The sequence below is a fragment of the Aulonocara stuartgranti genome, assembly GCF_965226115.1.
Source record: "Aulonocara stuartgranti genome assembly, chromosome: 8".
In the NCBI taxonomy this organism is placed as follows: domain Eukaryota; kingdom Metazoa; phylum Chordata; class Actinopteri; order Cichliformes; family Cichlidae; genus Aulonocara; species Aulonocara stuartgranti.
Window position 1 is genome coordinate 11,235,417 of NC_138959.1, and position 142,257 is coordinate 11,377,673.

The window sequence follows — 142,257 nt, forward strand, 5'->3', positions numbered from 1 at the left end:
TCAAAACACGTACAAAAGACAACAGAAGTGCTCCAGGATGCTGGGCGCAGTGTTGAGCCTTTGTTATCTTGTGGCTACACAAGCCAGCAAGTACCAACGACCGGATTTGGTGTGTGGAAATAACAGGTAAATGAACTTTTTTTTTAATTATTTGAATATATATATATGAGTGCCTGTGTATAAATACACAAACAATACACACATGCTTTCAATTGTGTAATTTAAGTGATCTAGTAGCTCTGCTTTGGAAGTTCAGTTCATGCTAGAAATGTGTTTTGGAGTTTGTACGTGTTTTGTCTCTAGGGGCCACCGCATATATTTATATATAAACATATATAAATAAAACCACTTGTTTTTACGTTAGTAATTCCTTTTGTGCATAATTTTATATTATTGTTAATAATAAATTAATTAAAGCAACAAAACAACCTGAAGAGCCGGTTCGGAGCCGAAAGAGCCGGCTCTTTTTAGTGAGCCGAACCGAAAGAGCCGGCTCTCTAAAAAGAGCCGGAAATCCCATCACTACTCCTTGTCAGGTGGCTAACGATGGGTGTGGCTTTGGACAGGTGAGCGCCTTAGAAAACCGGACTTTGTTGCAGTGACAATTCAAAGCGATTTGTCAGAGGATTTTTATATGAGAAGTTTTCTTTTAAGCGTTAAAGGTTATATTTCAGTCCTACCTTACAACTTTGTCCCAAATAACTTTTCTACCAAGAGACGCCTCCGTTTGTTTGTGTTGTTAATATAAAGATTGCAATCTTTTAACAATACTTGCTGAGTGGATATTTTCGATATATATTACGTCAGGGTTAAGATCTCGGAGGCTATTTGGAAGTCAGAAATTCGAGGAGCTTCTGGATAAACCAACTATAGCATATTAGTCTAGTGATGACATAGTATAGGCTACACACAGAAATTATCATTACGTTCTTTATTTAAGCAGGTTGTATCACTGAGATCAAGATTTATTTTCCCCAAGAAATACCTGTGTACAAAAGACATTTACAGTCTAAGTTCAAAAAGTAGGCAGACAAAGCACATTATTCACGTTTACAAACTAGAAGGCATGAAAAAAAATAACTGCAGATGGATGTAATTATAACTTTTTTTCTTTCTTTTTTTTTTAAAAACACAACCAGAATTTAGCTTCATATTTTTTTTATGAATTCATTAATATTTTATTTTTGGTAGCTCATTTCATTGGTCAAATCCATTCTTACCAAGTTCAGTGTGACAAGAAGTGCAGCTAAAATGAGCTGTAATTAAATACCTTCCTGCCTCATTATCTTTGATCAGAATCAGGTGTTTCTCATTATCCTGCTTTGTCCACTTCCATTGATCACTTTGTATGTATTTAAGCCCACTTCTTGCTTTAGATTTTTGTTACATTATACTACTTTTGGCTACTTGAGCTGCCACTGGTTGAATTTCTGGATTCTGTTTGTATAATGGCCTTTTGGATCTTTGGCTTCACCTTAATAAAGTACCTTTTCAGTGTACTTTGAGTCTGCATTCCAGACAACACCCAACCAAAGGTACACCTATTTATGACAACCAAGCATTCAAGTTTCGTCACCATGAAAAGTTTTACTATGTACCATTGGCTGCAAACTGGTTGTCTTTTAAAAGCAGACTTGAGATTTACAATGGCCAAATCAAAAGAAGATCCTTTGTGAACTGCATGAAAATATACATTACAATAATGACAGAAATAATAATAGTTACTTACACAGAATTCCAAGTCCAAAAAGCTGACCTGATAAACTCTAGTCTCAATTCTCCAGTCTCAGGTAGGTTTATTTGGATTTCAGCAAATAAAATGGCTCGCACTATGATGCTAAATGGGTGCAAGGCAGGGCAAAGGTGACAATAAGGACCAAAGGGTCTGATTGATCCAGTGAAATGTCTCTCTGCCTTGACTTTGGAGTCTCTCAGTGCAGAAAAGTATGCTTAAGGTTTAGAAGACGGATAAGTAATTAGAAGTCAATGTTTCAAAGTATTGAGAAAAATTAAAGTGATTGTTCAGTTTGTTTGTGTCAGAGCTATTAACCGTTTCTATCATTGATCTCAATCCACTGACCTGTGTTATTTGTCTACAAAAGCTTTTAAAATAGTGACCCCTGCTGACGGTTTCATGACAAAACTGAACCACACATCCCTTCTCCTCTATTCTTCCAAACTGAACCTTTGGCTCATACATGGCTTTCCTGAACAGGTATTAATGAGAAAAAAAAAATACAAAGGAGAACATGAACCGGAACTGATAGTTTTTCTGCATTCCAACATTCCAGTTCTCCATACCAAACACTGACATTTAATTCAAGTGAAACCAGTTAGGCAGATCAGCTTGTGTATCTCCCTTTAAGGTAGATGTGAAATCAGTGAACATAAAGATATTATTGAAAGATACATTAAAAATATGAGTTTAATTTTAATTTAGTCAACTTCCCTTGCCCCTGCACTGATTACATTTTAAGCAAAAGCATCATTTCTTCCTTAAATAACAACAAAAAAGGCAGTGTTTCCTTTCTCTGTCGAGATGATTAAGATATTTACAGTGTGTCTCAAAATGTAGAGCGACACCAGAATGAGAAAGACCAGAGGATGAACCACCAACAGGAAGAAGACCAGGAGGCTGTTCCTGAAAGAGCAGTCTGTGGTAGAGAAAGTCTTATTACTTAATGGATTAGCAACGTATATCAATAACTTTTTGTTTTGTCATGTTTTTAAATCAGATTACCAAAAATCAGTGACTTTTAATAAATAGTAACAAGTAATAGTATCAGTGCCAGAGGCTATTAAGAGGTGCACAAATAGTTCACTTGTTGTGACCAAATTTAAACCAGATAAAGTTTTAGCTTTTTATCTGTGCAGGCATCAACTGTTAGATAGAACATGGATGATCACACATCATAACTTGATAATTATGTTATTTCTGATCCAACACGCATATAGTTAAACTGGGAAATTTACACAAAACAGTTTCACCAAATTGCCTAGATCAGAATAAGTTACCACAACCATGTCAGTGGAGGAACAGAACAATTTATTCAACAGTAATTTGAAATACTGTGTCTCTAATGATGAATTCAAAGGACTTTGTTAGCCCAACTCAGCATTGATGATCATAGGTCTATTCAAGTCCACCTACCTGAGCAGGACCACTGTCTATGCTGCCACCGTGCCCTGACTTGTCACAATTAGGTGGGGCCCAGCCATCTTCACAGTGGCAGTGCCCTTGATCATTACATACCTGAAATAAACATTAAAAAGAGAAAGTCTGACATGTCCTAAGTGTCTGTATGAAAAAAGAAAATGCAGTTTTACCCCTTGGCTATTGCAGGTGGTATTTGCATCACAGTCCAGGTTGGGCAGGAGAGCTGAGGCATTCACACACTGAAAGTCCAGACAGGCCTGAAAAAAAATTACTTACTGCTGCAGTTAAAATGAGTCATTAGAAGATTTTCCTTCTTATAGAAACACTATTGTCATAGTAAAAGTGAAATCACATTTGCATTACTTGTTACATTTCTTTCTGTTGTCATTAGCAACGAGAGTCTGCTCACCTTTCCTTTACCACAAGGGCTGCCAGGGTTAACATAGGCTGGATCTACCACATCGGTACCAAGGTTGAAGTCTGCATTAACACAAGTCTTCCCAGCAACTATTTTGATACTGACTGTGACACCAGGAGGAGGGTTATACACATCCACATTGGCGCACTGCACCTTTCCACACATGGCATTTCTGCATCAGGAAGTCAAAGAAACAATCAACAAACCTTTAAATGGTATGCCAAAGATGCCATTATTTTCTTTATTCTAATCAAAGGCTCTTTGTAATTGCACTTTTATTAAAAGTTTTCGCATTATCTCACTTGGACGGAAAGTATAGCTTATTTGAAAATTTTAATCTTGCCACAAAAAGTTTCAGCAAGCGCTGATGTGGGTTCACAATAAATGATTCAGGTAGCTAAAAGTAATCATGTAATATTTACGAACAGTGAACTTCATTAGTTGGCACTGTACACCTAGACAAGGTGCCAGTTTATCACATTGAGACAGACATTAGCTCATGCTCACATGCACATCTAGACCCAATTTAGAATCAACAGTTAACCTAATTGAGCTGTGGGAAATAAGCAGGATACCCAAGGGAGAACCAATGGAGGTACAGAGAGAGCAAACTACTTAAATTCACAACATGTTAAATTAATGATGTCTAATCATTAAAAGACAGTACTTACGCTAAAGTACATTTGATGTAGTTTCCATTGCTGTTGATTCCACAGCTACCAAACCGATCTCCCTGCATATTTGCATCTTGGAAACAAATATCTGCTGCTTTTATTGCATTATCTGCCAAAAAGAGAAATAATATCCAGATAAAAACAAGACAAATCTGAGAATTCTTATCTTGCCTAGTGATCGTAACCACATTACTGAAAACTAAAAGCATAAAAAAGTAATAAATTATTACTGGATCTACCTGGTGCGAACTGATGTCTGCACTGATAATCGTATGTCTGGCAGCGTCCTTCATAGCAGTACGCAGTATTGTTTTCACAGGGTAGGCCATCCATGAGATAGAAGTCATTTGGACAAAATTCATTTGTGCCATCACAATATTCAGGAAGATCACAGGTGTTAGCAGACTTTCTGCATGGTGTTCCCAAAGCCATGATCTTAAAAAAAAGAAAAAACAAAAAAAACCCAAAACTCAAATCAAACCTACTTTTATGTTTTTGGAATGCACAAGAAATGAAAAATTGCAACACAGAAGCAAAGTCCAACACATTTCAGACCTGACAGTTGTCACAACATGCTCCATGAGCACACATGGACCCACGAGTAAAGTTACATGTGGCAGCATCACAGCACTCATTCTTGCATTCCTGTATATAATAGATGGAAATAATTATTCTTACTTACACAGACAAAAAGATATGTCATGACGCAGATGTTTATGTGCACCCTAGTTAATAAAATGCGTAACATTTTAGATTTTGCACTGCACCAAGAATACAAATGATAACATTAGGTATTTTTTCCAGTGTGTGGTCTGCCACAGTCACACTGCTCCCCATTCTCCAGTAGGCCATTGCCACATTCAGTCACATATGATGCAGTGGGCTGATTTGTCAGACACACGCCTCCTCCTCTTGAAATCAGTGTTTCAAAGTCTGATGCACTGCACTGGCTAAAACTGGTGGCACCACTACAAAGTAATGGGATAATCCATTAATAGAAATATGCAATTGGATATGCCTCATATCCAATTACATAATTGCATAATAATAATTCATATGATTCCACTTGAAGGAATAATAAATGCTGAAAAATTAAGCATGTAGAAAACACAATAAATCACACTTTTTTATTTGTGGAAAATGTCTTACCTAGCACTTCCTGACATGATGCAACTTGTTCCATTACAGAGACAGTTCACAGTGTCGTGATTCATGCCCAGGTTATGGCCCATCTCATGGGCCACCACAGTGGAGACAAAAGCCAAATTGTTGTCGCTGAACTGTAAAAAAAACCCCACCAGTATATTTAAATTGTGACATTTTAATAACATTTATGCCAAAATGTATATATGTCTGTGTATATATGTCTCTGTAAGCAATATGTATATATATATATATATATATATATATATATATATATATATATATATATATATATATATATATATATATATATATATGTATATATGTGTATATGTATATATATATATATATATATATATATATACATACATACATATATATAAATTGATACATTCTTACATATCCAGTGGTATGTAGCCTATGTATTATCTCAGCAGGGCTGCTGTACATTGAATGGCCAGCACATATCAGGAAGCAAAGCAGAACATAAAACATGCAACGTGAGGGACTGTCAAAATAAAACAGGAACCAAACCACAGACATTCCAATTTACAGTAACATAGGGAAAATGTGAACAAACAATGAGAGCACACACACTTTGAAGACAGGACACAGAGGCTGGACAGAAAGAGGGGGAAAAAGCCGAGACTAGAACGGAAGACATGGGGCACAACTGTAGGGACAGACAGGGATACAATATAAGCAAAACAGAACAGAACTAGATAAGAAACAAAACTATAGATTGTTAATAAATAAATAAAAACAGGAAATGGGAAAACAACAAAAAACGCAAAAAAACTGGGACCAAAACGCAGGGATCCTAACACTGAAGGAGGAACTAGAAAGCTACTTCCAGTTATCAGGAGAAGGAGTACAAAACTAGCCTGACTCCAGATGAAGTAGAGTTGTTTATACCTGGGACCAGAGCATGTGCTAACTGCTACAAGTGAATTCTTATATCCTTCCACTTCTCCGTGGTAATAGCAATGCACCTGGGAAATGCAAAGAAAAAAACAGGTTTTAGAACTAGTCTTCAGATCCAGCCTTACAAATGAGTTTGAGCTTAAACTTACTTGATTTGCTGGATATGATGTGTCGTAGTTACCGGTGGCATCACGCAAATACTGAACAAAATTTGAGTGTAAGAAGTCTCTGAATGGAAGAGAAAAAAAAAAATTATTCTAAAGCACAAAAAAGGAACTTACATTAATATCTGTGTGGCCTAATGCTGCACATACCTGTTCTTTTTCAGATGAAGGACATGCTTTTTATTGTCTATAGTGACTGCATATGACAAGGTCTCATCTCCATATTTATAAATGTATACAAAAAATGTTAAATGTTCCATATTAGACCATCTGCTGAAAAGATGATTAGGTCAGGTATCAGGTACCCACCTCTTTTGAATGTCGTGGACTGTTAATGCTCCTAGACCATCTGTGAATCATCTGAGGATTTACAATGGAATACTTGGAAACCCCATGGAAAACATCTGGAAGGTAAATTCAGTAAGATACTATAAATACTGAGAAGTACTCACTTATAATCTTATTATCACTTATCAGTAAAAGGTCTTTTAAATGCCAACACTCAAAACACAATCAGATTTCTGCGATCCAATCCTTTTAAATGAGAAAGAATTAAGTATACACTATAGAGCAAACAAAGCTCTTAGTCAGAGTAATAATGAAAATACAAATGAACAACAATATGTAGCAATTGTCGTTATGAGTGTACAAAAGAAAAAGTTCAGCAGACAAACAACACAACATTTAGCCCATCTCAAATGTGATGTATCCAGGTCTCGTGCCTGTTGAGTCTACTGAGTGTCTTTTATGCTTAATTCGAGGCAAACCAAAGTAGGTCTACCTGTTTTTTGCTTGCTTGTAATAAGGAACCTCCTTTGACGGGAAAAACAGGTATGATAAATTTAGGCGGAAAATAACAGCAATTTAAAATATTTGTCATACAACAGGTATGCATTGGTGCACCTATTTAATTTTAATTATATGTGTGGACTTTTAAGACAGGTGTGTGTAGAGCTGTTGAATGGAATGAGCTCCCAAATACACCTCAAATATGTGAAACACTTACGTAACATGATAAAAATAACGATTTTCTCTGTTTCTATAAAACAATGCTGTAAACCACGACGGTAGTATCGTGTGATGGGTGTGATGCAACAAGAGCAGGTTAGACTTCCGGCCTTCGAAGGGCGCTTTCAAGTGATGTACGTTTGAGTTATCGCGTTTTTCTCGTAGACATCTTACGTCACTCTCACGGAAGTGTTTGTTGTTTTTAAAGTAAGCTAATAAACTGTAGCATCGCTTCAGTGAAGTAAAAAAGTACGGGTCTACGGTTTAACAATAACAAAAGGCTGGAAAAGTTTCTATGCTGTCCTTCGAGTCTCTTTCTAAGTAAAACGCTATCGATTAACACAGCAGCTGCTCAAGTTTTTTGGATCATTGTTGGCTCAAAAATAGTTAGCACGTAGGCTAACCAAAAAGATACGACTGCGTGAATCGTTTGTAGATAGCCTATCAACTATCTGCTGAATGTGAAATGCAAACATATGTTTCCTTTTATTGCCATGCATTAAATTTTTAGTGTGATAACTAGTAAGTTAATGGGCTACTTTAGTAATTACGTTCATAACTAAAGCACTGGCATCTACTTTCTAAAAAGAGATTGCGTTATGTATGGCTGCGCACCATTTTTTAGGATTTGTTCATCTACTGAAAAAGGGACTGTATAAGAATCAAGTCTGTGCAAAAAACAGCATCTTATCTTTGGCGTCAGCTCAAGTTGTCCTGTAAGTGCACATGTACGGTGCAGTCTTCAAGTTTAAATTGAACCCGCACGGCACGGACATGTTTTATGTGTTGTTCTATTCTTTTGTAGAATGACTGCACTGACAGACTTAGAACCTTTAGCAAAACGACTAAAGGTGGGAACAAGTGCTCCATTGTCTTCTTCATCTTCTCGTGGAGGTATTTGTCTAAAAATATTTCCCCCCCTGCAGAGCATATTACTACATTGCAGTATCCCCCCTTTGTAAAATAAAAATTCTGTGTTTTATTTGTCAGGCTCACTTTCGAGTAGTCAGAGCGTCGGTGCTGCGACTTCAGATCAAGAAAGAATGGAAAATAAAACCGAGAGAAAGGTGGTAATAAGGCCAAAAACAAGTGGAGCAGGTGACTTAAGAGGTGTCAAAATGAAAGGTCGCCTTCAAAGAATTGGTCCAACACAGCAACAAAAGTTCAGAAATACTCTTGAAAGATGGTTGATCAAGCCAATGGAAACCTCGAGTACAGGAGATGTGTGCCAAACCCAAAATGATGAAGAAATGATGGATGATGATGGTTTTCAAAGCACCTCAGCTCAGTCTTTAGAGTCCAAAGAAGCTGAAATACTTTTTGTCACTGACACAGATGAAGAAACCCAGCCATTAACTCCAGCAGACTTAGATCAAGATCCTCCTGTATCACCAGCTGCCAAAGATTCTGCAGGGAGTGATCTTACACCAACATTGCTTCAAAGTGATGATGATTTAGAAACAACAAAAATGGACACATGCCCAGCAACCTCCGATGGTTCAGTCAAACTCAATTCTAAAATTACAGACTTCTTTTCGGGGGTGTCATCACCAGGTTTTCCTGGGAAACGACGCAGGTCAGAAAAGTCTCCAGAGAAACAAGATACAGAAAATAAACCTAACCCTTCTGAAGTCAGTTGGCTCGGGACACCAATAAATGAGCTAAAGAGGATGCCAGAATGTGGCAAACCACTTCCTCCACTGAAGAATGTTCCTGGCCATCACACCGTGATGATTAGGGTTTGATCAGTTCTCTTCTATTCAGATGACAGCACAGATATAGTAATATACCTAACAATTCAAGAAGTTAATGTTAAACCTAAAAATTCAAGAATTCAATATTAATTGAATTTGAAATTCACACGTGATTTTAAGAGATTTTGTTGTGATTTCATCTCAGTGTTTATCCTGAATATATAGAGTAGACATACTTGTATTATTAATCATGAGACTGTTTGGTTTGTGTACGTGGAATGTCCATACTAATGTCATTTATTTTGATTCCCATTAACAGACAGATCTTCTTCAAAAGGATAAAGTTCCTGTTCCATATCCCACTAGATTTCAGGATGCCTGGGATGATGTACATGTCAAGATGCCTTGTTCCAGCAGGAACTTATTTCCTATAGAAGATGAGGTAAAGGCTCAAGTGTTTAAAACTTATTTTCGATGTGAATTAAGAAATGCACATGAAGTTACAGGTTGAGGGCATAAATTCGCAAGTTCTACTTAAGTTGTTTAAGTTGTGGGTTATGTAATCAGTGCAGTCACATGATACACATTACTGAAGGCAACTATTTAATTATTTAAAGCATCTAAAGATAACCATAATTAGATGGCAAAACTATGGATGATGAATGAATGTAAAAAAAACAAGATGTATGTAAAAAACAGTCATAGTAAATTAATAGTATGTGGAAAAGAGAATATTTAGGACAAATGTGCATGGTGCAATGTCCTATCTGATGAGGCAGTGATGCTTCATGCTCAAATAACTAATCACATAGTGTTTTGAGTGTCACGTCTTACTCGTATAGTGTCCTAACATAACAGTGACAGTGGATGCTAGAAGCTTCTCTGCACCAGTGCTACATAGGCCATCACTGTAAACTCTACCCAGTTTAGCCTTTGTTTACTGTCTGTAATAACCTTTGATAACATAAAGGTATCATAATTCAGTTAGTTTTTAAAGATTTCTTTATATTAAATCAAAAACTTTTATTAATAATAAACAACGTCAGGAACATTCCATGTACTTTGTGATTTAAAAAAAAATCTTGCATTAATTAAAATTTAATGCATAACCTTTAAATTTACTGTTCATCAAATGTCACGTGCTTAGGCCTTACCTTTGACCTCAGTATTATCTTTCTCTCCTGACTTCTCTTTCATGCCTCTTTCTTGATTTCAGAGAGTAAAGCTGTCACACTTTAAGATTTTTCTTCTTCTAGGGAAATAGAGCAATTGATGCAGGTTGTGTTACAAACTACACAGAGGGAGTTTCTATGTTTGCTGATATTTGTTGAGCTGCATTTAAAAATGAAGCATCTTAAACTCTGTTTATGGTTGCTCATGAATTGCTAAGTCCAAAAACTGCAACTTTACTTGCTTTAATGACATGAACACATGACAGGAATGAGAAGTAAAAAAAAACAATGTGTGCAGTGTGCAGATGGGACCATGGGGTGGCGTTAATTTCTCGCTGATATCAGAGGTAAGCAGCACCAGGCTGCAACACAGAAAAAAAATCAACTCCTTTGATATTTTTGTGAATTCAATGGACTCTAAAATGTGGTTCACTAACTCATTAATGCTGCTCTGGATCCTGCCAGCTCACTTTAACTCCTGCTTGTTAGTTGCAATAGTTAGAACAGTTCTAAGTTTGTAACATTATAGCTGGCAAGATGTCAAAAAATAGCAAAGCGTATGGTGCTTATTCATCCAGGCTGGGGTTATTCCTTCAACAATAGCTGTAAAGATTCCTCACATCTCTGAAGTTATGAAGTACAACAAAACAACACAGTATTATTGTTTATACATAAAAAATCTCAGACCTGAAATGTATACTTCCACAGGAAACACAAGAACTGCAGAATAAAAGTCGGTGGGAGCTGATCAAGGAAACTTTAAACAAGACATTTACAAATCCTCATGAGCTGAAGGTACGTTTTGTCCCTTCATTGGCAAGACAGTATGTCTCCTCTAGTATGTCTCAGTTGTTGTTACCAGACTCTACCATAAGATGGCATGATTAACCCAGAAACCAAAATACTGTCACAGAATTTAAGTAAGCTGACACTTTAAAAATGCAGGGATGCATACATATGGAGTAATTGTGACTTGAAGTGATGTTTAAGATTAATTTTGATTATCAATCTTATATGTTTATTTTTGTGATATTACAGAATGCAATGTTGAAGTACAGTGCATCACATGCCAAGAAATGGGACTTCGCAGCGCTTCATTTGTATTGCACAAAGGTAAACAGCATAGCTATCAGAGTGTGATGATTAATAATTGTTGATTTTTTAATCGCGTTGAAAATATAGTGAATTAAGCATCTTTTGTTTGGAGCTGTCATCGAATTAATACTGACACAGAGGTCTGTAATCACACACAAGCACATCTTAAAGATGTCAAAAGATTAGCTGTAGTATAATAAAGTATTAAGTAGCTAAGTATTAACTGTCCAATCACGATGCTTAATTGCCAGCAGAAAGCACCGTGTTCATCTGTTAATTATTCTGCTATAAAAACACTATTAAAAAGCAGTATGAATCAGTATCAGTAGATAAGACTAATAACCAAATTTGCAGCTCCATAATTGCAAATACTATGAAGACATTACAGACACAACTTGTTTGAGGTTATTGATACTAAGAGAGATTTGTCTGGTTAAATCCTTGCCATCCACACCTGGACTTCATTAAAAGGATATTAAAATGATACAATTGTACCTTATAAAAACTTAAGATAATTGTTTTAACGGAGAATATAAGGTAATTCTAAATTATTCTAAAGTTCTCTTACTAATGTAAGGAAATCAAGTTTTGATAGATTCCCCTTGAAAACATTTGATTTGTTTTGCCCTTTTTCAGACTTTCCTTTTCCAGCATTACAGACATGAGAGTGAAAACATTGCTCATAATTATAGAGAATTTCACAGGTTTTAAGATGTTGTTTACATGATTTTTTTGGTACTGTCCCAAGCTAAGTAAAAGCACAAACAAAGATGAGCCTGAGTTGCATCATAATTTCCAGAGCACTGTTGGTTCACAGGTCTTTGCTCAGAGTTGTCAGCGTCTTCTCCGGCCTTGTTTGGAGCCCATCCATCATCTGTCTTAATGTGCTCTGTGTCATTCTGTGTAGAGAATCACAGAGGACTGTACTACAATCTGCCTCATGAAGGGGATGCGAATATTCCACTTGAAGCGATAGCTGTGTTTTTATGTTTAATATAAGTAGCACTGAGCCCGTAAGAGTAAGAAATACTCTTTTTTTTCACGGTGAAGTATTGCTACATCACCATGTACTACATGGCATCAGCTATATGTTTCACCGATATCTCTTATGCCGCATGAAAAAGGACACGTAAACCTTTTTTCATCAATGTCATTATACCAAATGGGTTTCTGTTATTTTGCTGAGCAATAATGGATTTAACAGCGGGACAGAATCCTGCAGCCCTTTACAGGCAAAATGGGAGTCGAGAAAATATTTGGTCTTTAGTCAAAAGGTCACATTTAGTAACTTGTCAGAAATGAAAGTGGTTGAGTTTACATTCTCGGAAACTGATTTATTCCAGCCTTATGATGTTAAATAAATTGTATGGTGTATGTATGATATAATTTATGTTATAAAGGGAATTCTGTTAGCAAATTTTCAACATGTTAAGGCTGAGAAGCTTTAGCCATAGGCTAAGTATTATTGTTTCAGCTGGCTTTGGATTGTGTCATTTGTCAATTTGAATGACAAAGTTGTCTTATATCATACAAAAAAATACCAACTACCAATGAACATTTCATATAAAGTCACATTTTAGATGAGGCCCCTTGTAAAGTGTAGATAGAGACATCAAACATCTGCTTGTGTGCACATTTGACTGCTAAATTGTAAAAACAAAAATTGGTATAATTGAGGGTTATGTTTGATACCAGCTGATAACTAGTGACGTAAGTGTCACTGATGGGCACCGTACTTAACTCTTTTACTTTTGTGCCATATAGAATTTACTCAGAACTTTCATGTGTTACAAATCTGTGATTTTTATATCATTATTATTAAAGGGCTGAGGCCACCAGAGCCGAGCTCCACCTCCCGATAACGAAATCACTGCTTGTTAGAGCTCAGCTTTAGCTCCATCAGCATCACAAACTCGCATACAGAATTGCCCCTTAAACACAGTAAAGTTAGCCACAGTAGACTTATTATTACTTATTATTACAAATTCAGGAGATGCCAAGTGAATAAAAAGTAAAGAATTAAAAGACAGCTATTCCAGTTATTCTACTAATGGAAACACAGTTTCTTATATTAATCCTATAAGCTCTTTTAGATACAATATTTTATTGAATGATAATTCTATAATAAACAGAAAAAATAAGATTGCTTGTTTTTTAAATGCACAAATGACACAATAAATTTAAATAACTGTCAGTCTTCTGCTTTTTATAGTTTCAGTGGAACTAATTTCTACTAAAGGGTAATTCTCCCAGTTGAACCCAGAATTAACCCTGGAATAAGCCAATAGTCTTCATGTGTGTAAATGATCCAAGAGAGCAAGTAGAGTTTAGTATTTGTTGACATTTAATTAAAAATAAAAGCGTTTGCTTTACTTCCAATTGTGTGGAAAAGCGAACAGCGTAGAATAATGCACGCAGCTTTTCACCTCCTGACGTCTCCCGTGCTCCTTGCCACATTGTATGATTTGAGTGTCAGAGAAAAGGAGGGATTGAATAGCATGGAGTGACGGGCCAGGCAGTTTCATTGAATATTCATCTGAGGACGGATTCCTTATGAATAAGTGAACAGCTGTTGACAGAAAGCATCAGTTTTGTTCTCTTTCATCCGCCCAGTCAGTGCTGTATTTACAGTTAGGAGCATGTGTGTTTTACTTTTACATGGTCTCATGTCCGTGGACTTGGTTAAGCAGATTGCTTTAATTTGTAGACCTGTTGGGAAAACCTCTGGTTTCTTGCTGCTTACACCCCCACGTCTTGGTTGATTGCTTTGTCATTTCGGTGCGATGTACAGAGCAGTATGAGGTCATACAGAGAGTTAGTATAGCTGATTTGATGCACGTCTTCTTCTGATTTAAAGAGTTCAGCTTATACTGCCTCAGCTATTTCTACTGTCTCCTCCGTCAGCTGCCTTAATTTATAATGCCTGTAGGAGCAGTTTACGATGTCAGCTAGGTCATTACTTACAACACTGTTTAGTCAGGCTTCTTTTGCCATAATATAAATGTCCAAGGCTAAATCAACAGTAAAGGCTTCATGTGCTGGGAACACACTGTCCTTTCTATTTCAGACACTTGGTCATTTGCATCTCTTCCAAGAAGACTGTTTAATCAGTTGGCATGCAAGTGTAACCTTGATGAAATTGCTCTGTTATTGATCATTCTGACATTTTGTAGCCAATATGGATGTAAAAAAAAAAGAATATATAATGTCTGTTATCTATACGATTCATAAATGTGGTGTAGTCATGGAGGATATGCTACTATGGGGTGATATTATTATTAACATAGATGACCTGTCCCACTTAGACTTGATGTATTTTTATAATATGTCACCACATCTTTCACATTCTCTTTTTAATTATCAGTATAAGAAGAGAACAGTTAGCTGTAACAGTCATTGAGCTCCCATAGATGTTTTACATCTGCATATTGTGGATTGGAATGCCCTTTGATTTTCTATAGTGCAGATATTTCAACAGTATTTGTTTCACCCTAAAAATTTTGATATGGATCATAGCTCGTGATTTTCTCTGTCTGTCTCAAACTAATCAGCCGAAACAGCTAATAATGTCACAGCTGATATTTGTGGCAAAGCAACAAATATAAACAGATCTCTGGTTCTCTCCAAGGTCCTGGAGCCTGATGCTGCTGAACATCTGTTTGAGTCCCTGCTGCCAGACATGGTGCAATTAGCGCTGAGAGCATCTGAGCTCTGTACCAAGGTAAATCCGTTGCTAACCAATGGAGACCGACATACTGGTCTTTAACATTATAGATCATTGCAGCACATTGATCAGAAAAGTCATATAATCCTGTAAAATCATAGTAAAAATTCTGAGTTCAAAACACATAAGATGAGATGTTTTGATCATCTGGATCTTACATCGTGTAGTTAGTGTGTTTTTGCAGTAGGAAAAAAATTCATGCCCTAATTTGACCAAGCAGCCTATCATCTTGTTAAATATTACTTCACTGCATTGATTTTATTTCTACTGTGATTCATTTAAAAACTCAAACGGTCCCTCACAAGTAGGCACATTAGCCAAACAGATTTGTAAGGGAACATTATTCATGTAGCAAACTCCGCATTGTTCTTCCTTGCTTATACAAATTTATTTATAAAATCATAACTGTAAATCTCCCAGACATGAGGGTGTATGGACTTTGATTTAAATTAAAGGTTGATTTAGGAAGCACATAATGGTGCAAGATTATTAGGATTTTTTTCAGCGTCTAATTCAATAAATTGACAGAACAAATTATTTTGACCTTCCTCGGTTGTACCTATTTTCCTCTTCTAGCCAATACCCCTCCTCAAGGCAGGCATGAACCACTCCATCACCATGTCTCAGGAGCAGGTGGCATGTCTGCTCGCCAACGCCTTCTTCTGCACCTTCCCCCGACGGAACTCTAGAAAGACCGAGTACTCCAACTACCCAGACATTAACTTTTTCAGGTAATCTGGGGATGTACTACTCTTTGACTCATGGTGCTAAACGTAATATGATGTTGTTCGGTAAAGTATGTATTCGGGACAACTAACTTCATTCACTATGCATGCTTTCCTTATTGTCACATGACATAATGCTGGTCTTTGTCAGGATTATCAATGTAGGTCTTCACTTGGAAAGTATGAAGCATGGCTTGAGGGAAACCAGGGCCCAGGATGTGCAAAAAGGGAATCTTGTAGTAAAACATTTTGAACATAGGAGTATCAGTGTTGGCTAATTGAGCCACGCAGCAAGCTCCTGGTAAATGCAAATCATCCATCAAGCCTATCATTGAACTTTTTTCATACATAGAAGAAGATAGATAATGGCGCATTTTCACATGGATTTTTTCTACTGAGTGAACACAGATGTCTCAGGAAATGTTTGTTCATGAAAATTTGCTTCAGAGATAGATGTAAAAGCATCATGGGAATTCATCAGTAAAATGTATGTGAGCTCAATTCAAGAATTTAGAGATATTACATAGTTTTGCATTTTCTTTGCATTTTGATTTTAACTTTCATTTCCTTTTTCTTTTTTGTTTTTAATGCAATCTAGTTCAGTTAGAGTCCAGAGTAGATTTTCTTGTTTCAGTTTAGTTTTTGCTGTTTGAAAATATTCAATTTTAGTTTTCATTGGTTTCATTGTTAATTTTTTGTCTTTTTGATTATTATTATTTGAAGGTGATTTGTCAGAGGAAAGATTTAGGAAATTGGTACAGCTATGAGAATAAAAACACAACTTACAGAGTCTCAATAAACACGCCCATCAGTGCCTCAACAGGCACTTTGTTAATACAATTTTACCAAACTAACAAATACTAGAAATATGGATGTTCCCTGCATTTTTTTAAGTTTTCTAAGTTAGGAAAATCATTAAAGTTATTCAATTAATTCTAATTAGGTCTAGTTTCTATTTTTATTTTTGTTATGTAAATTTTTACACACCCGCTTTTAGTTTTTGCTTTAGTTTCAGTTAACTATAATAATCTTGCAAAGATTAAGTGACAAACTATGACCTAAATGACAGGTTGAACAGAAATGTGCTAGAGCCAACCCTGAAGGGAGTGTTTCTCTGAACGAACTGGTGCTGGTGCTTTCCGTTGAACATAAATTTACATTTATTCATCGAATTTGAACGATGCTACTGTTTGCTTTCTCTTGCACTTGAACGTTTCTCCAGTATGAGAATGTAAAAACAAGTGCATTCCATTCAAAAACACTGCATGCGACAAACATTAGGGTGTTTTCTTAATTCTGCAAACTTTCACTGTGGAGATTGTGTGGGCGGTGTAATGTAAATGAGTCTGCAGTTCACTGCAGAGTCATCTCTGTTGGCATCACATTGTAATTACCTAAATGGAAGAGGAAATTAGATTAACATTGACTCAGATGGCTGCTTGTGACAATAGAGAAGGCCGTTGGCTATTTTGCAAAAGGCAGTAAAGGAGTTCACTGGCATCTGAATTTCATTTATGTTGTGGTTGTGCTGTAATTTCAAAGAAACTGCAGCATCGTCCCCTTTTCTTCCTGCGCAAAAGTGTCCTAAATATCCTATGTGGTATGAGACAGAAAATTAAGTTTATTTCATTATTCAAAATCCTTAATACATTTTTATTTCACAGGAATACCCAGAGGGTTACTAAAGGAAAAACAAACACTCATTATCTGCGAATTTATTTATTTATTTTTATCTCAAAGCAGTCTTCTTATTTGCATTGAGATAAAAGTGACTATAAACACTATTATCTTTGAGGGTTTTTTTCCAGCATTGACTCTGCCATTCAACATGTTCTTCCTGAAACTGTATCTATTATTTTACCACAGAGTGCAGCTAAGTTTATTAGAAACCCAGCAGTTACACTAAATGTAGCTATATACACCCTTTTACTGAGTTGCATCATACCTTCTGTACATCAGTTGGAGGTAAATTTATGTTATATAATTATATATTAATACCGTATTCCCTAAAGACTGTATGGCGATCTGTTACTAAAAGGCTGCCTTATGTAGTAGCTACCTTATGTCTAAGACATTTTCCCCGGGGACTACATGAGGCATGATTGTTTCTCGAGTCCACGCTGACAAAGAGAAATGAGTGCTGGAACTGACTTCAATGAATGAGTTTCCCATCCCCTAAAGGGCTCTCAGTGCACTGAGCTTTTGTCATTATTTCATTTCCTTCACTTGGAATTTCTCTCTTTATATTGTGGCATGTGGGGTGAGCTGCAGGGTTTTTTAGAGTGTGCTTGAGTGGGAGATGGTGGGCTTAATGCTCAAAGTGTATTCAAACCCATCCACTGCGCCTCGCTGTTAGCAGCTTTGTGTGTATCTGTGCTATATTCCAGGGGGATTGCCTTTTTGCCTCCTGAGGACTCTGTTGCTTAAAAGGGACACGGGGCTTCTTAATGTATCCCCAAAGAGGGAGGCCTGTTTCCCTCTCTCTCTCCCTTTTTGAGTGAGTGCTGTGAAGTGGCACATGAGTATTGCTCTGTGATGGCAAGCCTGGGGCAACTCCGTTGTCGTAACAGCGAAGGAGCTCCTACATAACCGGCTACTGACTGAAAAGGGAACTGAGTGAGAGGTGAACTAATTCATATCAAACGTTAAAGCATGACTGAACTCACATGGCTAAAGTGGACATCCTGTGTCTCAATTTTTCTTGGTCCTAGCTGTGGCATTTTGATTGTGAGGGTTGGGCATTTGGTTGGGATGCTGTGTTAAACCAACTTTCTTAAGAAGTAAGCTTTTAATTTTTGTTTAAAAAACCGGATGTACAATATCAACAGTTATGTAATTAAATCCACGATTTGTTCTCATCTGCAGGCTTTTTGAGGGGTCCTCTGCAAAGAAGACTGAAAAGCTGAAAACCCTTATGTGCTATTTTAACAGTGTTACTGAGAAAAGTGAGTGGTCACATTTTCTTCATGTTAAAAATTTACTGCCACATAATTGTCTTGCCAGATAAAACATTTCCCTTGTTTTTTGCAGTGCCTACAGGTCTTGTAACATTCACCCGAAAAAGTCTGAATAAGCCACCAAATTGGAAAAGGTATAATAATATGATGTCAAAATAATATTATATGATGTATTCATTGGGCTGTTTGGAAACTAGCATGGATACATGTTCACATGTTCTTGATGTTGATTAAAAACTGGAAACTGTTTCAGCTCACAGACTCCACTCACGAAGCTCCACATCACCTGTGAAGGAACCATTGAAGATGATGGGTATGGAATGCTTCAGGTAAGAGAGAGTATGCGAGGAATGCACGAGTTGGAGAGACTTGAACCCATTGAATCTTTGCCCAAACGAGCTGTTTGTTGGAGTGTGCTTGGTTCCCATCCTCTTTCCCTTTACTGAGCCGCCTCATTCTAGAGTCTTCCACCCAGAATGCTTACTACTGCTGAAAAGGCCTTTGAGGGAGCATTTGATGTGTCGGAGGGAGTTTGCGCTGGGACTGGGGTCGAGGCCTCTGAGCCTCTTGTGCTCTCTGGGTCGACGATACTTCCTGTATACTGTCAGGATGGCCTGCTCTGGCTTTCACCTTTTGTTTGCCTCCAGTTGCCACAAACTGACAGTTGATGTGCACATATGAAAAGCTCCGGGGCACACTGCAACTTGGATTGATGGATGCTCCATGCTTTGTTGGGGTGGGGGCTGTGGTGAGGTGTTGACAGCCTGTCAAAGCAGACTTTGGAGGCTGGCTCGCTGTCCCAGAGATGAGTGACCAGTTTAGGGAGATCTGCTCTCAAACTGCTGCTCATCCCTTTGCAGCTTCTTCCTGGGGTTGTGAGGGGTTTGGTCTGGTCTGTCTACAGGCCAATGAGCAACTGTCAGAGATGAAATTGTAAGATTATATGTTCCACATGGGTGCTTTCTGACGAAAACAATCAATTCACGTCTCTCTGAGCTGAATCAATGAGATGAACGTTTGTTCTGAATCACAAACAGACTGAAATAGCAGTATTTGTGACTGGAGAAATATGTTTATTTTCACCTGTAGGACTGCTCTCTTCATTTGAAATTTGCTACTGGCAGCCTCATACCTAAATGCCTCTCCTGGGAAGAGTTTATTTTGGCATGGAGGACAGATCTCTGAGTAATGCCAGCACCTTAGGGCACCTTTCCAATCAGCTTGTCAGGGATTCTGTCACAAACTGAATAAAAAGGGCAAAGACCATTTCATGAGGTGCTTTCTTCCTGTTTCCAAAGCTGTCCATTTTAACGTCAGACAGAATGTTAGCAGTTAGATATTTTCTTTTTATTTTCTAACATTTTCACATGTGACAAAACAATAGATGCTGCAAGAGTATTAATAATGTTTCATAATCTTTCCTTCATCATCAACCATCTGTCTTGATTTGCAGGTGGATTTTGCTAATCAGTTTGTGGGAGGAGGTGTCACCGGGTCTGGTCTGGTTCAAGAGGAAATACGTTTCCTTATTAACCCCGAGCTAATTGTTTCTCGTCTCTTCACTGAAGCACTGGATCATAATGAATGTCTGATTATCACAGGTAAGTGACAAACACTCTTTAACCTTGTTAAACAGTAGTTGTTACTAAAGGAATCCTATTCAATGATTCACAATTTAATCATATGATTCCGATCAAATCAATAACGCCATAGTCTCATTCTTCTACTTTTCTTCTACTTTGCTTTTTTGAATTTGACAGTAGAGAAATTGCATTGATTTCTAGTCAAACCCAGCATGGAGAACACATTGCACAGCTTCAGTTTACAGCTTTCTGACTCAGCATGGGGCTAAAGGATGTTTGTGGCAATTGTCCTGTTTTCTGTATCTGTCCTTGTCACCTGTTTTCTTTTGATTGGGTACACACGGTAAATTCTGGAGACAGACTATGCTGTTCTGATTGCGCTGTTGGGGCTTTCTGTTGAGTAATACTTCAGAAAGGAGTGTTTGCCACAAACAAGGCTGGAACAGGCCAGTAGACCCAGTAACAAGAGCATCCCTTAGGGAGCCCCAGCAGGAGGCTGATGGCACCTGTCTGCTTTGTGGCTTGATTGTGTTCGATGAAGACTTTAGACAACCAACCAAGATACAAACTAACAAAAAAAACAAACAAAATAAACAAACCATACTCAAATTCTCAAATATAATGTGACAGTAAAGGCCGCTAGTGGAACCAAGTCACACTAGTGAGTATGGTTGATGTGCCTTCTGATAGAAGTAAACAGAAATAGATTAATTGGTTTCACTGTGCAAGTGACCCAAAGCATACTGCTAAAGCAACCAAAGCAGTTTTCAGGGCAAAGAAATTTGATATTCTTCAGTGGCCAAGTCATCTAATCTCCGCTCAATAGAGTGTGCTACTCAGTTATTAAAAGCTTTAAAGTGAATACAGAGAAACTCAGAAACAATCATCAACTTAAGTACGTTAGGGCAAAGATTTGGCAGACCATCTCAAGGAAGAAACAGCATGTGGTGATGTTCATGCGCTCTAACTTCAGGTAGTCATTGACAGAAAATTATTTTCATCCAAGTATTAAAGACAGTATTTAAAATTCTGTTAGTTTAGTCCATTTACCGTAGTTTTCAGGTCATAAGCCGCTACTTTTTCCCCACACTGTGAACACTGTGGCTTATACTGACGTGCGGCTAATGCATTTTTTTTTTCATGCGGCCAAAAACATTTTGCCTGGTAACAGTAGACCAATAAAATTGATAAGTAGTATATATACAGTATATATTTTTAGCGGTTGTTAAGAGACGTTGTAATGTTGTTTGTGCACTGTTCCGTAAAAAAACCATAAGCAACGTAATTTGTGTGTTACCGATACGTACGTATACTTAAAGGTAGCCGTGTTACAGGCGCTGTTCGAGGGAAAAAAAGCATTTGGAGTATGTATTTTTGTATGTTACCATAACGTTTATGTTACCATGTTTATGTTACCTTACGGATTGAATTAAACGTTAAAAATCCTCACATGTAGTATTTCTGTGTAAATATCTCATATTACGAGTGAAACGCATACGGCTTAAAATCCGGTGCGGCCTGTACAAGTACAAAATTGATTTTCTTTCTAAAATTAGAGCATGTGGCTTTTAATCAGGTGCGCTCTGTAGTCCGGGAATTACGGTACTTTTGAGCCTCTGGCAGATGTCAGAGGTATGTAATGTAAATAATTCCTTTGCAGTTAATGCAATTCTTTTGTTAAACTATTAGAATTAAAGCTAAAAGTCTGCACTTTATTCACAGCTTGAATTTTTGATTTGACAAAAACAAAACAATTTGTCCTTGTCTAAATACTTATGGACTTGACTGTGTTCCATTGATGTATATGTGTATTAAAAAAAATTTAAATTAGTCAGATCTGTCTCTCTTTGGCCCCACCGGACTTATTTATGCACCATTTATTTGAGTTATTTTATTTTGTATAACTGATAGAACATATAAGCTGCTGTAATTAATCCAGGTGTCTGCACAGGCCACATATTACACATTTTTGAAATCATGCTGAGTAAAATCACTATGAAGTACTCCAAATATCTACTATGTTTTTGCCTATTTCAGCTTGTTGTTTTGCATTGATTGCAATGTTTTGGTTAATCCACAACTCATTTCGATACCCTTAAGGGACAACAAACATCATGGATTACATTATATCATGTTTAAATAAAAACATCTTAAATTAAACGTCCTCCTTACATAGCACGTGCATTGGGTAAGAACAGGAAGTGAGGTCCTAGAGGCACCAGTCATACTGCAGCATAAGAGTTTCTCGCTCTCATAGAGTCACCTTGAGACTTCTCGCTGGCCGCCTTTCCCGCGTCTCTGCTTATGGCCACTTAACTTTATTACTTGGGCCCAGAATTAATTATAGCTGGAAGACCTGACTCAGACCTGCTCTACTAATGGACTCTTCCATTCCATCATCTTTATTAAACCTGGGCTGTATCTCTTGTCCTCCACGGTAAAAGTCCAAGCCTTTGCTGCAATGTGGTCATGTGGTAAATCATGTTCCCTTGTGATACATTTTGGCATACAGTACTGAAGCTAATGGATCGTACTCCTGCACTGAAATTTGCAAAAGTGCCTTATCCTAATTGAATTTTCCTTGATTGCTAGATATCTGGCTGCCAGTGGGGCGGTCACAAGTATAAATAGTATCAAGGAGAACTCATATGAACCATATGAATGGTGGTGCTGACCAGAAAATGTGGTTCATGCTCGGTGCATGCAGGAGACAGTCATAGGGATTTTTCATTTTTATTTTTTCACAGTATTTTTTTTTTTTTACAGCATCTACAATTTGAACATAATTAAAGCTATATTTTACCCATGTGCTATCCTCTTTCGTTCAAATGCAGAAGTAAAACTTGTTAAAATGAGATACACTGCTGACTTTCTAGTGTCTGGTCTTCCACAAGAATGTGAGACAATTTGTTTTGATGCATTTACACATGAATGGGACGACCTTCAGTGAATTACACCCGCTGTTTTTTAATACGACCTGTTCATTTATAAATAATTTCTAAGGAACAGACACATCTTCTTCTAGCCAAGATCGATCCTCTTCAATTCTTACTAGAATAAATTTTTAAATGGCAAATGGGTTGAATAAAAAGCAAAAGCGTAATCTGTTTTGCTCCTGAAGAATGTGCCATTCAAATGCAAAAATGTTTGAGAAAAGAAATCTTATTTGGAAAACCAGTAAAGGTCAGGTGTATGCATAGTGTATGCACACAAAACCATCTAGTACAACAGCTGTAATATCCCATCTTTAGATTAGATATCAACATCACGAAAGTATTTATTAAGTAGTAGCTTTATGGGTTTTTTTATTCAGTTATAGTGCTGGGTGCAAGTTGACATGTGTTTGCCATCAATAGCGTGACTGAAAAGTACCTTTGCATGTACCTCAGTCTTTTGCAGACCTTTTGACCCAAAGTATGCATCTCTAATTTCAAATGTGCCAATGGCACTGAAGCTCAAAAAACTTCATATGGGCACATAAGTCATGTAGAAGGTTTATTTTCTAGCGCTGTTAAACTACACGAGGTATGTCATTGTCTTACTCATTTTGCTTATTTAAAAAAATAGAGGCTGGTTAATTATTAATGATGTGTCTGTCAAGTGGAGTGCACCCTAGAGATTCCCCCATGTGTTACTAATAATAGCTGCTGACCAAGGCTTCTCTACTAATCGCTTGGTGTATTCACCTTGCAGCATGAAGCATCTCTGCAAGTGCTCTCAACAGCTAGGTACTAATGAGTGTTAATGAATGGGAAGTTAATCTGTGGCCCAATTATATTGACTGTCCTGTTGTCTACCCCCCTCTGCTCCCTCTTTACGGGTGTTGAGTGCTTCGCTGTGTGCTGGTGGTCAGTCATTGCTGCTTGCATCATTTCAAGAGGGGTAACAACTTGACCTTCTGTTTTTCAGCAATCGGATGCTCTTCGATCACTTTTAACCCCCTAAAAAGTACTTAGTGCAAAAAATTAGTAATAATTTGTTTTCTTTTTCTGTGTGCATGACTTGTTTTAACAATATTAATTTTCCTTGTGGTTTTAAGCATTGAGCTGGGTTTAGGAGCCAGTTGTTTGTGTTACACTAAAGTATAGTAACATGGGGTTTCAACTACTGATAGCATTTAGGTGGGAGCCCTAACAGAGTTTTTAAATGTCATTGCTTTTACCTATCAAAGATTTGTTATTCTGTATGTTAACACAATAAACTAACCCACATATTAGTTTTGAATCATGAAGAGAAAGATAAATAATCTTTAATTCTAAGTATGTGTAAATAAAATTGAGATTTATATGTTTATATGTTGCCTGCTTAAGTGTGCCTGAAGTTCCTGTTTGTTATTAGGAACGCAGCAGTACAGTAAATACACAGGATATGCACAGACCTACCAGTGGGGTGGCAGCCGTTTGGACACAACTCCAAGGTATCTGGTAATTTTACTTGGTTTAAGACCTTTAACATTTTAAAATAATAAATAAAAACTGTTGTAACTTTGTTAGATCTCCTTACATTGATTAGCTTGTCTTTTTCACCACCTTGGTCTAGAAATATCTTGTAAAATAGTCACACTAGTCAAACTGTAGCATGACCAAAATTACTGCCAGCGTGTGCAATGAACCTGTGAAATTGTTGCTTCTGAAATAGTTGCTATGTCAACACAGCCATAAAACCCAAATGAGATGGAATCAGTTTTTTATCAGGCTGAGACCAAGTTGCCAGTTACAAGCAATCTGTTTGTGATAATATGGCCATTCACTCTGATAAATCAGCAGATATTGCAAATCTGTTGCCATCTACATACATAGAAATTCACAATTACTAATTACTTTCAGAGTCCAGACAGAATTTTGTGAATCTGAAAGAAAAATTTATATATTTCTCATTAAATAGTGATGTGGTAGCTATGGAATTTAAGCTGCAATTATTAAAGGAGTTACTGAAGGAAACATGCAGTGGTAGATTCTTTCCTTGAAATGCATGCAAGCCACACACAAACTCAACCAAGGTTTCCACTGGCCAGCTGGCCCCACTCTGAGATCCCATTTAGAAAGGTTACCATATTTAGTACACATACGTTTTCCTTTAACTTTAAATCTCACAATGGATGGATTGCCTTGTCTTTTCTGACTCAGGGCAGCATTTTGTTCCACTAAAACATTTCAAAACCATTTCTTTGATTGAATTTTTATTTCATTTTCAGTGATGGCTGGCAGAGAAGATGCACTACGATTGTGGCCATCGATGCGCTGCAGTTCAGGAACTTTCTTGAACAATTTCAACCAGATCGACTCAACCGAGAACTTAACAAGGTTGTCTTTTACTTTTGTTTCACTCCTTATTTTGTGTTATTTTTTGCAGTTGTTTTTCTTCGCTCTGTATGTTACGATGAGTTGAGTAAAGTATTTGCCCAAAATTGTTGAAATTAGGACCATAAATCTCGGAGTTCGGTGTGGTCACTTATAGCTAGCTCCAAAAGTGAGTGAGTCCTCACAGACTTCATGGACAGCTTTGCAGCAGAAAGAATTATGTTTACAACTTTCTATGAAGAATTTTACCATAGCACACATCTTTAAAGGCCTAAATTTAGTATAATAAGGGATGTGGTCTCTTTGCATGCCAGGTTGGTTTTGTTGTAAGGCTGTCTCATATTAGCCAGTATTAACATCCCATTTATTATCATAGTGAATAATGGCTGCACCTTCATACCTATTGTGTGCTGACTGTTAACTCGCCAGTTCTATCCTTGTAGTAGATTCACTCCGGTAAGCGTTAATGACTTTGTGCTTCATCTCTGTCATCTCCTCTGGCCCTGCACCGGCTACATGAGGAGAGAGAATAATTATCAGGTGTGCCTGCTCCACCCCTCCCTCCAATTCTTGAGTTTACTGTTGCTGGAATTTGACACTATATGAACTGAAATCAATTGAATTGAAACACATAGAACCCCACAGCCAAGCCACTGCAATACCCAGATGCAGTTAAAACAATAGCTAAACAACAGATAACTAAACTTCACAGATGTAATCCACAAACCAGTTGGTTATGTCATAGTAGGTGCAGCCATCTTTTATATCCAGTCTATAATTTGTCTTATGCTTCACACCTGTTTAGATAGAAAAAAAAGAAAATTGTCATACATAGTGAGTGCTGCTGAAAATATACTTTTCCCCCCCCTTTTTAAGGGCAGCACTGTACGTTTTGATTTGGCAAATTTTTACACTGCATGCAGAGGGATATGTGTAGCAGCCTAGCCTGCCAAGTGACTTTGTTACAAATTTGTATTCATGATGGTGAATCTGTAGGGAACTTCTATCACTGCCACTGAAGTAATTTCATTTTAGAATTTTGATTTGCATTGTTTTAATGGTCTGAAGCCATTTGGTTGCGAATGGGGAAAAAAAGTCTCATCACAAATGTCACCTGAGTTGATATTGACTTGTGTTTACTTTTCTCAGGCTAAATAGATGAATTATGACGTGCCATATGCATGTAATACGTACTGATAGATTGCTGTATTTGTAAAGAATAAACATAATCATATTCATTACACTGTCCATTAGGCCCAGCATGAATTCTAATAAGCATAATTAACCTTAGTGCAATTAATCACCGTTAGCACATTTGCATCATGTTAAAGACACAAAAAACAAAAACAAAAGTCCTTTGTTATGTGTAATCTTCCCATGGTTGTCATATCTATTTGTAATAGAAAATCAAGATGTTGATGTTGTCAGGTCTGCTGTCAGAAATCATGGAGGGGTTTGACAGCTCTGACAAGGATTTAAAAAATGGACCAACATGAAGATCAATCCCAGTTCGACTATTGTTCAGTTAACTGTCATATCTGCCCTTTCACAGGAAGAATTTATGACTGGTCAGTTGGAGGACGGGCACTTACAATTCGTTTTCAGTATACATCATTAATGTTAAGAGTCCCCTGCAGATATCTCATGTAACAACCTTTTGCAAATAATTTGCCATGTCACTTACAACCCACCCAACATGTGATTTCATATGTTTTTGGTTATAACACATGGGTTTAGTCAAACGAATCGATAACATTGAGTGAATAGCCATGAAGTGGAACAATGATGCTAAATGACATCGTGTTAAAAAGACATGTTCAGCCTAGTCAACCAAACCTTATTTTTCATGGCCTGTCAGCAGCATGATTGTTATTACAAAACAAATATTCAATTACTTTTTGTAGTCAAACCATTTCACTTACATCACAGCTGGACAATTACACTATTTTACCACTTCGTTAGGTGTACCATGCTTGTACTGGGTTTAACTGCCTCAGTTGGCCATGGCATAGATTCAACAAGGTTGTGGAAAAATTTATCAGAGACTTTGGTCCATGTTGACACAATAGTATCACAAAGTTGCTGTTTATTTTTTAGCTGTACATCCGTGATGTTAAGATCCCATTTAATCAAATCCCAATGTTGCCCTTTCGGACTAGGATCTGGTGACTGTGGATTTTGAAGAACAGTGAACTCATGGTCATGTTCAAGAGACCAGTTTGAGATTATTTGAGCTTCTTTACATGGCATGTTATCCTGCTGGAAGAAGCTATCAAAAGATGTGTATACTGTGATCAGAAATGGATGGACATGTACTCAGTATTGAACCCTACAGCCAAGCCACAAACCACATCCTGCCACTGCAATCCAGAAACACTGAGGTAGGCTGTGGTGTTGAAGCAATGCTCATTTGGGGCCAAAAAATATCCCCCATAAATTACAGGACCACCATCAGCAGCCTGAACCATTGATACAAGGCAAAATGAATCCGTCCTTTCGTGTTGCTTACAATATAATTACATTAAATGATTGCATTTCTAATTTTCTGCTGTCTTTGTGTAGGCTTACTGTGGCTTTGCATGCCCTGAAGAAAAAAGTCAGAACCTTTCAGCAGTTGCGACAGGAAACTGGGGCTGTGGGGTTTTCGGAGGTGACACACGTCTGAAAGGTAAGCACTGACGTAACACTGCCGTCAGAGGATCTCGTGGCGAAATGGGCTCCTGTAATCTTTGTGCACTTGGCAGTCTAATTGGAGTCTCTTCCTCGATATAACAGAATGTATTTTAGATAGAAAAGCTCCAGCAGATCAGTGTGAGCTCCATTTGTCTTCTGGGAATGCGTTCATTTACTTAAGGCCTGTTCGTTGGCTTCCTTCTATTGATCAAATGACAAAGTTAATATGTTTCATTAATAGAGAAATTGATCGCCTGCTTGAGTCCATCAATCTGTTGCAGCTTTCTGTCTGTGCCTTGTATCACTGTCACAGCAAAGGGAGCTCCTTTTTGCCAACAATTTGCAGTAATAGCTCTGCTTCTCACTTACTATCTGACTTGGAGACCTTGTGCTTACAAAGTATACATCCATCCATTTATTAATTAGCTGTAGCAAGGTACAGTCCGTTATAGGCACTATCACTACTGTCTGCTTAATGATGTGCCTCCAGGGAAGAGCTCTGTAATTCAGATGCTGTTCTCTGCCTCGATTTATTGTCTGTAGCATCGCATAGACCCCCTTTTTTTAAATTGCCGGATAATTTTTGAGAAAAGAGTTGAAAGGAGAAGGGGAGAGAAACAGCTGAAATGAAGAGATTCAGCTCAGAAATCCTGTGAAAATGTTGATTCAGTTTTGCTCATTAACTTGGCAGTGTACTAACATTCATTAATCAGTAGACACATTTCCGGTCTCTTAAAATATTCACAGCTCACCGGGGCCAGACCTGGACTCCCTTTGTAACTAATCCAGCATACTCAGTAGGGGTGAGACCAGTTCCCCAGATAACTTACCTTTTGCTGTAGGCTACAGAAGCTGATACTTCTCAGTTTTAAACAAAAGCTATTGGATGACTTTTCAGACCTCTGTTTTATTTGTCTTTGTTTTGTTTTTGCAACTGAATCTATGAACGTGTGTGGAAAACTCTTCAAAAGAATGTTCAAATTGTTTTTAGCTTCTATATTTTCCTTTCAAGCATTTGCTTGAATCCTTAATATACTTGAATACTCAGTTATTTTCCTTTCGAACTATAAATAACATTTTTTTTAAAGTCCAGTTTAGTTGATATACTGCATTGAAACATATTTTGTGTCACATACACTATTGAGGCTCATCACTGCCTTCTTTTCCTCCAGCTCTGCTCCAGATGCTGGCAGCTGCTGAGGCGGGCCGAGACGTAGCCTACTTCACCTTTGGTGACAGCCAGCTCATGACAGATGTCCACAACATGCACTCTTTCCTCATTCAGAAAAATATCAGTGTTGGTAAGGGGAACAGCCCAGGCATCATGCCAGCTTCTTGTTTTTATGAAACTTTTTGCACTTTTACATTCAACATTTTTAAATTGTCAAAGATGCAATTAAAGAAATAAAGTAAATACAGATAATATGTATTGAACACGCCACCAATTTTCTAAGTAAATATAAGTAATATAAGTTTTAAAGGTGCTATTGACATTAAATTCTCACCAGATGTCTGTAATAACCAATCCAGTCCATACATGCAAAGAAATCAAACCATAGATGTCCATAAATTATATGTAACAATGAGAAGTGACACAGAAATGGTACTGAACACGTGAAGAAAGGGAGGTGCGAAAAGGCATGGGAAGAGAGGACACCAGCTGACATCTATCAGTAATCAGAAAGCAATCCTGCCACTTTGTGCAAATTAATATCAACTGGTTTGGTTCCCAACCGATGGCCTATAAAAAGGTATCTCGTTACCATGGTGTCACACAAGAAACATTTCATGATGGGTAAAATCAGTGCGCTTTATCAAGACCTTTGCAGCCTTATTGTTGTAAAACATACTCATGACATTGGTTACCGAAGAATTTTTAAGCTACTGAATTTTCCAGTGAACACTGTTGGGGCCACAATCCAGAAGTGGAAAGAAGATAATTTCATCATAAACTGGCCATGACCAGGTGCTCCCCACAAGATTTCAGACAGAGGAGTGAAAATAATTATCAGAAGAATTGTTCAGGAACAATGGAGTTGACTGACTTGTGGAGAGCTACAAAAAGGAAGGATGAATGGAAAAACTGGGGATATTTTTGCTAAAAATCTGTTGCCATCTACCAAAAGACAATGGAAACATCCAAGGAAACTTTCAGTTGGTTTTGGAGAAAGCACATAAAGCTCTATGGAAAGCACTAAAGCTCAGAGTTCATAGAAGGGGCCCACGAAACCTTCAGGAGTTGAAGACTGTGTGAAAGAATGGCCGTGGCATGACAAGCTGTCATCACGATCAGGCTTTTGCATGTTCGATACTTTTTCTCGTGTCACTTCATTATGTAACATAATTATGTTACATCTATGGTTTGATTTCTTTGAATGTCTGGATTGGATGGGTTGTTGCCGACATCTGGTGAGAATTTCATTACAATAGCACCTTTCGAAACATATTTACTTAGAAAATTTTTATTATTTTTACCAGCTGTAATAATCCAATTATTTTTTGTTATGAGTTTTGGAAAATAATATGATCTCATGAACCATGAAATTTCCATCCTATATTTCAGTCTAATATGAAGATTAGACAATATCTCCTTGTCTTGTTACAGGAAAGGCGTATGATCTCTTGGGGCAGTATTACAGCTCAGAGTGCAAGAACTGCCTTGGTCGACGCCCTGACGTCAGCCTCTATTCCTTCATCTACCAGCAGGTCAACTCCTCCCTGGCGCCTGATGACTCCAACATGGGTTCAGCCAGACAACACGCACCCACTGACTGCCATTAAGGTTAGGTGGCTGATGAGTCACCGTGATTTGCCTTTAAAAAATGAACATTAAATGAATAAAATATTTTCAGTTCCTTTGCTTTTTTAACAAAATCTATTTTCTTTTGTTCATATGATGGTGGATGTACCAGATGTGGTTTTAACCACAGGCTGATAAAAATGATAATGAAGGTCTAGCATGCATACCCTTTAAAAAAGGCAGGGGGTGGTTAGTTATGGCCGCGTCTGGCACTGTACTCCAAGATGTGTTCATTTGGCTGTAGCTGGTAATACTGCAGTAGATTGAGCTTCAGTGTGACGCGATTGTGATTTTAATGGTGAAGCAAAGGTTGCCATCCATCTTCTCAGTTTGTCATGTTGCCTATTTTTTACACCAGCACATATCCAGCCTAATTGAATTGGCTGTCAGAAATCAAGTTAGAGGAAAAGAGTAATAAGAATTGTGTGTTGGAAAGCTTGCGGTCCCAGAAAAGTGGTTTGATTTAAAGAGCAGCCTATTTCTCAGCAATAATCGCTTAACTTCTGTGTTTATTTATTTGCAGGCATTGAAAATGGATCCATTCAGATTACATTGTTGTGGGTGTTTCTCTGTTTGTGATTGCAATTAAGATATTAAAAAATAAGTGTTTGCGTCTTCCATTCATTTCAATGTAAAACAGTTTTCTTTGCCTTTTTAATTTTTATATAACATCACTAGAATTAAAATAAATATTCTTGGCAAATTTTGTTTTTCAAAGAATTAAAAAAGGTTACATTAAAAATCAACAGCACAATTTAAATTGAGCCACAAATCTCATCTCTGACTTGATGAATGATGGTTCCTTGTCCCACAGATGTTATAGCAAAATGACTTTCTACACAGCCTTACCATTTATCTGTCCCCAACTATTGCTTCATCCTTTCCTTCACAGTTTAATAAGGTCACACCTTTTATATAAACTGCACATGACACCTCATTAAGTGAAGAGTAGATCATAGAGCATCCAGTCAGATCTGGGAGTCAGGTAGTGGGAATCTGTGTGATTCGTCTGCCTGTTATACAAAATGCAGCTTCTTTTGCGTCAAGAAGCTGGCTGACCGAAGTTTCTGCAGGTAGATCTTTGGCACAATGTGTTTAGCTTTCATGGATTTCCATGGGTCTTTATTACAATTATGTATTTAAGCCAATTTGTGTTAAATAAAAGCTGATTAACACCATTAGCAGTCTGACATTGATACAGTTTTATCCTTTAATGGTAACTAAAGCATGGGCTCAAGCTGTAATTGTGTACTTCAATGAAATAGATGATGTTTTATTTCACATTTGACCATCATTTATTCAAACGCAAAAGTTGTTATCTTTCAATTTATAGATTGGCCAGTCTGCAGAGGTCTATATGCACTATTGTGCAAAAATCTAGAGCCCCCTGTCATTTCTTTATTTTGCTAGGAAAAGTGAGTTTGAAAGGCAATATTTGGTAGGACCACCTTATTTTTCAAAATCAGCCTGAACCCTTTTAGAAAAGTAGTCTTCAGGAATAGTTCTCCAGTCTTATTGAACCACATTTATGGCTCTTCTTTGCTTGTTGGCTGGCTTTAGTTCTGTTCTCTTCAAAATGACCCCACACTGATTCAATAATGCTGAGTACCAGGCTTTAAGGAGACTAATTCATGACTGATAGTGTTCCAGTGTTTTCTGTCCAGGTATGCTTAAACCGCATTGGGAGTGTGCTGGAGATGCATGGTGGATCAAAATCTAATGGTACCTTTCAGTATTTACAATTCCATTGAGTTTGACAAGATCCTCAAAACCTCAAAATTACCTTTGCAAACATTGCAATATTTCTGTTAATAGCTATTTGGGGCTAAATACTCATTTACAACTGGCATTTTTAATAAAGTCAACAAAAGAAAGGGCAACAAATTGTGTTTTTTGTGACACGTTGCTAGTAACAAAGCTCTACTGAGGATTCAGTACAATATAAAATTGGTTCTTTGCTAAGTTGTCTGTTGTGTGGAGACACAACACTGGTTTATCCCTTGAGTTAGGTGTCTTTTTCAGCTTCAAGGATGTATAGATGATTGCCAAGTTGTTCAATAAATGAAAATAAATTCTTCTGAAAATTGTCAGGTACAAAGACTGCACTGAAAATGAGTGAAAAAGCAGCAACTGTCCCAAGAAAGCCTGACTCATTTGTAAGTAAAACATAAATTACAATCTGCTCAAGAATTTTGCACAGTACTATATGATATTTTTTTTTGTTGAATGTTAATTTAGTTTTGTTTGCTGAATGGATTCATGGGAGCTTGTAAGCAAATGAGAGATATGTAGGTGCCTCTAAGCTTGGTGCTGTCTGCCTTTATAGAATCAGGGCCTGAAGCAGGGGGTCTCTCTTTGTACCTTGCTGGCTTCAAAAAAGCCTTTGGTGGCATCTCTCCAGAGGGGTTCCACCATAGACACACAGGGGTATCCTACTGGACTGATCCCTCTACAGTGAGCCTCATGTGTGTTTTCGACCTTTAGCCTGCCATCTGTCAGAAAGTCACAAACATGCCCTGTGTTTAGTCTTCTAAACATCTCTGTAATGCAGTCTGGTAATGAAAAGTCCTATTAATAATGGAGTTTCGAGATTGATCTCAGTATGGAGTGGGTCCTTTAAAGTAATTTTCTGTTGTGTATGCTTATATTCTGTTAGCTCTTCAGCTTGCTTCCACTGGTTATTTATTTTATAGTATGTAGAATATCTTTTGCTGTTTTAGACATCGAGCAAGACACTGTGTACATAAATTCAGTGATTAATCCTAATTAATATGGGAACCCACTTTTGCTTTAATGCTAAATTCTAAAAAAAAATTGTAAATGGATTGTGATGAAATTTAGTGCAGACAAATGTACACATCTCTAAAGCTAAATTACAAAAGATCGGCCCCTTTAGTGCTTCAAAGAGAAACAAAAGTTGGCATTGGAGTAAAAGGTGATTCTTTTGTAGCAGGCTGATCCAAATAAAAACCACTAGACTATTAAAAAAGCTTTTTGAGTAAATAAATTTGGACTTTGGAAAAAGGTTTCCTGTGCCACTTGGGGTATTTTTCCCCATGGTGACTGCACTGTTAACAAAGTAATTATTAACAAAGTTTCCAGCAGTGTACATTTTTGCCAGGCTTTGCGCTAGGCTCCAAGTGCGGTACTCAGGAAGTTTATCATTGAAAAAGCTGTCCTCGAGAATCGTCTACCATATCCTGACCACCTGTCCAGTGGTGGCTGAACGGGATAAGAAGTGAATGAATGGATGGGTGGATGGTTATTATGTTTATTAATTAAGGCAGATGTGGCTCAGGAGTTAAATCATGTCACCTATTAAGGTTGGTGGTTTGATCCCTGTCTCCTCTAGTGTACATGTTGAAGTATCTTTGGGTAAGGTACTGAACCCCGAGTTGACCCGATACATCCATCACAATGTGATTGTGACATTAAATGTGCGTAGGCATCACAAAAGGCACTTGTGGAACTGTGTACGTGAATGGTTGGATGGGGCTTGTTTGCATCATTAGGAGGAAATTATCAGCAGTATGATAATAAAACAAACTCAAATTTAAGTTTATGTTTCATATGTTAAATAAGGCGAGTTAGCAGAAATAATTACACATGCACTGTAAAAATAGACTACATGGCGTACTAATGTAAAGCCATCTTATTTGATGATTATGACCGAATCATCAATGCAGCCCAGACAACAAAGACAACACATTAAACAGCCCATTAATAAATTCGTTTTGAAGTTTGAAAAATAAAAAAACATCCACTTGTGTTTTGTTTCCATCCAAGGGGGTCAGCTTGGATAATGTAGGGTGCTGTATTATAAATTGGGAGGCCTATTAAAATTAATTATAAGCTATTTACTTCATATTTCCTCATCATTTTTGATCATTAGTGGAAACTCCCTGTAGCATTTTGAGGAGTTATGCAAGGTTTTCTTGGCCACAGATTAAAGGTATTATCAGCTGAATATTGATATGTTTGATGAAACCCTGGGAGCTGTGGCTTGTATTTGTTTGGACTGAAGACATAAAACCAAAATAGGATTCGCTGTCACGAGCAGCCTTTTGCTAATTATTCATACTGTGTCCTTTTCCATGGTAAAGTCCTTATGGGGAAAAAAAAGGATGAATGTTGCAAATACACCTGGGGAATTGAGTTCTAATGGCATGCAGCTAATTTGCAAATGATTCTGATCTAGGAAAATAGGTTATGTTTTTTACAGTATTGGTAGTAGCATTGATGGTTAATATATGTAAAAATAGTCACTGCTAACACCGAAATAGACAGAACTAAGCGTACTAACCTAAAACTTCACCCAAGGTCAGCCTATGTAGAATCAAACTGGGGGATTTGTATGTCCTAATTTGTCTTCATTGTGCATATAAGCAGTTCATTTTAAAACTGAATGACTGAACTTTTAAAGAAATGACCTCTTTATAATTAAATATTTAGACATCAAAGAGCTCTGAGCGTGCTCTAATTAATCTCCGCGCTGCAGTTTTTATTGCACAATGTTCTTTAGCAAGATCTTTAACGCAGGTACATCCTATTAAAGTAGCTACATTGCTGGTGCGGGACACAGTCAGCTAAGTTTAGAGTGACCAGGTTGTCCCGCTTTATGTGCAGGACATTTTTGTCCCTTGTTGCACTTACTACGACAAAAGTCAAAGGTAAATGAGAAGAAATACGAGATGTGTCATTTAGGGATGCACTGGCAGAACAGCAGCTGAAATAAATTGTGCATTAGCTTCCATTTTGGTTTGTTTTATTTAATTAGAGAAAAGTGGGAAATTTTCTTACTGAAGTGTAATGCAGTGGTAGTTTGTTTGTTTTTATTTTTAAGTTTTTAAGTTTAGATATACACTTTATTACTTACACCTTGCAAATATTAGCTTGGACTCCAATCTAGTATTAGAAGACCTGTTAAAACGCCCTTTTAACAGGTCTTCCTCTTTAAAGGGATTTTTTCCTTCCCACTGTTACCAAGTGCTTGGTCAAAGGGGTTGTATAATTGTTGAGGTTTCCTCCGACTGTTGTAGTGATTTGCTGCTGCATGAACTGAATTGAACTGAATTAATAGCGTCACACAGTTGCTCCATAATCCATGATGGGAATCTCCAGTTTGACCACATCCCAAAAGAACTCTACTGGATTCAGATCTGGTTACTCCATTTGAGTGCAGTGAACTCATTTTCATGTTCAAGAAACTGCTTTAAACCACTGATACAAGGCAGGATGGATTCACGATTTCATGTTGTTTATGCCAACATATCTGACCTGGCCTGAACGTTTTAGCAGAAACAAGTTATTAAACCAGACAACACTTTCTAATCTTTTATTGAGGTTTCTCACATGACACCATACACATATTGCTTGATATTTTTCTGCCATATTGGACTTAATAAAACCACTAATTCCTCGACGTGGCTGACTCTCACTGGCACCAACAAACTTGTTATATTCAGAGTCACAAAAATCACCTTTCTGCCACATTCTGATGCTTACTTTGAACTTGAGCAGGTTATCTTGATCATTTCTAAATGTCAAAATGCACTGAGTTGTTTCCATGTGATATTTGTGTTAGAGAGCAGATGAACAAATATACCTAACAAATTTCAGACTGCTTTGCCCTTTAATCAGATTTGTGCCATCATGATTCACAGCTGTATCTGTAAATGCCCTCTCACACAGCTGTATCTGTGTGTGTGTGTGTGTGTGTGTGTGTGTGTGTGTGTGTGTGTGTGTGTGTGTGTGTGTGTGTGTGTGTGTGTGTGTGTGTGTGTTTGAACTCAGTGTGACCTAAATGTTTGACTACTTCTTCTGCGTCCTGTGTGGTGCCTCAGCAGTGGCATAGTTGCCATCGTTTGATGGTAATTTTGTCTCTCCTCCGGCTCTACACATGCTGAGATGGTTCCTCGTCCAAAGGCAGTTCCTTTGCTGCCCAGAAAATTTGCTTGCATTGTCTTTTATTTGGCCTAAACAGCCAGCAGCCAAAATAAATATGGGCTGTTGTATAGAGCGTGGAGGTAGTGGATAAATCCATTTAAACAGTTTTTATTTATTAGTGACAGCTTTCTATGACCATTTTTGTTTAAATGTTTACACAGCAATTGATCCAAAAGAAAAATCAATTTTAATTGATAGCCAGCAGTAATACCTAAACTGACTGCTCGTTCTGTAAGGTCAAGGAGTGAGTGAGTGAAATAATTTTTTGCTCCTTGTGTTATTTGATTGCCTATTTGTCACTGGAGTGTCATGTGATTGATACTGACTCGGCTTCAATGAAAGATGAAGGAAGGCCATCCCTTCTGGCATGCAGGAGTAGGAATATGTTGGCTTCAATTTGTGTTTTGCGAGCATTTCTTTTTTTTTAAACCTCATTAAAGACATTTGCTGTACAATCATTCCACACTGGAAAAAGAGCAGTTCTTCTGGCCATAATTGTATATGGGAGAAAATGCATGTGTTAGCTTCCTAGCATTTCTATTGAATTCAGTGTCAGAGTTCTTAAAAATCTGCTGGATAGGCCTTTGCAGAAGAAAGAGCACATTCAAATGTGAGTGTATAAAACTGAGAGAACCTGCAAAGTGCTGACCACTTAAAATTGCATGAACTGTTCATTAGTGCCCATGTTTGCTGATTTTCCATTTTTGCCATGCATTTGGATTCACTACATCAAATTTAACTCTCTAAATGCACCATGCAGGAAGTTGTCTTCTTCTTCTTCTTTTTTTTTTTTAAAGTTGTGCTGGTTTGCTTTCTGGAGTTTGTGTTTTTGAATGAAGTAGTTCCTCGGGCCTTTAATTGCACACTTGTTGCTTCACTCACCCGTGAGGTAGATAACACCATCTGTTCCATATCCGCACAAGACCAATCATAATTTCAGAAAGAGAAAAACATATTTCGTTCCCTGGCAAAAATTTCAAAGCAGTGAATCTTATTAGGGAATATGAAACACACCTTTAAAATAGGCTTTAAAAATATTTCAAATTACTGTATTATTTGAAAAAAGCCACGCGTTCAAGTGAAATGTATTGATATACATGTCAGTGTTGATCTTCGGGTACTTTGGGCATGTTACCGCATCAGACAGATGTCTCTATCGGGGTTTCAAAGGTGCCGGAGGCAGATGCTTCCCAAACATTTCAAAGGAGACATTTTCCTGGCTTTTGGCCTTGATCATTTTCAGGATATGATTAGATTCCAACACACGGTCACTGGGGAGAAAACAAAGTAACAAAAATAAGTTTAAGTAGACTTTACTCACTAAGACGTAGATAATGAATCAAAATATGGTGGGTTCTAATTTAAACATGAGGATATGTTGCACTGCAAATTGAAGATCTTTACAGTTTTTCACTGTTTATCGGACAAACCTGCAGTTTTACATTTTTTCAATACTGAGATTAACTTTCAAACAGTTAAACATTCAATAGAAAGCCATAGCTGCAATTTTTCCTTCAACGTATCCCATAAAATGCTTGATATGTTGTTTTGTGCATGTATGTGATGGGTCTTTGACAGGGTGGGGACCATGGAGAATAGCACTGCGTGGTGACTCGAGGCAAGGACCCGTCACGTGTCGCTGGTTGACTCTGTTTCTGTCTGTCCGTTGAGTGAAGGGAGTTGTCTGAAAGCGCTTTCAGGGCTTTTCAGAGTAGCTTTGGCAGAGTGAACCCCAAGGCTCTGCTGTGCACTGGGCTTGTTACAAAACTGTCACTGTTAGGGTGGCAGCACACAATGCAGTGGTCCCTTTGCTGGATGTAGGACAAGAAATGCATAGCTGACTGTTAGTCACAGATAAATTAAGAAACCAAATGTAGTACTTGTCTTTGTTCCCACAGGGTTAGAGTTGAGGATTTCCTGGTTAAAATGTAATTTCCTGCTTGGCCTTTTTAAAGCCCCCCGGTCCTTTAGGAGACATATTTTTTTAATCAACACATAGTAAATGAAACATAATAACATCTAGCAGCTACCTCAGATAACTCAGGGGATTTATGGCTTCTAATTGAAAAAGACTATTTTATCTTTCCTCTCTGCTTAAGATTATTCATGACTGAGTTCTTAACATGAGGTTAATATGATATATTAAAGCGCATCACAAAAGAAAAAAAGTGGATAGATTTACAAATGTTGGCAGTTTTTTCTCGTTCTTTTTCATGCGACCATAATATAAAATCCTTATTCTCTTATTTTTTCTTTGCATAGCTGTCAGTGTTGTAAAATTTTATGATGTTTGGCTTCTGTCTGGCATAAGCAACGGTGAATCTTTGCTAGCATATATTTCTGAGTCAGTCGCCTTATAGTTTATCTCAGTGTTGGGTAATTGTAAACTACAGACACAAAGCCTATTTGTTGTGCCTATCTGAGCTGTCTTGTAGGCCACTTCCCTTGACAAGTGTGGCTTGAGGAGCTATAAAGCAGCACTACCGTCATCCCTCAGCCCTGTCCTCTATTACATATGAACCTGTGGCTAAACTGACAAGCTTATTTACACCAGGACACATGTAGCCCAGATAACGCCATCGCTCCAGTGCCAAACACTGCAAGTTCACAAACACATCTTATTGACATATTCCTAAAAGGCGACAAAGAGATGGAGAGTGGGATCCCCATTTCAGTTCACCAGTCATTTAGTTTAGATACACTTCCTTCACGCATAAGTGAATGAGATCTTTTCCGCTGTTGCTGCTCAATTACCTGAGCACCCATAAAAAGCCGCAGCTTCGGTCTTTGGAGTGAGATATTGTTGCGCTGCTTGTAGAAATCAGAGGATGATTTAAGATGAGCCCTTCTCTTGTGAGAGAGACTCGGCAAAGGGATTCTCTGTGTCACCAGATATTGCAAGCTGCAGCTGCTCATTTACCTCGGGACCATTACTTTGCGACGCTGACTCGCCTTCTCGGCACCTCCTTCATGTGCCTTCACGGCCCCGTGGAAGTAAATAGACACAAATGAGCCCAAGAATGTACAGGAAACACTTAAGCTGTATCTGTGAAAAGAGGTCACGCGGCATTATTTCACAGCTGTGCTGTCTGTAAAGTTTTTAATCTTATTTCTCATAAGAACTCTTCATGGTTGGATTAAGTTTATATCACAGGGAAGTCCCCTGTGAACTATGTTGCATAATGTGTTCGTTGATCACAGTATGTGCATTCCCTATGGTATTGTCTGTATTTCAGTTGTGATATTTGCTTTACCAGTAGGGGAAGAATGATAAACAAAAATCTAAATTCCTTTCTGCTAGTTAGGTTCGTGGATTAAAATAAAAACTACTTCTACCAACATTCCAGGTATCAGGTAAATGTAGCTTTGTAAAGGCTGATGAAATTAGCTTATATCCACAGTACTTATTTTGCTGATTTGGATAGAAACTAATGGGAATGTATGGTCTTTGTTGATATAGCATAAACTATATTTATGATAAGGTCACACACAGAAACATCGGTAACAGTTCATCTTTCTTAATAGGAAAGATGAAAAAAAATAATTTAATAAACAACAATACCGGTACATGTTAAAATAACACTACAAAGTTTTTTTTCTTAGAATTCACCTTAAAATCTTTTTTCCTTCTCAAAATCTGGCCTTAATTATCTAATTTTGGTGATCTATGTGTGGTAGAGATATCTGGCTTTTCATGAATATAAGGATACTTGCTCTGCCTTTCCGGAAAACCTGGATCTGGACCTGGATAATCAGAAAAGTCCACAAGCCTTGAGCCCCTTCATATAGGACTTTTTTATTTCTACAGAATGACAGAAGAAAGTATGCACCTACCCATGATGAGAGGCTCATGGTAGTGCATGACCGGTGTCCCCCTTATGTCAGTTAACTTCATGCTTCTGCAAAAGAAAATACTTCCTGCTTCAAATTGCACACAACAAGGTGTGTGGATTTCTTTTCAATAACTGTACCATAATTTCTGAAAAAAAAAAAAAAAACATCAATGAAACTGCTTTTTCAGATGTACATTCCTGGACAATGCTGTTAAGTCAGGTTGGTAAAATGTCCCTTTAAAACACCCTCTGGCATGTTAAGAACTGAAATGTTACGTGAAAATAAGAAAGTAAAGTTCAGTTAGATGAGAGGTTCAAAATAAGTTTACACTCCTCTTTCACAGAACAGGCAAATAAACATTTATTTTCTTCCATCTGCTGAAGCAGCAGTTGTTTTTCTTAATGGGTCACTGTAATTGGCAGCGGTCAGGGAGCGAGCCCTGCTTCGTGGTGTGTGGTTTAGTTACTGACGTCTTGAGACCGATGGAGGCATTGGCAGCTGTGGGCTCGAGGATGCTGCTTCTGCTGACGGGGGCCTCTGTTCATCTCCTCTTCACCCTACACAGTTCTGCTCCACAGGGACAGTGCTACTGGGACAAATGGCCACCTGGGATTTGAGCACTTAATGAAGCACACCTTTTTTCGCCGCTCTTCTCCTCAGTCAACCTCTTTTTCCTAAGGCCAACGATCCCCGCACCTCACATCTGGCCTGGCAGCTAAGTAGATCTGTTGGGGGAATTTAGGGAATGAGAGAATTGCCTTTTTGGAAAACATGTCTCACATGACCAGAGCCACAAAGCCTACATGCATGCGAACTCATGCCTTTTTATTTGCCCTCTTGACAGCATAGCCATTAGCTGCCTGGTGGCGATTTTCACTTGTCAAGTGTTATGAGATATCCTTCAGAACTCATGGCCAGTTTGCAAATTTCTCTGCATTACTGAGATAGGGTTTGTGAGGAGAGTGCAGCTCTCCTAATGACTTCCTTCCATCTAACTTTTCTCCCTCCTGTCGCCTTGGATCCATTCATATTTTGCACTTATGCAACCAGCTCTCATGCTGAACTGGGAGGTCGTGCAGTCAGACGAGCGGTTGTTACTTCGATGTGAGGAGAGCATTTAAGCGTTTGTCTCTTCGCAGCGCTTTAGTGTATGATTGACTCTGGTCTTAAGATGATGGCCTGGCACAACCATTTACCTTCTTAACTTGCTCAAGTCATGGACTAAGACTTTCTGTTTCTTTTTGTTTGTCTCCTTAAATATAATAAGCGCATGCAAGTGTTTCAAAGACATAGAGACATCTTTATTGCTGTGAGGTGCTTATAGTAATGATTATGCTGATGACTGCAATGCTCAATGACTCTTAAGGTTTTTTCCTCCTCCCCGACACACAACTTTCTTCACTTTTTCTAACTGTAAAACCCTTACACTTACCGTCCCCACTATTCACACAGAAACCTCCTTTATCAAGGCCACTCAAATTAGCCACGCCTGTTCGATGAAAGCACAACCACTGCTGGACTCATCGCAGGGCCGAGGCATAAATCATTCCCCCGGAGCAGGAGCCTGTGGCAGGCCTGGACACACATCCACCAGCCGAGATTTACACTGCACATCGGAGCATAGCTTCGCAATCTTGATCCTCTCCACCAGGTCATCTTCAAATTGGTTATTGATCTTCCAATCACAAAATGAATCATACGTTGCCAACGCTGTTTAGGTGCTACGTTTACAGTAGCCTGGCTTGGATAATGTGCAGTCTGGGGATGGATTATAGTTTAGAAACCATGAGAAAACAAGTACCTGGGCTGAACAGAGTAAATAGGAAAATAAGTTAGAGGCAGTGTGCTTTGAGATGAATGGGTGTCATGCTGTCATCCAACAGAGCCTCATTATAACATTATCACAACAGCTGAAGAAACTGTTGACAGTTGCTGAAGTGAAGAGCTTGAAGTTAGCCGCTCTACTACAGTGAAATTCAAGTGTGTGATAAAGACTGGAGTCATTTCAACATTTTCATTCAGTAATAATTATTGCTGTTATTCTGCAGTCTGTCAGAAAATATGAATAGTTAGTTCTTTATTTGATGGAAACAAATCCTTCGCCTAGCTTTTAATGTTGTCTTTCCTTCTCTGAAAAAGCTGCTTAATCTAAGCTGAAATGCACCAGGTTTGGAAATTACTGTGAATGATCCTCTCACATCTACATTAAATGGGACCGGTACTGTGGAAGTAGTTCATTTCAGCTCTTGGCACATACTGTTCTGTGACATATTATTTAATGGGACCTCACTTCTCACCCAATTAGGCTTCAAGAACATGTCTAAATGTAGCTCCTGCCCTGGGATCAGCTTCCCCATAAATGCCAGTATGGCCATTATCAGTATACCTTTGTGAGGGAAAACAGACAGCTAACTATAAACCCAGCCTTAATTGAAATATTGTAAGAATGGCAGTGGTAATGTCTTTGAATTCCCTCATAAATGTCAATATTTGAGACACAAGACAATAGGACATTTCTTTCCTGTCCCATTTTGGAGGGAAAATGTCAAGCTCATTTTCATTTTCAAAGCAGGCTGCATGAGTACTTGGGTTTCTGAATTACCTGATGATAATATTAACAGTGAAAGGACAGGTTCAGAGTAACTAATTAGCTGCTGAATGGAGTCATGTAATCTTGTAGCTTTTTTTAAAAAATATACATGTTGCATATGTCCAATTACTGATCCTCATTATGAGCACAGTACACCGGGATTAGTGATTATAACAGTTGCATGATTTGTGATCCTCAGTGCTTCTGCACTCTTAAAGAAGTAATATTTGAAAATACTTTCTCAGTTTTCAAGAACTCTTCTCCTACTTTGCCTTCGTGTTTCTCTGTTACAGAGAGTTGCTTTTCATTTCTCTTGTACTCTGCCAAGCACACGAGCAGGAAAGAGGATATGTGAATGGACAGCTCTGCTCTACTCTCCCTCTCTAGTCGATAGCAGCTAGCAAGCAAGGTCCTGACTCTGTCGGCAGTGTGGCAGAGGCTTATTAGTGGTAATGTTCTCCCATCATCCATCTCCAGGTGGGCTTCCGCCATTGATCTCACCGCCAAGTCTTGTCACAGGCTGCTCCTCATGAAGTGAAAGCGCTGGTTGCCATCAGCACTCACTTTTCACAACCAATCGTAGTGTTCTGTCAATAGACCTTTGAGCTGGACAGCCAATATTGGACCTTTGAGCTGTTTGTCCCTTATTGTGGAGCTAAATTCAGCCAATAAACAGCTCAGAGTTTATTGAAAGCAAGCATATAGGCATAATGCCATATAGCGTTTAGGTTGAAGAATTTACACCTGCATTCTCACTCAGTTAATTCATGACGTCATGTCAACAAACATAACGGAAAAAAAAGTTATTGCATTAGTTGGCGTCCTGAGCTCTTTACAAACAATGCTTATTCTTTAAGCACTTTATTTGTCAAGCCACTGCTTTGGCCTGTCAGATGCAAGTACAAATTCCTGTTTAATCACTCTGTGTAAACAGTACATTTGTAGGATTATTGTAAGTGGTGCATTCATCAGACTGGGAGTGCGCGTGTGAATGTTAGACACAACAAGTGCTTGCATGAATCTCTTTGAGATTCAGAGTAGAAACGCACTGCCAAATTACAAGTCCATTTACCATTAGTAGGAACTGGGTGATGTCAGATAGCGGACTGTTTTTAAGCCTTGTGCTGGTCAGTGGCATTTTAGTGTGCATCACTTTTTAGACCATCATGAGGGTTACATCCATCTGTATCCATATTTTATACACTGCTCAAAAAAATTAAAGAAACACATCAGATTTCAATGTAAAAAAGAAAAAAAGATAATAGATATCTATACTAAAATGTATTCGGAATGAAAGATTGTTTGTTTGAAATGAAAATTATCAAAATACAGAGGGCTGAATTTAAAGACGTGGCAAGCTAGTTCATTTTGGTAAAATTTAATTCCAGCAACTCAAAATAGTGCTCAGTAGTTTGTATACATGTGCTTGTATGCATTCCCTCCATGCATCATATCCCCACACCATCACAAACTCACCACCATTCTGGTCATGCTGAACGACGTTACAGGCAGCATTACGTTCTCCAGTCTCTGTCACGTCTGTAACATTTTTGAAAAACACAGGGTGCCGATGGACTTGCTAATTTGGGTATTCTATAGCAAATGCCAAGGCCAGGCTTAATGGTAACAGGCAGTGAGCACAGGGCCCACTAGACACTGGGCTCAGGCTCTCAGGCCCCCATGAAGTCATTAACACCAAAGCAGGTGAAACGTATTAACAACCCCCTCTGCTACTTAACTGGCCAGATCAATATCCCAGAAAATGAATTGACTTGATGTTATACTCTGATTAAAAAAGTCTTCCTTTAATTATTTTGATCGGTGTAAATACAATATGTGTGAAAAGGTTGCTCTCTCACAGCAAGAGAGAATTTCCTGTATCCCTGTCTCTGGTTCTCTCTGGGAATGTGAGCGGGAATGGTTTGCTGTCGCTTTGTGTTAACCCTGAATTGGACTGACAACCTTTCCTTGGTGTATCCTGCCTCTCACCCTGTGACAGCTGGGATAGGGTCCAGTTTCCCCCTTGACCATAAAATAGGGCGACCGTGGTTCAGGGGGTTGGGAAGCTAATCTTCTAACCGGAAGGTTGCCAGTTCGATCCCCAGCTCTGTCTGTCTTGGTCGTTGTGTCCTTGGGCAAGACACTTCACCTACTGGTGATGGCCAGAGGGACCGATGGCGCGATATGGCAGCCTCGCTTCTGTCAGTCAGTTCTGTCAGCTGTGGCTACTCCACCAGTGAATGAATAGTGGAATTGTAAAGTGTTTTGATATATAAATATAAATGCAATCCATTATAAAAATGATAAGTTGGGTGGATTGTTGAAGAAGACTTGTTAAGAACTCCTGAGACCAAATTGAAACTCCTATCTGTGGAAGAAGCAGACCCAAAAAGACATGGGAGCTCAGCTCTGCCCGTTTCTCTGGTGGGTGCCACTTAGACTAAAAGCCCCTCAGTGGTTTGGCACAGTTTGTACTGCAGATGATCATCATCTCAGGCTGCAGGAGGTCAGTCAAATGGAAACTCAGATACTGGCTGTCATTAAAATAAATAAATAAATAAAATAAACCAGAAAACACTTCTCCTTCCCTTAGCAAGATAGAAGACACGGACCGATTAGTTCTATAGTGTTACTACCAATAGTAGTATTTGCTAGATGTAAATACTTCAAGATAGAAGTTGCTTGCAACTAATTTATTTCTTCAGCTGATCCATGATATAGAATATTTGCTTGACTAAAATAAAGGCAGCATCAGAAAATCCCACATTAACCTGGAGGCATTTGAGGCACAAGAGTGTATCCTGTATTCCTGGGTGCTTTGATTCAATTAAACATTTTTCACTGTTTCACTGAATACAGAGATGATGATTTGCATTATTGTGGAACTGGACAGCTATGAGTGTGCTACCACTGACACATTGAGCTGTTTCATCCACATGAGTCCACATTTTTCTTTAGCCTAATTTTTAGTCCAGATTTAATTGGACCAGTTCATGGAAGCTTTGCTAAATGGGCACTTGGTCGACCTGGTTCAGTGGTTTAACCAATGGAGAATTAAATGTGTCTCTCTCCCTAAAGACCTCATCTGATGCCAATGAAATTAGGCCATCTGTTGAGAACATGTGACTCAAGTGGCAATGCTGCAAACAGAAAACCCCATGCAAATGAGTCCAGTTACATACAGCTGTAATTGAGACTAATCATCATTGTTAGGGTTTTCTTTAAAGCTATGTTAGCTTTGCACTAACAGAAATTAAAGTAAGCTCATTTGTATTTGTCTGTCTGACATTCTACTTCAAGATGAGGCTGTTTTGCTCAACTGTTAAGACTACTGGACCTGAAACCATTCACAGCATCTGAACAGTAATAGTTAGTTATCTGATATTTAATTATTAGACTGTCTAGTGCCAGGCATTTTGGTTGTTGATTAAACAGATTTTATTGCATGTTTGGAAGATTGAAAAAGCTACAGCTGCATCAGTAATCGAGATGATCAATTAATGTTATAGCAATTCGTGACATACTTATTGGATTTTAGGGCTCAGTTTCCGAGTTTGCAGTGTGGTCACATTAACAGAAAAGAAATGAGGGGGAGGGCAGGTATGGATGACAGTATCCATTCCCAGTTACAGCAGCATAGCAACATATTAACTGTGCAAAGTAAATGTTTAAATTAGCAGTTCAAGAATATGTTAAACGATACCCCATTTAAACAATTCTGTGAATTTCAAGGCTTTTCTCTTTTAATTGAGGTTCTCCAGTCATGTGAAAAAGGAAATTTACTGTATTACTGCATCCATAGGAGTTAAGAAGGTAAGTAGCAGCCAGGAATTGCTAATCAAATGCAGTTGTTTAATAGATCATTGGAAGGAGTGACCACCTCTAAAAGCAAAAAAGTCGAAGTTGATATTTTGCAAATCTGGGGCATTCAGCTGTATTTTAACCCAATGACAGCAAATTCAACTTAAAGTCAAACCATGCATTTCTCAGTGAAACTGCAAAAAACCCAAGAGCTACATATCATACTCTACAGTCCTTACATTTTAAATTGGGTGACAGTACAATAAAAAAACAAAAAAAACAATGCCAGGATAATGACTCTTCTATCTAAAAAGGCAGCATGGCTTCGGTTTGCAAAGCTGCATGCAACAAGCCATAAGACTTCTGGAGCAATGTCCTTGGACAAATCAGACCAAAATGAAGAAACACAAACACAGAACTTTAGCACAAACACCTCATACCAACTGTCAACACGGTGGTGGAAGGGTGAGGATTTTGGGTTTGTTTACAGCCACAGGAGCTGAGCACCTTGCAGTCATTGACCATGAGCTCCACTGTTCACAAATTATACAAATGTGAGACCATCTGTCAGCTAAAACTTTGGCAAACTGGGAAATGATCCCACCATAGCAGCTAATCTATAACAGAATGCTTGAAAATGAAAAGAATCAAGGTGTTGTAATGGCCCACTCAAAGTCCAGACCTCAAGCTCATTGAAATGCTGTGGTAGCTTTGCATAAACAAATGCCCGCAAACCTTAATGAACTCAAGCAACGTTCTGAACTAGTGTAGGTCAAAATTCCTCCACAGTGATGTGAGAGACTGAAAAAGTCATGCAGAAAATAACAGACTGCATGCACTGATTAGCCAGTGAGTGGTGACACTCGATGAGTCATGAGCGTCTCCTTCACAAAAATCAAAACCGCCATAAAACCTGATTAATTAGCAAGACACGGCATCAAATTTCTAAGAAAAAAAATAAAAATAAAACACTGACGCGATTTTAGTTTTAAGTTATTTTTATTTATGGAATAGTTTCCAGTTTTACTACATGACAGTTTTATTACAGCTTTTACGTGTATTTTCTTCTGTGAACAAAATATTGCTACTGCCTTTCAAAATAAATTAGCATTTTGTTTTCCTTGTCAAAATAAAGAAGACTGGACTTTTCACTGCACTTCATAAAACACCATGTCTGATCTGCCAGAGACATGTTACACATTAATTACTTTTATAAAAATGTTATCATGGATGAGTGTAACATTAATTAAACAGGCTGCTTTGCTACAAATATATTCTTTTACATGTATCACCCAGATTAGACAGCAAACACCAAGAGGAAACACATCAAATTAACATCAAAGCTTTGAACATCAATAGATTATAACAATTTATTGAAATTATTGAAAACAGCTTGCATGACTTTAGTTTTAAGGCATTTTTTAAATTCTCTTTAACAATATTTCACTATATTATAAGACTTTCCACACAGACATATAAAAATACAGCTATTATTCTAAGAATAAACATGGATGTGTCACCTAGTAATTTTTCTGGTCATAGTTTTGGAAATTGTGACATTCACTTTGGCTGATGATACACAGATACATATCCTATGTGTCATTTGCACACAACTAATATTCTCACACACCGCACCACTAATTAACCATGGATTTGCTTCGTTGTAACACAAGCCACCACACGAGATTAAAAAAAACCACTCACAATTTATATGTGTAGACAAATCTACATCCCAGTTTTAGTGAACATTTAAATGCTATAACATCATGCATAATGTAGATCACCGGAATTAACTGAAATCGTACTCTGTTTTATTCTGAATATTAAAAATGGTCACTGTAGTTAATTTAAAATTACACAAGCTCCATGCATTTAATGATCTGTTTTGGCAAATTGCACATATACCCTTGATTTTGTGTTATTGCACAGAGAACCTACAGTGTAGCTAACATCAACTTCCTTCTACCTCCAAGTGCAAATAAAAAGCACTTACATAAGTGAACACAGTGGTATGCCTCAGTCATTAGTGGACTGTATCTTGCTTATAATGCGGCACTGTTTATAACACTTTACACATAATATAACTATTGCTATTAAATACAGTACATACATTATAGCTAGACAACTTTGAATGTGCCACTGAAACCATATCACATAACTCACTTACAGCCACTTTTCTATGTTTGAAGGTATTCACACACACGTTGACATAAACATCTTAAAGTTCATCATCACACAGACTTCACATTTGCACAGCCTCTTTGGCAACCTGATGGCATCAGAAGAATAAAAAAACTAACTTTAGAACATTTAAATCTTACAGCACACAACAAGTGAGGTTTGCAGAATCACATTTACAGGATGTTATGATTGTTATAAGTGACTTTTATTTAGTGTTGGTATTTTTTTTTGCCATGTAAAGTATGTTACTAGTCTAAAATATACACTAGGATCATTCGGCTGAATCTCTCACTGACTGAGGAATTGACCCTCAGATCAGTGCTGCAAAGCGGACATGGCTTTAGTTTCCTAAAGGCAGCAGACCAGTTAATGTCAGTCTACCAAGTCAAGCAGGATCAGTGCTGGACCAAAATCGTTCTGTTGTCCACACAGATCCAAGAGAAAACTTTTTGTTTCTTCTTTTAGTTTTCATATATATATATATATATATATATATATATATATATATATATATTTATATATATATATATATATATATATATATATATATATATATATATATATATATATATATAAAAATTTTAAATGTACATGTTTTATATACAGTTACATGTGAACTTTAAGGCTTTAAATTTTGTTATGAAAGTAACACTATTGCACAGACAACAAAGACATGTGAAGGCATCTTAACTACTGAGTCTAATGCTAAAGCCTAACAGTGGTGAGTGGAGCAGCTGAGTGGGCGTACTCCCTCAGTATGGCTTACTTCCCTGATTTATGAGGCTGGCTGGCTCCCTGGCTGGAGACAGCAAGTTTGCTAGCTGTAGCATTGCTTCTATTGCACAAGTCCCTGATTTCCAGCAGGCCCTCGTTCAAGGCTTTAACGAAAACGACCGAGCTAGTCTCTGTGTTGTCCCAGAAACTAGAAATGCAGAAGATGATGTGGTCTGACTGTGGGTTGTAACAGGCGCCATAACCGTTGGGCACTACTGGGCCATAGCAGCAGAACATTTCCACAGTGGTAGGAACCTGGAGTCAAGACCACATAATTATAATCATCATCATAATAATACTACATTTTATTTATAGGTGCCTTTTAAAACACTAAAGGACACAGTTGAAGACATCATAGAAAGGTAAGAAGCAGATTCCTAAAATTAATGTGATATTTTACAGGAAGCCAGTGAAGCTGCCAAAGGACGGGAATAGACCTGATTAATTTGCTACTGTGGGGTGAAAATGTTCTGAGGGAAGCAAAAGCTAAATCTAAAGATGGTCTAACAGAATAAACTCACTATCAGGGGACGTCAGATTCAGGTGAAGTCTAGCAAAGAAACAAAAACAAAAAAAAAATGTTTTGGTTGGATAAACAACATCATCATTGTCATCTTCCTTTTCTTCTTCTTTAAGCTGTTAGTGGATCATCTACCATCTCACTAAAAACACCATAGCAGGCCTTATTACCGTCTTGTAAACCTTCCCTTTCACTGTTGCTGCTATCTGCACCCACCCACCCATACATCCCTTCTCTATCTCTTTTGTGGGCTGTCCATTGGTTTGGAGGGTTGACCATATAGGTATTTAAACTCGTCTACCTTAACTATGTCTCCTTGCAGCCTCACTGATACACCTGTCTCCGTCTCATTCACAAACATCTGCTTCTTTTCCTTTTCATTCCTATTCTCAAGCGCATACCTTCACCTCTCCAGGCTCTCTTCCACCTGCTCCCTGCTCACACTACACATCACAATGTTGTCTGCGAATATTATAGTCCATGGACACTCCTGCCTGACCTCATCTGTCAACCTGTCCATCACCACTGCAAACAAGAAGGGGCTCTCTCTTATTAACCTAGCTTCAACAACTCTTGCCCATTTATTTATGGTGTTGTTCATCAGCTTTATCCCTCTGTAGTTATTATAGATGTCCACATAATTCTTGTTTTTAAAAACTGCTACCAGTACACTTGTTCTCCATTCATCAGACGTCATCTCAGTCTCTAAGGTTGTGACAAACGATGTGGTGAAAAAGTCCACTGCCCTCTCTCCTCCGCATCTCCTTAAACCTAATATCTTTAATTAGGCTTCTGCAGTTTGGAAATTGGCACGTGCACATTTGCAGACTCCATTACTGCTTTAAAATAATTACTTTATGGTTTAGTGATTCTCTTTAAGAGGTCTCTTCATTGTTCTTGATTGTCTTTGTTGGTTATAGAGTGTGGTACTGAATGAAAATTTGCCCTTAAAAAACTCCACAGCGGCTTAACTTGAATTAAATGCACACGAGTATCCTCAAATTGCAGAAAACACAATAGCAGATTTATTTGTGCTTTACAGGTATATTAACACATCATTTTTTTCTTTTTCATTCTTAGTTTGTGGAAAAGCAGAGAAACATCTGTATTTCTCTTTTTGTCTCCATGGAACATCTGGTGTTTCATCTGTCCCGATAAAGGGAAACGTATAACTTGAAGAGTGTAGGTTCTGCAGAGGATTTGTATTTCTGGTATCAATTATATATATATTTTAATAGCATATGATTATGTAGTACCTGACTGGTAGAGAGGATGAAGTGGTTACTGGCCAGATATGTCTCATCACAAAAGATTTCTGGCTTTTCCATGTTGAGCTCCTTTGCGATCCTCAGAAGTCCAAGGAGGTGATTGTCTATCGCCATTCCTGTAATCGCCTGAAAAACATATTTTTGACAATTTAAGGGTTTTATGAATAGTTACTTTTCCACATCCATTCACTAAAACGGACTTCTTTATCCCAGAAATGTGGCTCACTGTTCTTTGAAATACAGCTGAGCCACAACCAGAGCCTCATCAAAGCTTTCACCAGCCTCTTACTGTCATTTTTGGGGCAAAACCAAAAAAAAAAAGAATTTTGGAAGTAAAACTTGTTCTAATTTTTTTTTTTTACCAAAAATTAGATGAGGAGATTAATGTAGAATTTCCATCTGTGCATTATAGATATCGAATCTAGAATCTAGAATCTACCAGTACTTTTAAAGCTAATTACATAGCATGCTTTATTGCACATGTCGACCATTTCTTGGCTGGTGTGGTGAGAACTTTGGATTAATACTCACTGCAATTGTATAACTTGTCTGGGCTTTAATTGCATCCCCCAGTCGCTTCATCTTTTCTGAGTCCTGTCAGAGAAGAAAAGTCATTCAATGAAAAAAAAAGTGGACACAGGACATTTGTTGCATCGAGACAGCAGCAAAGCCAGCCATTTTTCATAGATCCGCTAAATCTTCAGGGTGATCATCTGGTTGACTGACTTTTCCTTGCCAAGGTTGCCAGTCGCACCTGTTTCATAAGTGAGGCGCGATGAGCAGTAAAGTGGGAGTTAGTAATTAAAGCGGAAGTGAGAAAAATGACTCACAGAGAACGCTCCCCTCTCATCTGCCATAGACTTTACAAAGGCCAGGGCCTCGGCGGTCGCTGAGCGAATGTTATCTACGCGACCTTCTTGGAAACGCCGAATTGATGCACTCTCGTAAGTGGACACGAGCCTTCCAGTGCATCTAAGTGCAGGGCAGACATGATTTGAAATTGCACCTTGATGGCAAACAGTTCAATTAGAGATATGCTTATGATATCACACATTGAATATTTGTTACTTGAAAAATGCAAGCTGCAAGGCAACTTGTATGAAGGCATCTGGACTCATCTTCTGCTGCTTGATAAATTCTTTCCCATAATCTTTGAATTTGAAAACATTCATGTCAAGATTATTCACCAGCCTGAAGAAGAAAACAGTAGATTTTTGTGACTTCCAGTCTCAAAAAAATCTGTACTTATTTATAATTGTAGTTGTGTGTTTGTGCTAGTCTTGCCTCTGCAATCTCTCTGCAGATGCTGCTAAGAGTCCTTGGATATGTGGGTTACATTTCCAGCGTAGCCTCCTTGGAGGAGGAAGCTCTCTATAGCTGGAGGACTTGACCATCTTGGAAGGACTTTCCATTCTGTTCAGAACAACAACACGTTTCTTTCAGACACTTCTGGCCTCATCAGCATTCATTTAGATGACCATATTCAGTGTGCAGCCTGTCTTGCTACAGTGGGCTAACTTACATATATTTCATTATGTATTCACAGCACTGCACCAGAACGATCCCTTCAAATGGTGAATGCTCACACACCACTCCACATATCCCATCCATGCCTACAACAAACTGAGAAAATGGGGATTAAATGATTATCCAAATTTTACAGTCATGGAAAACTGAAGCACCTGCAATATCGTCTTACCTGCATTGACTTGTCATACCAGCGGTTTGCACCGTTCTTTTCATGTCCTCCACCATGTAGCATCAACAGGGCCCTGTTGGTGTCACTGGGTTGCAGGCCGCTGGGCTCATCCAGACACACCACACAGATGCAGCTCTCAATCAGTGCCAGAGAGTCCCTGTTGATCTGATCTGGACAGATGAAAGAAGGAAACCCATGTCCTGGATTTGCTTTTTCTAAAAAAATTTGATTAAAATGTTAAATTGAGTAAGAATGAAGTTGTGGTAAGACCTTTTATTAGTGCCTCTCTAGCTTGCGCCCATTCTGTCCTTCCATCAGATGTCAAGATGCCAAAAGGGGGGAGCTTCTCCTCAGCGTTTTCAGACATTTTCACAATCTTCTCCAGCTGGGATAAGATCTCCTCCTCACTGAGCTGCTTGCTGTTTGCGACTACATCCAACACGAAAAACTAGTGAGAAAAATAAATTACAGCAATCACAAGTCTCTCAACTGTTCCATCAAGTACAGCTTCACCAGGGTGATTCAACTCGGCAAGAGAATATTTAAGTTAAAATATTTCCTTGCATGCTAATTGCGCTTTATAGCTAACCTTACGGCTACTGTTTGAACAGCTGAGATAATAACGACATTAGTAATAATGACAGGGACTGAGAAGGGCCAATTACCTGCTTCTCTTCCACGATCAGTTTAACATGCGACTCAAGGAAGCTCTCAGACAAAGTGGCCGATTTAATCTGCAGTAATTAAGTTAACTCGCTGTATCTCCATAGGGACGGGCCCTTAGAGGCTACAGATTGATGGCTCCCAGAATCATTTCCAGGGGAGAGTTCCTGGGTTTTTCCATGTTAATTTGCAGTCTCATTCTTAACCTTCATAAAAATCAATATATTAGCCATGGGCTATAGATGCTGCAGATGTTGGTGGCATGTGTTTGAATGTGGATCGGTGACTTTGATGTGACTCTGAGATGAGATGATAATGAGTACAGGCTGTTTTGTACAGGGGATTGTGTTAGATGATAGGTAAGGAAAAGACCACACACACACATAGAAGCCCGTTCAGCTATCTTAGTGAAGACCTTCATTGACATAATGGTTTCCCTAGCCCCTTACCCTAACCATAACCATTAAAAATGAATTCCTAACCCTTACCCTTACCCTAAACCTAACCATAACCTAATTGTAACCCTGACACTAACACCACATTTTGAGCCTCAAAAAGGCCTTCAAACTTGTGAGGACCGGTGAGTGTGTCCTCACAAGTGACTGTTGGTTCTCACAAGCATAGTAGAATGCAGATTTCGGTCCTCACAAAGATAGCTAGACAGGAACACACACACACACACACACACACACACACACACACACTTGTTTTAATATCTTAGTGAGGACATCTAATTAACATAATGTTTTCCCTAGCCGCTTATCCTAAACCTCACCATCAAAATTGAATGCCTAAACCTAACTATAACCTAATTGTAACCCTGACACTAAAACCACATCTTGAGTCTCAAAAATGCCTTTAAACTCGTGGGGACGGCTATTTTGTCCCCTTAAGAGACTGTTGGTCCCCACAAGTATAGTAGCACAAGTATAGTAGCAAGTATAGTTTTTGGTCCTCACGAAAATATCTAAACACGCGCGCGCACGCACACGCACACGCACACACACACACACACACACACACACACACATAATTCTTACCTGCTTTATTTTAAAGCTGGGTTAAAAGCTGGGTTTAAAATAAAGCAGTTAAACTATAAAAGTCAAGTAGGAGAGCCTTATTGGGGATTTAAATGACTTCTGTCACCTGGCTCCTGCTGTGAAACTATAGCTTACCTTACCGCTACATGCTGTCTATTATGACAATTCCTTTTTAGTACTTCCTGGTCCGTCTTGTCCCAGTATGAAACTTTGGCCAGTTTAAATATTCAAATAGACACAGTCAGCCACAGATAGTCACACTTTCATAGCAGGCGCTGCTTTTTGAGAAAGAACTGACTCCCCTGTTACAGCAGAATTAAAATTAGTCAAATAACTAACAGGTCTAATTCTGTTCTATCTGTCCTTCATGCAAAAGGTCTATAAGATGATCCTCAGGAGGTGCAGTAGTGGGTACATTGGGTAAGTTTCTCAGATTCCTTTCAATAATGACTTTACTTACAATTATTATTTTTCTTAGCTTTTTTTCTGTATTTGAGAGGGGTGTAGAAAAGGTTTCTTTATTTACTGTTACCACAGGGAAAAAAAGGTATAATTATATTCACTCAAGTAAAGGTGCTTAGACTAGTCCTTACTTTAAAATCTGACTTGAGCATCTCTGCTACATAGAAACTGACTTGTATGTCACTCTATATGTATTCTCTCAAATGGACAGAAAACACTCTTTAATCAGCAGTATTACTGAGTGTGAGAAGTCTCCTCAACGGCCAGTGTCCTGACCTGATTCTTGCATGCCACAATCATGTGCTCCAGTGCTGAGGATGCTGCCTTCATCTGGACCTTCAGCGTGTCTGTCTTTAACCCCGGATAGCGGTAGGAGGTGAAGAGGCGATAGTACTGCTCCATGCACATAGGCATGACAGCTAGCTGGCCTCGAGTGAAATCCACTGGCAGCGATCGCCTGAGAGACATTTTTACACACACCAGATCACCTATGAAAAGACTTGTGATTCATTATTATATAATTTTGGTTTTAATCTTCAATCCACATAGCTTGCAGGTTGAACTTACGTATCGATGAGAGCCTTGTATTCCAAAACTCCACTGATGAGACAGGCGGCAAATCTTAAAAGAGCAAGAAGGAGGGTGAAATTTGAAAGTGGTATTGTTGTGAAACACCAAAGTTATACAGCAGAATGGCTTGTGATTGTAATTACATATACTCCCATCTCTCAAAGAACTAACAGTAATCACATTATGGTGAATTACTGGGATACAGTGTGAGAGTTGCGTGTGTTCATCTGCGAGAGGGAGAGAGCCGGTCTGTATGTGTGAGTGGGTGAGTGGGCAAAGAGGGAAAACGCAGCGGCTTGTCAGGTCTCATGTTGTATATCATTTGTCTTGGTGTTATTACGTTCAAAGCCAGATCAATACAAAGGAGGCAGCCTCAGTGCACCACACCCCTAAATGAGGCCTGACTAAGAGTCTCCATGGAGAGCTTGGCCCTGTCACTCCCAATCTAATAAGTGGCCGTGTCAGTAGATTACCAGCTGCTTGGGGTGCTCTGGAAATATTCACTTAGTGGCTGTGCAAGCTGACAAAAGCTAATGTTGAGCTACAGGGCTGGATGGACCGGTGTAATTTCTGGCAGACCACAGCTCATTTAATAACGGTCAAAGATTCTTTCCATGACTGTAAAATTCAGATAATAATCTGAGTCTGCATCTATACAAAAGAACATAAAAATCTGTCAGCAGCTAAAGAGCTGATTATGTGTTTGCGCAGTATTGTGTGCAACATTCAGCATGTGGCCTTTTTTTCCTTTTGTACAGAACTTACAGCGCACACTCACTTTATGCTCAGTCATTGTGTGACATATTAAGTGAGTTACTTTGTAGTTCTCCCACATTTGCTTGCAGCTTGACAGAGAATATTGGTTTTAAGGATAGATGATCAGAGAATAACAGTAATAATAAGTAAAAGAATATTTTCAGCACATTTACATACATTTAAAACAACTATTTAAAGGTTCCAGCTTGTGTTTTCTGGATCATATAGAAAAATAAACTCATGATTTCGGATGGTTTTCAAATTTTAAAAAAATCTGTTATTTAAGACAGTAATTGAAAGGTAGATTCACTGTTAATAAAAGAAAGCTATATTTATTTTTGTTCTGACTTATTGAGACTTTTCCCCTCTGGATAAATATGCTTCTTTGTCATTCATTCCCTTGATAGACACCTAGAAAGACAACTTACAGAGAATCAAACTAAATTTGGATGTTTATCTGACTCAAATATCACCTGCTAAAGAATTTAAATACCGAAATGGAAACATCTGCATCTTCGATTTTGATTAGTTTGACCTTTTATTCTAAAAAAAACTTTGGTTTTACAACCTCCAAAGGAAGGGTGAATAAAAAAAAGTCATCATAGCAGAAGTCCAGAACATACCTGAGGGCGTCTTTATGATCTTTAAACATCTGCTTAGGAAACACCATGGCAGGACTGGAGTTGACTGGCAGGGCCAACCTGTTGTTCAGGTACATGTCCTCCAGCCAGTAGTCATAGACCTAAATGTGAACACAGGGACAGTTTTTGAGAAATGTTGCTTTGTTAAATGTGTTTGGACTCAAGTTATTACTTTCAGAGTTGAGACCTGTGCAGTGAAGTAAAAAGCCATTACAGTGTATCACTGCCAGATGAAAAGGAGAGTGGGAGAGTGGTGCTAGTGTGAGAGTGGGAGTGTGATAGATTTCACTGAGCTGGATGTCTAGTGGACTGACCGATCACCCAGACAAAGCACAAGCGGAGACAGGGATAAATGTTTATCACGGAGTTTAAGACTTTTTTAACTAATTTTTTTTATCCTAAATAAAATAATTTACAGCTGATTTCAGCAATTCAACTATCTAACAAACAGTGCAAAAACACATGCAGGTATTTATATAGTCATAAAGTCAAAACAATACAGAAGCTCCTTATTGATAGAAGTAGGATGCACACTGTAATTTTTCCTGTTCATGCACATAAACAACTTTTCATCTGTTAGGTCTGTGTTTACCCAGTTTGCCATCTTGTCCCTCCTCTCTAAAAGATTCTTCTGGAGAGTCTCTCCCACGCCCCCAGGAGCCCCAAACTTCTCCACGATGGCCCTTGTTTTCTTAAACTGCTCCTCCTTCGCCAGGTGTTGAACGCACTTCAAGTAAGTGTCAAGGGTTTGTTTCAGCAGGGGAACGGGGACCTTTGGCAGCACCTGATATCACAAAAAACATCACACGAAGAGTAATGGAAGGAAAGCAACTGTCAGCATTTTAATGGGATTCAGTGTTCATTAGCTAAAGCAGTCGTTTATTATTAGAACCTAAGTTAATAATGCATTTTGACTGCTTCAAGGCCAATTTGAGAATAAACTACACAGTCTCCTGTGCATTGCAAATTACCCATGAGGTAAGTTCAAATTGATAATATTATCTGTGTGATGTTTGGTCATTTGCATGCTGTTGGTAAGCCAAGATTATAATATGGAGACGTGCAGTGCAAATGCAGAACAATGTATCTGCAAATTCTTGGAAATCTTTAGATATTTTCAGAAGGTCCTTAATTGGTATTTAGAAAATAAATAAATAAATAAATAAATAAATAAATAAATAAATAAATAAATTTAATTAAGCACTGGTTTGACCCTGTAAACGCAGCATTGTCTCTGTTATATTATAGTCTGCTGCATCATTTTGATCAAATTTCTGCACAAAATTAATGTGTGCTATAGTGTCTTGAACATACTTTCTATGTTCACGAATGAGGGTTTTTTTTTGCCCCTAGCGGCCAGTTAGGCAAATGAAGCCGGCGCTTTCCGTGGTGCTGAAAGCCAGTACCCTTACTTTGCCAACTTAGGCACCACGGGCGGCGCTCGGCACAAAAAAAGTAAAGCTGACTTAAAGAAGCAGCGGTGTGTGTTCATACTTGGCTGTCTCGGTCTCTCGCCGTCCCTCTCTCCAAGATTGGCATGATTAGTCCAGTCTCGACCAGTGAATATAACTCGGAATCTCCCCCCACCCTTAATAGGGTCTGGCTTCAGCCGTTCCTGCATGAAGCGTGTTCAAGGAGAGAAAAGAAGCAAAAAATAAATAAAAATTAGGCCTGTTGATAAAATGTAACTACACATTTGTGTGCTGTCTGAAAGTGAGCCAGCAGGCTTCCATTTTTGATCAAGTTACAGCCTAACGCAATTTACTTCTTGTGCTTGCATTCCAGCTGCGCCTCCTGACTCACTGCAGACAGATAAACATTTTAAAAAGCCCTTTCCTATTTCCTTCCCTTCAAAAAATCCAAAACAAAATAAAGAGGTTTTTCTTTTACATCAATTTTAATATTAAAAGTGCTAAAATCCTAAAGAGACACAATGAAGAGGAGCATCATTAGATGCAAGTCCTTTTAGTGGAAAACAAGTGGACTGATTAACTAAAACTTAACTTGAGCAAAACTGTAAAGTAAAGAAATCTCCCCCCGCTGTGCGCCAAACAGGCTCAGAAATATGATGATGATGGTAACTTTTGAAATGAACACCAAGTCTCCGTTTGTTACAGTTTATCAGAGCCTTACCCGATCAGCGAAGCGATCAAAAGGTCAGAGAAGTGTGTGAAAGTTGGCATCACCTGCCACGTCCAAGCGGTGAAAGCCCATGTTAGAGGAAAACTCCGTTTAGACGCTGGACTGCTCCCCTGTCCCCACGCGTCGCCATACGGCTGTGGCTCCACATTAAAGCACGCCTTGGAAAAGATGCTGAAGGTGTTTGCGTTTACCTACCCCCTTGAGGCAAGAAACTCCTCCCATCGAAATCTATTCGCGGAACATATTATCTGACAGCTTGCTTCCCCCCTCCCGCCCACACCCTATAAAATTTTTAATATATATCAAAAACTGACCGAGCGTCTGGTTGTCATTCAGGTGTCCTGTGATCACCCTGCGGGGTCCACAGTTTTGTTTTTTTTGTTTTTTAGATTTAAATGCTAAGCTTGTCTCATGGTCTCGGGTTTGACAACGTGGTGAGGTTATAACCGAGAACTAAATCAGTTTATGCGTGTTACACTTGAATTTGTTCGATTTTTGTTTACGCACTGTGACTAATGTGCGCCTCCTGTGTCAGCAAGCAAACATTCAAAAATAAAGATTTTTTCCTGATCGTTTAAAAAATAAATAAATAATGAAATCAAATAACACTTCTCTTGTGTTTTTATGTTTGCAGGAGGGGTGATGCGGACTTTTAGCCACTTTTATCGTCTACAGTTCCTATATTAATATCGAAACAAATCCGGCATTTATGTTGTTTTATTCATTTGAAATTAAAATTATGAAAATGAAATCACCACCGTCACACTGATCCAAACAGAGATTTATTAAAACCACAATTATTCAATTAATACACATTAGTTCATCTTAAGGGGACTGACATCATTAGCTACGTCTTGACAAAATGTTTCGTACACATACACCCGCGCTCAACGGCATACACACTTTGTAGAGATCCACGGATATATATTTTTTTTATTTGAACAATTTACATTGTGCGTGTATCCACATATGTACAAAATCCATTTATTATGATACATTTAATTTCAAACAAAATAAATAAATAAAACAAAGAGGCCTACTTATTAAAATCCACAATTTTAACAACAAAACAGAAAGAGGCCTTTGATGTGCAAGTGAAAAAAGTTTCCTCCGAGACTAAAAATATAGGCTATTTTGAGAAGGGGAGAAATGTGCTGCTTACAGTTGGTCCCATATAATTTTGTACGCACATTATATCTATTTATATAGTTTGTATATATAATACTGAATAGTACACACAAATTCAACGGCAGCTGAAAGATCTCTCACAAAACTCGAGTTATACATCCTTGACAAACGCTACATAGACTTGTTTGTTGACACAATGAAACCACAGTCAGAAAAAAGATGAAAGAAAACTTTGAAAAACGAGTCACACAGTTGTGACGTTGGTGACTAGGTGTTTATATTGCACATCGGTACTTACATAAAATTTTAAATCACTACATTGTAATTTGTCTGCCTCACAAATCTCACAAATGTTTTGATTTGTCGGTCGGATTGTAACCGGTCTAAGTGCACTCCGGGCCGGAGGACTCTTCTGACAAGGACCGCTGTCCTCTGAAAGGGTCAAACCCATTCTCATCTACCGACAGGCAATTCCCTGCCGAACTGTAGCCCTTCTTCTTCGCTCTCCTCTCCTCCATCTTGATTGTGTCGTACAGCCCCTGCGGAGCTTCGTCTAGCAGGTTATCTCTCTCTGAGTAGGACGGTTTCATTTGGCACACGTTGCGCAGCAGCAGCAGGGCTGGTGCGTAAAGCACATTGACAAGACCCATACCAAGATTAAGTTGTACAAAACCGAGACTGTGCACTATCTGCCCGGCTACTATGGGACCCATAGCATAAGCGACAGAGTAGGAAATATCTGCAATAGCATAAACACTACCATACACAGAAACATGACGCACATCAACTAAAAATGCAAGTGTGGGCAGCAGGGCAGTGTCTACCAGCGCTATGCCAAAACAGATGCCGCACAGCGGGGCGATAAGCTGCCCAAAAGTTTTGCATGCGGGAACTGTGCAGGAGCTCGCCCCTATGATAACCATGCCCACAGCTCCGTAAAACCACTGCAAATTTGGATGTTGTGCTGCCAATTTAACCGTTATGTAAACACCGAGAACGTGAGGGAAGAAGGCTGGGAGCCAGGTGAGCCCCATTTCCCACTGAGATGAGTGCATGGTGGTTTCCATCCAGTTGGCTATAGTTGGCTCTAGAAAGGCAAGGGGGATGTTACACACTGTCAGTGCCCCGGCCACCACAGCTATGTAGGGATCAATCATGAGTCTGTATATGGGGGTGCCGACTGGCATGTTCTCTCTAGTCCTGTTAGAGAATGGCTTGATCACGGTCAGTAGCATTAAGCCATCCGCCAGGCAAATGCAGGCGAGCACGATGAACGGCACTCGTTTGCCGACAAACTCGTACAGGACGCCCCCGAAGGGAGGCGCCACCAGACTCCCGAAAGAGATGAACGCCAGAGCAATGCCGAGCGCCCTGCTTCTCTCTCCCTCCTCCGTGTATTTGTCAGCTATCATTGCGATTCCAGAGGTGTCTGCGAAAGCAGAACCGAGACCCTGCAAACTTCTGGCCATAAAGAGAGTCGCGTAATTCTCCCCGAAAGCGAAGATGCAGGTAGAGATAAACATGACAGTCAGTCCAATTAAAAGTGGAATGTCATAGCCCACCCGGTCTATGAAAGTTCCCGACAGGGGGTTAACTAAGAGCTGGAGGATGGCTTTTGATGCAAAAAGTATTCCTATCTGGATATCTAAATTGTCCTTGTTGCTTTTGTCCTGGCTTGTGCTGTTTGCCGAAGTGTTGGAGTGCATCACAACGTGGACGTGTTCTGACTGCTCAAGCTCCAGATCAGCAAGATAGTCTGGAATAATTGGCACGATTACCATGTAGAGCATATTGTCCAACAGGAGAGCCACGCAAACAATCACCAGTATGATCCGTCTTTGCTGGTGAGGATCCCGCATCGCGGTGCCTAACTGCTTGGTTCTTTCACCCATCTCGGACAGTTTTACAGCGGCTGATTTGGCCAGCCCCGAAGAGCCTCCTTCTCCATCCATGGTGTGCTTTTCTTTAAAAAAAAAAAGGATTTTCGATTCAAAACTGTATTTGTGCTTCTTCCGTCTGATGCCGATCTTTTTAACACCTCGGATGACTCATTGGTGCTTTCTTTACACTGAAGTAACGCTCTCCGTCCTCACCTCGCCTGTGCGTAAAGGGAGAGGCGCAGATGAACTTGGTTGCCTCATCTGTGAAGATGGTTTTCTTCAGCTTTCTCCTCTTGTCCTCGGCTCAGCCACGTCCGATGATGTTTCATGATCTCCCGAGAAGTGACGTGGTGAAATCGTAGATTTTCTGCACCTTGCAGAGGTTTCAGCTTCTATTCTTACATATCAAAGTTTTTGTTTGGAGCGATTTTGATAATTATTTGCACAACAGAGAACACTCAATCTCGCTTATCTCTGTTGTCATACCTCCTATCACCTGTGGCACTTTTGCGCTCTGCTCCGAGACCACGAGTGACTCCGTGGCCATTGGTGCACATTAACCCGCAGGTTCGGCGCTATTTTAGTCCCTTTTTTTGTCTCCTCTTTTCAGCAAGTGCTATGACGCATCACCAGCTTGCCCCCAAGTGGATCCCTTCTCCACTTGTCTCTTTTATGTTAATCTCCAACCATTGGCAGCAATCACTTCAACCAATAAGAGCTGGTGAACACTATTACAAAGGCGCAGAAGAAAAATCGTTTCGTACTCTCAGTGTGTGACTCTAGACTTTGGAGATATAGAAAAATATATTGCGCTTTGTCATCACCAGTAGCCTATATACGCACAAGAGACGGTACATGTTTTCAGAATAAAAGTCTATCCATATCAATCGCACAAAACACAACATTTACGACATTTCTTAGACTTGCCAGTAACGTCATTGACCTTATTGTTTAAAGTTACTTTGTCACACTGCCCTTTTCTGCACCCAAAAGACTCCAGTACCGTGGACAGATTCAGCCCCCACGGGCTCTTTAAACGGCCAGGTTTGAGTCTCTCACTCATTTTTTGAAGCAAAGATACTTTTCATGGCCTTCTTAAAAATGTTGCCTAAACTCCCAAAAGTCATGGCTCTTGTTAGCGTTTGCATTTACACGGAATAATGTCGCATTCAGCTATCAGCGCAGACACTGTGCAGGGTACAAGTTTAACATCGGCGACACCTCGTGGAGAAAATTCATTGGTACAAACAACAGGAGTGGAAATCACTGCATTACCTTTACTAAGTACTACAGTCCTGACATTTTATACAGTTGTAGAATTATTTACAGGCTATTACTACCCAAAGGACCCATTAAAAGAATTTCAATTAAGTGCTTTAGTTTCGGTTTCTTTCAAATATTTGTCTTGCGCAGTACTATTGCTATTTAAGTCTGTTGTTCGTTGTATGACGCTACAAAAGAAACTGCAAAATATTTTTTTTATAGTTGTTATTCTTACTTTCTGTCAGTGTGTGATTCTAATATATGCATTTTAACAAGACTTCTTTCTGTTTGTCAGTAGAGGGCGATAACGACCTACAAATGATTAAAATCACAGGGTAGCGCATGCTCAAGGACAGACTACAAGACTGGCACCTCTTCGTTGGTACTAGAAAACTAATATTAATTGAAGTACAGCAATCTGGGTAAAAAAAAAAGAATAACATTTAAATTTATTAAATTAAAATTTGCTAATACAACAACAACAATAGTAGTAATAATAAGAATAATAATTAGGCTCAAATAGTTCTTGGTCATTCCTTTAAAAATAAGTCTGCTCTATCCCTTGGAAACACGGAATAAGGAGATGGGAGAGGTGGCTCAGGAGTTTTGCACAGGAAAGTGTATGAATATATATGTATGCACATGAGTTTGATTAAATATTAAATATTGAAGATAAAAAGATAAAAAAAAAAGATATAAAGATTAAGCAGCATGTGCTTTATGTAAGTGACGGTGCCTAAGTGATTTATATACATATATGTATATGTGTAGGTACACACACACACACACACACACACACACACACACACACACACACACACACACACACACACACACACACACACACACACACACACACACAGAGAGAGAGAGAGAGAGAGAGATAAACATACATATTACATAAACACTTAAAAAAATGTATAATATTATTGCCTTATACATCATTCATGCATAACTTGGCAGAGTCAAGAGTTTCAGCCTAATCCTCAGAGCTGAATTATGGATGATGACTCGGCCTCTGACGTGAAGACAGTACAACAGAGAGGCTTAATGGATGAGACTAGGGGCAAGGTTTTCTAGATGCCTAGTGACACAGGCGTGATCTAATTCTTTAAAAATCATTGCATGAAAAATCCACTTCAGATATGTCACATCTTTGACACAGTTCGTGGTCTAATGGCATCAAAATTTATGATAACACTTGTGACCGAGAAACTATTATGAACAGATAGTATTATGTAACACTAAGCCAAGCATCAGAGCTTGGGTTTTACCATCTAACGTGCTTCCTTCCACTGATATGATCTGACCTCTGGACTGTAGTGTGTAATATTTAATGGAGGGTTTAGTTGCCCTTTGGCTTTCTTCTTTGATAGGCAGCTTTCACCTTTGTCTCTTACATGAGTAAACACATGCTCAGTATTAATGCTGTAAACATGCAGGACTTCACCAGCTAGGTCCATATAGTGTCTCTGGAGGTTTTACAAATAGTGTTTTCACTCAGCCGCCCCTTGTGGCTAAACTTCAAAGATGATTTTTGCATCACTCACTTTTCCTGTTTTTAGATATTTTAGGGCCGTTTAGCAAAGCGAGTGTTCTTCGACCAAAATTCTTCAAAATGTTTTCACCAATTTAATTCAGCTGCACAAATAAATGCTTTTGGAATGATACACTTCCATTATATCGGCTTGCTGTTTCGGAATTAAACACTATTGTGCCAATTTAAACTAGGATAGAAGAGTAGGGGAGGGCATGTAACAAACTGAGGTTCTTTTGAAGCATGCAAAAGAACAATCTTCACAAGTGATTACAACACTGGAAGTTATGACGCTTTTTCCTTAAACAAGCCTACAATTGATTGGTGTTGACGTGGTAGGTCAATAAGTGTTTTTTAGAACTGAAGATAATGTTAAATCAGTGATATCCTCTGTATTTTAGTGACCTAATTTATTTTTCCAGCCAAATATAAATGGCACACAGTAGATTTTTAAGGCTCTTCTTTAAACATCTTGGACTTTTATTTTCTAGGGATGTATTTATTTATTTATTTATTTATTTTAATTGAAGTTATTATTATCCTCATCCTTATATTAGAGAAAGCTGCCAAATAAGGACAGGCATCATTCTGTTTTCTAACATTGTCTGTGAAGAGTAATAAATTTAGCACACCTCTATTTTCTATTAACCTTCAGCTTGCCTGGTGGGTGGATCCCAAATCTTAACGTTTCTATTGGATGAAAAGGGTTGTAATCGCTTATTTGTTTTGGGGGAAGGCTCAGTCAGGCTTTATCTGTCTGTGACAGGTTCTACTTTCTTCCTGTGAACTTTCTGCTATTACCACAGTGTCTATCTACAGCTCTGACCAAATTAGATCACTAGACCACACACACACAATCAGCCAACTGTTTCTAAGAACTTGATGCTGATCTTTTAGTTCTTTAATCTTTCTCAAGAAAAGTCCTGATCGCAGCAGGAGACGTTGGAGGAAGGACATGATTGTGCCAAATATTTAACTCCTCCTAATGAGCAGAGCTTGCTCATATACTGGAAGGAAATCCGATGCTAATGAGCAGGCTGCATAACAGCATTCCCGAGGCAGCTTCTGATTAGGCGATGCATTTTTTTCCCCCCTGCTCAAGCTTTTCAACTTACTTTTATCCCCACTTGTCACATTTTTACATTCAAGAAAAGATACAGAAAAAAATACAAACTCACAAAGACAAAGCAACTTTAAGAGATGCCTTACTGGGGTAAAAATGATCAGGGCTATGACTTCATGCAATTCAACATTTAAATGCAGGGGTTCATCATTCTAATTTAAGCAGCCAACAGTCTAATTTCAGGACTGCTTCACTGTTGCTCATTAGGCTGAGTCCTTCTCCCTTAAAGAAGGCTGCCATTGATGGTGAGAGAATTTAATCCCCTTACGACCAGCCTGCGGGCAACAACGTCACACCTCGGAGGTTAGTGTGACAAGGATCGTCTCACAGTGGATTATTTCTGCTGTGGATACATTTAGCATCAGAGCTGGAGTTGTTTCTTCTACAGCAGAAATGGCAAACTCTTTTTACATCGTGGGCCACATATAGCCCACTTTGATCTGAAGCGCCTTGAGGCGACTTTTGTTGTGATTTGGCGTTATATAAATAAAATTGAATTGAATTGAAGTGGGCCGAAGCAGGGAAACCCCTCTATTTGTCAGTGTAAAAAAGTTTATATAGACATTTAATCCAATTTAATCCAAGAAAAAGAAGTGCAATTTCAGCAGTACAACTCAAGTTTTTCTACACAATAAAGAAATGCTGACATCTGTGAGCATGTCTAAAATGACAGAAAAAGCTAAATCTAAATTTACTCTAAAGCTTAACATAAATTTCTTTAGTAGATTGCGATAAAAACGTTTTTTTGTGTTTTGTTATTGTTTATCTATTACTTAATTACTTTGATGTAGTATGAATGACAGTAAAGGAGGTTCCTTATTAGTAGGAAAAACTGTAAAACAGTTAAAAATCCAAAATCTATTGCTAAGCCAATATAGCTTAAGGGTAACTGTGTTCCTGCTCTGAAGCATCTATTCATGTGCATGCAGACAGAAAATGCAAACGTTTGCCTATTTACTAAAAAAACTACAGCATTTGTTTTAGAACTATTCGGCGCACTGAAAAGTAAAAACAAAATTGTTAAATATGTTTAAATATAACTGAATATGTCATCAAATTTAGCTCAGTGTAAGTTAATATGAAATGAAGACAAAACGCTACCAAACTCTGTGTAGTTTAGTGTATGCATTTCCTAATTTAGACAAGTACCTGAAATGAGATTAAGTCCACGTCGCCTAAGAAGGAGCTTAATTGCGCAACGGGCTTAACACAGTAAATATTTCCTCACTGTACAGAGGGGCTGTATTATTTAGCTGTCTACAAAACAAAACCACTATTAAATAATCTGCTTATTAAAATACTTTAGATTTGACACTGACATGTGATAAAAGGCACATTTCTGCTTGCAGCAATTAGGCTTCTTGCTTACAAGCATCTCCATTAATCGGATTAAAATAGAAAGCGCAAACAGCAGAAGAGGAGCAACATCTGTGTTTATTGTCACTGGATTCACGTGGATGCTTGAGCAGTGCAGGTTAAAGTCAAGCTGCTGAAAGAAAGAATGCATGAACATTTAAAATGGTCAGATTACCTGCAGCATGTTTTTTTGTTGATTGAGCTAAGTCCAACATGAGGTATGGTGGCTCCAAGCAAACAGACCGTCCTGTAATGTCATGTACTGTACAAATATGAAATATGAAAATAACACAACTGTACATCTCTGACCTGGCAATGTTTATTTCAAAACATCCTACTACGTTTGAATGAGGAACCTATCATGAAAGCAGTTGATGATCTTGGATTTTTGCCCGATTTTACTGGGTTTTCTTTTACTTTGACTTCTTAATATCTGGTTCAACAATCTTCTGTCCAGTGAGGAAATGCCAAACTCCCCCTCGGTAGAACTCATTTCCAAATGAGTAGAGGAGAGCGTTAAATATAGGATTTGTCTTTGCAATAACTGGAAGCATCTACAAGGGAAAAGGCACACAAAAAAGCAAAGGTTTAAGTTGTCTCACATACTATGGCAAGTGTGACATTAAAATGATTGACTCCTTTCATTGTCTTGCTTGTGGAATAAGTCACAAGAATGATGACTGAAACTGCAACTAAGAAACTGTTAAACTAAAAGTCAACAATAAGAAGAAGAAAGAGGTGTTTAACTGTTTCATTTTCACATAGTGTTAGGTTGCAAAAAACAAAATAAATACATACCATTCTTAGCTTTGGAGAGATGAGCTTCACATTGTCAAAGCAGGCATAGACACACATGATGACATATGGGCCCCAGCACATCAGCAGTACCCTCACAGGCAAACTGGTGTTAAACTGTAAAATAAAATCCATTGTGTTACATACAACAAGGCTTCAAAAACAGAAAGAGTGTGTCACAATTAGTCTAATAATGATAGTGATAATGATCTTATCAAGCTTGTGTGTAGTTGCTGAAACAAGAGATGAAGTAGAGATGCACTTCAGTGGTTTCGTGACCAAAAGTATGTGGTCAACACAAGGTTAGAATGTGGCATAACTGCTGGATGAATAATTAATAGACAACAGATCACACTTGAATAGGATGGAAACCAACTCAGAGCCTTACATGGGTTGCTTTTCAGATTGCCATCTTTTTGAGATCCCCTGCATGAATCGCCACCTTATCACGGTGGAGGGGTTTATGTTTCCCATTGATCTAGGAGCTATGTGGTTGGGGCAATTTGCTCTGGTAAGGTCTGCCATGGCAGATTGTCTGACTCCTTACCTATGACAAAACAGTGGTACACATAACCTATGCAGCGTAACAATCCAGGGGTCCAGTGCTCTCTGCCTGGGATAGAGTTACTGGGGTCTTACCCTGGAGCCAGGCCTGGGGTACAGTCTCGAGGACAATTGTCTGATGGCCAGGCCTTAAGCCATGGGGCCCAGCTGGTGTCAGCTTGAAAAAGCAACATAGGTCCATCCTCCTGTTGACCACCCACAGGAGGTGTTCAGTGCTTAGTGGATTGACTGGCAGTCAGAGCAGAGGTCCTGGTACTCTGATCCCTGGCTTCCAAAACTGGTTTGTGGTAGATTCAATATCACCTCACTTATGAGGGACGAGTCCAAGCTGATATAGATATAGTCTGACTCACTCAACGTACAACTTGGGGTATGGAACCAGTTTCCTTCTCACTGAGGGGTTTGACTCTGTTCCATTCTGGAGTTTCGGTGAGAAGCTATGGTCAGGCTTAATGTTGTTTTTTATACTTGTATCCCTGTTTTTTGCTGCCTGTGTTTTGGGGTTTAGATTAGATCCAGACCGTTGTTTGTGCCTATATGCCAAATGACAGTTCAGAGGGCCCAGCTTTCTTAGAGTCCCTTGGTGAAACCCTCTCCAGCACTCCACCAGAATGCTGACCAAGTGTAAGTCGGACTTAATTCTGATTAGTGTTGGACAATGCCAGGGCTGCCATCTGAGCTTTCTCTCAGGGTTGGTGAGGAGCTTGATCATTCAACAGGGATTTGGAATAGAGCCGCAGCACCTCCACATCAAAGGGAGCCGGTTGAGGTGGTTTGGGCAGACTAGGATGCCTCCCGGACACCTCCTAGGTGAGGTTTTCTGGGCTTAATACCCCTAGATGGGCAGGAGGAAGTGGCTAAGGTGAGGGAAATCTGGGCTTATTTGCTTAGACTGCTGTCTAAGATAAGTGCCGTGCCTTTATCAAGCCATAATTTTCATTTTCTATACAAATGAATCATTATCTCACATTTTTGGAGGATTTTCTTCTTTACAACTTTGCTTCAGTTCATTGTCTGTGGACTTTAAGCAAAATAATACAATTTTGGAAATTAACAGAAAAAATAAATAAATACAGAATATTTTTTCAGAGAATGTTTTTCTTGACTTTTCCTCTGTAAATTGCCCTGTTTTTATTTTATTTTATTCATAACCTTATTCTTGGAAATTACTTTTTTGCCTGAGTTTATTATCCTTTTGTACCTGAGTGCTTTAATAATAATAATGACTATTTTTACCTACAGTGGCCCTAATATTGCAACCGGTCTCACTTCTATGCTCAGCATAAAAAAACTACAATAAAGAGTGGCATGCAAATAGAAGAATGGAGAAATAATAAGCCTGTTAAAGATTAAATAAAATAAAGAAGAAAAAGAAAAGCACTCACCAGCAGGTTTAAAGGTTGTGTTTCATTATGCGTAAAATTAATCTTCTTAAACTCGTGGTTTGATTAGAGCCCCTTTGATTAGAGCAGAATAACATTTAAGCTGCTTTCTTCTACACAGCCAGTGATCAGACTCTTTTGTACGACTGTCCAATACTTAACAAAACAAAATATTTTGAAGGCACAATTGGATGTGCTAATACACAATGATTTTTAGTAAGACTGCAGCATGTATTACCCGGTGGTGATGGATCTTCTTGAAATGCTTGTAGATCAAATCATAACACGAGTACATGTTAAAAGCTGGGAGCATCAGGTAGAGCACCACCAGACTTAGCATGTAGGTGATGTAGTCCCTGTTAGAAAAACAACCATGAACAACAACAACAGCTGTAAAAGTCTATGTACCCGTTTTCCATGTGAACTGGCAGGTATGAAAACAGAAAACTATTGTTCATGGTAAGATTATCTTTTAATATTTACACATTTACCTGTCCCCTTTGGTGTAGTCCAGCGTGCAGCACGTCCTCATGGGCTCAAAGTCATAGACGCCCCATCCCAGTAGAGGAACAGCAGACCAGAAGATGGAGAGAATCCAGATGATGCTGCTGATCATGATAGATGTGGTCCAGAAAAGCTTCTGTCCTACACAGTGTTCATTTTTTAACAGAAAAATCTGATTTAGTTTTAGTCACAAACTTTTGACGTGAGCATAACTTAGTTTTAGTCTTATTTTGGGAATCGAAATGCTTTTATTTTAAGTTGACTAAATATCACAAGGTTATCGCCGACAAAATATAAAGTCGATTCAGTTGACAAAAACATGAAGAAATATAAAATGTAAACGTTTAAGAGTTGCTCCACATGGTTTACAAAGCGGCTTATAAAGCGGCTTATCCCCTGCCCAACATGAAACAAAAAATGAATAAATAAAAAGTTATACCATTTCCCAGGGGCAGATAAAATATGCATGTTTCAGTTTTTTTTAAGACTGACTTTCTCTGAATATCTCATTTCAATTGTGTATAAAACTGCATTAACTAACATTTTGAACACCTATTTGTAGTGCCTTTACTCACTGGTGCAGTACTGGTGATATCTGTCCCAAGCGATTGCAGCTAAGAAACTGATGGATGCCAGTATGGATATCATCCCCTGGAAACCATGATAGGCACAACCATCTTGACCAAATGGCCAGTATCTGAAGAAGACAAAGAAACATGTGTCATACTACAACTTGCAGAAAAATGCACCTAAAGTTACACAAACTTATATATAAAAACAAAGTGCTTAGGTATAAAGGTATACAGCTCAATAAAATAAAATAAAATAACCAGAAACTCATTGATGTGGAGGCTATTCTGATCACAACCCATCATAATTCATAGGTTGTTGTAATTTGTGAAGCACAAAAAGTTTTTTCGTCATTGAGTTCTCTAATGAGAATTTAAATTGAAAGAAGTCAAAAAGTTTCACAAATAGTCATATACAGGACATATTAATGTAGATCAACACAAAATAAAAGTGTTTAAGTTGAGGAGTGTTATGACTACATGGTCAGCAGTAACCATCGCCATTCAGTAAACGGCATAAATATATGTGACCATATCACTGATGTTAAGACAGTGGTGACAGAAAGGCCCTAACTGGGAGTCAACCAGTAGGATCACTCCCTCCATAATTATGAACAATAACGTCATTATCACCATGTAGGGCACATGTGAGGCAAAGCAAAAAGTCAAGCTATCACCTCATTTGGTATTTCATGCAGTTTTCTTTATCATTTTGTGCACACTAAATTCAAACTGTAAATAAAATCCATAAAGCTTATGTTGTGAAAAGGGAAAAGTCCCAATGTAACACCAAATGTGTCTCTGACCTTGAGCAGAATTTGGGTGAAGCATCAATAGGTTATCGTTGTATGCACGTGTCACTAAAATAGGATCGATTCTCTAGAAGGAGAAGTCTTTGAATTGTGAATGGATGGATGCTTTGCCACATATTAAAAGCAGCAGACAACAAGCATATGAAATATCATATGATGGGTCAGTATACACATCTGTATCATAATAAGTTGTTGTTTTTGTGTTTCATTATGTTCAACTGCACAAACTAAATAAAGTTTAACTTCATTTTATGATAGCTGTGACACTACGAGTGCAGTGGGCTGCTGGGTTCATGAAGGTGTACTTACAAATGATCCCACTTAAACTTAAACAATTGATTCTAAAATTTGAAAAAGTGGTTAGCTTGATAACTGGATTCCAATTAAACACGTGGACATTTTTACAATAAGCAAAAAATGAGAAGAGAAATGCAAAAACCAAGTTGATTTTACTTAAATAAATGTATTAATTAAAACCCCCCACTGTAGTTTGTACAAAAACAACTGTCTTGTGTAACACTTTACATAATAATTTTAAGGAAAAATCAGCTTTCTTAATAGGTCAAGCTGGAAATGTCTCACAACATCAGTGCACATTAAGTTTTATAAACTTTGGGCTGTTTGGTCACTTTCAACATATTTTCTTGCCAAATGTGAACAAAGTAGATTGTGGATTTTATTATGAAACCCCGAGACTTAGTCAGCTTGTGCTGGACAGCTTAATATGAAAACTTCTGCTGAAAGATTCAGATATAAAGTGACTGTAGAAGGCCAGAAAATACATTTCTAACAGAGCATGCCCTGTTTGTTACCTGAGATAGCTTGCATAGGCTGCAGTGAGTCCATTAATATTCAAACTGAGGTCAGCTACAGCAAGGTTGAACACCAGGAAGTTGCTGGGATTGCGCATCTCCCTCACCCTGAGGAAAGAAAGGATGCTGATGGCATTGAGGAAGAATCCCAGCATCCCTAAAAGTGAAAACAAAGAATAAATTACGTTTCTATTATTTGGTTTCACATTTAACCTCTAGCTGTATTTGTCTGCATGGCCGATCTTATTGGTTTTTTGGCCCACAAAGTGTGCAAACAAACAAAATGCAATTTAAGTAGTTTTGGTAACATCTAACTCATCTAACTCATCTCCAAGCATTACCCCCCCAACAAACAAAAACAAGGAATCCCGCTAAAAATACAGCTCTTCCAAATTTATTCATGGTTATCTGGGTCCTTCCTTCTTGTATAACCATACAGCGCGCTTCACTTACCGCCAACAAGGAGTGCTGAACCGAATGTAAACATGTCAAACTCTGTGAATCCCTCCGGTAACGTATATGTTGCCATGATGAAGCACACAAATTAGACTTTGCAAAGAAGACGAGTCGTTTTCCTGCAGCGTAGCCACCCACAGTCTGTGCCACAATAAGGCCTTATAAAGGTGCTTTCACGTGAAAAAGCACGAACGCGCTAATCTTAGCAAAGCCCTCTTTACAATCCCCCGAAGAATGTCCTAACAAGCAGACTTCCTGCACACATTCTGCAAGTGAGTGGTTGCAAACACTTTGCGAGTTTTCTGCGCAATTCTATGAGGTGCCGTAAGGGACATTATTACTAAAACGCTCTCACACACACAACTGAAATGCTCTCACACACACTAGTGAAATTTTAGCTCTCACACACACTACTGAAACGCTCTCACACACACTACTGAAACGCTCTCACACACACTACTGAAATGCTCTCACACACACTACTGAAACGCTCTCACACACACTACTGAAACGCTCTCACACACACTACTGAAATTTTACCTCTCACACACACTACTGAAATGCTCTCACACACACTACTGAAACGCTCTCACACACACTACTGAAACGCTCTCACACACACTACTGAAATGCTCTCACACACACTACTGAAACGCTCTCACACACACTACTGAAATTTTACCTCTCACACACACTACTGAAACGCTCTCACACACACTACTGAAACGCTCTCACACACACTACTGAAATGCTCTCACACACACTACTGAAACGCTCTCACACACACTACTGAAATTTTACCTCTCACACACACTACTGAAATGCTCTCACACACACTACTGAAACGCTCTCACACACACTACTGAAATGCTCTCACACACACTACTGAAACGCTCTCACACACACTACTGAAATGCTCTCACACACACTACTGAAACGCTCTCACACACACTACTGAAACGCTCTCACACACACTACTGAAATTTTACCTCTCACACACTACTGAAACGCTCTCACACACACTACTGAAATGCTCTCACACACACTACTGAAACGCTCTCACACACACTACTGAAATTTTACCTCTCACACACACTACTGAAACGCTCTCACACACACTACTGAAATGCTCTCACACACACTACTGAAATGCTCTCACACACACTACTGAAACGCTCTCACACACACTACTGAAATTTTACCTCTCACACACACTACTGAAACGCTCTCACACACACTACTGAAATGCTCTCACACACACTACTGAAACGCTCTCACACACACTACTGAAACGCTCTCACACACACTACTGAAATGCTCTCACACACACTACTGAAACGCTCTCACACACACTACTGAAATTTTACCTCTCACACACACTACTGAAACGCTCTCACACACACTACTGAATCGCTCTCACACACACTACTGAAACGCTCTCACACACACTACTGAAACGCTCTCACACACACTAATGAAAACCAAGAGGATTTCAATTGAACAGGAAGGCATTTTAGCTGCACAGGAAGGTGAGGAAAAACAAATAACACATTAATGCACAGCTAACACCGCGGTGACGTCGACAACAGTCTGTTAGAGGTATAATTGAAAAATATTTTGCCTTCATCAGTGACTATCCAAACATTGTTGTAGGGTAGCAGCCTATTGCAACAAGTCGGGGCATCCTGGCTATGCTAGCTGCCCGTATAATCTGGAAAGACTGTGTCTGACAGTACCTCATCTACAATGAAATTACATCAGATCCTTGTCATTTTTTACATACTTTCTTTGTTTTTTGAGGTGAGAACCAATGAAGAAGATGTTGAAAGATTTTTTACTTGTGCTCTGCAATGTATTGGGGCGCTCCAAAATGAAAATTCGGACAATATCAGACAAGAGTGGCTTTATAGAGAGCTAGATGATCATACACGAACTCTATCAGAATTTCTTGCTGCTGTATCTCGATATGATCCCAATAATAGGGTTGCCACCAACCTACTACAATCCTTGTATAGATGCTTTTGCAGCTTGCTACATGAATATGATGCTAGACAGAGATCTGCTTATGTGACCCACAGATTGTTACCCCCAACCACCTTGAGTGGTCATCCAGGTCGGCCACGATACACTATATCTGCTGAACAGATTTCTCACTTTGTTTCCATTGGTATGACATGGCAGAGAATTGCATCATGCTTTGGAATAAGTCGAAGAACCCTGTACAGACACAGACAAACTTTGGGAGTTGAGCCATTAAGCTATGTGGATATTTCAAATCAAGAACTGAATGGCCTTGTGACGGATATCCTACAGAACACTCCAAATGCAGGGGAAGTATACATTCTTGGAAGTCTGAGATCTCGTGGCTTAAGAGTTCAACGTTGGAGGGTCAGACAAAGTCTACAGGAAGTGGATCCTATTGGACGTGCATTTAGACGTCGTCATGCGATAAGGCGAAGGATCTATAGTGTTCAGGCCCCCAACCACTTATGGTAAGTTCACTGGTTTGAAACAAATGATCAGGCCTTGTGTTTAAAAGTATTAACACAATACATCAAAATTAATGGTCCTTCATTCAAAACATTACTGAAGTTAATCTATATGATCAGCATAAGATAATAATAATAAAAAAATAACAATAACCAAAAAAACTGAAATTGATATAAGTATGTTAAATATTTGGGGGATTCATAGTACATCAATTTAGATGTTGTCTAATGTATATACTGTTGAGTTGTTTAATCCTTTATTTTACATCACAATTTTAATCTCTAACATCAATTGTGCCAGGTAAACGTAGTGTGGAAAAAGACATTTTATGCCACTGTGTGTATGTGTGTGTGTGTGAGAGACAGAGGTGTGCTGTTGTTGAAGTAAATGTACAAAATGAAACCTCTAGTTTTTGTTTAAGTACAGGGTCAGGAATTCACTACTAAATAATATGAACAAACATGTGGAACTGTAGTAATGCTTTCTGATCTCTCAACAGGCATTTTGACGGCAACCACAAATTGATTAGATGGCGCTTGGTCCTGCATGGCTGTGTTGATGGCTTCAGCCGAACTATCATATACTTACGTTGCTTATCCAATAACAGAGCCTCAAGTGTCTTGTCATTATTTTTGGAAGGAATACAAAACTTTGGTTTGCCCTTAAGGGTCAGGTGTGATCATGGTATGGAAAATATACAGGTTGCTCGTTTTATGTTACAGAGAAGAGGAGTAGGCAGTGTTATTACAGGTGTTTCAGTGCATAACCAAAGAATTGAAAGACTGTGGGCAGAACTCAACAGAGTTGTATCAAGACACTTTATAAATATCTTTAACTTTATGGAAGAACAGGGTATGTTGGATTCACTGAATGAGCTACATCTTTTTTGTCTGCATTATGTTTATTTGCCAAGGATTGAAAGAGCATTAACAGAATTTGTCAATCAGTGGAACAACCATGGTCTCTCTACACAAGGAGGACAGACCCCTCTTCAGCTGTGGCATACAGGTGTCACAAACAATGTGGGAATCCTGTCGTTTATAAATGACATTTTTCATGTTGATAACTATTATGGCGTTGATGAAGAAGGGCCATTACCAGAACTTCAAACAAACAATAATGTCAATATTCCAGCTATTGACATCAACATAAATGAGACTGCAATGAACATAATTCAACAAGTGAATCCATTAGAAAATGATGGAAATCATGGAATAGATGTGTTTTCTTCACTTTTACACCTTCTACATTAAATAAAATATTTTGCAAAAAATAAAAAAAAGATATATAAAAAAAAACATTTCAGAAAACATATGTGATCGAAACTAACATATTGAAACCATTTTCTTTAAAATGATAAAATGACAGCTCTGTTGTCAAACAGAAACTGACACAGGCAGAAGAATAAACAGACACAAAGACAACCAAATCAAAAACCGATGGACATACACATGAAATGAGTAAAGTGACACAAATTTTGTATATTCAAACTCAACAATCTAAATTAACTTCTGACGTGCTGTTAAACAATTGGTATCTACCTGTATGAATCCTGAAGAACAATCACTTCTTGTCAAATTGATGTCTTAAAACATCAATTTGACTGATGTTTTAAGACAAATTGATGTCTTAAGACAAATTGATGTCTTAAAACATCAATTTGACTGAAGCAGGTAAATTTGGAAATATTAAAACCTTAACAAGTTAATACTCAATACTCACTTTGAATCAAAAGAGAGACCAATACAAAAGAGAAACACGCAAACTCCTCCAGCATAATGTGTTCATACCCTGCCAAAGCCGTAAGTGTTACCTAATGCAAAATCAAACTTCTCCTTGAACAGCTGGTATGAAACATGCAGTGGCAGCCTAATGCAGTTAACACACGTGTTGGCAAGAGGGAAAATTGGTGTAGAAGAGAAGTCATCGTCTCCTCTATGAATGAACTCAATCGAGGGTGCTGGGGAAAAGCCAATAGGTGGCACCGCAGTTGCTCCAGTTGCAAAGGCCAATATCTTCTGTAATTTGGAAGGTCCTTCTTCTTCTGCATAAAACAGAGAAGGAAAAAAGTGTTAAAAGGTTATTTCATTTGGCCAACATAAATTGTCAGTGAGTACAAATCTAAAGCAAGAATCTTAATGACTGTTATTGCAATGACTATAGAGCATGCTTTTCATCTTTCAATAGTCTCAAAGAACTATGTAAAAATGTTACTACAACCAAGAGGGTAATGTGGTGTTATTGTTATATGAGTATGTTATTTAAAATAAAGATTTCAGAAATGCTAACCTATAAATCGTTACATCTATTTATTGTGCACTAAAGTGACAATTACCTTCTGCATCTTGGAGATAGTCTCTCCAGAAGGTAACAACTGTCTCCTCAGCAGCTCTTCTGTTGCTTCCTTCTGGAGATAGATGAATGTTGAAAAGATCATCCACCTGGTCAGCAGTCAGCATATGTGGCTCATAGCAGAACAGAGGGCGAAAACTGTCTGGATGCCTCCTCATTTTCTCGAGAACCCCAAGAGTTTTCAGACCTTCACAAAATCTGGATAAACAGCACAAAGAAATTTTATTCAATAATTCTGCAATTTCATGCTTCTAAGTTAATTGTATATTATCAATTTGGCACAATCAGTTATACTAGGTTATTAACTGGCCATTTTGATTAATAGGTAAGATTTTTATCACATTTTAATTAATCTGAAAAACACAGAATACCAAAATACCTTTGAAATGGACCTTGAACCCTGTGGATGACCTGAAACATGACAATATCATGTACCAGCAGATCCCTGTCTCTTAGTGAACGCATAGGCCTCAGGCATCCTGCATTGGCCAAGTAATCAAGCAGAGGTTCTTTTGACTTTTCAAGGTCCTCAAGGGTTGTACTTTGAGATATCTAGCATCACAAAGAGCAGAGGAAGGGCTTGTTATGGAAGTTACTCAGTAGTCTTATAACCTATTAGAAGGAACCCAGCCACCAGTGGTCTACACAATCACAATATGCCCGCGCGTACATTGGAAGTCAAATGACTACACATATTTTTTTAATATGTTTACAATGTGCTTAAAAAATGATAAAATATACTCTTTCGTCTACCCTTATCTACTGAATCTTAGTTTAATATAGCAGCAAAATATAAAAACTTGGCATTCAGCAATGGCCAGACTGATCCGGATAAACATTCCCTGCAAAAGAAAACTGGAACACAAACTATTTTCAATTCACTATAAGATTTATAAAATAAACATATAGAGACCTTTCGGACTTTTTCAAAGAGTTCCAGGTCAGCTATGTCTTCCAGGGCTGGATTTGCTGAATTTCCAACCAGAAGGGAAAATACTGTTGGTGACAGAAAGTTAGGTGGTGGACCACCATGTACCAAGCTCACTGCAATGGCTCTCCCAGAGATGTAGTACCAGTCCCCTCTGAGAGCTGCAAAGCAACAGAATAAAAGGAAAAGCAAAATTGTCAGTAATGTTGCCTGTAAAAATAAATATCAGTTAAACAGTTCCCACTATTAATCTTAGAAAAATAGGTAATTACCAGTACTGTCAAGAGCCAAGTTCTTGCAGTTTTCTTTCCCCTCAAACATGGCTGACCTGGCAATGGTGTCCATCAATAGTCTCAAGAATTCCCTCCTTGGCCCACCTAAATCAACCCCTTCCTCATTTTTCCCCATATCATCTGAGAATTTCACACAGATCATCAAGTTGGGATCATAAGATAGCCTTTGAAAACCACGCAAGGCTCCCTCCCACACAGCAGAGCGATTTATATTAAATTTGCACTGCTGTTTTGTGCTAATTTTGCTTGATAGTTCCAGCAGTATCTCTTGAACAGGGACTTTTTCTGCACTAAAAAAAGAAAATAAAACAGAAAATAAAATATATCAGCCATGTAGTCATGTTACAGAATTTGAGAATATGTGTCACACTGATCATAGAGAGTTAAAGCTTTAAAGGTTTATATTGATTTGACAATTCTGGAAAGCCCAAATTATGTCTCAAACTCAAATTCTGTATGTTTGTTACTCACATCTGATTCTCCAAGCTCGCAATTATAGCTTGATTTAAATCCTCATCATCTGAAGAATCGCCAGAAAGCGATGCCACGAGAGTTAAATATGAAGAATAATCTTCATCATTAACGCTCATGGCAGGGATGTCTTCACTTCTTGCATTGAAATCTCTGCTGTGACTGCTTGTGCTAGGTTTGTCATCACTTCTTGCCATGTAGCCTTCATCACAAATGCTGTTCCCATCACTTCCTTGCTTTGCTCGTTGCCTTTTACCAACACTCCTTCGAATACAGTTGGTCCCAGTATCATCTTCTTCATCACTGCTAGTGCCAGGGTTATCACCTTTAACATGACTTCTTAACCTTGTAGTGACTTGGCTGCTCATGTCTTGTTGGATTTTTGAACTATCAACTTCAAAACAATCATTGTCACTGTCCTTATCAGTTGCACAACTGCTTAATGCTGATTTGGAGCTGATGTGGGAAGGATCTTTGTCTTCATCTGATTCACTCTTCAACAGAAAAAGACCAAAAACATATATCAAAAGCAAGTAATTATAGCTTATCTTAAAAAGATTAAAATAAGAAATATCCATATTGATTGCTCCCAAACACTTGTTTTAAATAAATATATTCTATTTTGTTAGAAGCCCAATTGTTGACATGTTTTTTCCCAAATCATGATTACTTTTCATTCTTTTAGTAACTTACTAAAAGTGTCCTTGATGGCCTTACATAGAGGGCTTTGGTTTTAAAAACCTTTAGGATCAGCATCCCATTCAGCTCCTGACCAACTTGGAGCTTTGGAGACACCAGCTTATTGCCACAAGCCATTAGAAACTCGAGGCTACAAAAAATAAATAGGGACAACAGCAATTGCTAATTAGTTAAATATTTTAAGTATTAGTTAAATATTTTATTATATATTGTTCTGTTTGTGTGTATGCTTTTATGACTTAAATTCTACTGGTATAGTCATATGTTTTTATAATGATGAATGATATTTTAAACTTCTTTACTTTGGTATATTATCTTTAAGTACAAGTCATTACATGAATACACACAGTAACAATAAACAATAGTATTTTACCTGACATCCTCTGGAAGGCGTTCACCAAAGCTTTCCTTGAGGTGTTTCACGACAGTTTGGTTGTCCCAGGTCTTCTGGAATTCAAAAGCACTGAGGATGTGCCCATGTTTGTGTAACCATAATTTTGAACCTTGTTTGCACACTACTCCCCATGATGGAGTTGGAAGTAGTATAACATCTTTGTTGAAATGGTCATGCTGCTGGGCCATAGCTCTGAAATATAAATATTAGATACCATAAACAACAGCAAGTGATAACTAATAATACTGAGATGCAGACAGCAGAACACTATCCAAACCCCTACACAGAATGCTTTCATAGACAAAATTGTTGTAGTTAGGCAAACATAAGGGTTAATTTTATATACTTTTTTTTATACTTTTCCGAGAATACGTGCTTCTTTTGTGGTTCGGACTCCTTCTGACATTTCTTTGGAGGTGGAGGAAAACCAAAGTAATTGCTTAAAGGAGCTTCTTCGACATCTTTAAGAGTTCTAAACAAATGTCTGTCCTCCTCCAGAAAATCCTATGTACGCAAACACGCGTTGCAACTTCTTATCTTGTGCGTGTCTTTTGTTTTGACAGCGAATGCGCACCTGCGGACCACTTATGTGCAGCCCTGGTTATTTAGCTCGTCATTGCAGCCACAGAAATTATTTTGTCCATGAAACCATAAAGCTGCACTTTCTTTTTGCCTTATAGTCTGATTTGTCATAACTTTTCCGTTTTGTGGTAAGTTTTTCTTTGGCTGTCACTTCTTCACCCTGACCTGTCTTATTTGGCTCAGCAGAACTAAAATATAAATCCTGCTGCTTTTACACACACACACACACACACACACACACACACACACACACACACACACACACACACACACACATAACGCTCAGCGATTCTCTGCGCAATCAACCTCTCACATGTTTAAGCTGCGGGAGATTTCACTTGTCATGTTTGCATAGTAAGCTAACGATTGATAAGACGATGTCAGAGGAATTGGTGCGCAAATTATCATCACTCACCAATCAGTACTGTCGCTCTCTATACACAGTTGCATAACACATAATTGCAAAGTGAAAGCAAAAAACAAGCGCAAATTCAAACGCGATTTCAATATGTCACATATTGACAGTGGCTCACCGATGCCAATGACATAATTACCCAGCTACATTTCCGAAAGAATGCAAAAGCATAGACATATATCTTTCCTTCCTACGATAGCCCGACGGGCAGGGCAGAGATAGATTTTGGTAGCCTGGAAAAATCGCTAGCCCCAGGACGTCGGGCTAGCGATTTTGCGAGCCCTGCAGTATATTATTAAATATCAGACTATTACATATGGCCCCATTTCAGGCAAGTGAATACAAACTCATTAAACTTTGTAACTACCTTTTTCTTCTGGTGCCTGATGTCCAGCTGCCAAAGCATTGCCGAGTTTGATAACGTGGTGCAGGTGCACATTCTCTCCTGACTGTAGATGTCGCTGGCATGGGCAAGCTGCTACGTTGACGTGAGGGAAAGAGGGATGTTAAGTAGGGCTGGGTATCGTCACTGATTTCTAGAATCGATTCAATTCCGATTCACAAGGTCCCGAATCGATTCGATCCACGATTCGATTTAATTCGATTCGATTTAAATCTGGGAAATTTTGACAGTCAGAAATATTATAATTCAGATCAGTACATTTACATATTTTTGTATCAATAAAAAGGAAGCTGACACACGCAAGACTTTATCACAGGTGTAAGCATCACAGCAGATGCCTTTGTGTCAAAGTAGCTGAAGATAAAACACAGAAAAACATGAAGGTTTTCCTGGCCTGGGATTTATAAAAATATTCTGCAGTACATCAAAAACGAAAGAAAACCATTAATCAACATATGAACATCACCTCTGAAGTTACAGCAGTTTTATTAGAGACACGTTAAACGTTTTGCATTTTGAATAATTTTAAAAAGTTTAAATTTGTTCAGTATTGAACAGCAGAAATGAGGTTTTCTTTTCGGAAGAATGTAAAAGGGAAAAAAACAGCGGCCGACAGCGCTGTAAACAACAGTAGACTTGTGCGTAACAAGCAAGCGAATAATGACGAAAGGGAAACTGTTCTTGAAGTACAGAGAGAGAGAGAGAGAGGGGGGGAGAGAGAGAGAGAGAGAGAGCTGTGCATCGCGGTGGAAGCAAAACAGTAAAAGTCAGAGTGAATTCATGACGATTTTATGTGAAGCGTTTGGATCTTCTTTTGCTGCTGGTTTGGTCAATATTGTTTGGAGAGAGATCAAACTAACAGCTTTAGAATCGGCGCATAAAGGGCGTGAACACAAAACGCGGACCCGCCGACAGATCAGAATCAGCGAGCTGTCGGCTTTCAGCCCCGACTGTGAGAAAGGCGACATCTAACTGATTCTGATCCGCGGGTTGCGCTGTGTGTTTAAGTCTATGTGCAGAATCCGTGTTCCTGCTCTCATTTACTGTCTTAACTGTTTGGTGGTTCTTGAAATTTTGTGAGATGTCACCAGAGATTCTGGCATTTTGGACAAAATAAATTTATATTAAAAAATCGATTCAGGATTTTAATGAATCGATTTTACGTTATCCAAGCCAGAATCGATTTTAATCGATGAATCGATTATAAAAACCCGCCCCTAATGTTAAGTGACTATCCAGTCCGTCCACACTGGTACTTGCAACAGGTTGCTGCCCCACGACTGTGGCATTTGACAAAGTTCTGATGGTCTCTGCTGAGGATAATATACTGTTGAGTAATGCGGCTGCTTCACTTAGGCTACTAGCAGGTTGCTGAGTAGACATCTGTGTAGTGGTTTGAAGTGTACCACTTTTTCCTTCACTTTCCTGGTCTGGACACAACTTCCTGTTCATCTAAAACTCCTTCCTGTTCAACTGAAATGCCTTCCTGTTTAACTGAAACGCCTTCCTGTTTAACTGAAACGCCTTCCTGTTTAACTGAAATGCCTTCCTGTTCAACTGAAACGCCTTCCTGTTTAACTGAAATGCCTTCCTGTTCAACTGAAACGCCTTCCTGTTTAACTGAAATGCCTTCCTGTTCAACTGAAACGCCTTCCTGTTTAACTGAAATGCCTTCCTGTTCAACTGAAATGCCTTGGATTTTCAGTAGTGTGTGTGAGAGCATTTCAGTAGTGTGTGTGAGAACGTTTCAGTAGTGTGTGTGAGAGGTAAAATTTCAGTAGTGTGTGTGAGAGCGTTTCAGTAGTGTGTGTGAGAGCGTTTCAGTAGTGTGTGTGAGAGCGTTTCAGTAGTGTGTGTGAGAGCATTTCAGTAGTGTGTGTGAGAGCGTTTCAGTAGTGTGTGTGAGAGCTAAAATTTCACTAGTGTGTGTGAGAGCATTTCAGTTGTGTGTGTGAGAGCGTTTTAGTAGTGTGTGTGAGAGGTAAAATTTCAGTAGTGTGTGTGAGAGCGTTTCAGTAGTGTGTGTGAGAGCATTTCAGTAGTGTGTGTGAGAGCGTTTCAGTAGTGTGTGTGAGAGCGTTTCAGTAGTGTGTGTGAGAGCGTTTCAGTAGTGTGTGTGAGAGCATTTCAGTAGTGTGTGAGAGCGTTTCAGTAGTGTGTGTGAGAGCGTTTCAGTAGTGTGTGTGAGAGCTAAAATTTCACTAGTGTGTGTGAGAGCATTTCAGTAGTGTGTGTGAGAGCGTTTCAGTAGTGTGTGTGAGAGCGTTTCAGTAGTGTGTGTGAGAGCATTTCAGTAGTGTGTGTGAGAGCGTTTCAGTAGTGTGTGTGAGAGCGTTTCAGTAGTGTGTGTGAGAGCTAAAATTTCACTAGTGTGTGTGAGAGCATTTCAGTTGTGTGTGTGAGAGCGTTTTAGTAATAATGTCCCTTACGGCACCTCATACTATTCTGTCATCTAAAGGCTCTGAAAGTTTATTGCCGAACACTCTGTGGCGAAACCAACCTACAGCTTTGTAAGCGATAAGAGAAAGGAAACATGGGAAATGTTGTCTTTTAACTTAAAAGAGTGTTGGACTCTTAAGCAGACTTTGACCGGCAGTCTGGACAGTTACAACTCTTAAATGCACTTTAGGGCTCACCCCACCGATTGGGGTGGGCATAAGAAGACAAGATGAAGCACAGACTAATGTAATAATGGTGTATAAACACATGGGGAGTGGAGAATAGAGGTGGGCGGATCTATGAAATTTTTGCAAATGAAAAAAAAATATACCTCGAACATGCACTTTTTGTGTTGACCGTCCTGTCTATTTTATTTATAGTAAATAGCATATTCAAATTACAGACGTTGACCCAAAGTGCTTTAGAAAAAGAGACCTTTACATTCCAGGTTTCCAAAAAACTAGTAGAGAAGGTGTCTTTCTCCTGAGTTAAAACTGGGAGCTGGCTCCACAGGAGCCTAAAAGCTGCAGGCTTTCCTCCAATTCTACTTTTAGCTCTTTTCAAAAATCACAAGTGCTCTGTTACGATAACAAGGGAGGTGTTCAAGACCTTGTATCTGAGAAGAAGGATCTTAAATTCAATTCTGGGTTTAACAGGGAGTCACTGTTGAGTTTTGGATTAATTGGAGGCTTTTCAGGCAACTTTGGGAACAACCGTAAGTTACTTAATGTCAAGAGCCAGTACTCACTTTCATGACTACATCAGGCTATCTCTTTTCTTTCTGCTGTAAGAACGAAATGTTTTCCAGACCAGCCTACACATCACTTTCAGGAAGTAGACCTCTTTTACCTTCAGAACTGTTTTATTTCCTTTTGGCATAGATTCAGCACGGTACTGGAAAAAATCCTAAGAGATTGTGGTCCATATTGACAAGATAGCATCATAGTTGTTGCAGATTTATTGGTTGCACGTGTGGGATTACATCCTGTTCCACCACATCCCAAAGGTCTGTGATTGTATTGAGATCTGGTGAGTGTGGAGGCCATTTGGATACTTGCTGTTACGTACTTGCTGTCATGTTCAAGAAGGCAGTTTGCGAGGATTTGAGGATCTGTGACATGGCATGTTGTCATCCCATGTCACAGCTGTCCTAAGTTACCTTTGGCTATTGTGGCTGCTTAAACCTTTTAAAATGTAACATTTGGGTAGAGTCTGATTGCACCACTAAGCTTGCCACAGATTACCACAACCTCATTAACTATGAAGTAATGAATTGTCCCAATGGACTTATAATACCCTTTTCTAAACTGTCCATATTGTCTTTTCTGTAAGCTCTGTGTTCAATCCACACACACAAAAAAGCTATGACATGTGTACTTGTCATCTGCTGGCATCTGCTGCTCTGGAACATTTGGGGCGGTAAAAATGCCAATATTTCACAGATAAATTGACAAGTTGGAGCATCTGAATCACATCGCAGAATATTTGTGTGGTGCCCTCAATCCCAACAAAAGGCCTAGCGAGGTGTTTGTTAGAAGCTGGTGGAGCAGTGTGATGCCATTCAGGAACATAAAGCAATGCCAGTTTCTCAATTTCAAAATATTTAATAGCACAATCTGTTAATCTGCTGGGGCTGAGTGTGAAGAAAATAGGATTAAAATATGAGCATTGAAGTAACTAAAGAGCGTTTTGAGGTTGAATAAGTTTTAGTCCAACAGCTGCACTATGACCTGCACTGACAGACTTAACATAATGCCAGAGATCAGGACTGTAGCTTTCTTTAATTTAACTGTTTAATTAACATCATCTCAGTCAGAGAGAATTCGTCGTGTTTAGCCACACACAAATGAAACTGTGGCATAAAACACAAGGCTACAACTCCCTACAAAGGCTAAACATTGATCCGTTGACAAATAGTTAATTACTGCAGCATAATCTGTTGGTTTTGCAATGAAACAAAGGCTTTATTGTTGAAACTCCATTTGAACAAATGACCAGGAACTGAAAGCATTTTTAAAAATATATTTCCTAATTTAAAACTAGAAGCAGTTAAATGGGATAACTCCCATTTTCTAGACACTGGTCTTTTTCTACCTTTTTCTCATAAACAGCTCAGATGGAAATGCCCCCACCCCAGTGCACATACAGGCGCCAATATACTATGTTTACATACAGCACCTACTTTAGGTATTGTACTTTCAGGCATGTGAAAAGAAAAGTTTTCACAGGACTCCTGTGAAAAACTAAGAACACCCAGTGAGCAAGAGCTTGTAGAACCACCGTTATAAACAATAATAGTAATAGTTTTCTGTGTGATTTTATGAATCTCTCATGTTATTGTGGAGGAATTTTATCCCACCCCTCTTCAAAACAATGCTTCAGCTCACTGAGGCCTGCAGACATTAATTTCTTCACAGCTTTCTTGAGGTCCTAACACAGCATTTCACTTTGACTGGGCTATTGCAGCATCTTGATTCTTTTCTTTTTCGCTCCTTCTGTTGTAGATTTGCTCGTGTGCTTGGGATCATTGTCCTACTGCATGACCCAATTTCAGCCAAGCTTCAGCTGTCGGACAGATGGCCCCAAATTTGACTGTAGAATACTTTGTATTGCTTGGTAGACAGAGGAGTTCATGAACTGGTCAAGGACAGGATTTCATGAACTGTGCATTTTGGCAAATATCTTTCCTTCCCTGTCCAAAGGATATTGTTTTAGAAGTCTTATTATTTCTTTAGTGTGCAGGCTGCCGTGTTTGACTGTCAGCCCCTTGCTGCTACTTGCCTTCTTAATTCTTTTGTTTTCAAAAAAAATCTATGCATAGAGTCCTGTGAAAGCGATACATGTTTTTTTTTCCATAATGTAGAGAATTGCTTCTATTTTGACTTAATATTTTTTAAATTAATAATTGTATTTATTTAAAATGTATATTTTTGGTAATTAAAAATGAAAAATGTCATTTTGCATCAGTTTCTTTCATTATTATAACACTTTCCCGTTGATAGATCATTTATTCTTGTAAATAAATCTTAATTGCTATAAAGGCATTATTAAAAGATGCGCCTTACACCCCAATTCAAGATGTGGGGTCATATGGGGAAATGTTATAGGGACAGATGCGGGGTTGGAGGTTTTCCTGTCTGGGACAGCCCTCTTGAAAGAAATGGAACAAAGTTGTATTATCAAGAGACTGAGAGATGACTGGATTAAAGGATTTGAAAACCCTGCCGAGCAGCCATGTCTTTAAACCTCTTTACCTGTGAAAAAAAAACCCTCAGACTGTGACAATACATCTGTCATCCACAAAGTATGTCATACTCAGATAGCCTGCATATGATGATGTATGAATGTACATGTGTTAATAGCACAGAAAAAAAATCACAAAGCATGATGAAATCCAAGTTTTTATTAATGTTCTTTTTGGGGGGAAGTAGATTCATGCAGTCTTGCAGAGATTAGAAATTCTCTCCATAAGAAAAACTGTTTTAAAATTGTATTCAAACCCACTGATTACCTGGACGGAGACAAGCAGTGTAAGTGTTTAACAATTGTTTACACTCAGTGACTTCCCACTGCCATCTAGTGGTCGCTCACTGCTACTATTTAACTACAGTCTGTAAATGAAGTTTCTAACAAAAACGACGGTTTGAGGACATTTAAACCTAATTGAGAGGAGTTTTTATCGTCTTGTGTTTCATATCAGAATTTATTCAGTTTGTTTGTTTTTGGTGAAACTTGGTCAATTTACGTGGAGCAGAAAGCCTAGAGACGGATAAAAATGATAAGATAAGAATAACGTTTTAAATGTGTTCAGATATTTCCCCTTTTACTCGAAGAAAAAAAAGAAGCAAATGCTCACTCAGGTATGGTAGATTTAGCGATTGTATTTCGTCCACCTGCTACTTCTTTATGTCCTATAATTGCAGGTAGTTGTGTCATAACTGTCCATCCAATCATTGCTTGGAAAGTATGTCTAAGAATGAAAGTAAAAACACGGTAACCTATCAGCTTCCAGGAAGCAATAGCCTAATCGTGTGAATGAAAATAACCCAAGTCCTTCTCTAATCCCTGCCTATCCTTTTTATCTCAGGATTCAGACCAGTCGGAGCAGAGTGGATCTGTGAGCGTGCAAAACACCACGATGCATCCCGCGTCCCGTTAGACCGAGTAGCGGCGCATGCTTTGTAACTGTAGTTTAGTTGCATAGTGTTCAGTAGCTTGCAAAATGAGTCGACATTTTCCTGCAGCTTTTTGTTTGGCTTTAGTTTTTCTTCCTCTGATGAGCAGTCCGTGTCCTGCCCAGTGCAGCTGCTTCTTTCACAAACTAAGCGACGGATCAAAAGCGAGGTAAGCTCTGTGAATTGAATTCAGAGCACAATTGTATTATTATGCTTTGCCATAAAAGTGAGAATATAGCTTTGCTATATTCAGTGACTCCGTGTGCTGGAATTAACTTGGATTTGTTCCTTAATCCCATTTGCGTATAACTCAAAAATAGTCTGCTACGTTTTTTCTTTAATAAACTGAACTTTTTAAACTTATTTTTTTTTATTTAAAACTAACGTATAAAATATGCTTTCATCTTGAATTTAAAAGTATCTTTAATATTGTTACTGCTACATGTTCTGTAGAGGTAGTCATATTTTTTTATTGTTATTTTCTTGCAGGAGTGTTCTTTGCAATGATCCGGAAATCACTGTGGTTCCTCAAAATTTCCCAACTGACACGGCAAAGCTCCGCGTTGAGAAGACGGCAATCACACGGATTTCTAGCAGCACCTTCCACTACCTCAACAGTCTGGAGTTTCTCTGGATGTCTTTCAATTCCCTGAACTCCCTGACTCCTGACAGTTTCCGGGGTCTTTACAACCTTAATGAGCTCAGGCTGGATGGCAACTCCCTTACCTCCTTCCCCTGGGAGTCTCTGACAGACATGCCAAACCTGAGGCTCCTCGACTTACACAACAACAAGATCTCCAGCATGCCTGCAGAAGCCATCATGTATATACAGAACATAACCTACCTGGACTTGTCTAGCAACAGTCTCACAACCGTTCCTGGTGAAATTCTCACAATGTGGCTAAGTGTGAAGCCACCCCAGGACGCTGATTCTTCTAAACTAATACTTGGTGAGGATTGAATGTTAATGTATTAAGATTTCTTTGTAATCTGCCTTGTATGAGAGCTACTTCTTTAAAGCTCAGTTAGGGATTAGTCTAAATATACTGTGTGTGCAGTGTGTCAACTTGTTAGGCTAATTATGTTTATTTATACTCAATCCCAGGTAATGGTCTGGTCTTAAAATGACTCAGTGTTGGGTAAAACAACTTAATTTATTGTTTTCACTAATAAAGTCTTTCCATACATTCCTCTGCAGGTCTTCATGATAACCCGTGGCTGTGTGACTGTCGACTCTATGATCTGGTTCAGTTTCAGAAGTCCCCCTCGTCCTCCGTGGCTCTCATTGACACTCGACTAAGATGCGCTGATCCTGAGAGCCTATCAGGGGTTCTTTTCACTGAAGCAGAGCTGCAGAGGTGCCAAGGCCCTCGAGTGCATACGGCTGTGGCTCGTGTTCGGAGCTCACTGGGCAACAACGTGCTGCTGCGTTGCGGCACAGTTGGAGTCCCCATCCCAGAGCTGTTCTGGAGCCGTGCTGATGGCAAGAAAATGAACGGCACCAGTGAGTTTTGTTGCATTTGTTCCAGATGTGCTTAGATTTGATTTATTTCTGCACACGTGTCAATTACATTAAAGTTATTCTTTTTTTTATCAATCTAAGATAAGATAAGATAAGATAGAACTTTATTAATCCCTCGGGTGGGTTCCTCTGGGAAATTCGACTTCCAAAAAAAGCACAGCAACGACCAAAGTTACAGTTACAGAACTGTTATATATATATATACACACACACACACACACACACACACACACACACACACATATAAATACAGAGACAAATATAAATAAAATATACAAAGGGGATAAATAGAATAAATAGGAATAAAAAATAAAAATACAAGTGAATTGCACATTTCAAGTATTGAGTCAATCTGCTTATCTCTGTGGATCTCTACCTTTTTGTTTTTTCAGTTCAGCAAGAGATCTCAAAGGAAGGCATCATTTGGTCGATTCTGAGCGTGCCTGCTGTCTCTTACCGGGATTCTGGGAAATATGTTTGCAAGGCGACCAACTTTGTGGGCACGGCAGACGCTGTCATCTCCTTGGTGATCACAGATTCCTTTCGGTCAGAAGAAGCAGGAGGTGGCGGTGGTGGTACTTCTAAGAGATCAAGGGGGAAGAAAAATGGTGGCATTGGCAGAGCGGCATACCAGGAAAAGCTTATTGCCAGATACGTTCCTCCACCTACATCTACAGCTGCACAGCCCATCATTGAACCTCTTAATGGCAAGGGGGTGACTGGGAAGTATGAGATTGAGAGCTACAGCATCTCTGATGGTGTTTCTCAGGGACGAGGCAAAGGTTCGGATGCACAGAAGCCACTGGACGTGCAACAGGATGCTTTAAGTAACCTATCGGCCAATGCCTCATCGTTACAGCAAGCTCCTGAGAAAAGGATAGTGCGTTCTGTAAAGGTGATTGGTGACACTGACCATACTGTCTCTCTGAACTGGCGAGCCCCTACAGCCACAAATACCACCGAGTTTAGCGTCCTATATGCTATATTTGGTGAGAGAGACATGCGTCGAATCAATGTGGGCTCTGGAAGAAACAGAATCACAATTGACGGCCTTGTGCCAAAGACAAAGTACATTGCCTGTGTTTGCGTCAAAGGCCTGATCCCAAAAAAGGAGCAGTGTGTAATCTTCTCAACCGATGAAGCAGCCAGTGCCAGTGGCACTCAGAAGCTCATTAATGTGGTGGTGATAACGGTGGCATGCGTGATTGCTGTTCCTCTTACACTGATTGTGTGCTGTGGGGCAATAAAGAAACGTTGCCAAAAGCTGCTGGGGAAGCAATCCAAAGAAATACAGGACTCGTACGTCACGTTTGAGACCCTCGGCCCTGGGACCAAAGCTAAGGGGATGGAAGGCGAGTATCTAACGAGGCTAAATCCTGACGAATCCAACAGGCTGCTCTCAGCGAGATCTAGTGTTGACTCAGAGGCCACAGCCAGGACTGAAGGGCTACCTAATGAGTACTTCTGTTAAAACCAAACATATGCCTCAGTTCCCAAAGGATGCACTTTGCACCGCCGTGCTCCACTGTTAGAAAGATTCAAATGATCCTCTTTTTAAAGGGGTATCCAGAGGACACTCTTTTAGGACTGGATCTATTCAAATAAATTACAGCCTTGTGGGAGTAAAAGCTACCATTCATTTGGTGGGAAACAACAAAAAGGGAAAATATACACAGTAACGCAGTTGTAAATTTACAAGTGGTGTAGAAATAACTTTTTTTAATTCATCGTGCACTTTTAAGAATAAGAGAAAACTCTCTCGATGCCCTAAACTCTCTTAAACCCAATACATTCACTTTTCTTTGTTTTTTCCTAAGATGTAACTTATGCTTTGTGTGAAAATCTTTATTCTACACGTATTTAGGGAAACAATAGTTTATTTAGCCTGTTTTATATGTCAGTATGATGTGAATGTGCCAGGTTTACTGTTGGGTGAAAAACCTGAAATACAGTACATTTTGTAATGTGTAAATATTTGTAACCTAAAATATATGTGTATGTATGAATGTACTGTATAAAAATAAATATTTTTATATTGATTTATGCTTACTTTTTTCCTACATCTTTACTTTCCTTAAAAACACCCACACGTATCCCCTGTATCTATAAACTGCTACAAAACATGCTTAAACTAAGTAAATACAATCAATTAATACAGCTGTAGGCAAATCCAAGGCAGTTTTTGTAGCATTAATATATGAATCACTACAGTTGATACATATAATGGCATAAATTTGGACTAATATTCATATTTTCCATTGGATCAGTCTTTATCATTTTGATTATGGGTGCTCCAGCATCTAAATTACCTACTAGTACAGTCTCTGTATGATTAACTCAGCATTCAAGCAAACTGTAGCAATAAACGACGATTATGATATGCCTTATGTAAAAGACATTTCCTGAAATGCTGAACATGTGGCTAATCTGTTTATCTGTTAAATTATAATGCGCATGTATAAAAAGCGTGGGTATTAAAGGATGTGCAACTGCAGAGCTATAGTGTAGATGTTTGTTTTCGCACTCGCTTTGGTATATGCTGATTTGGCCTTTATCAACCTGAGAGACAAACAGTGTTTAGATTATTGAGGTCAGTCCTCTCCAGACATCTGTCTCTGTCTCTGTGCAGCCCTCCCTCTCAGTGTTGCTAAGCCTGACGGGCTCCGGCCCACTTAACACAGATGGGCCTCCTGTCATGTCAATGCTGCTGCTTTAGTGGGGAACAAATAAATTAAATTAATCTGATGCGAAGCATTTTGGGGTCATATCTGAGACAAGAACTACTATCAAGCCGAACTCATAGCTCTCGACTGAAAAACACTTGTGAATGTTAACTCTTTATGTCCTTTTGAAAAGATCTAACATTGTGTTTAGAAAAAGTGGACCATTGCTATAAATACACCTGTGTCTCACATGTCATTTGGCCTCTTAAGGGTTACGTCAAGGGAGATTAAGGTAATGGGCTTTCTTTCACGCAGCCCATGAGCATGTCCTGCCCTGACAGGCCTATTTCATATGCGTGTCTAGGATCATGGACGCCTTTTATGTCACATTGCATATCACTTTGGTATTCCAGTTCATCTCTTTTGGATCGTCAACTTGTTTGTTCGGTTGCTCGTGCACAGATGATATCTTAGGAAGGTAAGTGGCCACTAAAAATATGCTACATTGTAAAGCTCGGTTGTATATTTGCTATGAGTCTGTCCTCTTTTGAATAAGTTACGTGCTACAATAAACATTACTTATAGCATGACTAGTGTGAAATGCCCAAATAAACACTATCCAAAATTTGCGTTTAAGCTAAGTGTACTACACCATTATCTTTGTATAGCACAAATTTTCTTGTCTGTCATTTTAGGTCTTTACTATGTATGGAAACCTCCATGGGAGAAATCCCAGTGGACATCCCACATGATTTCATTAAAATCCGAATTGAAAAATCCCATCTGACTGAGTTACCTCGAGGATCCTTCTCAAAAGTGCCTGCCTTGGAGTTCCTCTGGCTAAATTTTAATGAGATCGCTCTGATGAACATGAAAAGCCTAGAGAGGCTCGCTAACTTGACTGAGCTAAGGCTACAAGGGAACAAGCTGACTTCAGTACCATGGACAGCATTTCAGGATACACCAAAACTCAAGATTTTGGACCTAAAACACAATCACCTGGATGTGCTACCCGAACATGCTCTGAGATATTTACCTGCACTGACCTACTTAGATTTATCCTTCAATCAGCTTAGTGTCATAGCAAAAGAAGTCTTCATTAATTGGCCCCTTTTTCAAATAGCTGAGAAAGCCTGGGCAAAAGAAGGGATGGTGTCAAATGTGGTTTTGGGGCTGCATGATAATCCCTGGTTGTGTGACTGCCGCCTCAAAGGCTTTGTGGAGTTCACCAGGGCAGTCAGCCCTCCCATCATCCTGATGAACTCTTATCTGATGTGTTCAGGTCCAGCTCTCAAAGCTCACAAGTTTTTCCACGAGATTCAGTTAAAATCATGCATGAGGCCAGTGACCTCTGCCCCAGAAACCAACATCACTTTACCTCTGGGAGCAAATGCAACCCTAACATGCTTAGTGAAGGGCAGGCCAGAGCCGACCATTCAGTGGATGTACAGTCTGAAGATTATAAGAGGATTTGTTGGTAAGATTTTTTTTTAATCACTACCATCCATTAAATTGTTGTGAACCTGCTGTTGGAGCACTTAGCGAAGTATATATAGTGAACTCCCAGGCTGCAGTGTTTTGAAAGAGACAATACTTACTGCATAATATCAGAATACCTGAGCATGTCATTACCAGATGAAAAAAATCCTGTGATTTGCTCTGATGCTGTTTTCACCTTGCAGCATCACAGACAAACATCGATGAGGAGACCTTCTCTTCCCAGCTCCTGATCCCCTCTCTTCATCTGGCAGACCGAGGACTCTACACCTGCACGGCCAACAATTTCATTGGCAACTCCTCTGTCAACATTACAGTTAACATCGCCTCTTCTGATTCCTCCCTTCCTCTCCTCCCGCCTGTCCCTATGCTGTCATCTGAGGAGAATGCCTACATTGAAATACACATAGCCAAACAGACAGTTTATGGAATTACCTTAGAGTGGCACGCAGCAACTGAAAATCCTGCAGAAACTTGGTTCACCATCCACTTTGGCAAATATGATTCACCAAAGAAGGAAATGATCTACATTGGCCCGGGCATCAACAGTTACTCGGTCAGTAATCTGCTTCCTGTCACCAAATACGAGGTGTGTGTGACCCTGAAGAACCACCCACCAAGGGAAGGTCAGTGCATTGTGTTTGTAACAGGAAGTGACATTAGTGAGATGGAGCAGAAAGAAAGGTTAATCCACATTATAGTTATTGTGTGCGCAATGGTGCTGGCTGTGCCGGTTGGCATGTATGCCTGCACCACAGAGGCCAGGTTCAGCTGTGTGGACCGGTTTGTGGATCTGTGGAGGATGCACAGAATGCATGATGAAAACCTGCAGGAGGGGGCGAGGCAGGGCACTTTTGACAGCCTGCAGGCAACCAGCGATGAAGCTTTGTGCAAAAGTTCGATGGAAAAGCCAACAAAGAGACGGAGGTCTGAGGATAAGTCCAAAGGAGGAAGTGCAGCTTACCTGTACTAGCATCAAAGTCAAGAACTGCATTCATAATACATTTCTACATGAAGTTTATTTGTAGTTTAAGTTTGTGCCTCTAAATGTATGTGTTACAGTTGAATTACAAAGCTAAGTATACTATTTTCTAAAATACATGCACCATTATTTTTCTGGTTCACACTTTGAAGACTCTTGTGACCATGTAAGTAAAAACATTAAAATAAAACTTTAAAAAAAAAAATTGAATTGTACATATATTATGTGGTAAAGTAACACATTTGTTCATGGGGTAAACATGTTTTCCCTTTCAGTTTTGGACTTTTGTTATAATTCCTCTTTTTGACTTTGCTGCTTATATAAACTCAGACGCACACATCCACTTTGAATGTATGTATATTGCAAGCTGTCACCTGAAAATGGAGATGCCTTTCTTCCTTGTTAAATGGAGGGTTTATTTTCTATTTTAGTGTCACTTTGTGAAATAAAAAAATTAATCGTGTGTAATTAAGTTATCATGCAGTACTGCAATATGATGTTGTGGATTGTACGTGTGTTTCTGGCCTGCTTTGATTTACTTTCTCTTGAAAATGTTTTTAATCTTTTTGTGTTTTCTCTTAAGGACTGCAGATTTATTATGACTGAATGAAATGCGTTTGATGTGGATTAAAAAGAAGTCAAAGACAAATGCTGAGACATACTCAGATTTTTTTATCACAATCACTCAGAGGATTTGTTACGTAAGCTGTATTTTCCCATGAATTTATACATACACTGCTAAGCAGATTAAAGTGATTTTCTATCTGAATCCTAGTCAGCAGAACATGATATTTCCATTTAATGCCTCTGAGCTGATTGTGTCCACACGGTGACTGTATTTTCACATGATTTTTACATGTGCATCAGTTACTGCATGTTATAATAATTTTATGTTTTAATAGATAAATAAAACAATTGAAAAAGGCTATTATTTAGATAATATATTAATATATAGTACTTTTTCCAGACATAGTTGTTTCAAGAAGTTAATCACCGAAAGGTGATTAATTGATTAATAAATTGATTTAATATAATATGTACAGCCCAGTTAAAAAGAAAGTGATGTTATATGAAAAGTAGGGACAGTAGTAGTAAAAGACTGGAAAAGTTATGTAATGCTGACTTTTCTTTTTCTTCTTTTTTGTTACCTGTTTCTTTCAGTATAGCAAATTATTCCAAATAAATGTATTTCTAAATAAAAAAAAAAACAAGGTTAATTCAGCTTTGATCAATTTTAGTGAAGGTTTTGCTTATTTTAGAAGAACAATGGGAACCCTAATGTACGTTCATTATAGCAGCTAGTACTTGTCCAAGCTATAGAAACTTTGTGATTTGTATTTTTTTGGTGGTTGTTAGGTGTCAAAATAACATTATAATATTGGATCTTCATAAGTACCTGCAGGAGCCTAAGATGCCAACTCTTGATCCTGTTGTAGGAGTTGGCTAAAAAAAACAAAGAAAAAGACTGATTTTGTGTATTATGGAAAGATACAATACAATACAATACAATACAACTTTATTTGTATAGCACGTTTAAAAAACCAGCGGTACACCAAAGTGCTTTACAATAAAAACAGGTAAATTAAGACATGATTAAATAAAAGACTATTTACAAAGTACCACATATGTCATCAGGTTGAGGGCACTAATTATACAGCAATAAAAGGGAATATAAGAACAAAGTTACTAAGAACAGATAAAGCTAAAAGGTAAAGTACATAAATAAAAATTAAACCAAATATAAAATAAGTACACTAACTAGATGGAAAAGCTATGTTGAATAAGTGAGTTTTTAAACGGGATTTAAAAGATAAAATGGAGTCTGACGCACAGATAGCGATGAAGGTTATTCCACAGATTAGGTGCAACCAGGGCAAAAGCACGGTCACCCCTAGATTTAAGTCTAGATCTAAGCTGAGTCAAGAGTAATTGGGCTGAAGACCTGAGGGCTCGCCCAGGGACATATAGACTAAGAAGATCGACAAGATAACGAGGGGCTAAATTATTTATAATTTTAAAGGTGAGCAACAATATTTTAAATTCAATGCAATATTTTATGGGTAGCCAATGCAAATCAATAACAACAGGGGTGATGCTTTCTAGTGCCAGTCAGGAGGCGAGCCGCCGCATTTTGGACAAGCTGGAGTCTGTGAAGGAGAGCGGAGTGAAGACCAAAGGAGAGAGAATTACAGTAATCCAATCTAGAAGTCACAAAAGCATGAATGAGCCTTTCAAGATCTTTATGAGGAACATAGTGCTTAGCCTTAGCAATAAGGCGCAGTTGGTAAAAGCTAGATTTGATTACTGAGGACACTTGTTTGTTAAATTTGAAAGAGCTATCCAGCAGGACACCTAGGTCACTAACTGAGTCAGAGAAAGAAGTGGCAAAGGAACCAAAGGTATCAGCTAATAGGCCCCAAGGGATATGGTTGCCAAACACCACAATTTCCGTTTTCTTATCATTCAGGATAAGGGAATTGCCTGAAAGCCATTCTCTGACTTCTCTCATGCACTCGAGAAAGATTAAGCCTAGGGGGAGCATATATAATGAGAATAACACTGGGCCAAGTACAGAGCCTTGGGGCACACCACAGCATAAGGATGCAGTTGAGGAAGAATAAGTACCCAAGGTAACGGAGAAAGACCTGTTCAAAAGGTATGATTTGAACCAGTTAAGGGCTTCACACCGAATGTCCACAGTGCGTTCTAACCTCGTTAATAAGATATTATGGTCAACCATATCAAAAGCTGAGGACAAATCCAATAAGACTAATACAACAGAATGCCCTGAATCAGTAATTAAGAGAAGATCATTAAGGACTCTCAGCAAAGCTGTTTCGGTGCTGTGGCGTGGTTTAAAACCAGACTGAAATTTATCACAGATGTCATGCGCATCCAGGTAAGCCTGGAGTTGCGAGAGAACTATCTTCTCTAGGATTTTGGAGAGGAATGGAAGTTTGGATATCGGCCTATAATTAACAAAATCACAATGGTCAAGACACCTTTTTTTGAGAGCAGGTTGCACTATAGCATGTTTAAAAACAGAGGGAACATAGCCAGAAGACAATGATGAGTTCATTAAAAATAGAATACTGGGCCCAATTACATCAAAGCCGTCCTTCACAATGCGAGACGGAAGAGGTTCATATGCAGAACTAGTAATTTTCAGTTGCTTGACAATTTGCTTAAGTGTACAGAGTGACACTGGCTCAAACTGATGAAAAGTAGAAGCACATTCTCCAGTGAAAGCAAGGCTCACCACTGGGGGGAGTGAGGATTTGAGAGATAGAATTTTATCAGTAAAGTATTTTAGAAATTGTTCACATTCCAGACATTCTGGAAAGATTGAGAAAAAACCAAGCCAAGAAAGTCTTGAAAAGGACTTGTACTAGTTGGCTAGAGGCAGAAATCAAGCTGGAAAGGATGTGCAGTAGATTAAGTGAATAAGGTTAGAGATGCAAATATACTAGTGAGTGAAGACATGGTTTTTAGAACATACATGAGGGTAGCAAGACTGTGAGGAAAGGTGCTATTGGAGTAACAGATGGAGGTAGGATTACATCAGGGATCATCCCTGAGCACCTTGTTTGCAGTGGTGATGGACAGGTTGACCGATGAGATCAGGCAGGAGTTTCTGTGGACTGTGATGTTCACAGATGAGACTATGATCTGTAGTGAGAGTAGGGAGCAGGTGCAAGAAAGCCTGGAGAAGTACAGGGTGGGCCATTTATATGGATACACCGTAATAACATGGGAATGGTTGGTGATATTAAAGTCCTGTTTGTGGTACATTAGTATATGTGAGGGGGCAAACTCCTCAAGATGGGTGGTGACCATGGTGGCCATTTAGAAGTCGGCCATCTTGGATACAACTTTTGTTTTTTCAATAGGAAGAGGGCCATGTGACACATCAAACTTATTGGTAATGTCACAAGAAAAACAATGGTGTGCTTGGTTTCAACGTAACTTTATTCTTTCATGAGTTATTTACAAGTTTCTCTTTGTTCACAGCCATTGACATGTCGAAGAGGTTAACACGTGAGGAGTGGATCAAAATTGTGTTGATATCTGGTGAATGCAATAACCGGGTCATTGCAGCAGATTTCAATGCAAGACACCCGACGAGACCACCACAGTTAGCAAACTGCTTGCTAAGTTTCGTGAAACTGGTTCAGTGTTGGATTTGCCAAAATGTGGACGCAAGAAAACTGTCACTAATGAAGAAACATCAGTGGCTGTCCTAGCTTCATTCAGCAAGAACCCACAGCGTAGCACTCGCTGCACGTCACTGGAGAGTGGTTTGGTGTGGTATATAGGGTACAACAATAGTGGGTCCATTCTTCATCAATGGAAACCTCAAGGCCACTGGATATTTGAAATTGCTACATGATGATGTGTTTCCCTCTTTATGCACTGAAGCTGGCACGTTCCCTGAGTTTTTCCAGCAAGATGGTGCACCACCACATTATGGGTGCCAGGTCCGAGCATTCCTAGATGAACAGTTTCCTGGAAAGTGGATTGTTCGTCGTGGGCCAGTTGGATGGCCCCCAAGGTCTCCTGATCTGACCCCCTTAGACTTTTATCTTTGGGGTCATCTGAAGGCGATTGTCTATGGTGTGAAGATACGAGATGTGCAGCACCTGAAACTACGGATACTGGATGCCTGTGCTGGCATTTCTCCTGCGGTGTTGCTATCAGTGGGAGAAGAGGGTTGCATTGACAATCCAACACAATGGGCAGCACATTGAACACATTTTATAAGTGGTCAGAAACTTGTAAATAACTCATGAAAGAATAAAGTTACGTTGAAACCTGGTAGGCTGGTAGAAAGGTAAAGACGCAAGGAATCGAGATAGTGAAGTTGGATGAGTTTAAATACCTGGGATCGGCTATTCAAAGCAATGGACAGTGCACACGAGAGATAAAGAAGACAGTGTAGGCACCATGAAGCCGGTGGAGATGAGTGTCAGGGGTGAATTGTGATAGCAGCAAGAATGAAAGGGAATGTTTACAAGAGGGGTGTGAGACCTGCTATGATGTTTGGTTTGGAGACAGTGACCCTGACAAGAAGACAGGTGGTGAGGCTGAAGATGCTTAGACTTTAGTTGAGAGTGACTAGAACGGACAAGATTAGAAACAAGTCCATCAGAGGGACAGCTCAGGTTGAGCAGTTTGGAGACAAAGTTAGAGAGGCAAGGCTGAGATGATTTGGACATGTGCAGAGGAGGGATACTGGAGATATTGAGCAAAGGTTAGACAGAAGGAACAGAAGAAGACCATAGAGTGGAGGAGAACATACTCATGATTGGCATGTCAGAGAGTGCTAGGGATAGGATGGAGGTAGACAACCTACCATCATAACCCCAATAAGCTCAACAATTAACCCTTGTGTGGTGTTCATATTTTTGTTACTCAGCCAGTGTTCATGGGTCTGGTGGACCCGCTAGTTTTGGCTTTCCAAATTAACACTATCAAACAATTTTATGTTAAATTACTCAACAGATGTTTACTTCATCCCAATTACAAGCCATATGAACAGTAAACATGGTTAATTTTTTCCCTTTACCTTTGTTAGATCACATTTATGAATTAATGTGCTTCTCGTTTTTTTTTTGTTTTTTTTTTTTATAAAATGTTATAAAAACATAAATCAGTTATAATCAAGTGGAGTGAGTGGAAAGACAACACATTTACACGTGAAGCAATATGTTTCACAACTAAATGGGATCAGCTGCTCATCAATGGTGACATTAGGCCCAGGGTTGTAAAACAGGGGTAGGTGGTGCACATGTAACCACTGACTCATTTTAAATAGTTTAGGACAGCCAAACTACGGACCAGTTGCTAGGTTCGGCAGGGCTACAATAGAAAGCGAGGCGAATGCAGAATGAAATGGCTGGAGACAGGAATTTGAGCAGCAACAGTTATTATTTTGCACAAAAATGAAATAAACAAGACACAAATTCCACATTGACAGTAGTAGTGATAATAACCATAACAATAATAAGAAGAAGCCGGCAAAACAAAAATAACCCCAAAAATAGTCGTTTGAGCTCAATATTCAATTGTCTTTTTGTCTTTGGTCATTTGTCAAGTCAAAAATTCTTAGTCTAGTTCTTGTTCTCTTTCGTTTGTGGTTTGTGTGTTACCACTTGGGAGTCTCCGTCGAGGAAGAAGAGTAAGTTCCTCTGCAAAGTTCAGTCTGGGCTCAGGCTCGCCATCTCCATCCGGAGAGAATCCATTGGAATCCAAAATCTTAGTTCCTTCCACACGGACAAGGGAAAAAAACCTAGCCTGCACAACAATATTAACATTATTGTACACAGCCAGCTCCGTTTCTTCTCTTGTATCACAGCTATAGCTTTAGTTCTTTATCTCTTTTCACATTTCTTTCACATTACCACAGTAATACATTACATGCATGCTTTGAATATATCTCTCGTTATACATGAAATTATTTTAACCATGTAAACAACAAATGAATTTCTTGTTCTCTTTTTAACCATGAAATTATGATTAATAGGTATAACCAGCAAGATAATACATTTTTCCAATCATCCTTCGAGTATGCTAAACAAATCCTACCACAACAGCATTTCAACCGTTTTTAAACAGCAAATTACCACTCGCGAATCGGTATGAACAGAAGAAACAACTTTTAGCAACAGACTAACACATTATTAACTTTTCAAACCCATGGGCTAAACTCACCAAAATGTTAGAAAATTCCGCACGAGCTATCCGTGACCTGTCTCATCTATTTCCACGTGCGAAAAGATCTAGCTCATGTGAAATGATGGTCTGGTGTTTCGGAAGACGGGGCTAAAACCACCTTCAACCAATGAAAAAGGCATTTATCCCTTGTGATCCAGCAACAGAAAATAAAGTTTGCTAGAGGATCACACTTCCTTTTTTCAAAATAAATGTTTCTTTTCAAAATAAAATAATGAAAATACATTTATACAATCAAAACGAAAACAAGAAAAAAATAACAAAAGGTAGTTTTCTCTACTGGGTTACACACACACTTATCCCACACTGTCCTGATGGCAGCTAGCTTGTCTCTCTGCCGTCGAGCTGGTCTGTCGTCTCGGCTATCAAAACGGATAATCCTGGAAATTTTGTGGAAGTTTTCCAGAGACATTGATGCACGGAAAGGTTCTTGCCGGTTTCTGCATCCCACAGGATTCTGTGGATTCCCCTTTGGACCTGAAAACTCCTGCAAGGATAAGAACCCCAAAGTAGGCCTGCAGATCAATTTGGTCCATCTCCTTCCACCTCTCTCCAAAAACACACCTTCCTTCTAGATTACTGCAATCCAGAATAATTTTCTGGATGTAATCTGGGATGAAAAGCTCAAATGAAGACTTGATGTCCTGCACATGAGTAACTGTCAGCCGTGTTGGCCCTGGCTTATCACAGTAACAGCTCTGCAGGGTGGCTCATTTCTTGGGCAAGAAGACCATTCAATTTCACCAGTTATTGACATCCATATTTCTTCACTTGCTGTCTGGTGGGCTTGTTCTGGTCCTGGAGCTGGCTGCAGATGGGGTGCTCGTCTTCGTTTTGTTACTAAATGGTGCTCAACCTCATCCTCTTCTTCAAAGTCACTGTCAGACTCTAAATTTTCAGAAATGTGAAATATTCTGAAACCTCTTTGTCAACATCATCATCCGAAGCCACTCTCTCTTCCAAAATCAATTGGATGGCCCTCGCAGCAGATAATCTTTTGCCATCTTGATCAGTTGTGATAAAGAACCACACTGGCAAAGTCTTATTTATAGTATTATGCCCCTAATTTGCAGGTGGGACAGGGGATGATAAAATTTGGATCCCTCAAGAAAGAGGGTAAAATGTGTGGAAATGTAAGAGCAGACGGTGTTGATAGTTGAATTTTCAACAATGTTGCAACTTTGTGCGGAGCAGGAGGGGAAGAAAACACCATCAGCAGCACCAGAAAGGAGGAAGACAGAGTGTGGGAACACAGGACCTGCACTTTCAACACTTTTATTAGGCCTGGGTCCAGTGGACCCGAACACCTTGTATGTAATGTAAATGCGTGGGGGGAGGTACAGTATGAGGTCATTGAAAATTAGTTCGGATTCATGTTCTTCACAGAAAATAAGCCAAAGCCAATGAATTTCAGGTTGAAAAAATAATTAATTGTTTAATTTTTCTTTTGAGAAAAACTGAAAACGGGTCTCACAGACCCGAACACCATACAAGGGTTAAAAGAAGGTAAAGACTTCTATGCACTGGTCAAACCCATGGCTACAACTGTACTGGAATTTGGACATGGAAAGGGTGGTCACATGTTACCACTTACTGCTGTAGTATTAGTCATGGTGGTTCATCGATAGCCAGGTTGAGTTCCACCCTCAGCCATGAAAACAGTGACATTTACATTAGAAATTCACAACAACAACAAGAGACTAACAAAGCACAGCTGCTATAACATTGTGATTTACATTACATAACAGACTGACATTAGTCCCACGCTTGTTTGCACTAGTGATCCCTCCCCTTGCATTGCTATGATCTTCATAAGGCAAGATTAACCATAAAAACTCTAAGTACCAAAACATCAAAATTAAGCGCTGTACTTAAGCCAGTCCACTTAAGCCAATGCATTATTTGCAGTGAACTTTTCAACTATGGGGACAGTGTTGCTGTGTAAAAATAATGTATGTATTGTTTTCTTTATTTTAATCAGTGTCTTAGTTTTTGTGTCTTTACCACAACCCCAAAAAACTAAAAAACTACATCAAACCACCAGGACAAAATTGAGCACAGACCAAGATATTTTTGAATATTTATTCAAAATCAAGACAGTACAAAGACAGTACAAATATGTTACTTTGAAATACCAGGCAAGTGTTATTTATATGTAACATATATAGTTTTTCTAAACTTATTTACAATAGTAAGCTAAGATAGAATCAAGAACATCATATTTCTTGCAGTGATGACACTGTATTTGCCTACATTTGAAGGCATTTAAAAGTAACCTGGAAAGTAGCAGTGCAAAGACCCTACATTTTTGACACTACATTTAAATACCCATATGAATTAAGTGTCCAAGCAGCTTATATAAATAGTAATCTGAGCTTAAAAATTTCAAGCATATGACTGATTTTTATCAACAACATCCTTCAAGAGGAGTTAGACGGTCTAATTTTGACTTTGCTGTATTTACTGCATCATGATACAGCTGCGGTTTTGCCATGTTTACAGTGCTGTACAATTAAAATAGATCCACATCCACTTATATAAAAGCATTTTCTACAGTTACTCACTCAACAAAATAAAAGCAAGATGCTCTTACTGTGAAAACCTACAGTGGCACATTTTCATCATACAAAAGAGCAACTTCTCAGCTTTCAATTTCTTGTAATGCTTCTTAATGTTAAAATGATAATCCTCCTCAAGATGGCAGTGTGGTGAATTATCTAGTACTGTACTGCTGACTCAAGCTGTCTCCTGTTTTTATCTAAAGCAGGTCAACTGAGAATACACTGCAGCCCACTTCTATCTTGTCTTAAGACATAATTATGTAAACCACTCTCTTCTTTTGTTTGCTTGTAAATAACATAAAGGTAGGCTCACGTAACCTCATCATCACACAGAACTCGGATGAAGTGAGTTAAGAGCCATCAAAGAAGATATTTGTGCATTAAAGTTAATAATAACCTTGGTTGTTCTCGTGTATTTTCTGCTCAAGCTTCATTTTAAGCTCCGACACTAAAGCAGAGCTGATGTTTCCCTCCTTACGGCGGCTGGACTTAGCCTTCTTGGAGCCTTTGGATGCCAGTGCGCCAGATATTGTTGGGACTGCACGCAGCCTTTCATTGGGCCGCACGTTAGAGGGAGGTGGAGGCGGAAGACAGGGAGCAATGGGAGGTGGAGGCTTCAGCCGGGGGCTACCTGTCTCCTGCTGGAGGCTGCTCTCCGGGTTGGTTATGAGGAACTTTTCTCCAGGGTTGGTGAATTTGATAACAGGTATCTTGAAGGTCCAAGGCTGCTGGTCCCTGGGTCGCCTCTTAATGATGCGGCGTGCTGGCATGATCCTGTTGGACTTTGAGTTGCGCATGTACATAGCCGTAGAGATCAAGACAGTCCCTCCTACCAAAACACTAATGATAAAAGTGACCATGCCTAGAGCTTTTAAAGGATTGTCCCTACTTTTCATTAAAAAGGCTGCCATAGGCCCCTTGAGAGGAGTCTGTAAAAGAGCATAAATAAAACAGTTTGAACCTGAATTCCAAGTATTTGTCAAAAGCATGCAAACATGAAATTGGATGCCAAAGCACTGACAGAGGAGGCCCAAACAACATGTCTATGAACACTCTAGCACTTTCACACTCGCACCCAGACATCCATCTTCTGCCCTACAATACAGGAAAGCTAGCAACTACATATGTCTCTAATGTTTAGGAATGCGTCTGGCAGTGCGATGCATTAGGATTTCTCTTTGACTGACGAGGGCTAAACAATAATAATGACCAGTTCATGGGACCAAAAAAGTTTGTGGAAGTAAAAATAGTAAATAATAAAAAAGACTTTTCTTTCAATGTACACCGGTACTCTTTTACAGACCTAACCCAGCCAGTAAACATTATTTTAATGTTCATGAATGAAAATGAAGGAGAGGCATTGGTTATTTCTCACTTGACTCTGCGGACCACTTTAATGTAGTTACTCTCAGGGTTGATTCGGGACTTTTTCACTGCGTTACAGTACAGGATGGTGGATATGCAGATTGTTAGTAAAACAAGGGACGTGAGAATGCTCAAAAAAATTCCAAAAACAGTCAGCGGACGCTTGCTGAGGCCCATGAAGTATGAAACAACTCGACCTTTTATCTGAAAAGCACGATACACAACACACAAACAGAACCAAAAACATCATGGAGAGTGAAATAATGGATTCAGGATGAAAACACAAAAAGTATTAGAAAAATATGGATCAATGCAAATGAGCAAAAACTTCAAAGGATAATGCTAATGTTTATATCAATATTTCAAAGATCAAAATGAGTGTGAATTTTTCCATCAACAAGTAAAATGTGTAGCCATGACCATATATACTCACTGGCCACATCATTAGTCACACCTTGCCAGCACTAGGTTGGCTTTGGCTCTTTTGCCTTCATAATTGTTGTAATAATCCAAAGCATACATTCAAAAAGGTGCTGGAAACATTCCTCAGAGCTAAGTATTGATTTGATAGCGTCACACAGTAACTGCTGATTTGTTGGTGTCAAATCCAAGATGCAAATCTTCTGCTCCACTATATCCCAAAGGTTCTCTATTGAATGACTGTGGAGGTCATGACCAAGAAACCAGTTTGAGATGATTTGAGGTTTGTGACATGGCACATTATCCTGCTGGAAACAGCCATCAGAAGATGGGTACATATTGGCCATAAAGGGATGGACATGCGCAGTAACATTACTCGGATAGGCTGTGGTGTTTAAACAATGCTCACTTGGTACTGAGGGACCCAAAGTATGCCAAAAAATTTCCCCACATGATTACACCACCATCACCACCACCAGCCTGAACTGCTGACAAGGCAGGATGGATTGATGCATTCATGTTGCCCATGCCAAATTCTGACCCACCATCTGGATGCTGCAGCAACAATTGTGACTCATCAGTTTAGGCAACATTTTTGAGTCTCCTCTTGTCTTATTTGGTGAGCCCAAATGATTGGCTGATTAAATATTTGTGTTAACCAGTAAATGAAAAAGTGTAACTAACGAAGTGGCCTTTGACTGTTCAGTGGATCAATCCCAGAATGGTTAAAACTGTTTTTTTGTCCAAAAAATTTTTTATGATAAAACTTTGTTCTGAAAGGGAAAGCTACAAATTTAGAGTTAATTGGTTTTAAAACTCTGTAATAATTCATATTTAAAGCCACAAATTAGATTGCATTCAGAACCTGATAGTCCAGTTAGTATTAATGGATTTTTTTTCACTTCTTAGTAGGAAACTTTATTGTTAGTTCTGATCTTTAAATAAACTATAAGAAATTACCAGTGTTATCCTTTAAAGTAGATGAACTTAGTGAAATGTGACTAGCTGAAACAAGGACGCTGATTTAGCAGAAGCATATAGTAGCATGGCAACAGTCCCTATTGACTCATGTTAAAATGCACGTCTACAGCTCAGCTCTGGGACAGGAAGCACTGCAAGCATGCTCCGAGTCGGAACAAGTCTTACCGCCTCTGTGATATCGATGTTGACCACAGCTGTTGTGCTGAAGGACGGAGAGCCTCGGTCCCTGGCTTCGACCACCACAGACCACTTGCAGTCCTTCTGCTTGGTGATGTTCTGTACAATCTCCATAGACTTAATATAAGGCTTCAGCTTGATCTCGCCAGTGTCAGCATTGATGTCAAATGCATTGTCAGGATCTGCGGTCATGATGGAGTATTCAATGACGTTGTTTGGAGACTCCGCATCTTCATCCACGGCCTGTAAAAAGCATCATGCATCAATAGCGTTTAGTTAAAATGTAAACGAATAAATCTTTATTCTTAGGCTGTGATGTTTCTGTAAAATGCATTAGATTTGACATATTGCATGCAATATGTCGTTCTTTAACCTAGCTTTGGCACATATATGCATACATTTTAAGATGAGTCAATTTATCATCCGTATACTTGGCTATGGAATTGTTGTTTCCCTATTAATAATTTTAATTAGTCACACTGATTACTTTATAAGAAGTGTTTTAAACCAGGTATTAATGCAGAATATCCACTGCAGGCTTCAGATTTTCCTTAGATTTGAAATCAAATTTTATTTAATTTAGTTACACGTTTCTAGTTAATCCACACAACTGAATACATTTTAAACAGCTGTTTTTTGTAGTCTTTATCAGAAAGGCGCAAATAGTGTTTTTTGTATTTATAGCCATGGAATATTAACAAATTTAGAAAGCTCTACACACCAAAATCTTAGTCTTTTGATGCCAAATTATGCAATCATAACTTTTCTAGAACCAAAGCTCAATACATTGAATGTTTACTGTTATCTAAGCTCCCAAAACATTCAGTTTACAACAAAAAAGCTGAAACTTGGTGAAAGTAGAATCACAGATTAAGCTAAAAGAGACGAGATAGATCAATTTCAAAGCAAAATGTACCTCTATTTTGACAGGCGTGCCAATAATCATCGTCTTCTCCACGAGCACTTCATCAAATTCTGGCGCGTGGTCGTTCATGTCAGTGACTGTGACAAAGACTTCAGCCAAGCTGTACTTCCCCTCTGAATCTTCAGCCTTGACATAAAAGTTGTACTTTGACCTGACCTCTGCATCCAGGCTGGTCCAGGGCTGTGTGGTGATGAGGCCTGATGAAGCGTTAATGGAAAACCTGCAGTTCAGATCACACAGTGCATGAGTCACAACCACAGATGTCCATTTAGCTTCATCTCAACTAACCAGGCGTTTCTAATACAGGCATCGTAATTCACAGCTCAAGTGACAGATTTTCATTGCTCCCTGTGAATCTCTACATGACTCACACTTTGCTATAAAAAACAACTTTACAGCCATCGTTGGACAGACGTGTTGTACTGTAAGGCTTCAGATGTTAATCCAGTTGATTTAAAAAACGTGTAGGAAAAACAAACTTGTACATTTTTGCTGCTTATGCTTATTTGTTTGGGTGAAAAATCCTGAACCCTGATTTGCAGGGAGAATATGTTTAATGAGTTGCTTCCTTAAAGACAGATCTCCAGCATATGAAATGCATATGTACATCTGTAGAGAAATATTGATTTACACAATAATTGCCAAGTTTTTTTTTTCAATTTTGTTCTTATTGTTATACACTGTTTGTGTTTTCTGAGGATCTGGAACCACAAAGCTTCTAACTATTTTGTCATTTCAAACATTGTGAATGTATATTTGAGATTTTCAGACTTTCCAGAGGTTGTTTTAAAGTGATCACTAATCAGGAGAGCTTGACTATACCCTGTAGGGCTTAATTTTTTTTACCACCTGTTATATTTCTCTAACCTAAAAACACATTCATAACAATTTCAGGGATACAATAAGGAATAAATACTTGCTCGTACACACAGCAGGTTTACTCATTTTAAAGCTTGCCAGGAGCTTTCTGAGTGCCTTCTAGTTCAACATTGGGCATGCAGCCATTTTATTCAGCAGACTTTTCTGTCTTGTTTTTCGCTGTGAAATTTCACAAGTTTTCTTGGAACTGATAACTTTCACACAATTAACTCAGGTTGCAGCCTGCAGACAGGCATAAATTCTCACTTTCCCTTCGCTGTATGTTGCCTTGCTTCTCAAAGCTGCCGTTTCTGTGGCTCCAGCTGTCACATTGCATATTAATTGGCTCTGCCTATGTGAGATGGGCCAGGCTCTCTATTTTTAACCTACCAATCCAATTAGGAGATTAGCCAGCATCTTACAGCCATTTTAGAGCGAGCTGTTTGTGCAGCAGAGGGGCCGATCAAACCAGTTTCCCGCTTACCTCTTTCATCAAAGACACAAAGATGACTCAAGACTAGTGTCCTGCTGGCACTAAACACCCTGAGCCTCTGAGCATTTTTGACTCATACTTTCAAAATAACTTTAGGCTGTGAAATGCATTTTGTGGAAATGCCAGAATTAAAGATCTGATCAGAATGAACCTAAATTGGCAGCAATGAAAGGTTTATACTCACAAATCAGATCCTGATCCATAAATCGTATATTTGACTTCACCCCAAGACCCGGAATCTGGGTCGTTTGCCTACAGAGAAAAAAAGGAAGGCGATTATACACCTACATACTCCTACATACCACACATACATACTCATGCTTACACAACAAAATATTAAAAAATTACACTTTAAAAATTTTTAATTACTTATTTGGAAAATTACATCATAATAGTGTATAGATATGTAACTTAAATAAATATGATTACTTTAAGGTGACTGAAAATAATTTATTGTGTCATTTATTTTTACTAAAACCCCCTGTGGACAACTAGATAGAGTCTTAAGCTCATATACAGTGTGTTGCGAGGGGATGTTCAGCAAGCATCGGTCAACATGATTAACCTTGAAGCAAAATTAAGCTTTTTACTTCTCACTGCTTAACTTGGACACATTGCCTGGTTGCAGGGTTTCTACAGTATGATGACAAGCAAGGGACAAATGTGCCAATATATTTTTTAATAATCTCCCTCGATGAGGAGTAACATAGGACATATGCCAGATTGTGACATGGAGATAACAAATTTCATAACCAGGAGTAGCAAACTGAAGCAAGAGAGCGCTAAGCCTGTTTTTGTCTGGCACCAATCTGCTTTTATCTAATGAACTGTGCTGAGCAATATGCATTTAATAGAGGAAAGATGGATTATATAATCACTTTGATCAGGTTAAAGCTGAGTTTAACTGTGATTGACTCACTGTTACAGATGAAACACTGGAGCCTCCAGGAGAGTTCTCAGGGACCCTGGCGATGTAATACTCAGATGTGAATTTAGGGATGTTGTCATTTGTGTCCAGCAGGTTGATCACTATGTCCGCTGTTGCGCTGAACCGTTCGGGAGTGTCAATCTCCACTGCCAGGAGCTGCAGGAAGACACACTCAGAGTGATTAAATTAGTGCTGAAAGCTTTAGTCAACTCATAATTTTTTCAGGCAATTTTTGTTTTTTGTTTTGTGCATTTTATGTTCAATATAGGTATTTGTTGTGCCTGAAAATGAACAAATAAATGAATGAATGAATGAATAATCAATGAGTTCATGGATATACAGATATCTAAAGCCACACTGGCTACTCTGTGAAACTGTAAACCAAGCAAAGAAAATATTTTCAGATTTGATTTATGATTTTTAAAATTAATGTCACTGCAGTCAGTGAAATAAATCAGAGACTTGCTAGGGCGCTCATGTTGTTATTGCTTATCTACAGTCATATTGATAGATGGATTTCTAGCCTGGGTCCTTTACAAAGCACAAATGATTGGAGTAAATTATCTTTGTGGCAGTTTACAAAAGGTGAGCTATGTATTTATGTTGCAACATTCACAAAGTATTACTATACAGGCAAAGCTTAAGTTAATGAAAATGCAGTTAATTCATGGGCTAAAGCCATTAATCAAAATCATATTTCCTAGTAACCAAAAGAGATTACCCACCCAGTAAAATAACTAACAGGATTATTTCTTCGACACTTGTTAATAATAACGTATTGTAATGTTGTAATATTGCCCATACGGCGCCTCACCTTAAAAGAGAGAGTTGGCCCCTTTTCATAGTCGATGCCGGATGTGTCTTCCACAATGATGGTCACCTGTGCTTCATTCAGGACTGTCTGGGGAACCACACGAAGCACTCGGCTCGGCCCAACTAGCCTCAGTTTAAATTTGGCATTTGCTCCCTAAAAATGTCAGCACAATACAGAAATCCATTACATAAACTCACTGGTTCTTTTAGAACGCTTTTCTACTCTACCTAAGCACTAAAAGCGCTTTATACAACATGTCTTATTCACCCATTCACACAAACACTTTTTTATGCTTAAGTGCTTTCTGACATACATTCATACACACTCACACGCCATTAGATGCAACTTGGGGTTTGCAGTTAGCCCAAGGATTTCGCATGCAGACTGGAGCAACCACCAACTTATTATTAACATTATAACATAACTTGTGCTACCTCCTGAGCTGTTGCCACCACATAAATAAGAGTATAAGAGTGTCATGTAATGCTACATGAGCTATTATAAACAGGTAGAGGAGACTAACCATGGTGGCATAGTGAGTGACATTTTTACTTTCAATACTTTTGCTGGATATTTGCAACTTTGGGGCGGCATTATTGCACAACACGTTTGTTTTCACATATTTAGTTAACTTTGTACGTAATTTCTTTAAATGGATCTGTCAACTGGCTAATATTCTTTAAATTTTAATATTATTGCACCACCTTTGATCACAGTTATTGATTAGTAATAGCACACTGCTGCATGTCCAAGGAATGAATCAGATATTTGCAATTTGGGAATTCATGTACCTGATCAGAGTCGTTGACTGTGATCTTGAAGCCACGGAGGATCTCCCCTGCAGGTGGATGCTCATACATGGTGACTTCAAATTTGTTCTGTGGCCCATTTTCTCCATAAAAGGTTGGGGGATGGTTGTTGAGATCAACCACACGGACAGTCACTGTGGTAACATCATAGTCCTGGAGCTCATTGTTTGGGCCTATCTCAGATGCCTTCAGTTTAAAAAATACACAAGTAAATAAAATTATAGTCAATGAGAGTAAGAAGCACTGGTGAAAAAAGGTTTTCATGGGACTCTATGCAGTCCTGTTAAAAACTATTCCAGAAGCAGAAGAAGAAGCAGCAAGATGATTCTAATCAAATGCATTTATTTAACCGATCATCAGCGAGACCACCTCTGTACGATAACAAGTTTTGGAATTTTGCTGGTCTGGAGCATTCAGGTGTATGTTAACACAATGTAGCAACTTTCCTAGGAGTGGACATCCCAGAAAATACGCCCCAAGGCCGGGCAAAACCTGACAAACATGTTTTAGAAGGTTTGCCAGAGGAAAGTCTCTTCTGTCTAAAAAGAATATAGCAGAACAGCTTAGGTTCGCAAAGTTGTGTCTGAAGAAACTCCAAGACTTCTGGAACAATGTCCCTTGGCTAGACAAGATCAAAGTGAATGTTTGGCCTTAATCCACAGCACTACATCTGGTGAAAATCAAACACAGCATATCATCACAAACACCTCATACTGTGAAACACGGTGGTGGAGGGGTCATGATTTGGACTTGTTTTGCAGCCACAGGACTGGGACACCTTGCAATTATTGAGTCAACCATGAACTCCTTTCTATACTTTCTAGAGTCAAATGTGAGCCCAGCTGCCTGACAGACAAAGCTTGGCCAAACTTGGGTCATGGACCACGATGATGATTCTAAGCACAGCAATAAATCTACAACAGAATGGCTGAAAAGGTAAAGAATCAAGGTGCTGTAATGGCCCACTCAAAGGCCAGACCTAAAACTGATTAAGATACTTTGATTGGCACTTAAGAGAGCTGTGCATAAACAAATACCTGCAAACCTCAATGAACTGAAGCAATATTGTAAAGAGTGGACCAAACTTTATCCACAACCATGTGAGAGACTAATAAAGTCGTACAAAGAAAAAAATCTATCCGTTCAACTTATGGCTGCTGAAGGTGGTTTCAAAAGCTACTGCGGTGAAAAGTTTCTTTTAAAAATGAAGATAAGTAGAAAATAACTTGTTACCTTGACTTTGATTTCATACAGCTCATTTTTCAGCAAAGATGGAAAAGTTGTCAGGGTGATGCAACCACTTGTGCTATTTATGTCGAACACACCATCACTACCTGAAAGGTGTTGATAGAAGTTTTGTTTGAAATCTGATCATAATCTAAAAGAAGACACAGTAACACACTTTTGCCTTACAAACAAGCAACTAAATCTTGCACTTTTCTCTTTTTGCTATTGTTCTTACCATTAATAATGGAATAATGTATCGGGTTAGGATTGCCTTGGTCACCATCTTTAGCGTACACTGTGTATATTTCAGAGCCCTAGAAGTAAAAAAGTACATCAACACAATGGAGACAAAAGCAATAACTGAAATCAAATTTAATTCAGTGAATGCGACAAGAACTTACAGGAACAGAGACCTCATAGATGTATCCAAAATATGGTGTTCCTACAAAGTATGGAGGCATGTCTTGGGAATCAATAACATTAATTGTTACTGTGGCTGTGGAAGTCAACACCTGATGCTTCCCCTTGTACTTTCCACCTCCATCCTGTGACAACAACAAGGTAAAAGCAAAGTTACCACATGGCATAATTAGCTAACCCTTTATATTTAATCAAAGACATGGTTAAGTTTATTTTACATTTGGCCATGTTGGGATTATGGGATCTCTGCTACATGTTATCTGTCACAACAGCTTGAAGCCAGCTCACAAAAAACACTAAAAATTTAGTTTAACCAAAAATATACATTTTTTTAGTATTCTAACCTAAATGCTATGTTACTTGCACTTTAAAGAGATGTCTTGCTTGAAAAAGTTAAGAGTTTGTTTTTTCTTAACTTGCTAAAAATCACAAACTGCAGAAAGAACATGCATAAGATTTTAGATACATGTTCATGGTTTAGTATAATTTTAGAAGCAATTATTGTCTGATTTGCCACTTTAGTTCAGTGCATTGAGCTTGTGACCACGTGCCATACAACTGAGATCTGCTGGCCCGGGTTCGAGTTCAACCCAAGGTCCTTTGCTGCATGTCTTCCCCTCTTTCTCTGCCTCTGTTCTCCTGTCCTATCTTCACTGTGTCTATCGACTAAAGTTGAAAAAGGCCAAAAAAACCTAGGAAAAACTTGCACCTTAATAAAAATCAAAAGTTAGGCAATGAAATTCATTTTTAATTGGGAACACTATAATATAATATTTTTTATACATCATAGCTTTACCTTTTTAATAACTGGATTATCTACTAAATGTTACACAGCCAGGTATTTAAGTAGCCAGAGCCGAGGCTACAAAAAATAAACTAGCTTTCACCACCAACTATTATTCACAGTGATAAATTATACTTATTTTTGGGAGCAGGACTTTCAGTGCGTCAGCAGACCAGCAACTTAAAATCCCACCACTTCCCAACAGATTTTTTTTTTAGCTCCCTGTTCCCCTTTTTCACTCTTTGCTTTTCTCTCACCCAAATCAGTGAAGGTAAAACAACTTTTACTCTGAATCTAGTTCTGCAGCAGGTTTTTTTTTTCATATTAAAAGGAAGTTTTCCTCTCAGTCACTGCAATGGGTTGCTCATAGAACATAATTATGTTATGTGTGTATTTAGTATAATGTTGTTTTTGTTTTTGTTGTTGTTGTTGTTGTTTTGTTGTTGTTGTTTTTTTACAATATGCAGGATTTGGTTCTATATGAACAAATTGTATCAGAAGGAATGTTATTGATAAACTCCAATAACTAATTTTTAGATTTTATGTAATTTTCTACTTAGAATTAAATAATTTTAAACTGCAATTTCATTTATCTTTTTTAAACCCCATGATTGATGCAATTGCATGTCAAAAATACATGACTTTAAAGTTGAAAATCCTTTACATTTGAGGACAGAAATACCTGCAAACTAAGCTACTTACTGTGTTTACATGTATTAAGACCATTTGATTAAGCAAATAAAGGCACAACCCAAATGTAAAAGTGTCACAGTGACCTCTCACCTTTGCAACTACTGTCACAAAATGCGTTGGTGTGGTCTCAAAGTCCAAAGTCTCACCAGGTTTAACTCTGAGGATCCCACTGTGTCCATCAATGGTGAACTTGGTGAATGGGGAGGTCTGGTAATATAACAGTCACAGTTAATAAAGATAGTAGGAGTGCTTTATTTCGACTTAAATTTAGCAATGAAAACCAATAAAGCTAATTCTGATATGGTACCGATCAATTTTAGCCTGGCTCATTTTAACCTTGGCATTTCAGGGTAGCTTTGTCTCACAATTGACACATGGAGACTAACAACCACTGTGCTGTCAGCTGTTGGCCCAGACCAAACCTAAGCCCCTATTAAGCTTTCAATGCCATGCTCAAATGTAATTGAAATTTAATCCACTAAAGTAACACGATTTCCAGACTGCTCTATGGTATGAGATTAATCTTTCCCTGCATCACTGTCCCATCACTCATATGCCCTTTTCCTCCCTCCATCACGCGCAATGCTCGTGATGTCAGGTCGACCTCTGGTTATCCCTGAGTGTTAGGGTCATACAACGCTAGTTAAAAGTGTTGCTATTTGCTTATTTTGCATTGCAGTCTTGGTAATAAAAAATGTAATTGATTTTTAAATGGATTGCAAAGCAGAAATTGAATCAAACCATAGAAGAGCTTAAAAAAAAAACCTAGAACAAACAGAAAAATTAAGATATGAAAAAAATGAAATGCTAAAATTATGAAAAAAACCCAACTTGTTAACAGTTTTAAATACATTTTGGGCTCTAAGAGGATAAAGGTGTTGGCAGACTTCAGGGAGTATTCCAGGATGTGAGAGTTAAGAGAGCTGAAGATGTAAAGAGGTGTAAAGCTATAAAGAGCCCTCTCTGTGATTAGTACTCTCTTACAATCAACTCAGTATTCATCTGGACGCCATGTGCAACGCGGCTAAAAAAAGCTTTAACTTTAGCCTAGGTTACACTGGGTCACTTTTCAGCGCACGTGCTGCCGTAGAAGCCTAGCTGCTATATTTTGGAGAGTGCTTTTTTCTGACTGATGGCTCAGTAAACATAGATGCAGTAGCCAGAATTAATCAAGTATGATATTTGGATCTTTGTGCATTATATAGTTTCTAATTTGTGATATGTGGCTGGCATTTTTCACCTGAGTTTAAACAAAACTTCTTAAAATTCACAACAGCTTCTTTAACGTGCCTGAATTTTACTGGTGACTTTGTGCATCTTTACTTCAATTCAACTTCAAAAATATTTGCAATTTGGGAGTTACTACTCAAGTTGTTTTGAAGTTGCCATGGTAACAAAAGCACATTACAGTGAGGCTGTGAAGTTACCTGTAGATAATAGGAAACACTTCCTCCTGAGCCCATATCTTTATCCACTGCTTGGACTCTGTAGATGCTACTTCCTGGAGCAGTGTCCTGGGAAAGGAGCAAAAAGTTCAATAATTTTCAAACATTATTGAATTTTGATTATTTAATTAGTTTAACACTTTTATTACATTCAGGAAAAAACACTCTAGAATGCATGCATGTAACTGTATAGTTATTTTATATAATATACCTCTGGAATATCAATAATAAAAGGCAAATTTAGAAATTCAGGTGGCTCGTCATTGGTATCCGTGACAAAGACTCTCACTGTCTCAACAACCTGAAACACATGTGAAAAGCAATTACAAATTTCCAAAACAGCTGCTTTTGCTACAGCTTATAAAAAAAATGACATTGTTTGCAGAGAAATAATCTAAATAGCGATCAGAGAAAATGTCATGATGCACAGTTAAATAGATTTTACAGGCTGTCATGGCACTTTTTTGAAGTACTATTTAATCCTAATATTTATGATAGAGTTTCCAGTTAAATTGCAGTATTAAAATGTGACTGTAAACTGAATTGCACTGTAGCTTATAGAGCTTACTTTATTACGGCCATCCGTTATGCTCACGTGCACTGAGATTTCATCTTGTTTCTATGAAAAATAAAGATGTCACATCACTTTGAGCCAAAGTGGGGGTTTTGTTTGTGTGTTTCCAAACCAGGAGTCTTTATTAAAATGCTTACCTCTCTGTCGAGCTCCTGAATTAGAGTCACATTTCCTGACTTTGGGTCCACTCTAAAATATTCTGTAGAGCCCTTTTCAAAAGCAAGACCATATCGTACTGGATCTTCCTCCGGATCTGTGCCATTCAAGACATATATCTGTGTTCCTATGAGAAAAGAACACATACAGGGACAAAACCTTTGAAATGGGGCAGAAACGTGACATGTCTATATGCAGCACTAGTGTAAAAGGCACGTTTGACAGGTTAGGTCAGATGAGCCTCTACCCATAATGTTTTCTTCCCGTAAGACTGTGATGTACGTCACAATCCAAAAGATCTTATAGCGATTAGCTGGAGCCTTAGCACCATGTGAGATCATTTCATACAACACTTAGGCACTTAAAACACACATCTCAAACTACACTAAATGTAAAAACATGCTCAAATTATACCAAACTTAAAAATATTAAATTATAACAATAATAATTTTTAAAAAAAATGTAATTTTACGGGAGCCTTACCAACGGGTGTATCCTCAGAGATGCTGAACAAGGCCATATTTCCATTTGTACTGCTGGGACCATTATCGTAAAAATATGGAGCATAGTCTGATTGCCCTTTGTGATAAAAAAAAAATAAGAAAGAAAAAGACGATTCACATTATTTGAGCAGAAGAGAGATATAAAAGAAAAACAATGACCTAATCTAAAAGGAAGCTGCTCCACACACTGTACAAACCCCACAAATGTCTCTCACCACATCAAATTATTTTTCTCCTTAATTATTATTTTACAGTGAGAAGAGTTGCACTCACTTGCTAACAAGGGCAGGAATTGAAAGCAGGGAGGAGAAAAGAGTTAAATTAGAAATAATAAGGCTGTAGTATTAAGACCCAGACAAAAACGGCATTGCATGTTGAAATTTATGAAGTACAAGCAACATGAAAGTCCACACTAAGACAGACATGCCCTCTCTGTGTTAGAGGATTAACCAGATAAGTGCGAGGCAAGAAGTCTTAACCACACACAACAAAGACAGTAAAAGAAAAGCAGAGCCTTACCCGAGGTGAACTGAAGCATAAGGAGAAACAGTAAAGCATGCGTTTTCTTTTCTTTCTTCATCCTGGTGGGGAGGTAAGGCTTGGCTGGCTCATGTGGAAGGCTTGGTGGAGGGAAAGCGAGCAGTGAGTGTCGTGCCCTTCTTGAAGCGTCTCAGCAGGCTCAGAAGTAGGAAGAGGCTGGGACAGCGTCTCAGGCACTAATCCAGTGACGCATCCCTTCTCTCTGCACACATCTTCTACCACATTGCTCTCACTCCAAATTCTCCTGGATCATTGAGAGACGAGAGTTCAAGTTTCACACAATATGGTGTGATCATCGCACCTCGCCACACATATGACAGGCGCACACATGAGGCACAGAATCCATGTTTAGTCTGGAAACATTGATAGGAAATGTTTGCAGCTCAGATTTTTGTTTGGTTGTTATTATCAGCGGTTTGTTTTGTCATGTTTTTTTGTGCTGAGACGGGCCACCTGGCAGGTCACTAGGTTTCCTGGGGAAAGTAGACTGCAAGATCTAAAGAAAGCTTATTGGCTGTAAGTGCATGAGTGCAGCTAAGGCTAGTGTTGGTAAATGAGCAGGCAAGGTTGGCAACAGCGGGCAGTTTAGGCCACCTTGGCTATATGTGACTAATGGGCTTGTTAAAACCCTATAAATAAAAAGGAGAGAAGCCAATCACACCATGTGGGCGAACAAAAAACAAAAACAAGAACAAATAAAAAATAAAATAAATAATACAAAATTTAAACTGTAATATGTCCTTCCGGTATGAATTACCAGCAGACAAATCAGGCGAAAGACAAAGCATAATGCTCGATTAAGAAGAGCTGATTTTATGAAAGAAAAAAAAATTGACACTCTGAAGAGCAGAGTGGAAAAATCAAGTATGACGTTTTGAGCTTGCAACCTTGACAACAGTTAAAGAGAGAGTTTTGCACCATTTCATGTCATGTGACTGCACGTTTGCCTGTCATTTGAGCTACCGTGTTAACTGTATTCCAAGGTGTAGAGTGTGCACTTCCTGTATTCACAGGTATAAAAATAGTCCCTGGCTGAACATTTTCATTTAAGGCAGAAAAATGTTAGAGCACAAGCATAGAAACTCAGCATTATTAATTAGATCTCCTACATTCACAATAATAGATGTACAGTAGATTATATAATTTTTTTAATTATATTTTTCTATTTTAACATTTTGATTAAAGAGCTTGAGGTGGATTAACCAGTAGAAAAACATAAAAAAATTATTCTGATAAGTACCACTGTCAAATACCAAAATAATATAATATGAAAGAAAAGATCAATATGCATATGCCCTATACTGCATTATATTACTGGATCATTATTATTTATAATGAATTAGTTTGTCATTCTAATGTAGCTGAATATGATTTTATTTACTCATTTTGTGCATAGCTTATAATAATACTAATAATACAGCATAGAGGCCTTTTATTAAATAAATGGTAGAATAATTAGTAAATAAAGCTTTAAAATAAATTCGATGGAGTTAAAAATGTGAATCAAACATTCAAACAACTAACATTAAATAAAAGCACTTAAAAATGTCAGTAACTTCGGTAACTTCTGTTAAAGCTGTAACTTCTGTTAAGTAAGTTATCTATCTTATCCGGTGGTGCTGAGTATTGAACAATTCACAGTAGTCTTGTCCAGTGGCTTTTGCAGAGGAGATAACTGGGGAGGGGCTATACCACCCCATGCCACACCCCTGGACATAGCCCCTGCTTAGAGAGCAATAGACCTAACAGATGCCATCCTTAGAGTCATGCTGCTTGCTTGAACAATCATGTTTTTTAAAAACAAAACACTGACAACAGAATAAAAATAGCACTGATGACGCATCAGTTTCTACCGTGTCACGGGTTGAAGTGACAAAACGTCCAGCACAGATTACTGTCATCTGAACTTTTAATCACAAACTGCTTCATGCCTATTTTATGCAGCAACAGCCTTGGAACTCTACCAAATATTGGTCATCAATCTGAAAATGACTGGCAGTCACATATCCCCAGTAATGGCAGGTTTCTGCAAACTGGAGCTTTGTGCAGGCTCATCCATTATTGCCCTCTTTATCCCTCCCATCTGTGGGATTTTTCAATACACAGTATATATGAATCATACGTGTCCTAAACGTGAACATTATGTGAGATTTAAAACCATGCCTGACAGCTGCGTGCGCCACGTGCATGTGCTTTAATGAAACACCTGCATATTTACAGATGTTAGCATCTGTTGCAAGTGCCCTGGTTTGAAGGTTTAATTTTAGATGAACAGCCAGATGGTACACAAGAGGATTACTACACTAAGCCTTTGTCATCTGCTGCAACACGCTGACTGTTTATAGGGAAATACAAGGTGGACTCCCGCTGGTCTCAGTCTGGTCTGAAGTGGGGAGAGCTAAATAAACATAAAAATATTTAAGTTTGAGGTTATTTAGTTGCAATTTTTTTAGACCACAGTTTACACCAATTAAATTTACAAGGTGCCCTAAGCTTGTTTTACAGGTCACTGAACTTTATCGCTCTGACTTACTGGCCAGAGCAGATATTTTTACTGCACCGTCGACACGGCACGTAAGCACAGGTGTTACTAAGAATAGCAGCATTTCATTGTGTACGAGTGCACCTGTGGGCTGTAACAGTAACAGAAACTTCTAGAAAGAATTCAACCACGGTTCTACTATTTATCCCAGTGTTTCTGTAAAATGTAAAACTGAATATCTGATTTTCATTGCACTGGATCCCAAAATTTGCTTTGCTATCTAATAACTTTAGTCAAGTGACAGAACATGTATTTTGGAACCTTAAATAGAAACTATAATCCTACTTAAGAAGAGCAAGTTTTAGAATGGTCTAATCTTAAGGGCTGCAAAATTTGAAACAGTCACACAGCAAAAGATCTATCTGTGCATGTTCATGACTCTCTCCCCCCATATTTTTCATAGCCGCATGAATTTGCATGCTGTCCAATGGAGGGACATGTCACTGTGACAACCAAGAAACCACAGCTGTAGAAAAACTGTTGTATTTTAACCCAAACTGATCTTTTTCTAAACCTAAATGAGTAGCTTTTAATTCCAAAACTCCACAAAGCCATTTCCCAACACTAACCAAGTTCTTTGTTAATGTTTAAACTGAACCGAGTTGTTTTCAGTGCCCCAACTAACATATTTGGAATAAATAAATATAAAATACAATGAATGTTTGAAATATGGAACATGCCATGAAATTCATGTTCTGAATGAGCAATCAACAGATTAGAGGTCATGACAATTTTACAAACTGCCATGACAGTGTGTACAGCAACGGAAGTAGAAGCACTCCTGTAGAATGTCCTTTTTCAGTATCATACCCTGAAATATAAACCACATATCCATTAATTGATCATAATTAACTCGTAATTACTTGATCAAAACAGTTTATTAATATGCATTATTATAATGCATATACAGCACACGTATAGTTATTTGACTGTGGGCAGTATTTCATGTCACTTAACTAAGTTATCCTTCCCAATACGTTATCCAGTGCAGACAAAATTCCAAAAAATCTCCATCAGCAACATGTGCCAAAAACATCACATGGACATATTTACTTTGTTTAAATTACTTTTATTCCCCCCCCCCCCCAAAAAAAAAAAAACACATTACGAACCTCTTTAACCCATTACATAAGTGCTATACCAGAGAATTTCTTCAGCAATTACATCCAGCACAGTCTGTTTATTGTACTGTGAATGTGGACCAATCTATGGTTGACATATGTGGCCTTTTGGTTGTTTTGTGACATTTTTCTGTATTTTCACTCCAAATAAAACCTGAAACACCACCAAGTGGAAATAAATAGAAACCAGAGAATAATACAAATGACTTCTGAGGGATGCAAAATTAAACTGACAGATTTAACTCATCTGTTAAAGCGCCCCAGGATAAACCAGATACTTTCAAAAATCAAAGTAAGATCTCTGTGTTATCTTCTTTACTTTGACAGGTATCTTGTACCACACAGTGCAATCCACATCTTTACATGCTTTCAAAGCATTCATGTTGATCTAGCAGTTAGATAGGATTTGTCTCTATAAGATAACATCGGTCATCTGGTTTATGCTGCTAGCAGTAAACATGCTGTCTCAGGCTCCGTGGAAGATAAAAGTGAAGCTCGAGTCATGATGGTGTTTACTTCCTCCTGCCGCTACCGCCGTTAGCTAGAATCATCACCAGCCTGATGAAAATATTCAGTGTGTCCATGTAAATCCCCATACACCTGTAAGATTAAATAAATGTATCAGATCCACATATCGGTACAAGTAGATTACCAACAATAATCTTCAAAACCAGTTATTTTTAGTGTACTTTAATTCCTGAAGTGACTTACGCATTGATAGGGTCATATTTCTGTACGCCATAGAGTGGGTGTGTCTCTGCCTTCTTGATAACCTTCTGTGTATCATAGAGGAGGAACATACTGAACAGGACCAGGCCTCCATAGATAGCAATGGAGTAGAGCCCTGCTCCAAATGCTGAGGTGGGTGGCAGGAACATTGATCCTGAAGAAGACAAAAGAAAGTTCAAATTGAGTCTGACAAGTACAATTTCTGTGCAGCTGTCAACTAAAAGTTACAATATAGAAAACTAATAAGTAGGTAATGATACAGCTCTAATACTGCACAACACACATATGCGAGTATGAATCTGATGTTTGGCTGTAGCTTCTGTAAAAACATTTGAAACTTGTAGCTGGCTGTCACAGACGTTAACTTGGGAGATTCAATTGTTAACCACCTTGCAGTTATTTATACATTTATATTAATTCATAAATATGTCTCAACTGCAAAGTGAACTGAATTTTGAAATAACTTCTGTTTTGCTTTTCTGGACAGAGACGCACACTATCCACCCCATTTTCTATTTACTTCTTATACCCAAACTACACCGTAGGTGTACACCTTCTCTTACAAAGTATCCAATAAGAAGATACGGAGAAGACTGAGAAAGCCCTTTTACAGGTACATTTCCCAATATACATTTCACTTCACCGACTCCACTACGGTTTAATTTGAACATATGCGTTACCCCTGACAACACACAAACACTGTGCTATGTATTACTTTTTAGCATTTAATTACTGTATAGTATTAAAATGCATTTCTACACAAAAATGATATCTACTGTAATCTCATGGGAATCAAAAATCATTTGGATGAAGAAAGAAAAACTAATTTACTTATCAGATTAGGTTTTTAAGCTGTATTTATATTGTCATTATGAAAATGTCAAGCTTTGTGTGGTTCTACAGGAACAAAAACACAATAAATACAGTCAAAATCCTGCATTCAATACTTTGCTTTAGTCTTAAAGCATTTAGTGGAATGATGTGCATTTAGAAATTGTTTATCATAATATAAGTACTTCAGCACAGAACGACTTTGATGCAAAAAGGAGACTGCTGTTTAAATATGTGACACCCTATAAATAGAGTGCATTGCATTAGGTTGGAGATCAGACTTTCAACAATGAAAAAAAAAAACAAAACAAAACAAAAAAACCCCACAACACAACAACAACAAAAAAGCAGCCGCTCCCTTATACTTTTCAATGAAACCACAGAGTGAAATACAAAGATGATATTATCAGGAACATTTTCAGCCTGAATGCTCACTAGCTTGTAATACTCATAGCTATCTATAAACAGGATTGATGAAATAAAAGTGCTTTATACTAACCAAGAGAGGAGGCAAACACCACTCCAAGTCCAACAGCCAATGGCCCTCCCATATTGAGGAACTTCTCACTTGGGGCACACATTGCAACAGTAGACAGACCTCCCACGATGCCCGCGGTGTACCAGGCAGCCCTCACCATCAGAGGCCCTCCCAGGAGAGTGAGGGGGGCAATCACAGCACCCATCACACCTTATCAATTATTGAAAAAAACAGTTAAAAACAAAACAAAACGATTTCTTTTAAAAAACAAATGATATTAGTGCCATCAACTAGTGTATTGTTGAAGCAGCTTTTTCCTCTAACCTGTTCTAAGCCTGCCTTCTAGTGTTCACCCAAGGCAACTACATACCAGAGACAACAGGGCTGAGAAATTTCTTAAAAGATATTTAAAAACACAAACCTGCGTGGAGCATCCAAGCAAGATGTTTTGGCACTGGGCTGTGCTCATATGAAATTGACCTGACCAGCATGCCCGCACCAATCACAGCAGCAAAAGTTGCTCCAATTGCCTAGGTGGGAACAAACAAATCATCATATTAATAAGTTCAACGGAAAAATTCAAGCACATCAGATAAACTACGGTTTAAAAATTGGTATTTGACTAAACAAGCTCTGTAATATGTAATTCTAAGGTTAAAATAATAATGGTGCAGTGGAGTGAAAACCATTAAAAAACAAAAAAGCAAGCAAGTATTGTAAAGCTTACCAGCCAGGATCCTCTCATCATCAGACCCATTAAAGCTGGGGTCCTACTCACAGCTACAGCTGACAGAGCCGTCAGCCCAACACTGCCTGCAAAGTACATGTAGGTAGAGTGGATCCTGTCCTTCACATACTGAGGCCAGATCCTGTACAAAGATGAAAAGAAGCCTTTAGTTTGTATGATACCATCACTTTTCTACTGGTCTGCATTTCAAAATAAAATTCAAGTGCTGTTGGTAAAATAAATCCGTTACTCACATTGCTTTCTCTATGGCACCGATATCATTAGCCATGCCAAGTCCATAATAGCACAGAGCTCCAAGGCCAACTGCTGCACCTCCAGCCAGTATCATTCTCCCCATGCTATCGACTTCAGACACAACACAAAAATCATTTGAGACACAGTTTACATTTTTGCCTCAGAGGAAAAAAGATTTACTATAACAAAACCATTTCAAACCATGAAATCTCACATATTTCTAAAAATGAAGTTGCATTGCAGGATTTACATTTTAAAATACTTGTTATTTATCTAATACTCAGTTTTGAGTCCCACCCCCAGCCAATTAATCACAGGTAAGACAGTTTTTTTTCTCACCTGAATGTATGACATATGGTGTAAACAGTATGTGATAATGAAATCTCTTGGTCCCCTTTCAACACTTGTTAAATCATCTATCAGAAACCTTGGGCTAACTTTTGATTCCACTCTCACTTTGGATGTTCATGTCAAATCTCAGGTTCAGTCTTGCTTTTATTACTTAAGAAACATTAATAAATTAAGTCATCTTTGTCTTGAAAGGTGCTATACAAATAAAATTTTACTTATCTATCCATAGACATGAATAACAAAAAATATGTGAACGCTTAACAGGTCACCCTTAAGTCAGTAGACAGCATAGAATTCAGGCTATATACGAGTAGAAAATATGTAACGGTGCCAAATGAAGTATGTATCAAAGCATTTACTTTTGATGGCTGTATCAGTGGCTGGTTCAAAAGCTGCTTCCTTTAGCTGGTCTCTGGTTGTCTTTGCACGGCGAAACCCAAACCTGGCCTTTGAGGAATAACCCTGAAAGAAGAAGCAGCAGCTTTACATGACTCTTCAAATGTTGAACATGAGTTAGGGTTTCACACCCACCATCAATCAAAAGTAGGGAAGCAGCAAATACCCAGTTTCAAAAAAATACCATGTTTACATAACAAATTAGAGCAGTGGCAATCTGACATTTGCACTGTTTCTAGTCCAGCTGCAAGTTGCACCCCCTGTGATCATTAAACTTATGACTAAAATTTCTAAGGTGTTCTACCAATATTATCCAAGATGAAAAATTAAGCATAGCTGCATTTTTAGTACTTTACAAAGCAATGGTTTTTAGGCATGTTTTGCCCATACGTGCATTGACCTGTACAAAAAAGCATCCTAAATTTTTTTTTTTATTGTATTGGTTAAGAAAGGCATTATTGACCATCTGAACCGATTGCGTGTTGCTTTGCCGTCCACTCAACTTGATTATAGCTTGCCTCTACCACCTTATCAGACAGCTTCATAAAGTCGGTAGAAGTCCATAAAACTCGGTTCCAATACTATTTTGAAGGCCACAATTTTCTTAAAGCACATATGTTTACTTTCTAGGTTTTTCTTTGGCTTGATTGGCAACAATCGTAAACACCTCCCAATAAACAACGCTGACATCTGTGAAGCAGCTGAAGCCATAACATGCAAAACGATGAAAATGTGGCCCAAGTGCAACCCACAATTGATATTAAAAGCACTGACTCAGGTGTCAGCATTACTGCTACAACTCAGCCATATATGTGGTCCAGATGGCAGGTGTGCCTAAACATACAGTTTATCACAGCTGTCAAAACCAGCACATGTAATAACCCGTGTAAAAAGCCTGACTCATGACATTTGGACCACACAACAAAGATTAGGCCCAAATGTGATGGTATATTTTCTACTGACATTTTTCCTTTATTTTACTTCACTATGTATTAATTTGTTGTATAGCTGAGACGAAAGCCCAAATACTTGCCAGGAGGCACTATATTTGGGAAACACTGCTAAAAAGTCTGGCTAATGAAGCATAGAAATGCCACAAAGCATAGAAATGCCAAAAAAGCTGTGTGTGTGTGTGTGTGTGTGTGTGTGTGTGTGTGTGTGTGTGTGTGTGTGTGTGTGTGTGTGAGTGCCTGGCGACAAAGTTTACAGTACCTGCTGGGGCCTGAGCAAGGGTGAACAGGTCTTCAGGATGGGTGACCGCAGGGCTGGGGAGCCCTGAGTGAGCAGTGGTCGGAGCCCAGCAAGCGGGAGAGCCTTCAGGCACGTTAGCCTCGCCACCAACATTGTCACGATATATTACTGTCCCGTGTCACTCTAAAACACAAACACGGAGAAGAATTTTTTTTGAGAGGAATTCGTGTGACAGAAAGCTGAACTTTGAGCTAAGAGTCACAAAAACAGTGTAAAATGTGCTCTTGCACTAAAAAACGCCACAAAAATTGAGCTAGCTAATGCCGTAATATCATGCGACTAACCCTTAGCCTAACGACCGCTGAACAAACACATATTTAACTACAGACTAAATATGTCTTATCTGTTATATGATTACAACGTTCAAAATACTAAATAGAAAGTAAATGTTACATACCGAGAGAAATGTCGTCTATCACCTTTCCAGAAACAAGACGCCACGGTTTTGTAACCTTCCTGAAAATTCTTTACTTATGCGTCATCACTAAGCGACAGATTTGATGGGAATTGTAGTTCTAACGCAGTGATCCTCAATATTGCGTTAAAGACGTTATACCTTTTAAAGCATTCGGCTGATAAAGAGAAAATGATCTTAATGCGAATAAAGTACATGTAAAATTTCCCGTAAACAGCCTGCGGCTGCAAGAGTTTATTCAACAACCTATCAGAGGTTAAGTCTCCATGGCATGACAGTGTTATATAATTTGCATTATTACATCATTGTTTTTTAAAGTTTACTACTGAGAGAGTAATAGCAAAAATGTGTTATGTTGTTTTTAACCGATCAAAGAACAGTTAATTAAAACAATGCATTTTGTTTAGTAATTATTGTCAACAGTTCTTTAGAGGGTGGCATTTTCAGTGTTTATCTCTGATGTGCTCTAATCACACTGCTACCAAAAAACTGTTTATCATCTTTTCTCAGAAAAATATTTTTTTTAAAAACCTTTATAAACAACTGAATGCATACCTAACAACTCATTATGATGAGTACCAATCAGATTTCATCACCAATTAAACCCATCAACAACCTAAAGACCTAAAGATCACCAGTAATTAGAAGACTCATGATCGACACTGACTTCTTGACTTCTTAATTCAAAGTCTTTATGATTTTGTTGATTTAGATATGTCATCATGTCTAAAGGGTAGAGGTTTCTACATTTCGATTAATAGTTTGAGATCAGCACAAATTTAAAAATTCAATCAGTGGTTCCTCAAATGTCTGTTCTTGGTCCATTACTCTCGAATCTTCCTGCTCTCTCTTGGCCCTATCATAAAGAATAATAAATAAAGAAGAATAAAATATCCAATGCGGATGATACACATAACTGTGTGTGCGTGTTTACGTTTATTTTTTGTAAACTTATATTCCTCTGGGGTTTTTTGTTTTTACTTTAATGTTACTGTACATTTTAAGTTTTTTTATCTTGATATTAACCATGTTAAGTTTAAATGTAATGAAATGTGTCATATAAATAAAACTGACATTAAATTGACACTTCCATACTGTTGTGTACTCAAACCACTTTTAAAAGGTCATATGTTGAATTATTACGTTATCCATGTATGCAAAAACAATATCATCCTGCAAAGAAGCCATACAAAATTGCTCTTTAGGTTACACTAAAGTAAAAATGTAAAGTAAGATTGACCCAGCCTATCTTTAACGACGCTATTATGATATCATATCATGTAAAAGAAAACCATGTTTATTTGCAGACCACCTTGTTCTCTCTGTAACCTCTATGTTATACTTTTCTCCACTAGGTGGAGTGCTCGCCCTTTTTTTTGCGACGACATTAAAAACTAAAAAGTAAAACCTAAAACTGACCCCCAAAAGGAACACATAGGCTATTATTTAGGTAGCACCGCTATATTTAACCTATATTGTTTACCATGTCGTTTATGTGTGCAAAGTCAGCTTTTTACTTTAAAGAAATGGTCCGTGAGGGGCCGTGGCAGTGTGCCAGTGCTCCCTGAAGCTCCGCTCCTTTGGACCAAAGTTTCCCGTGTGATTCAGTGACTCGCAACTGTTGGATAGATTTGTCATTCAGATCAGCGAGCAGCCTGACCTGCAGCCCCCTCAAACATGATTTCATCTCATCTACGAGTTTTGCTCACTGAAACTAGGCCAGCCTCTCCTTTTGAATTCGATTGTTTTCTGTCATACAAGTGAAGCAGTCTTGGCAAAGTAATGGAATTAATTTCTCTCCGGAGTCGCTCTTTGAGGGAAGGCTGATCAAGTGGATGAAAAGCGGGACGCCTTCAGAGACCGCAGTTCATTTATAATGGTGGGTACAGAGAGCGGACAAGCTGTTCTTTACATATTCGCATGATATTTTAGAAATGAATAAAGAAAAACTAACACGTCATTAATAACACTTGGCTACAACGACATCACTCCAAGTGACTCGTGATTTTTCATTCAGTTTTTTTTCTTTTTTTATTAAGAAAGCATGATTTCGGTTTGTCCTTGTGACCCTTTAATGCGGCACATGATCTCCAGAGAGACTGCTGCTTCAGTCTGACTTCCTCCCCCCTTTGCCCTTCTGTCTTTTAGTGTGGCATCTTTATAAACTAACAGATAAAGTTGCCGGAAAATTAGCACAATTTATTTACAGTAAAAACCTGCCCTCTGCATAAACAACTGCATGCATATGTTTATGGCGAACAGATGTGTTGCATGACCCCCACAGCTGCTCTGAAATAACCACAATGACTAAACACACATGCATATCCCCCAGCATAATCTTAATTAATGGGGTATAGGTCATATCGTGGGGAAAATGGGTTGTTTCATTCTTGTCTATTCTATGTCTATTTTACTCAGACCTTTACCCTTAAACTAAAACCAGTTAGGGCTGCGTCCATACAACTCGAATGATTTTAGCAGTTTCTACAGGTTTGTAGCCCAAACTCATTCACTATTAATTCAATAAACTATTGGAAAAGTTTTTAGTGACTGAGTAAATAACTTAGAGTACAATATTTCCTCCGATGATTATAAAAATCTTCCCATAATGACTTAATGCAACTAAATATATACAAAAAATTCCCCACTGTAATCCCTTTATCTTTTTTTATCTATCAGAAAAATGTGTTGGACACCGCAGTGCACATTTGCAATGCAATCTCGAGCAAGATGGGTTTGGTTGGCTGGTGTTTAATTTGTCTCCACATAAGATTTACATTAAATAAGAGGCAGCTATTAAAAGCATTTGTAACAAGATGATAAATGGTGCAGTGGCAGTTTTGTTATGAGCAGATGATCAAACGTGTCATATGCCTCAGTGGTTTGTGAATATTCAAGAATGTCAGCTTCTTTTTTTCTGCTTTACCCAGCAGATGCAATAGGCTGAGATAATTGGTGTACATCTAATTTACCATATAAATGACAAAACATCAGACTACTTATTTTCTTGATGAATGGTTGATGTTGAATATTTTTGTTTATTTTGAATCATATATGAGGAGAACTACACACTCAATCCCATAGAACTGTAAGTGTTACAGAAAGAGACATTTTTGTTGCTAATCATCCTCTTGTGTCTTATTTATTAAGCTAAATCATTTTTGCTATATGTCGTAATTTGTTAATGCACAACAGTATTACACAGAGTGCACAACAGCTGTACTCTATCTTTCCATGTGCTAAATATCTGTTGGCTTGGTCAGACATTGGAAATTCATTTGCTCACTTTAAAAACTCCCATGGGTTTGAAGACTCACTCATTTAATTTGGTGCAGTTGTCTTATCTGACCAGTTCTAGATGACTTGGAACATCCACGAGCTTAGTCACTGACCCTGTGACGTCTGAATGACCTGAAAGTTTATGTTCTGCAATCTCTACCCAAAGGAAGGTTTAAACTCACTCCATGTGTAAAGAGGCCTTTGTGGTTGTGGCATGCGGCAAGGTGGTGCAAGACAGCGCTGAGTTTTCCTTCCAGTGAAAACGTGTCTCAGTATACAGGCTGTTCACCTTTTCATTACGTGCCGTTCCACGTCAACAGTGCTCTATTGGAGCTGTAAACTTCCCATTCCCACTCAGAGAATTTCACAGGGAGTGTCTAACCATTCCCCGTGTTTAGACTGCAGTCATCTGAACTGGCTTCTGTTCTCAAACATGGCCCTGGACAGAAGTTGTAACAGGATGTGAGAAGCGGACCTCCAGGTGTGAAACACAGAAAGGCAAAGACATTAAAGAATTGAGAAAACAGTGGTCATCCAACTGGGTTTCCAACAGGATTTGGCATCTTATCGTAGCCTGATGCAGTTAAATGAAAAGGTTGGCCTGTTACTTATGGATCTTAACCCCCACCTCCACCCCACAACCTCCCAAAAAACAGCAGTTTGATGATGCTTTGCAAATATCCTCCAGGTGGAGGCTGCCTCATTTGCTCTTGCTGTGGTATTGACCCAACACTAGCAGACAAGGTAAGCAGGATTATGCTTAATTCTCAAGATTAGTCAGGGATCTAAGTCAAGCTGCCATTATCTTAAAAGTGAACCAATATTAATCTTTCAAGAATGTGCAAGACATTCACAAATAGTCCCCATTAAATCCACCCTTATCTTCATTTGATTACCCACCACTTGCCCTCTGCAGACTTATAAAACAACTGAATGGCCTCCAGGCTCAGAGCACGGCAATTTATGGTTCAGTGACAAGCAGGATTTCCCCTTTCAATTCCACGACTCTGCAGTCCTGTTAGCATTTGGACTTCTATTAGTCCTTGTGTAAGATATCTTCCTGGTGTTGAGGAGGAGTAGCTGGCAATTTGGACTGTTCTGTTATCTACATCAGTGGGAGGTAAAGGATCTCACTCCAAGCCAGACAACTCTGGAGTTTTTTTGGCAAGCAGCTTGACAGCTGTGGGATTGCAGTTTAATTGACAAAATTGTCCTTGATTGCAGTCTGTACCCACATTTCTTTGTGCCCTAATAGTTGTTTATCCACTCATTTTTGAAAGCAACTTCTACAAAGACTAACTCATAAATACAGTTTGCACCATCCCTCAGACTTGCAGTGGTGGGTGGGCATGTACCTGAAACGCACTGCTGCACTTAAAGATAACAAGTACTTCCTCATGGCAAGGACTAGCTTAAATTCCAATGGGAAACAATGTGTTATACCTTTTTGTATTTTTAGCATCTTCTTATAGGTGGGTTTTTTTCTTTAGTAAGTGACTCTCATCATAGTTTTGCAGAACACAGTGGTGCTGTATGCAACTAACAAATTCAGAAATAAAAGAAGAGCGGAACCTCTGTGACTCAGCATCACAGTGCATTGTTAGGTTCCCCATTTACAAAAATAGTGTTCTACCACAGCCTTGCTCAAATGTGTAAAATTTGTAGCTGACAGTTTGATGTTCATTTCATTTGCAGAATAAAACATTTTCTACAACAGGGAACACAAATAACTGGATGGCTCTTTAAGAACGCAACTGGTGACTTGGCGAGATTGGCAGAAGCTATTAAGAAGCAGTCTGTAAAAGCATATCCAGGCTCAGCCACATCCAAGAATGAAGATCAAATACACTCTACCCATTGTCTTTTTTATGGCACTTGTTATCATTGAGAAAGAAAACAACATTATCTCAAGGTAAGTCAATTTCAATCACGAAAGGAGGATTGAATTCTTTTCTGAGCGAGATATTAGATATTAAAAAAATGCTTTAGACGTCAAGGCTCTGACTCTATGTTAACCTGAAATGTAACATGCGTTTGGTTTCTCTCATGCTTTCAGGGTGTCAGATAAGCTAAAGCAGACCCCTCAAACCTCTCAACAACCCAGCAGTTTGTCCAACGTACTGCTGAAGCACAGTAGTTTCCGTCTGTCAATCAGCAAGAGGAATGTCACGCTGATGAAGCCGCGGGTGGAGGACTACAGCGAGCACCGAGGGGCATTGAGAAGGGGTAGAAAACACATTCTCCTGCTAACCACGACTAGGACAGGCTCTTCATTTGTGGGCGAGTTTTTCAACCAGCAGGGAGAAAACATGTTTTACCTGTTTGAGCCTCTGTGGCACGTGGAAAAGATGTTGACTTTGGACACTGGAGGCACCAATGCTACAGCGGCAGCCAAAGCATACCGTGATGTGCTCCAAAAACTCTTCCTGTGTGACTTTTCTTTGCTAGAAACCTTCATCGACCCCCTTCCCGTGGACCACATCACCCCAGCCCTGTTTCGCAGGGAGTCCAGCAGCTCTCTGTGTGAGAAGTCTGTCTGCAGCCCTGTTGTCAAAGGGGTTTTTGAACGATATCACTGTAAGACCAGACGCTGTGGTCCCCTGAACCTGACAATGGCGTCTGAATCCTGCCTTAAGAAAGAGCACATTGCCATCAAGTCGGTACGAGTGCGCCAGCTCGAGACTCTGCGTCCTTTGGCTGAGGACACACGTCTTGATGTAAAATTCATCCAGCTGGTTCGCGATCCCCGGGCTATCTTGGCATCACGTATGGTGGCCTTTGCAGCCAAATACAAGAACTGGAAGGAGTGGGCCATGGGTGGAAATGTTCCTATTGACGATGACGAGGTGAGGAAGTTAAAAGGAAATTGCGACAATATCAAAATGTCTGCCGAGTTCGGCCTCAGACAGCCATTTTGGCTGCGCAGGCGATACATGCTGGTGCGGTATGAGGACATTGCTCGGTTCCCCATGAAGAAAGCAACCGAGATGTACAAGTTTACTGGAATCCCATTCACTCCACAAGTGAAATCCTGGATTCTGAAGAACACCCAGGCCTCGAAGGAGACAAGCGGAGTTTACTCTACACAGAAAAACTCATCTGAACAAGTGGAGAAATGGAGGTTCAAGCTTCCATTCAAGATAGCCCAAGTGGTACAGAGAGTTTGTGGACCAACAATGAAGCTTTTTGGGTACAAATTTGTGAGCAGTGAGGAAATGCTAACAGATAAATCTATCAGTCTCATTGAGGACAAAGTGTTCAGCTTTTTATAGATTTTAAAAAATGTTAACTCCAACACTTGATGCAGAAAATTTCAACCTTTCTAAAGCCTCTGTGATAAATTATTTTTATGAAGATCCTGATACAGAGTGATATATTTTCTGATAATGTCCTATTTAAAGTTTTTTTTACTATTTAAAACAATTTGACAAAGAATAGACTGTTGAGCAGAAAATACACATGAAACGTTTAACTATGAAAGCAACAGTCTGGAGTTTTGATAAAATCTTCACATAGAGCACATCTTTGTTTTTGCACTCTGCACAATTTCTTTTCCTGTCTTACACAAATGGTGCTTTCAGCTCGTCCTGCAAACCACTCCCATATTTGTTCCTTAGCAAATATAGAAAGTTATTAGGAAGAGCTTTTGAGCAACAATGAGCTGTTTCAAACATTTCCAGGAACCTCAATTAGTTATTTTTGTAAAGTCACTCCTTAGCAACATATGCTGCTCTTATGCCAAAGAACCTTGCAGAAACCGCTTTGTATAGCAATGCTCATATACTTGAGAGGAAATACCAGTGTCTTGCCAGGCAACTTCACTTTCGTCATTTATAGGTAATGTCCCATGATGATTTATTTATTTTTTCCATTTGCTAAACAGTCATTATGACAAAGTGTCTGAATGTGCCCCACAGGTTCTACCCCCACTATGCAGGGGTGTTTTTGCACATGTATGCTGTAGTTTTTTGTACATGAAAATGTGTTCAGGAATATAAGCACCCATCCTGTAAAACAGACTGTAACAGTGCTACTTTATGTTAACATTCCAACTGCAGCTGGTTTGCAGAATCGTGCAAAGTTTGTCAGGAGGTCTCTGTCTTTTGAAACAAGCCTCTTGGCTTTTGGTAACAGGCCTTGACGCTCTGGCCTGTCAGGCGATTTGTTGACACAGAACCTGTTCTTTTTTTTATTTTTGAAAAGAAAAAGCTTGTTGCAATAAATCTTTACAGTTGAAAAACGCTTTATTTCTGAAGAGGACATATTTTTCACATGAAAGCACTCCATCCAGGAGTGTTCAAATTCAATAAATTGTCTGAAAAAATTTTACATTCTGCTGACAGGAGCATATTGAGCATGAGCACATCCCATTTTGTCATCTTTGTCAGATATTTTTTAAAAAGAGGCTAAACAATGACAGTGTAACAGGAAGCAAATATGGCACATCACAGCCATACATACACAGATGGTGTAAAATAAAACAACACAGATGGCGTAAAATAAAACAAACACAGTAAACAGCTCTCCTGTAGAATCCCACTTCAATCAGTGTTAGCGGGGGTTTGCTTGTAGCTACATCCTGTATTTGCTTATGTAGCAACATTAATTTAGCAAAGAGTGATGAAGGATGGACACAAGTGGACACTGAAAGATTCTTTGCAGTCTTTAGAAAAAGATCACAGTGAAATCGGTGGTTTCCAGATGGTTTCCGACAATACTCTAACATCTGAAGAGACTTTGCGTGGGTACAGTGGGCACAGTTGGACTGATTGAAACTTTGACCAGATGTTGGGGCTAAATGAAAAATCAAAGCATTTATCACAATGGTGCCACCCAATGTCAGGTTCAATGTCAAGTGCATATATGGTACAGATATCTGTGGATATAAGGGACAGAACAAGTCATACCAATAGATAAAAATATGAAAATGAAATAAAAATGTATCCTTTTTTAACCATGAAGCATTCACACTATTGAGATCCTGTTTCTCTTTATTCTATCTTCTACCTTCTACCTTATTATTCTAGTTGCTCAGTTCTTTGCTGGTTAACTACTCCCCCAGTTTTCATCCGATTTTCACCATTCAAATTTTAAACTGTTCTGCTCTTTCTGCTAATGCCTCCTATATTTGTTGGTGCTAGTAACTTTTATACTATACGACACTATAAATAGTAAGCTTTTTATGCCATGTTTGACCCATTTACAGTGGGGCAAAAAAGTATTTAGTCAGCCACCGATTGTGCAAGTTCCCCCACTTAAAATGATGACAGAGGTCAGTAATTTGCACCAGAGGTACACTTCAACTGTGAGAGACAGAATGTGAAAAAAAAATCCATGAATTCACATGGTAGGATTTGTAAAGAATTTATTCGTAAATTAGGGTGGAAAATAAGTATTTGGTCACCTCAAACAAGGAAAATCTCTGGCTCTCACAGACCTGTAACGTCTTCTGTAAGAAGCTTTTCTGTCCCCCACTCGTTACCTGTATGAATGGCACCTGTTTGAACTCATCATCTGTATAAAAGACACCTGTCCACAGCCTCAAACAGTCAGACTCCAAACTCCGCCATGGCCAAGACCAAAGAGCTTTCGAAGGACACCAGGAAAAGTATTGTAGACCTGCACCAGACTGGGAAGAGTGAATCTACAATAGGCAAGCAGCTTGGTGTGAAAAAATCAACTGTGGAAGCAATCATCAGAAAATGGAAGACATACAAGACCACTGATAATCTCCCTCGATCTGGGGCTCCACGCAAGATCTCATCCCGTGGGGTCAAAATGATCATGAGAACGGTGAGCAAAGATCCCAGAACCACACGGGGGGACCTGGTGAATGACCTGCAGAGAGCTGGGACCAAAGTAACAAAGGTCACCATCAGTAACACACTACAACGGCAGGGAATCAAATCCCGCAGTGCCAGACGTGTTCCGCTGCTGAAGCCAGTGCATGTCCAGGCCCGTCTGAAGTTTGCCAGAGAGCACATGGATGATACAGCAGAGGATTGGGAGAATGTCATGTGGTCAGATGAAACCAAAGTAGAACTTTTTGGTATAAACTCAACTCGTCGTGTTTGGAGGAAGAAGAATACTGAGTTGCATCCCAAGAACACCATACCTACTGTGAAGCATGGGGGTGGAAACATCATGCTATGGGGCTGTTTTTCTGCCAAGGGGACAGGACGACTGATCCGTGTTAAGGACAGAATGAATGGGGCCATGTATCGTGAGATTTTGAGCCAAAACTCCTTCCATCAGTGAGAACTTTGAAGATGAAACGAGGCTGGGTCTTCCAACATGACAATGATCCAAAACACACCGCCCGGGCAACAAAGGAGTGGCTCCGTAAGAAGCATTTGAAAGTCCTGGAGTGGCCTAGCCAGTCTCCAGACCTCAACCCCATAGAAAATCTGTGGCGGGAGTTGAAAGTCCGTGTTGCTTGGCGACAGCCCCAAAACATCACTGCTCTCGAGAAGATCTGCATGGAGGAATGGGCCAAAATACCAGCTACTGTGTGTGCAAACCTGGTAAAGACCTATAGTAAACATTTGACCTCTGTTATTGCCAACAAAGGTTATGTTACAAAGTATTGAGTTGTATTTTTGTTATTGACCAAATACTTATTTTCCACCCTGATTTACGAATAAATTCTTTACAAATCCTACCATGTGGATTCATGGATTTTTTTTTCACATTCTGTCTCTCACAGTTGAAGTGTACCTCTGGTGCAAATTACTGACCTCTGTCATCATTTTAGGTGGGGGAACTTGCACAATCGGTGGCTGACTAAATACTTTTTTGCCCCACTGTAGATGAATAGGACCACATTAGAAGTGTGTTCGCTGATTTAGCTTGCCAGGGTGAGCTGTGTTCGAATCCCACTCATGGCAACATTTTTTTCAGTAGACAGGTTAATTTTTTAAACTCTTTTCAACCAAAAATTTCAGCTTCTTCACCTTTTTTTTTAGCAGAAAATTCAGCTTTTTCACCTCTTGTCAGCACAGATTTCAGCTTCTTCACCTCTTTTCAGCAGATAGTTCTTCAGCTGTTTTCAGCAGATTCCACTACACAGCATTCACACTGCATTTTCGCAGGAAATGCAAGTTTTTCTAGTTGAAAATGCCTTTGTCTCATTTCAGTCTCAACTCAGTTTTTATTGTTGTTGTTTATGTCTGGCCCTTTTATCTCTGAAACAATCAGCACTTGAGATATAAATAAGAACCAAGCAAGAGTGACTTATAAATGATACTGCGCTATATCTCAGTGAGCAGATTCAAGTTAATTTGGCTTCATTCTTTCACCTTTTATTTCTTCCAGTGGTACTTTGGCAGGGTGTTGCTTGAATTCCTCACAGCACTTCTAGCAATTGCCTTCCAATGCTCCTTTTCTTTTGAGTTTGGAAAGCTTTTTTAAAAAATTAGAAATCTGTACATGAAAGTAATCCACAGAGAAAAAAAACAGTCAGTAAACATTCACAGTTAATTTCATTGTTTTAGTTGTGAAACATGACCACTCACTTATTTCCCGTATGAGTGGTTATCTAAAGTGACCATTGCTTTGTTGTCATATCTAAATATTTAAGCTTTTGGTACATTATGTTTGTCTTTAAGGAGGCAAGGAGGAAGGATACTGCAGTGACAGCTGCCTTGACTTCCAGTGTGTTTACCACTGTGGGCCCAGCTATTTAAGTCTTTCAACCTAGTAATTACCCGAACTTTACATATAATGTGGTCCAAGTCATTTTTGTCCACCTGACCACACCCTCTTACAGAAATGCAGAGAGACAGTTTATAAAGACTCTCTATCTTTTTTATATTAAATAGAGAGATTTTATAAAAAAGGATCATTCATTATCCATTCCTCCTCTACTGTTGAGCTAAGCCACCTCAATGCAAGTGCATTCACTCATATTAACAGGTCATTATCTGGTTATTTTGGTCGTTCTATTTGAGTAATAAAGAGCTGCCAGGTCTGCAGCATCTGAGTCCAAACCTAATGGGTTCAGTATTCATAAACTTTTTTAGTGGAGTGACTTTATGTGGGATGTGTGGAGGGTGGAGTCACTGTATGGTTGGGGCAAATATAGAATAACCACTTTCCAGTGAATTAAAGCCTTCTCAGCCCCCCTCCTCAGCAGTTAAATAAGGGCATTTAGGTAACCACACCCTCGCACTCTGTTATATGGTGCTTTGCCACATCAACCATGAGGGGTTTGAAATATGCAAAACAACCCTGCGCCGTTGATCCGAATGATAGTGTGTTGTACGATCTGCGACAAACAGACACAAAATTGAGGTAATTCAGACATATCTCAGAGCGACATATAAAACTGCTGTAGGCGATAATGATGGTTTAGCAGGAGACATAAATCTAAATACACAGCAAATTATCTCACACTGAGGAATGCAATTCATAAAACTCAGGTTGTTGCATGTGATAATGAGTGACTACGTGAAGTGAGAGCAGAATTTCACTCAAGAACTCATCCAGTACACAACTTACTAGCTGTTAAGAGCAAAGCTGGAAGGTTTATCTGTCATTTATTGACACTCCAAAGCCAGACATTTTCCTTTTTTGTGCGCTAACCTGGGCGCTAACTGCTTTCATTTCTTTTTTTTCCACAACATACGGCCAGGGACAGACAACAGAGATCTGTGGTTGCACCACAGCTGCACTGGTGTGTCTGCTGTTAGCAATGTTTCTAAAAGCAATGTCAAAATGAAAAGAAAGACCTTTTTCTCTCACTTACATACATACATTACACATTTTTTTCACTTGCATCTATGTACGTGTCCATTGATCTTCCAGTAAGATGGTAGGAAATGCTTTATCAAGCCGTGTCATGGAAGACTTGTGAAATCACAATGTACTGAACTACTGAGCAACATTTTCAAATTTCTGCGTGACATAACATTTTTCAGCTTTTTTTTTTTAGTTTGTTTTTCAGGAACTCCATTGTGGCTGACCACAACATAAAAGCCTTTGACAGAACGGAAATTAATGCCCATTTTCTCTGGATTTAGACTCTACAAAACATGTGAAAAGTGACTGAGAGATGTGGGCATGAGCTCGCACTGTCTGACCATTATGGTCAACAGAATGTATAAAGGCAGAAAATTACAATAATTGTGATGAATTGTGGCAGCTTAAAAAATGCAGTACCCAGTTTTCAAAACAGTAAAGTGTCTAGTTTCTTTCTCTGATGTGTTTTCATAAATGTAAAAATACTCTGACAACAAATGAATTCATAAAAAAATCAAAGCAGAAGACAATTTTGGGTTGTGTTTTGGTGTTTTGACTAATACATTTTTTTATGCTTGGTTGGGTTTTTTTTTTTTTGGTTGAATGACCCGTTGGCTGCCAAAACATTTGGTTACATTTGTTATAGGCAATGTGACAGGTGATGAACACCAGGGGTTTTCTTTCCAAATACAGTACAATCTTTGACTCCCTCATTTAGTTTTCTTTTCTTTGCATTTGTTTTCACTGGAACACCCTTTATCATTTAATTGTGACCTCAGTATTTATGCACCGTACTGCCAACCCTTACCCGTTCCCATAGGAAAACATAAAACATGGCTCTCATTTCAAATTTAGATATCCATTCTAGTTTAGAATAGCTTAAACATTTCATGGATATGTCAAACTAGTGTGGCATTTACTTTCAGTTGGGCCCCTGCAACACAAACAATGGGTTTGTGGGTGAGGGGAGATTTAAAGCAAATACTTGGGGTGAGGTCTGCAGGTGGTGCAAAGAAAAGAAGCTGACAAAGCTATGCTTTGGTTTTTCTGTGAGTAAGTATCATGCTAATACTTGTGCATTCTTTTTTTGTTGCACTTACTATGAAACATGGCTTTTAAATATAATTTAAAACCACAAAACTAACTTGTGGAAA

At 38.7% G+C, this 142,257-nt stretch overlaps 11 protein-coding genes across 17 annotated transcripts; 4 read left to right on the plus strand and 7 right to left on the minus strand.

Annotated features, from left to right (window-relative positions):
- Positions 1-3,133: 3,133 nt before the first annotated feature.
- On the minus strand, positions 3,134-4,890 carry LOC309713152 (disintegrin and metalloproteinase domain-containing protein 9-like; the record flags this gene model as incomplete). The annotated part of the gene is made up of 6 exons (XM_082544552.1): positions 4,805-4,890; positions 4,489-4,684; positions 4,247-4,358; positions 3,567-3,747; positions 3,328-3,414; positions 3,134-3,253 (listed from the first exon to the last, which is right to left on the minus strand). The coding sequence occupies exons 1-6, from the start codon at positions 4,838-4,840 to the stop codon at positions 3,134-3,136; spliced, it is 732 nt and encodes a 243-aa protein (XP_082400678.1). The 5' UTR covers positions 4,841-4,890.
- Positions 4,891-7,662: 2,772 nt separating this feature from the next.
- On the plus strand, positions 7,663-31,835 carry LOC309713397 (poly(ADP-ribose) glycohydrolase). 2 transcript variants are annotated; one of them, XM_082545004.1, is made up of 17 exons: positions 7,663-8,204; positions 8,294-8,382; positions 8,479-9,227; positions 9,502-9,624; positions 11,063-11,149; positions 11,393-11,467; positions 15,078-15,170; positions 15,750-15,904; positions 18,764-18,843; positions 18,929-18,989; positions 19,109-19,184; positions 20,309-20,456; positions 24,777-24,855; positions 25,633-25,741; positions 28,301-28,406; positions 29,584-29,712; positions 31,017-31,835. In XM_082545004.1, the coding sequence occupies exons 1-17, from the start codon at positions 8,092-8,094 to the stop codon at positions 31,190-31,192; spliced, it is 2,448 nt and encodes an 815-aa protein (XP_082401130.1). In that variant the 5' UTR covers positions 7,663-8,091; the 3' UTR covers positions 31,193-31,835. The 2 variants fall into 2 exon arrangements, with proteins under 2 accessions (XP_082401130.1, XP_082401131.1); XM_082545005.1 differs by having other exon boundaries at positions 7,673-7,695.
- An 18,327-nt stretch (positions 31,836-50,162) lies between these two features.
- Positions 50,163-60,337, minus strand: chatb (choline O-acetyltransferase b). Its single transcript, XM_082543392.1, has 15 exons — positions 60,090-60,337; positions 59,451-59,571; positions 58,549-58,740; positions 57,939-58,057; positions 56,557-56,610; positions 56,266-56,446; positions 54,095-54,272; positions 53,825-53,994; positions 53,648-53,748; positions 53,410-53,538; positions 53,194-53,316; positions 52,956-53,097; positions 52,657-52,719; positions 52,114-52,251; positions 50,163-50,592 (listed from the first exon to the last, which is right to left on the minus strand). The coding sequence occupies exons 2-15, from the start codon at positions 59,493-59,495 to the stop codon at positions 50,326-50,328; spliced, it is 1,902 nt and encodes a 633-aa protein (XP_082399518.1). The 5' UTR covers positions 59,496-59,571; positions 60,090-60,337; the 3' UTR covers positions 50,163-50,325.
- A 530-nt stretch (positions 60,338-60,867) lies between these two features.
- slc18a3b (solute carrier family 18 member 3b) lies at positions 60,868-63,742 on the minus strand. The gene has a single exon (XM_082545091.1). It carries the CDS (start codon positions 63,176-63,178, stop codon positions 61,610-61,612), a length of 1,569 nt encoding a protein of 522 aa, XP_082401217.1. The 5' UTR covers positions 63,179-63,742; the 3' UTR covers positions 60,868-61,609.
- Positions 63,743-68,444: 4,702 nt separating this feature from the next.
- rgrb (retinal G protein coupled receptor b) lies at positions 68,445-74,587 on the minus strand. Its single transcript, XM_082543393.1, has 7 exons — positions 74,277-74,587; positions 73,824-73,980; positions 72,206-72,327; positions 71,618-71,771; positions 71,365-71,482; positions 69,184-69,297; positions 68,445-68,939 (listed from the first exon to the last, which is right to left on the minus strand). The coding sequence occupies exons 1-7, from the start codon at positions 74,350-74,352 to the stop codon at positions 68,799-68,801; spliced, it is 882 nt and encodes a 293-aa protein (XP_082399519.1). The 5' UTR covers positions 74,353-74,587; the 3' UTR covers positions 68,445-68,798.
- A 2,386-nt stretch (positions 74,588-76,973) lies between these two features.
- On the minus strand, positions 76,974-83,981 carry LOC309712285 (G2/M phase-specific E3 ubiquitin-protein ligase-like). Of its 4 annotated transcripts, none has more exons than XM_082542970.1 (9): positions 83,271-83,981; positions 81,886-82,098; positions 81,531-81,642; positions 80,814-81,307; positions 80,322-80,632; positions 80,035-80,210; positions 79,501-79,673; positions 79,105-79,319; positions 76,974-78,813 (listed from the first exon to the last, which is right to left on the minus strand). In XM_082542970.1, exons 1-9 carry the CDS (start codon positions 83,369-83,371, stop codon positions 78,554-78,556), a joined length of 2,055 nt encoding a protein of 684 aa, XP_082399096.1. In that variant the 5' UTR covers positions 83,372-83,981; the 3' UTR covers positions 76,974-78,553. The 4 variants fall into 4 exon arrangements, with proteins under 4 accessions (XP_082399096.1, XP_082399098.1, XP_082399095.1 ...); XM_082542972.1 differs by having other exon boundaries at positions 80,158-80,210; positions 81,507-81,642; XM_082542969.1 differs by having other exon boundaries at positions 81,507-81,642.
- Positions 83,982-89,346: 5,365 nt separating this feature from the next.
- Positions 89,347-93,481, plus strand: lrit1b (leucine-rich repeat, immunoglobulin-like and transmembrane domains 1b). Its single transcript, XM_082543809.1, has 5 exons — positions 89,347-89,605; positions 89,833-90,089; positions 90,410-90,870; positions 91,119-91,424; positions 91,835-93,481. The coding sequence occupies exons 2-5, from the start codon at positions 89,968-89,970 to the stop codon at positions 92,911-92,913; spliced, it is 1,968 nt and encodes a 655-aa protein (XP_082399935.1). The 5' UTR covers positions 89,347-89,605; positions 89,833-89,967; the 3' UTR covers positions 92,914-93,481.
- A 749-nt stretch (positions 93,482-94,230) lies between these two features.
- Positions 94,231-97,233, plus strand: LOC309712895 (leucine-rich repeat, immunoglobulin-like domain and transmembrane domain-containing protein 2). The gene is made up of 3 exons (XM_082544064.1): positions 94,231-94,583; positions 94,801-95,582; positions 95,788-97,233. The coding sequence occupies exons 1-3, from the start codon at positions 94,474-94,476 to the stop codon at positions 96,573-96,575; spliced, it is 1,680 nt and encodes a 559-aa protein (XP_082400190.1). The 5' UTR covers positions 94,231-94,473; the 3' UTR covers positions 96,576-97,233.
- An 8,151-nt stretch (positions 97,234-105,384) lies between these two features.
- On the minus strand, positions 105,385-120,153 carry LOC309712749 (cadherin-related family member 1a-like). Of its 2 annotated transcripts, none has more exons than XM_082543810.1 (17): positions 119,969-120,149; positions 119,430-119,525; positions 118,928-119,073; positions 118,785-118,835; positions 118,428-118,517; positions 118,199-118,285; positions 116,862-116,978; positions 115,276-115,419; positions 115,110-115,188; positions 114,881-114,981; positions 113,630-113,833; positions 112,839-112,991; positions 112,016-112,180; positions 111,281-111,348; positions 109,737-109,965; positions 108,809-109,063; positions 105,385-106,806 (listed from the first exon to the last, which is right to left on the minus strand). In XM_082543810.1, exons 1-17 carry the CDS (start codon positions 120,027-120,029, stop codon positions 106,264-106,266), a joined length of 2,589 nt encoding a protein of 862 aa, XP_082399936.1. In that variant the 5' UTR covers positions 120,030-120,149; the 3' UTR covers positions 105,385-106,263. The 2 variants fall into 2 exon arrangements, with proteins under 2 accessions (XP_082399936.1, XP_082399937.1); XM_082543811.1 differs by lacking the exon at positions 105,385-106,806 and adding an exon at positions 107,242-107,446 and having other exon boundaries at positions 119,969-120,153.
- Positions 120,154-123,390: 3,237 nt separating this feature from the next.
- ghitm (growth hormone inducible transmembrane protein) lies at positions 123,391-129,178 on the minus strand. Its single transcript, XM_082543931.1, has 9 exons — positions 129,068-129,178; positions 128,632-128,793; positions 127,383-127,485; positions 126,672-126,783; positions 126,418-126,559; positions 126,112-126,220; positions 125,712-125,900; positions 124,364-124,535; positions 123,391-124,252 (listed from the first exon to the last, which is right to left on the minus strand). The coding sequence occupies exons 2-9, from the start codon at positions 128,761-128,763 to the stop codon at positions 124,165-124,167; spliced, it is 1,047 nt and encodes a 348-aa protein (XP_082400057.1). The 5' UTR covers positions 128,764-128,793; positions 129,068-129,178; the 3' UTR covers positions 123,391-124,164.
- A 1,234-nt stretch (positions 129,179-130,412) lies between these two features.
- On the plus strand, positions 130,413-136,882 carry chst3b (carbohydrate (chondroitin 6) sulfotransferase 3b). 2 transcript variants are annotated; one of them, XM_082542975.1, is made up of 4 exons: positions 130,413-130,964; positions 132,812-133,108; positions 134,060-134,276; positions 134,421-136,882. In XM_082542975.1, the coding sequence occupies exons 3-4, from the start codon at positions 134,197-134,199 to the stop codon at positions 135,634-135,636; spliced, it is 1,296 nt and encodes a 431-aa protein (XP_082399101.1). In that variant the 5' UTR covers positions 130,413-130,964; positions 132,812-133,108; positions 134,060-134,196; the 3' UTR covers positions 135,637-136,882. The 2 variants fall into 2 exon arrangements, with proteins under 2 accessions (XP_082399101.1, XP_082399100.1); XM_082542974.1 differs by lacking the exon at positions 132,812-133,108.
- Positions 136,883-142,257: the final 5,375 nt, after the last annotated feature.

Excerpts from the sequence above, each read along its gene's own strand:
- LOC309712895 (XM_082544064.1), top strand. The coding sequence starts at position 94,474 with ATGGACGCCTTTTATGTCACATTGCATATCACTTTGGTATTCCAGTTC. Across the intron at positions 94,584-94,800 it reads ACAGATGATATCTTAGGAAG|GTCTTTACTATGTATGGAAA; the intron begins GTAAGTGGCCAC and ends CTGTCATTTTAG. Across the intron at positions 95,583-95,787 it reads GATTATAAGAGGATTTGTTG|CATCACAGACAAACATCGAT; the intron begins GTAAGATTTTTT and ends TTCACCTTGCAG.
- rgrb (XM_082543393.1), bottom strand. The coding sequence starts at position 74,352 with ATGGCAACATATACGTTACCGGAGGGATTCACAGAGTTTGACATGTTT. Across the intron at positions 73,981-74,276 it reads TTCAGCACTCCTTGTTGGCG|GGATGCTGGGATTCTTCCTC; the intron begins GTAAGTGAAGCG and ends TTTCACTTTTAG. Across the intron at positions 72,328-73,823 it reads GCCTATGCAAGCTATCTCAG|ATACTGGCCATTTGGTCAAG; the intron begins GTAACAAACAGG and ends TGTCTTCTTCAG.
- slc18a3b (XM_082545091.1), bottom strand. The coding sequence starts at position 63,178 with ATGGATGGAGAAGGAGGCTCTTCGGGGCTGGCCAAATCAGCCGCTGTA.
- LOC309713397 (XM_082545004.1), top strand. The coding sequence starts at position 8,092 with ATGGCTGCGCACCATTTTTTAGGATTTGTTCATCTACTGAAAAAGGGA. Across the intron at positions 11,468-15,077 it reads TTCATTTGTATTGCACAAAG|GTCCTGGAGCCTGATGCTGC; the intron begins GTAAACAGCATA and ends GTTCTCTCCAAG. Across the intron at positions 24,856-25,632 it reads CGTTTGGACACAACTCCAAG|TGATGGCTGGCAGAGAAGAT; the intron begins GTATCTGGTAAT and ends TTTCATTTTCAG.
- chatb (XM_082543392.1), bottom strand. The coding sequence starts at position 59,495 with ATGCCAATCTTGGAGAGAGGGACGGCGAGAGACCGAGACAGCCAA. Across the intron at positions 53,539-53,647 it reads GAATACATAATGAAATATAT|AATGGAAAGTCCTTCCAAGA; the intron begins GTAAGTTAGCCC and ends TGTTCTGAACAG. Across the intron at positions 53,317-53,409 it reads TCTGCAGAGAGATTGCAGAG|GCTGGTGAATAATCTTGACA; the intron begins GCAAGACTAGCA and ends TTTCTTCTTCAG.
- LOC309712285 (XM_082542969.1), bottom strand. The coding sequence starts at position 83,371 with ATGCCAGCGACATCTACAGTCAGGAGAGAATGTGCACCTGCACCACGT. Across the intron at positions 80,211-80,321 it reads CTTGGCTCTTGACAGTACTG|CTCTCAGAGGGGACTGGTAC; the intron begins GTAATTACCTAT and ends GTTGCTTTGCAG. Across the intron at positions 78,814-79,104 it reads CTATCTCCAAGATGCAGAAG|AAGAAGAAGGACCTTCCAAA; the intron begins GTAATTGTCACT and ends TGTTTTATGCAG.
- ghitm (XM_082543931.1), bottom strand. The coding sequence starts at position 128,763 with ATGTTGGTGGCGAGGCTAACGTGCCTGAAGGCTCTCCCGCTTGCTGGG. Across the intron at positions 126,784-127,382 it reads CACTGATACAGCCATCAAAA|TCGATAGCATGGGGAGAATG; the intron begins GTAAATGCTTTG and ends TTGTGTCTGAAG. Across the intron at positions 124,253-124,363 it reads AAATATGACCCTATCAATGC|GTGTATGGGGATTTACATGG; the intron begins GTAAGTCACTTC and ends TTAATCTTACAG.
- chst3b (XM_082542975.1), top strand. The coding sequence starts at position 134,197 with ATGAAGATCAAATACACTCTACCCATTGTCTTTTTTATGGCACTTGTT. Across the intron at positions 134,277-134,420 it reads GAAAACAACATTATCTCAAG|GGTGTCAGATAAGCTAAAGC; the intron begins GTAAGTCAATTT and ends TCATGCTTTCAG.
- LOC309712749 (XM_082543810.1), bottom strand. The coding sequence starts at position 120,029 with ATGAAGAAAGAAAAGAAAACGCATGCTTTACTGTTTCTCCTTATGCTT. Across the intron at positions 113,834-114,880 it reads TGTATGAAATCAAAGTCAAG|GCATCTGAGATAGGCCCAAA; the intron begins GTAACAAGTTAT and ends TTTAAACTGAAG. Across the intron at positions 106,807-108,808 it reads ACATCGATATCACAGAGGCG|ACTCCTCTCAAGGGGCCTAT; the intron begins GTAAGACTTGTT and ends GCTCTTTTACAG.
- lrit1b (XM_082543809.1), top strand. The coding sequence starts at position 89,968 with ATGAGTCGACATTTTCCTGCAGCTTTTTGTTTGGCTTTAGTTTTTCTT. Across the intron at positions 90,871-91,118 it reads TTCTTCTAAACTAATACTTG|GTCTTCATGATAACCCGTGG; the intron begins GTGAGGATTGAA and ends ATTCCTCTGCAG. Across the intron at positions 91,425-91,834 it reads CAAGAAAATGAACGGCACCA|TTCAGCAAGAGATCTCAAAG; the intron begins GTGAGTTTTGTT and ends TTGTTTTTTCAG.